Here is a 136,361-nt window from a genome sequence, read left to right on the forward strand (position 1 = left end):
TGAGGGAGGTGGTGTGTATTTGTGTGAGGGAGTGGGGGTTCAAACGGTGCATTTCCAAGTCCTCAAGTGGAGAGGATTACAATTACAATTAAAAATCAAAAGGCCTGTGTGTCCATCAAACGACTGCCCATAACCCTTTGTGTACCTACTGTCAAATAATTGTGGCTAGTGGAGGGGTAGGCAGATGCAAAACGCTTCCCTAGCTTAATTGTGGCGTATTACCGCGGCTCGTTCATCGGGATATTATGCAATAAGTGTTATTCCAGGCAAGAATGCATGTTCTAAATGGCATGCTAATGCGAGTCTCTTGGCAGCGCGTTAAAGAAAAATCCACACATCACCATTAAAACAACAGCAGGGGCCGATGACAAAGTTCAATCATCTTGTTTTGGATATTGCCTTGATGTAGTACAACAAGTTCAGCTCGCCTCCAGCTGCCACGGAGAGACTTCACACAGGTAGGGAGCCATCGCAAAAAAGGAAAAAGAGGCAACATTCGTTCGGATAACGTCAACTGTGAAAAGAATTTGAGCAAAACATTTATCCTGGGAAGACGAAGACGTGAAACAAAAATACTAGTAATAACAATAATTTGGAGGTCAGTAAAAATGGGAAACTGCTCACTTTGCGTCCAATTTTAGTGAACAGTGCAGTAAATCGTGGGTGAGTGCTGGAACTTGAAAATAATAATGACATAAAAGGTGTTTTAATTTCCACTGGTAGAGTTGCACTTCCACTCTGCACAGCACACCACCCCCTAGCACACATCTTAATCATGTGCATTATTTCAGTAATTCAGATCACAACATTTTACATAATTCTTTGTTTATTCATTTTCTCAGACAGTCAGTGAAATTATGTAAAACGCGCTCTCAATGGCACTCGGTGTGTGTAATAGAATGCAGATTTTCATGTTATTCTAACACATTTTGCTTACTTGGAGGCAAAGTGTCCCCATTTAAATGAGAATTACACTTAAATGTCACATGGGTTTATCTAAATTTACAAACAGTGCATTTATTATATTGAATTTGGTGAATCCTAAAACATGGATTGCGGGAGCTAGGATCAGAGACGTGCGCCGAGGGTTATGACTTACTAATGCCTATTTAAAATGTAAACGCTTCCTTCCTCTCTGTTTTATTTACCCGCCATTCTCTCCCCCAAGATGACATGGCACCTGAAGAATTGCTCTTTGAATTTTCCCAGCGAGACCGCAGATTGAGACGGAGAGAAACATCATTTGCTTTTGTTGAATTAATTCACTCATTAGCTGGCCGTTTGAAACCTGCAGCTCCTTGAAAAGGCCAAGACAATACCATTTCTGCCATTCAGAGTGGCCCAGTGTCGCCTGATAGGAGGCAATCTATCGCCTAATAATTTTCTGGCCAAATTATAATACGGGAATCCTCATTCAGCGAGGTAAAAAAAAGGTGTGAATGCAGTAGTGAATGGAGAGGGGAAAGAGCCCCTCAAATGTCTTTTTCAGAATGGCAGCAAAACAAGGAGATTGTAGGGGAGAGGGAAACTCGTTTACCTCATCAGTGGCCTTTGTGCGCCTTGAGTCAGCTTTCTGAGGGGAAGATGTTTGAACTCAATCATCTCTGGCTGCCTGTACAGAGACACAAAATAGTCCCTTAGCATTCAATGCAAGTGGAAACATTATTAAAATATACATTTAGACGTTAAAAGCATTGGTGGGAAAATTATCAGATTAAATAAAATATATATATTTTTTGAATGAGCTCCTTTTTGACTGCATTGCACAAGCGAATACTGTTTCCGGTCCCATGCTTTTTTGCGCTCGCTTCTATTTCATACGCACACTGAGGATTGTTTCCATATGGGACAGCGATATAATAGCAATAGGGCACATTAGATCTCTTCCATACAGATGTTCACCTCAATTTCTGCAGCAGTTTGGTCCATCTGTGTTAACAGTGAGCTGCTTAGCACACGCCTGTGTGAAGGGAGGCATATCAAGCATATGGACATTTTACAAAAGGTTACCCTGCATAAATTAGGTTGAATGGCAATCTGTTGAGGAGAGGTGGCTTACTGTGAGCACAAGGTGGTTCGCAGCAAATATGGATAATAAAGACATCTGGTTTTATCGCCATTTAAAGTGGGCAACACAAAACCACTCCCAAAAAACATTATACCTTAAATTTTTAATCTGGGAATGTTGCAATAACAGTTATAACAGTTCAATATTTTAGATGTTAAATGTAAAAAAAGAGCAGCTTTTTTATATATATATATTTTTTTTTTTAATCGTTGAAGATTTGTAGGATATTCACCACCCAAAAAAAAGTTAAAACAGCAATATTTATTAAGTTTGAGAAAACAAAATGTTCTCTTGCCTCTTTATTTTTTGAAAAAATAATATATATATATTATTTTTATTTAAACTAAAGTATGAAATCCTGGTATTCAATAAGTTCTCCTTATTTTGCTTCTTCAACTTTAAGCGTATAAATGCACAGCAGGCCGAGCTTTAGATTTTTATCACATCTAAGAGTGACATCTAGTGGCTGTTTGTCTCATGACACCACAACCCTACATTCACACCAGCTCTGTTCAAGGTGTACATTTAGTGACTAACACCCAGCTTTTGGCCCTTTTCTGCATCATTTGTGTATTCTTGAATAAAGTACAACAAAAATGAAGTTCCCCTGAGAAATCCCACCCTCTGGTGGCTTCATATGAGAGATAGAGATAGATAGATATATTTCTCTTGTGTATATCCGAGCACATGTTCTCCTTCAAAACAGCTGCAGTTTCCTTGTGCAGGAAAACACAACTTCAAGGTTTTGAACCTGACACATCCATCTGTTTCCCACTCTTCGTATTCCATGAGCACTTTCTAATCAATCCAAAATACACTTTAAAATGATCTAAGCGCAACCTACAAGTGCTGCAAACGGAGCATCATGCTAACCGCCCTTTCATACGTCCACCAACGCCTCTCATGTATTCAGCCTAATCTGCCTATGTTTGCTCTCATGTGAGTGTTACCTTCATCACTGCGTGGGTGGTTAAGATTGATTAACAATAACAGCAGCTGACTAGGCAGGAATAATTCACCAAAAAACAAAGCGTCTGCGAATCGAGAACGAGACACAGGAGGAGGAGGAACACCGCTGTCCATGTCGGGGCTAATTGAAGCTTTGTAAAGCAGATCGGGGGGGGGGGGCTCAAAGGCGGACGGCCGCCCGGTGACAACAAAACACGGTTTTGTTTCATCCGCCTCGGCACCTTTGATGTGTGCCACTTCTTCTGCTTTGATACAAGAGGTCGCCGCTCCGGGTCGAGAGGGCCTGCCGGACGCAACGGGCCTCGTGGGAAAAGGAGCGGTCGGGTCACACGACAGGAAGGAGAGCGAGAACCGGACGCCCGGAGCGCCCCGAACGTGGCAGCGATTCATATTCATGCAAAGATCACACAACACGTACAGTAGCCGTCGAGACAAGAGGGCGCTTTTGGGTGATTTAACCTCCTGTTCTATACACAATGGCGGAGGTCAATGACGACATGCAGAGCCTCAATAAGTTCTCCCCAACCCTTGCATTGAACATGGAGGTTTTCCTGGCTTTACAGTAGCCTTAGTTCTACGTAACCCTTTCATCAAGCAGGTGATCTGTATTGATCTGAGTTGAGTGATGCCCACAACCTACTGAAGGAAAGAGATAAAAAGACGTAGGAAGATGGATGTTTGCTGGTGTCACAATCCCTCCCTTTAGCTTTTGCAGCAGAAGGGTAACGGCCCTTAACTCACCCTTCCAACATCTTTTCACGGCTGGCCCTTTTGTTCTCCGACATGAAAGGAGGAGGCTCTACGCGGCGAGGCGGTGAGACACTTTGAATAACATGCCGATCAATAAAGACCATCTAGCACGGAGGTAGTGTCGGGTAATTCAGAGTGCGGGTCGTTGAAGTGTCATCGATAGCGCTCGAAAGTGAGAAAGGGTTCACACTGTAGGTCATCTTCCGCTACGGCTCATGTGACCGCGTACGACTGAAGTTGAAGTGTGTCAGGCCGCCGGTGCAAATGTTTTTCTTTGATGGGAACTTTCACACAAGCAGATTGTTTTGTGAGTGGAGGGTTGACGGTTTGAATCTTGAAAGTGGGATGATTTTGAGGGAAATGTGAATATTAGAGCCTTGATGGAGTTGCAAACCCTATTGTTCCTCTGACGTTGTAGGTGACTTCATGGTACCAGGCAACAACTCTTATGTTGGTAAATTTATATAAAACCCAACCCATGTAGTATTATGTAAATCTGCTAGGTTTAGTAGTACTATTGGCAGGGTCCTGGGTACATTTTTAAACGTGATGGCACCATTGCCTGTTCTTATAAATTAAAATAATGGTTCTTACAACCGTTGCGCTCTTATTCTGAAAACTGAAATAACTGGTGGTGCCTACGAAATAAAAAGGTCTGTGCCTTTTATCTAGTGTTTTAAATTGTACTTTACCCCTTTATTAATACGTTCTTGAACTTTGACACACCCAAGATACTTTATCTGCCTTAAAAACCCAGTTTGGTGTTTATTAACGCGTATACAACAAACAAAATGACATGCAGATCCCTTATGAAAGACATAAACAGATACTATGAAATATCAAATAAAATTTCATAGGTAACTGAATAGCATCTTTAAAATGTGAACATCAATATATGGTGAACTCTATCACACTCAAAATTATTTCCCAGTCCTCTCTTTCAGTCACAAAGTCCATCTCCTGAATCATAGAAATCCGCTAAGCACCAACTCCATAATGCTAAGTCATTGCGCGTTAGCAATAGCTTGTCTTAACCACTGGTTTCACATGCTGAGCTAACAGGATGGAAGCAAAGCTAACGGATGTTATGCTAATGCTAACCGCTACTCGCGATTAGCAACACAACATTGTTTTACTCTACAACATTTAGTAAAAGTATAGAAAACAATAAACATCTTGTATTTACCTCTTGTAGATCACACAAGTCCAACCCATATGATAACTGGTCGTCAGCCACTAAGTTATGAACAGTATTACTCTCTATTCAAGGTTCACTCAAAGGTATTAGCTAGCTTCTGCACACGACACTCTTAATCCGTGTAAATCCCACCCCGCTACCTGAGAATGAGATTGGATTGGCTCAGGACAACCCAATTAACACACAGAAAAACAAAGATTGACATAACTCTGCTGCAATCTGACAGAATGCACATGTACATGTATCACACAAGCTATGCTCATTTATATGAACTCTAACCTTTGAACTGTAAAGATCAACTCTACACTTATCCACTTTTAATTGAATGTTTTAGAAAACTATTTACATCCTGATGTCTAAATGATAATTTGTAGACAGGGCTACATTAATATATAACACATGGAATTCAATGTGTTTCATATCAGCCTTGACAATGACATGATGTTAATGCTGTGAAACAATTGGTTAGATTTAGGCAACAAAACTACTTTGGTTGAGCTTAGAGAAAAAAGATTGGGGTTTTTGCTAAAATAATAACGTAACATATATATATATATATATATATATATATATATATATATATATATATATGATATATATATATATATTGTATATATAAGATATATATATTGTATATATATATATATATATATATTATTTTATACTTTGTATATATCTGTCATCCCCGTTCTTATATTTTATTTTATTTTGTGTGTTTAGTTTATTTAGTCTATTCCATTTGGTGCCTGTAAAGTGTTGGGCACTACTATGACAACAAATTTCCCCTTGGGGATTAATAAAGTATATATCTATCTATCTATCTATCTATCTAACAACCATAAATACCGTAAATAAATAACAACTGCTTACAAGTGACTGATTGTCACTTTTTTCTTACAAAAGCTTAAAGTCAACGTGGCTTTGTGTTCCTCTTGCTCTAAATTAATGCAACAACTTTCACATTCAACATCTTTGGGGTTTGCTGAAAAAGGTCCCAAGGCTGGAATTGAACCTGTGACGTAGCGGCCGAACACCAAGGCACTGGAGTGCCACTTTTTTTTGGAGTAATGAGGCTAATTGTTAACAGGAAAAAAAGACGTTACAGAACTGGCAACGTTTTTTTAAATTCAAGCTGAACCCTGAGAAGTACAAAAATGGAGACCTAAAATCTAAAAGTCAGATCTCAGTCTACCGGCCTCATAGAGTGTCTCCTGCTGGCGAGGTCTGCTGAGTGCGGGGGATATCAGCGTTATCGCCTGCTCCTTTCACTCTCCATGATGAGCTGTGCTGCAGAGTGTGTTGTTGCCTAATTCCCTCTAACTGCAGCCCTGTGTAATCACATACCCCAATTAACCACCTCGGCTCCCCGTTTCCTGCACGGCGCACGCCGCCCCGTCTCCTCGCCACACAGCGTAATTAGCTTTCATCTGAGAGTGAAAAGAAAGGAGCACCTCAGCAATTGTGCAGCCACTCTTCCCTCTCTCTCCCCCGTCTCTACCCATCTCTCCGCTCCTCATATCATAATGGCCTGCAATTTCAATCAGATGGATTTTTATCGCTGACACTAAGAAGAATTGGCCCTCATCCCCATAGTCCCTCCTTCCAGCACCACCCAAACAAGCAACCCGCCTCATTTGATAGCATACGCTGGTGAGACAGCGATCCAGGAGAGTCCTTGTTGTGACTGGGAGGTCTTAGTCCCATGTTTACAAAGGATTCAATTCCATTTTGTGGATGTGTGCGGCGTGATGGAGGTATCCGGTTCTCCGTGTTCCAACGAGGCGCACCACTAATTAATTTACATCCACCTGAATGGGAAAAGGGCAAAATAATTCCATCTGAGCTTCTTTTTTTTTGTGTTGTTTTTAGTTGTGAGAGATGGAAATTTGCTTTAAAAAAAAGGGTTGTTAATGTCTAAATGTGTCATTTGCATAATGCGTTGCATGCTGTCTGTGTTCTGCTAGAGAAATCAGGCAGAATGTTTTCCATTCATTTCGGCAAAGTAACATCTTTATTATCCCGGTTCCCATAGTAAAATAATCCAAAAACAATGATTATTAACGTAAAGTGGCTGATAGAAAAAGATCTGTTCGTAGAAGCATTAGCTCACATAAAACTGTAAACTGTATTTATAAAAAGGTAGATAAAACATTAAAAAAGTGAACACAAGTTAGATTTTGATAACACAAATTGCCTTTTTACATTAATTCCTGACTCAAACTACATTAACTCTCAGGCCCATTTGATGCCTTTGAGATCACGTGTCTCGCAGTGGAAATAAAAAGTTGGTCACTTGGACTCCTTCCGCTGGTTGTTAGCGAGAGGCCTCCCTGCTGATTCAAAGAGAGATGACACCATTATGATCTTATGAGCAGCGTGAATGCTCCTCACAGGTACAACGTTAATGTCACACGAACACCACACCGAGGTGTCACCGGGAACAGTTCCAGCCCGGTGAATCATTGTGCAGTCACACAGGCGAGCAGCCTGTTAATGACACAGCCCTGACATTTAACACATGATAAGCTTTTTTCATCCCGATCGGTTTCGCAGGCCATTTGCAGGCGGAACAAACCGCAGACCTCGTAGCTGTAAAAACATGGCCGCTTGGATTCTTCGCCGCTCTTCTTCTCTGCCTCGTCCGCCCCCCTCCCCCTCCGTCGCCTCTCAACCTGTTTGTTCTCTTATCTCTCCTTGTCCTGAACAAATCGATGAGGCGCTCGTTAGCCCCGGGATGTTCATCGGCGAGAGCCGGCTCCGAAGAAGTGATTGGCTGGGACGACAATGTGGTGGATGGGCCAACGTCTGAATGCGGTGGCTCATTCAGGTGCAACGGCCGGCCTCTTCAGTCCGATCTTTAGCCCTATTAAAATAAAGACACGCGCTGACAATCATCTGTTTTTCCGTGTTTAAACTCAATATTTTACAGTAGCTATTCTGCATTGCGGTTGGAAAACCACAGAAGAAGAATAACTCTTATTTATTATATATTGTGACGACCCCTACTAGGGGTCTGGGTCCTGTTTGCTCTGTGTTTTGTCTTTCAGGCTGTTCATCAGCTGATGGGCCCTCTGAGGCAAATTTGTGATATTGGTCTATACGAAATAAACTGAATTGAATTGAATTGAATGAGCCACACATGGCTGCTATAAAGAGGCAACACCTGAGGAAAGAGGGGTCACTCCTTGACTGGCTGGGTTAGTTGTGTTGTGGTCTTTGAATAAATGTCTATCGCTTCTAACTTGTCTGGTTATCTATTTTGCAGCTTTTGAGCTGGGTTGTGACAAAATGTATTATTATTTATCATATATTATTTAGGCTTGGATTGCTTTCAGCTAAATGTCACAATACTCACATCATTATCTGGTATATTTAATATTGTATTAAAGTGTGCTAACATGCGAGTAGTGTGTTTGTGATTTTGCTCTTTCTGTCTTCACTTCCTCCCAAAAAGTGACTGTACTTTGTGATGAAGCATTTCATTAAAACAATATTTTTTCACATGAGTGGAGCTGTCCTTGCAGGCGTTCATACATCAACGGAGTGCGTGTGAGGCGGTCAGAGCATGAATATGTATCCGAGTCGAGGGGAAGGAAAGTGTCTATGTGATTTGTTATTTCAACACAACTTCCTCTGAATAATGTTTCCACTCGGGCGTTCCAAAACTTTCCACGAGTGCAGGAGTGGTCTGTGCGCCTATCGTGGTGGCGATGGAGAGCAGACATGGACAGATGGACACGAGTCCGCCAGCACATCCTGAGACACTTCTGATGTCATTACTCTCTAATGAAAAACACATCGATACGCTCCTTCAGTTTCAATAGATTGTGTTCGCAATGCATTCAGTTTTCATTAATCTGGCGTGGTGTAATGTATACAGCGGCTTGCCATATCTCGTGTACTTTTGGAGAACGAGATCTAATCCTGAGGAGTGTGTAGGTGGGTTGATCCTTGTCATTCAATCCACACAGAGTCGGTGGGATGCACATGTAGAGGAGGGCTTTCTTCTGCTCTTTATCTTTTAAGTGCGTCCAAATCTGACATTATTTTGGGCCTTTTAGAGGTACAGAACAGCTGGTCGCCTTGTCGTTGATGCTCATCTCACCAAGAATGAAACCTTTTGGAATACTGCCGCTCTCTGTGTGGTCGACTTCAGTCCGATTATATTGGAAGTGGGTGTGATTTAAGATTAGCACTCCTACCCAAATATGGGGAATACTGAGAAAAAAAGCAACAGAGGCCTCGTCTTTATTTTGTAAGACAAAAGCAACTTCACAGAGTTGTTGTTGGTGTTCTGATCTGTAATCCAATGTTTCATTGCATAACTCCACCTGTAGCCAGACTCCAGTGAAGGCCTGCAGCCAGCATCGTGGCTGAAAGAAGACCCTCGCCTTGGCACCGGAGTGACGGCGGCCCCTCTTGCCGATGAGGTGTGCATACCGAGGAAGGGCTTATCCTCTTAATAAATAAACCTGGTACTTAAAATCACAGGAACACAGGAGGGATCATTGCTGCACACTGCACTGCGCTCCCTTCCTCTCCATCAGAGAGGGATTATCCCTCGCACTTAGTGCGCACGCCGCACATTTCTCCTGCCAGGTTCAACTCCCAGAATGCACCAGGGAGATTGGCTGTCTCTGCTTCTTTTCTTTCTTTACTCCTCTCTCTCTCTTGTGTTGCCAGTCTCTCTTCCTCCATACCTGGCTTGTTTTATCTCTCTGCTGGTGGGAACACAAACCCCAGTGATTCTTCCCCCTCATCCTCCTCTTTGATGATGTTTTACAAATGCACTTGGCAGGCTACAGAGCCGTCTTCCTGGGACTCGCGGCTGCCTAAAAACAAGATTAAGGCGCATACCTCTGGTAACACGGGGGGGTTGTCAGCATCTAACAGGTTGAATTGTCTCTTTTCTCACCTGATGCAATCCTGTTCTCGTGTTTAGTGGCAATGACATCGCTCACAGGGACACCTATTCATTTTACGCCTCTCATCCACGACAAAGGAAGCAAAGTGTTTCTCTTAAGGATGCATCGGAATGCCGACGCTCTCTGTTATACTTCCTGTTCTTCTATTTCATTCCCAAAAGGATCTTTTGGGGAAATATATGGGTGATGAACATCTCAGTTTGATGGTGTTTAAATGTTAAAAATAGACCCACAACAACTACTCAAGGTGTGTGTGGTCAAGAGGTGTGTGTGTGTGTATATAGTGTACAGAATGCAACACACTCACGCTCATGGAGTAAAGAGACTGATTGTCAACTGCATGTCCCATCAGCCCCAAGGAACTGTGGGAAATGACATCACTAACCTGGGGTGTGTGCTCTCTCACATTGGAGCCACGACATACACAGTAAATAATATTGTATGTTCACACCACCAGCTTTCCGTCTTCACCTTTCCGATGTGCGTATCCTCTGTGTGTTTACTCAGCTCCGTCTCTCACCTCCAGCTAATTCTCACACCCCCGCTGATGAATTCCATAGTTGCGGCACATCGGGCCCCGTAAGCCGGGAGAATATACGGCAGGTATCACGGCTTTCCATGCTCGCTCAGCAAGTTTGAAAGGCAAATTGCAAGTGTGAGCGCACCCAGACAAATAAAACAGACATTCAACAAATCCACGCAAACACAATGAGAGTCTTCTTGTAAACACTTCACCTGAACTCTGCTAATGCTGCTCTGCATCCGATGGATGTGGAAAGTTTCTTGATTAAAGTCTTGTTGGGCAGAGGGGGGATTTGAACTTCCGTTATCTATGTGCCGGAAGTAACAAACACAACCATCCAGAAGTGTAGCATCTTCGACCTGCTGTCATTTTGCAAATTTTGCAAAGTCACGTTACAAAGGACGTGAAACTGTCCTTTCAGTGTCAACCACGGCCCTGACTTCTTTCCCACCTCTTCAAGAAGATTCCTCCCCTCTGTCCCCCATCCCCCCTCCCCTCTCTGTGTAAACCCGTGTACGTGAACGCGGTAGTCATCACAAGTCGCCGCCGTTATCCCGTCTCCTTGGCTCGGCACGGCGCCGGCTGCTGCTGCTGCTGAGCTGTTTGTTTAGGAATCTGGGCCCTGAAAATTGTATTCCATCGACCATGCTCGCTATCAACACACAATTATCTGGGTTAATCATGTGGAACTGTGGCAAATTCACCTGGGGCTCAGGAACTAATGACATTCGCGACTGGCCCTGCTTTAGTGAAATGGCCCCGGCACCTGCAGCAGGAACACGAAGATTGCCAGAGAAAATTTGGTCTCATTTCGTCCTCCTCCTCGACGCCTCCCTCCCCATGCAACCCCCTCACACACACACACATGCAACCCCTCACACACACACACACACATACACACACACACACACACACACACACACACACACTTCCTCTTTTCCAATCTCTCTGTCTCTCTTCCCGTTTCCATCCCACTTTGCCCTCAAATTTGTAAATCTTTCAGGTTTCCACCTCTGCGCTTCCCTTTTTCTTTTCTTTTTTGCCTACACCATCTCCACCCGACGACAGAAGGGACACCCACGAGTCGCGGAGTCGCTCGCGCCCCTATCACGGCGGCTGGGGTCGCGCACGCCAATCTTCGCGCCTCTTCGTGTAATCAGAATATTTCCAGCTATATACCTGCGTGACACCTGAGCAATCGACGGCGGGAAGTGACGAGGTGATACAGACGACGGAGATGATGTCTCGCAAGCGAATTTGTGACTTTGCTTCCGGACAGACTCGTGTTCTCGCTGTATAATTAAGACCGTGATTGAGTGCAGTCAGCGGGGTGTTGATGCTCTTTCTCCATCACATTTTCTCTCCCTTGCTCTTTTTGTCTCTCCATCACACACACACACACACTCAATCATACACACCACCAGAGTCATTTCCACCAACTTAGAGGAAGTAGAGGAACTCAATGCTCATAATTATACATCAATACAAACATATGTTTCCCAATCACAGACGCCATCCATGTGTGAAATGGGTGTCACACCGTTGGAGGTCTCATTATTTGTGAAGTGTGTGTCTCAACACTTTTGGCTATCACCCACACCGGTCACAGCGACGATGTAATATACCTCCGCTGATAATCTCAGGCTTTATGTATGCCGCGCATCGGATTCTATGTCGTTCGATTCCTTTCCTTCTTTGTGGGGTGGGGGGCGTTGGTCAGTGAGGTGGGAGTTGGCATCCCACTGGACAGCAGCAGACGAATGGCTCTTTTTTTTTTTTGTTCACACCTTGCATGCTCTTCAGTTGTCTTCTGGTGAGGAATAAATGACAATGGCGGTGGTGTTATCACACAGCTCAGCTCGCCTCACTGCCCACCACAGTCACACTCTGAGGCCGCAGCTCTCACACTCGGGGACGGCAGTATATCGGCTGTAGCTGAAGGCTTATTGACCACCGTGGGTTTAATAGTGCATTCTCAAAGATTGCTCTCTAAAAAACATGGACATTGGGTTGGTGTGTTTTGTTTTTGGTTGTGGTGAATGGAGATGAGTCGGTGCACATTCTGCCCGAGGGGTGAAGATGCACCCATAGAAAGGGTTCCACCGGGCCTCTCTGTCCTGTTGAGCAAGTGGAGAGTTTGGTCACGTGACGTTGCCATTCGGAGCCATCGACACACACACACACACACACACACACACAGAGCTGCCCCACTGAGCTTTAAACAATACGGTCTGCAACCGCATCTCAGATGTTGTTGTTCTGTGCACAGAAAATATATTAAAAGGCCAAGATTGTCGGGCTAATTGAAAAATGTTCGCCAAAATAATCAAATTTAAAGCTTAAGAATGCAGCGGAGCCCACATAAGAAGCAGGGCACACACACACACACACACACACACACACACACACACACACACACAAACACGTCTTGTTGCTTTGGAGTCCGTGACATGGTTTAACAGTCTCACAGGATCCATAAAACGCCCCCGAAGGCTTCATATAATCTCTCCTTTTTTTCCCTGCTTAATAGGAGATAATACAAGTGCGCACCCCGATGAATCAATATGCAACAGCAGCTTTAGTTTGATAATTAATACCAGTGTCGGAAATAGATGTGTGATTTGGCAGGGCAGGTCTGATATGACTCTTGGTCTCCCCTTTTCCTCCCTCCCTCCCTCTGAACAGCCAAAGTCCCCGTTCCACTCTCTATCCGCATCCCATTGAACTAATCTCATTCATTTTTTTATTTATTTTTTCAATAGAGCTAATTCTCTTACTAAAGCCTGTTATCTCATTAAAGGCCCCGCGATGGGATTCGATGGCATCCTGACGTCTGTATTCATTCCCCTCGAAATTAGTCCTGACACAAATTTAATGAAAAAAGACCTCAGAACAGTGGAGATTAGACGCCATGCCAAGTGTCACAGGAGGGAGGAGGGGGAAGAGAATCGTCTATTTAGTTTTGGTACATTTTTGGAAGGGTGGATTAGCACCGTCTGTTGGTCTACCTCTTACTCGCTTGTTTTGACTCCTTTGCACTCAATCCATAAGTCGGATTGAGATATTGAGGAGTGCAGCGACTCTCCTAATGGTATTTTAAGAGTGACTGTAACACTCAAGCGGTAATTCAATATCAAGCGCTCCTCAGGTGGAGGACATGGGGAGGCGAGACAAAGAGGAGCACCCCTGGCCCCCTGTAGATAAACACGGGGAAGTGGATTCCTTTTTTTTTTTCTCCGATCGAACCGCCCTAACTTCCCACCCGGCCCCCCTCTCCTCCTCCCTCATCTTCTTCTCCCCTCCCTTCCCCTCCTCCGCCATCACCAAAAAAAAAAAAAGCCCGTGTCGGTTGCGGTGCTGATAATTCCCTTCTGTTTGAAAAAAGAAATAAAAGAGAGATGAAAGCGTTTATGGATGAAAGAAACTTGGATTTAATCTCTCTCGCCGTCGCTCGCTCTCTCCTCCAGTACACGGTGTTGATCGCTTTCTTCGGGGAAAAGGGCAAGGAGTGAGGGTGATGGGAGGGAGGGGAGGAAATAGAAACCGGGGTATGGAGCCCATTTGGAGCCACGAGGCCCCGGCAGGTGAGGCGAGGTTGTGGACTAGTTGAATAAAAGCGGTTTGCCCTTCTGAAAGTACACCTGATGAAATAGAGGAGAGCGGCCAAAGATAGAGAGAGCCATCGTTTGCTGCCTCATTCTCCTGATAAGGCCTCCGGCTCTCAGGTATCTGGAGTCGCAAGGTATATATATAAGAGGCCTGTCATAGAGATAGAGGGATGACAGGGTGGACCGAGAGCAGACAGGAGCGGATGCAGGCTGTGAGAGGGATATTCACTCATCATATGAATGAATTCAATCCCCCTGATGTCACCCGTTGGGTCTGAGCTTTGATAAAAGATCCACTGAGAAGCAGACGCAGTGGTGTTAAACTACTTATAGCTCTAATGTTTTAGTGTAGAAATACATCTCATCCAAAGAGGTCAGTAGCCGGGGCTGCGATAAAGACATTTGCACAGCCATATTGGAATTATTATTATGAGCAGCCGCTGGAATAATGTAATCTCGTGACCAGAGAGTCGATGACCACATTTTCCTCAATGACGTTTTCTTTTGAACATAGAAAGAATTTTTTTTAAAGTTTATCAAAGGGTTTATCAAAGTTACATTTGCATTTTATAGACCAAAATCGTTTTTTATAAAACATTTTTTTTAAAAGGTGCTAAATTGCTAAATTCAGAGTAAATCGATTGTTTCCACCAGGCTCTCAACATGGCGACGGCTCAGGGGCGTTAGGCGATTGCTACGCATCCGCGACGCCTTATCAGCTGTAACCTTTTATGCTGTGATTATAAAATAAGAGAATCTTTAACATGTTTTATTCTTTTAATCCTCTCAGGAACAGCAGCCTCGCAGGAAGCCACGCTAACTTTTCATCACTTTGCGTACTTAGCGGCGGTCAAGGTCACAGGACGACTTTGGGATCTGGCTGCTAAATGTTTATCTCAAAACTCTCACCGTGAGCGCCGGGCCGCAGACCTCATTACCCACCGCTGGCAGGCCTGAATAGATGAGATGGAAGCTGCATGGGAGAAAGACAATAAGAAAAAAGGCCAAGACAGACGGGAAGGTAGGAGACGAGGATCAGTCAGCAAGGACACGGGAAAAGGAATCGCACGCGATTCAAACGGATTTTAATGGAGAAAAAGAACCGGGCGAATTACGGAGGGGGAGGAGCTCTCACTCGTTGCCCTCATACACCCTGAGGTCGCACCAGAATTCAATACCGATCTTTCTTCTTGTTTCCGTAATTGCTCATTTTGGTATCGACCCGCAGTCAGAAAAAAAGTTTCCGATATTTTTTGAGGGGCCACACAGAACGACTCACCTTCTTACGCTTTTCTTTTTTGGTTTTGTTGAGCGCATCGTCGGCCCGAGGGCACTAGCATCCATCCAGGAGGGGTGCGAAGAGGTCTAGTGGGGGGTTGGGATCTGATAGCCCACAGCTCCACAGGCCCACTCTGCCAGGAGAGCCCGTATGGCAGCCAAGCGTGGCTCCGGCCAGCTCGGGCTCATATGTATGGAAAACAAGGTCTGGAGAGGGGAGTCACAGGGGGTCGTGCTAGTCTGAGAGGCAGCCCGGGGTCCTGGTGCAGGTTAGAAGGTCTTGATTCAGGAGAAGAGGCTAATTTCTTCTACTTGGCTGAGCAAAGGCCTGAATAATTGCGCCCCCTGGGTTGGCCTCCGGGTAATGTTGAGGTAGAGCAGAGTGTACCAATGTGTAGAGCGAACATGGGGGAGGTTTGGGGGGGGGGATCGCAGCAAACGTGGAGTCCGGCTTCCAGCGGCTGCTCATTATATTTGTTTTTCATGGAATGCTAAGTGAAAACACCCCATGCGAGGGGGGGGGGGGCATGATATGCATCCGTTGACCTGAGCCCATCTTGTTACACGGAGGCAACATCAAGAGCTCCATGGCTCACTTTCACTACACTTGACTTGACTTCAAAGAACAAGTAAATAAACCAGTGAGAGGTCTATATGGTTCTTTATTATAAAACACCAGTAAACTACCTGCTGACAGACTGTTGCTCTTGTGTTTATGGTTTTTTGGAAAACAGATAATCGCTCGAATGGCCTGAAAATCCACGAGTACCAAATGAAACTTGATGGTGGGTAGAAAAGCAAGAATGAGATTACTTAAGTTGCTTCTTCTTCTTCTGATGTCTCTGTTGTTGCCCCCCCGGTGTCTACGCTTCTATCTACTGAGGACAAAGACCCACTGTGATGATGTGACCTCAAGGTCAAACTCGCAGAGTGTGTGTGCATCCGCTCCTGGACCTCAAGTGATGAATCCGTCTTCACGGAGCGAGAGCGAGCGATTTGACTGGATCTGCATGGCGTTCATTAGAGAGTGGAGATCACCCTGTTGGTTGGCGAGGTGGAGAGGAGGCGGCGGCGGGGGGGGGGGGGGGGGGGGGGGGGTGTAATTATACTCACCTCGTTCACAGCGGAGATTAAGAGGAGAAGGGATGGAGAGCACAGGAGCGTCAGATGTGAACATGATGAGTGGTGGATCAACTCTTCCTCTCCGTCCTCCCCCACGTTCCCTTTTGTCACTGTAACATGTCAAAGTCTCACTTCGGTTTGCCTTTTTTTTTTTTTATTCCAATTATCAAGGTGTGACTGTGGGCTCCCTCCCACCTCCTCATCCTTCGGATATAATGTTAACGATACTGAAGTTGAAGAGGAAGTAAAAAAAAAAAGAAATTCTTTTGTTTGTCGGCAAAGTTACAGGGTTTAATTATCACTTACAAATTTCTCTCCTGGTTCTATCCTCTGCAGGCTTGATGTGTCACGTTGTTGGACATCAGGTCTCAGAGTGACATCCTGAGACAACGCTGCCCTCTAGTGGTGGCCGTGAGTCTCGCACACACTTGCGAGGGTGTCTTCTCCTGTCAGGAAATGGATTATGACAGTCTAATTTATTATTATCTCCATCCCTCTCTGACCCAATATTTCACAGCTTCAACCTGATGTCCTAGTGATAGGCAGGCTCGGTCACACTCAATCTACTCCATCCTTCAGCGTGCACACCGGGCGGGCCTCTTCCCTCCACTTTTGTCAAAATTGATTTATCAATTATAATAAAAGCAGAGTGAGAATATTGGAGTATTAATCACATTTGGATCTGTTTAATAGACTAGAATAATCATTTATAAAGTCCAACTTCAAATTAAGGATTCCAATTATGCCCACTGATGGAAGAACTGAGTGACCACCTGTCAATCATCCTGTGAGACCACTGCTGTCCTTTTGTCTCTAGTTGTCCACTGAAGTTTGTTTGTTGACTTCTACTGTTGATGCCAATCCTCCAGGTCTTTGTGTATTTAGGTATAAACACCAACAACATATGTGCAAAAGAGAAAGAAAAGGAGAGTTTATGTATTTGTATAATTATAATATATATATATATATAAATATACATAATATATATAAATTATAAATATATGAATATATATAAATATATTAGATATGTAATATATATATACAAATATTAATATATATATATATATATATGTATAAATATATATATATGTAAATATGTATACATATATATATAATGTATATAAATATAACTATGTATAAATATATATTTATATATATGTATGTATAAATATACATATATATATATGATATATATAAATATATATATATATATATATATATATTTACAAATATATATAATACATATATATATATCAATATTTACAAACATCCATATATGTATTAGTCCATTTAGTTTAGTCCTTCATTTCAGTCCATATTGTGGTTGAAGGAGGTCATCACACATAAGTGTCAGATGCTGGAGGTTCAGGAGGTTCAGGAAGTCCGTTTCTCTCATCGAGCTGGATCCCCTGAACGCCGCGGCCAATCAGGGTGAAGAGCAGCCCAGCCAGCAGGCAGAAGAAGACAGCGACCGGAGCCATCAGGAACGAAGGGCCGTGCCGGACGCTGAGGTGGAAGGAGGGGCAAGTGGAGGCTCTGTGATGGAGGGCAAACTGCTCCAGAGTGTCCAGGATCTGGACCCACGTCAGGTACATCACCAGCACCGCCAGCAGACTCAGACCTGCGAGCCACAGAGTTATAAAAGATTCAAGTTCTCTTCTTCAGGGTTCAGCCCTAGGAGCATATGTGACAACTTTACCCTGGAGGTATTGTGTATATACTGTGTACATTTGATGAAATATAGCTTTTACTCACATTTTATTGTGTGTATTGTACAAATTTAGAGCAAAAGAACATCTCTTTCGCACGTCAGTGGCTGGCTCTTCTTTGCAGAAGACGTAAACACCCTTAACACATGGGCCTTCTTGACTTTATCTGTGGGCTTATGTTGCATTATCCCTGACATGGAGAGTGTGTTGGCTCACAGATAAAGTTCTCTCTGTGTGAACATCAAGCGAGACCGCTAATGTGGTCGGAGGTAGCGATCACATTCTCGGGGTTTGGCAGCCAGCAGGACTCAGCAGATCCTGGATCTGCTAACACTCTGGATCCTGATCATGAGTGATGGGTTAGTCCTTCCAAAAGATTACTGTCAACTTTTGGTCTCCTTGATGAAATATTTCAGTAAATTCTGGGAAATCTTCCCACCTTTTCCCAAAACTGAAATCCTAAGTGAAGGAAAATCTAAGGGGAGAAAGGAGGCGAAGCCAAGAGCTTCGACAAGGACACTAAAAGCACACTTTAAGGAAGCCAAGGAAACTTTTTAACCTCCAAAATGGGAGCATCACACACACACACAGTTTTTGTTCATGTTTAAAGCTGAATCAGATAAATAAAAAAAATACAATATTATTTTTTTAAAGCAACATAACTACAAGGTAAAGAATTCCCAATTAACATTTGACTGCATTTTCCCCACACAATTAAAAGCCATATTTAATGACTTAAGGTTAATTTAGCGCTTCTCTGAAATAAAATAATAATAAGGTTTTGTTTGTAACCTCCTAAAACTCATTGACATGCAGCAAAATATTGTTCAGTGCAACATCTTTTATTTTAAAAATGATGGCGAACATCCCATAATTCCCCAAAAGTTCAATTTTGCAGATAATGTGCATAAAAAGATGCACAAGATTAAATCTAAATCGAGCCGAATATAAATATGAAGTGTACTAATATAGCTTCAGTGAGAAATTGCTATACAATACTGTCAGACAGTATGAAAAAATGTGAAATTTAAGTGGGGTTAAAATGTAGTTTATTAATTTGAATAAACAAATATGTTTGGGTTAAGAGTCAGATAGAAAGCTGAACTCTTGGCTGGAAGATGATTCAGAGACCCCTGAGGCAAGTATTTAATAGTCGGACTCCATTGTCACTATACACAGCATAAGTATTGTAATGTGTTTTGGGGCTGTACACATGACACTCTTCAGGTCATATTTCTTCTTCTGAACTATTGATTTTCTCAAGACAATGTGGAAGATCGCCCAGCAGCTGCTCCCAGAAAGGAGCTCATTCACTGCACGTCTGCAGATGATGTGACTGTTATTATAAAGGCATGGTTATGTTCGTCATGGCCACTCATATGAGGACAGAAATAAAATAATGTGCCTATTTCCAATATTTGGATATGCAAATTTCATATCACGATTTATTTAAAAAAATAATTGCGTTCACGATATTTTCGAGATTATCGTCAGAATACGCTTAAAACTTAAATATCACGTTTTATATTTTGATTGCATCACTGGTGGGACACTTTTTTTCTTTTTTGTCAACACAAACCAAAATAAAGTAAATAAGCTAATCATAAATCATCAGCCCCCACCTGCATAGATAAAGGATGAAGACTTAAGATTTCTATATTTATTTAAATCTAATTTATTGTGTTATTGTTTCTTGTTCAGAGCGGTTAGATATGTTTATGTAATTTTTTTTAACATATTTGTCCTTACCGCCACATAGCAGAAGGCCCCCCCCCACTCTGTAGAGTCTGTGATTGGCCAGAGGACCGGCGCAGATGACCATGAATCCACCGGCGACGACGGACGCCGCTCCTGCGACGAGAAAGAAGCTCCAGAAGGTCCTGAAAACTGGGAGAATATGAGGCCTCGTGAGTCACGAGAGATCACCAAACATTACAAAAAAAACTAATAAATGATTCGCGAAAATGATACCGACCAATGGCAGAGGGACTTTCATACGGTTCTGCGGGGGAACCGCGTGTCCCACTGACAGGAAACGGGAAGAGGAAGGCGGCCTGGCACACCTTGTACTGAGGCGGATTAGCTGCGGGGGAAGGACGCAGTTTTGTTGCTGCCGTTAGACCAAATATGGATTTCATAAATGCATCACATGAGTCTGAAGCTCTCACAGATCCAAAGGTCCCACACAGATTGATGATCTGAGGCCGCCATGAAGGAGCAACGCCAGAACAGGCCCTCGTGGAAGACCCTCACGCCACCTCCAGCCTGATGGATCACAAAGCCAATGCTCTTATTCTGTGTAATCCTTACTGCCTTTTCTCCTCGTATTAACCTCAAGGGCAATTAGTCAATGTACATAAATGGACCTTCATCTGAGAAGATGATTTAAATAAACCAAACCTGCATTCAGTCCTTCAGCTCATGTGTAGATGATCAAACATGCAATGAGCAGATCAACCCGTTTCCACTGAACTCTTTCTGGGCTCGATTCCCCCCTCCGATTGCTTTGGTGGGAGCGTGTTCCATTTCCTTCTCTTACCTCCGGGTTTGAAACGGAGCCGCACGAGTAAACCGGGTGTTGGGTTTAAATACCTCGGCGCCGCTCTCGCCCTCGCGTCCCTCCGGCCCGCTGCAGGACTCGGCGGCCAGCAGCCAGTACTCCGTCCCGCAGGAGAGGAGCGCGAGCAGCGCACCCACGGCACCGGAGAACAGAGCCAAGAAGAGGAGCACCTTGAGCCTCTCAGCAGGAGGCATTATAAAGCTTCACCTCCTGGGAGCCATTTCTCCCTCCTTTCACTAAACTCTGCTGAAACCATCGGTCCGTTTGTCTTCTGCTGCAAGAAATAAGTGAGCAGCCCTCTGTCTTAATGGAAATAAACTATTGCATCACGCGTCGGTCAGTCTGCAGGGATACAGTTACAGGTGGGGTGGGGGGGTGGGGGTTACCCACACACAAATATAGCTGTGTTATGTTGAGAATAGATGTGACCCGAAGATAACCAGCACAGCTTGAAGAACACAAAACCACAACTGTAGAAATATCTCCTTGGCATTTATTGGAATGCCAGCATTGAAATCCAGGTTTGGTACAGTACAAGGCTATCCAGTAGAACTGAGATCTAGGCAACAGTGATGGTCCAACAACAGTCATTCAAACTGCAAGTTCATATATTAATACGACTTTTCTTTTTTTCCAAGACATGTTGGTCAAGAGATGATTAATACAAATAATAAAAAAGGGTCAAAGGAAAGCGGTGACGACGTGTCACGATGCTGCGAGAGAAAAGAAGACTTCGGTGAAAACCTGGAGGAAACTATTTGAACCGATCGATAATATTCTTTAAATGCCGGACTTGTTTTAATAATCTGACTACAAATAAATATCTCTTCCAGGTACTGATGGACATTTAAAAAAAAAAAAAATCAGAAAAAAAAAAAAGAAAGAAAATCAGGAATGGTCAGTTTGTCTGCTGATTGATTTTTGTTGTTGTTGTTGTTGTTGTTGTTGTTGTTGACACCCATTTGATGACCAAAGAGGTGTTTAATTCACTGATGTTTGTGGAAAACAAACTAGCAAAGCATGTCCTGCTTCTTGAAACAGTATAGAACATTTAGCAAGAACCCAACCCATATACACAGAGAGGTGCATCTATACAGGACTCATGTTGATTAATTACATATTAAAACCCTGTGAGGATATCATAAGTACATATACGAGGCACGCAGAAATTAAAGATTTATCACCTATTATTAACCTACTTGCAGTAAACATTATATGCGAGGATCCTTTGGGCTGAGTCACCTCTTTCCTCCAATTTGTGAGGATATTGCCGCTAGTTTGGCAGTTTGTTTTGTCCACTGTCGCTTTGTCCGAATGAACGGGTCTGTCGGAGCATCCGCGCAAAGGCTCATGGGACTTCCACGGCACGGGAGGTCTTGCGGCGCTTCTTCCCCTTTTTTTTTTTTTTCCTTCTTCCTCGGCCTCCGCTGAATGCGCCGCCCCGACGCCTAAGACATGACTCCGAACACGGGGTTGTGGCGGCAGATGCTCGGCCCGATCTCCTCGTAGTCTTTCTTGGTGTGGCACACTTGGTAGAACTCGGGCTGCCGGAAAACAGAGAAGGGTTAAAGGTTAAGGGCTAAGTCACCGGTAGTGTAATTTCCCTTCACGGGTCATCGATGAAGAAGAACGGTCACCGGAGTTGGTGCAGAAAACACCGTTTTGATACTCACAGTAGACGCCAGCATTGATCCCCCGAACCAGACGGCGTACCTCTGCATGTGATGGGTGATGACTTGCACGTCAATGGGCTTTGGCTGCAAAAAAAAGAAAAAGAGAAAAACTCCGTCAATAGTGGAGGAAATTTTTTTTTTTAAAAACACTTCCTGAAAACTTTTCTGCAGAAATAAAGTGGAAACGTTGTCTTCTTGTTTTGGCCTTTTTTTTAAAAATGTTGATACAGACATATTGTAGTTACTAAATACTCTTTGTAAACACTAATCAAGTGTATAAGAGAGGGGGAACACATTTTGACTAATCTTCATCCTCACCTTCAACTTGCCGCCGCTCAGCTCTTCGCTCATCTTCAGCCGCGCGTCCACGGTCCTCTTGAGGTCCCTCTGCATGCGTCGGCCAAAGTCCCTGAACATGGTGGAGCCTCCGGAGAGCACGATGTTCTGCGGCACAAGGAGGAGGGAGACGTTGAAGCGCACGGACTAACAGTTAGAGAGGGCGGCGGCCTGCGGAGGGCGAGTTGCTTCTCTACCTTGTAGAGCGGACGCCTGACGTCGATGGGGCAGTTCTGGATGACCTCGTCCACCACCTCCGAGATCGGCTGGGTGAAGTCTGGGTTGGCGAACTGGACGAGACCGAAGAGCAGACGGGGAGGTCAAAACAACACCATGGTTGTCTGACATTTTTGAAGGCGGCAAACTTTAATACACCGCAACTAAAATAACATGATGAATACGGTTCATTTGTCACCGGCTTGAGGAGGACGATGCCTTTGCTGTTCAATTAAGATCATAAAAAAGCTGACGTTTTGGGCTGAGTCATCCATCAGCTGCAATGTGTCTCGCAAACTCTTTACTCTACCTCGGGGTGGAAGAAGATCTCCGGCCCCAGGAAGCGCTCGTAGCCGACGTCGATGGTGAACTCCTTCTTGGAGACGGAGTTGATGCCTGTGTACTGTTTGATCCACTTGGAGCCGTCTGTGTCGTACTTGTTGAACTCCTTCACCAGGTCGGGGCAGACGTAGCTAAACCGCTCCTAAAAGAACAACAACGCAGTGCAACTTTTAGCGGAGGCAACGTCATCTTTCCATTTAAAACGCGCAGCGGGTTTCCGTCGCCGCACTGACCTCTGGTGGCCAGGCTGAGAAGTGCACAACAGGGACACCACACAAACACAACCACGATCACCTGATGAGGCCATCGCTGTTTTTCCGTGCAGGTTTCAGTAGAGAAACAGAACTAAATACTAAAAACACAAGAACATAACTTCCTTAAACTGAATTTCCCACTAATCCCTCACCTAAGAGAGCAATCATCAAACAAACTTGGCAAAATAAGACGTTCATCCCGTCTTCCCACTTATCATAAATCATTAAATACTATTTGCTTTGCTGAATATCAGCTCAACCAGCTTTAATGTTTCTAAGCACAGTCCACCACTGACCTTGACCGCTTTAGCCGTCTCCAGCGACTGCTCCGGAGGTATCCCCACCTCCCGCTCCCTCAGCAGCTGTTGGGTGAAGTACGTGATGTCTCGACCAGCGATGGGGATGTGCTTAATGCAGCTGCCGATGACGTAGCCTTCAGCCTGGAGGACACACACGCACGGGTTCAGGACCGAGAGCGATAATGGAAAAGGTAACCCTGGAATTAAAAAAGGAGAGGCGACACTCACCACCGGGATGACGTGCGTGACTCCGTCGCCGCTGTCGATCACGGTCCCCGTCAGCGTCCGCTCCCCCACCTGTCTGGATGTCCAGGAGGCAGCCAGCGCCAGGACAGCCTGATGCGGAACATACAGCTTTTAACTAAACTAATATGGGACAATAACACACTGTTCTGAAGAGCAAGGTGGAGTAATCTGGCATAAAATAAAATCACAATATGGTCACTAAACAAAACTAATGAATGACGACTTCGTGCAGGATTTACACCAAGAGAAACACTTAAATCAGACCTTAAAAAGAAGAAGTAAAACATTTTATTTCCTCATTGAACCTCTGAATCACAAATCTTATACTATTTCCAGCCCACAAGTCTAGTTTCAAATATGCTCAAAAAAGCTTCCCTACTTCTACGGCTAGTAGACGTCACAGTAAAATTAATTATGGTTGGCAATGCGGCTAATGGAAAGTGTTAATTTCGGGTGCCGGAAAGTTTGGGAAACGTACTTGAACAGCAATGTAGAGACCCGGGACGTTGAAGGACTCAAACATGATCTCTGCGGTGTACTCTCGGTTTTCTGGTGTGTTGAGAGGAGGTTCTGTCTGGAGAGAGAGACACACAACTGATGTGAATACAGAATGACCTGAAGCCACTATTCTACATCTAGTTCTAGAGGGGGAAAAAGGGCATTATATGCAACTAAGAGTGACTTTAATTAAGATTTAAAAAAAAGACCTTCTTGATAGTTTTGGAATGGTAAATTAGACATTGTGTTTCTGGATGTATGAACTCTTAGCGATGTACGCAGCTCTGGCCTCACCAAAAGAAAGTAATGGTCTTCAGGTTCTGCCCGCAGATACTTGAAGATGATCTGCTCCATAAACCTCTCCATCAGGTCCCAGTCCTCCACTATCCCGTGACGGATGGGCCACTGGAAGGGAAGAAGGGAAATGTCAGTATCTTAAATATGACCGCCTCACAAGATGAAGTCCACTCTGACTTCCTGTCTACCTTTGTTGCATACGATGGTTTGTCTATGGCTTCATCCCCGATGAAGAAATCCAGGTCATCGACCCCCTTCATCATCCGGCGCTGGGCCTGGTCTCCCACCTTGGCCGACTCTTTGATTGCGATACCTGGAGACGATGAAACAATACGTGATGATGTTGAATGAAAAACAGATGAATAGAGATAAATAAATAGTTTCAGCTGTGGAATAATACACAGTATAGTATTTACAGACACAATACACAACTCTGAAATTAAGGACATCTGACTAAAAAGTAATAAGACAATGTCACTGATTCTTATTAAAAAGCTTGTCTTCTCTTCAGGGAAACCATTAAACATACTATTTATTTTCATCACCGACGGCAACACAGATGAACGTAACTGTGAAACACAGTCTGCCTCACAAGCTCTTTATTTAATTAGAATTATATCATCTCATTATTTTCTAAAAGAAAGATGTCCGGTAACCTGGACTGTGGTAAAAGGAAGTAGACCTGAAACCGTCACCATGTTGCAAATCATAAAAGGAAGAATCCTCATATAATTATTAACTTTGTAACATGAATTTAGAAATCAAGAAAACATAATGATCAATATACAAAATAAAAAGATCTTGATATGATTTAATTGACTGACTGTTTGAAAACATCTGAACAAGTGTATTACACATTAATACACACTGTTACTTATATCTGGAGTTTAAGCATATTAAACAATCACACTTTGATGAAACTAAACTCGTGTTTTGGTCTTTTTTCCTGCATCACTTACATGAAGGGATGATGAACTGTGGTTCTGTATTTCCTGCATAACCGAGCTTTGTGTACCTGCAAGGGAACAAACAGGTCGAGTTACAGATGCACCCCAACACACTAAACCAACCACAGATACGTAACTATACATAACATATTATTATCGATTATTACTCATTCTGCCCTGAGGGTTTGACCAGGAAGTGGCATTAGCCTAGCTAGCCAGCTGCAGCTAACCGCGTCAATAAAACAGAAAATTAAGAAACAAAAGCGTGCGAAATAAACCATCCGGTCACGTTAACGTGTCGGCGTGCGGCTTTTAATCTGCCTTTAAAGACGACGTGTGAAATCCACGAGCGCGCGCGTGGATACGCAGCTTGATTTGAGGCTCATCGGCTCGACGGGGCGTTAGCTGGAAGTTTGACAGCCAGCTAACGCTCGCTAGCGTCGTGTTGTTGTCACTCACCCGGTGCCGCAGTCAACAACGCAAGCCGGTAGCCGACCAGCCATGCTCGCTCTCCTTCGGTCTTGTCGACGAGCAAATGTATATCAGGCGCCCGGTACGAACGGATATCTGGATCAGCGGCGGATTTAAATCGCAGCAGCGCTGAATGAAATAGCAGTGACGGCCGATTCGAGAACGCTTCCGGGTTTGGGGGAAGATTTTTTCGAGTGCAGAGTCAGCAGCTTCGAAGGCGCAATACTGACCCCTAGTGGGCGGAGACCGATACTGCAACTGAGTGTTGATTTACCTGTTTAAATGTTTGTTTTTCAGATTAAATGTTACAAATATTACATTTGGAAAATATGTATATTTGTTAAATAAGGGCTACAAGTCTTTCTTGTTCATGTGCTTTGTTTTCAGAAGTTTAAAAGACTGAAAAGTTGTAATTATTATGTGCAATCAAATGCAGGGTGGCATTATTTTAAGGCTGCATGTGCTAGAACTACGAGCTACAATAAGACATATAAAGCATAAAAGAATCAGATGAAGTAAATATGCAATAAAAGTATTAGAATGCTTACAACGCATATTAAATACATACATTACATTTCATTTAGCTGACACTTTTATCCAAAGCGACTTACATTCTCAGACGTATTTTGCATGACACAAAAAATAACACAACAATGTTGCAATGTTACAAGCAGGTCTTTTATACAGTGATTTTCCATTGAACAAGAAATAGTAACCTCATCTCGCCCTGCTGACTCCACCAGATGATATCAGTGATTTAGGTCCCACCAAAGGGCCCTCACCCTCCATGAGTGCATGGAGGGCAACTGATAAAGACGATATATGAGCAGGAAGGAGCTTCAGGGCTCCATTCTGGCTGCAGAGCGCCTTACCACATTAAGAGCAATCCCAGGGCCTGGGAACATTGGCCCTTTGTCTCCAGGCGAGATCATCACTCACACAAGAGTCTCTTCAGCCCTCGGCTCTGCTGCTCCAGATGGAAACAGTCGTCGCTGTGGAGCCCGGCCACTTGATGGAAACTCACCATCAAGAACCGTGAGGGAGACAATTCGTTTCAGCATCGTCAGAAGATCGGCCCGGAGACCCGCTATCATAGAAGTGCAATCTCTTTACATCCCTGAGATGCATTGTACAGAGCACAAGTGCTTTTCTTTCACCCTCTCTTTTCACTTGAACTGAGCAATGCCATCATGTCATAATGATTGAAAACACGATTGGTCTCATCCAGACCAATTGAGGAGTCGCTGAAGGAATTCACTTTATTTACGTGCTTCACACGTTAGATATGAAACGGAGCCATAAAGCAAGAGAAAAAAAAGCAGGTTATTTAATGTAAATAATATAGCAGTGTGACTTGTAAAATGGCAGTTTATTTCTCTGTCGTGATAGCTGCCAGTTTTTGCACATGTTGCATCCCTGCGTGTCACTGTTTTGAATGCTAGAGGGCACCAGTGCTCTCGTTTCCTTAAACCAGAGCTCTGAACCACCATTCAGCCCTCCTCAGCCATCAGTGAACCTCTGATTATTCCATCCCTTCTGGAATGGAGTAATCAGAGTAACATCAGATGTTTAAAAGCCAGGTCTCTCTCACGTTGCTGTTTCTTGCAGAGGTGCAGAATACTTAACAAAGGTCCGATGCTTGTTAACCTCCCACAGCCGCTGATTAATTCCCCCCTTGTAACTTCGGGAGGGTATTTAATTGTGTTCTTTTCATTTATTGGGCCTACTTACTGAAATGAAGATTAGTGGGACTGCACTAAAGTGAATTGGAGTTTAATAAAAAGTCTGGTGGAGCGGCTTCTCGTCTCAGGTTGACCGCTAAGTCATCAGATGCTGGAGGATTGTAATTGTCTATCACATCTAATGGAACTATTCATTTAATAGAGTTTAATTTTGATCCAGCCATTCAAATCAATAGCAGCATAAGGCCTGATAATAATTACATCTAATGGAAATGAATGAGATTAGTCGCCTAGCTCTGGTTCAATAACTATATCATATATTGCGTCTGTAAAGCTGAACTGAGGGTAATTTAATCTCTGGAGGTTTTTTGATCTGTGAGTCGTCCCCCCCCCCCTCATTTCCAATAGACTTGGCCTACACAGTAAACAAAGGAGACAAGCTGAGGTCCCTTATCAACTGAAGTATTTCCACTACCAGAGCCCTAATGTGGCCGTAGCTGCACACGCGTCATTAGAGTCAAGAAGGCAGAGGTGGGCCTTATTATTTTTAATAATCTCCTGTTTCTGCTGCTTCTTAATCCTGGGAGATCTGCAGTCGGCACTTCCCCTTTGTGATCGTCAGTCCTTCCTCCTCCTCGTCCTCCTCCTCTGTGTTCAGGCGTATTGATGCTCTGTCGTACAGCGCATCCTCACACTGCAGGATGCTTTTTTTGGGGTCGGGGTTGTTGCTGCTAATTGACCGTAAAGTTGAAACTGCAATTAGGCACATCTGAGGTTTAACTGGTTTAAAAGCACTAAAGTCATCTGTGTTGTTGAGCTGAACGCAGCTGGGATCCAAACTAGAGAGTCAATGCGGACTGCAGGATCCCTCCTTTGACAGATCTTTCACAGTTCCATATCACAGTACATGTCTGGGGCCTCTGCACCTCACTGAGACACTGGCAGAAGGGTGTAATGCAGAGCGGATTATGTCTGATCTGGGTTCACTGCATATTCAGACAAAACCTTAATCTCCTGTTTCACGCAGAGCTTTTATCAGTTCCGGTGCAGGCTGGAGATCGCGGCATTTTACTAATTGAAAATGCAAACAGGTAGAGTCAAGCATGCGCAGGAAGAAAGAGTGTGCACCCTCATTTGGAAACCACAGAGTAAGTAATCAATAGATGAGTCATTAAGTAGCATACTGAAATGGAGCAAACTTAATAAAACGCCGGTTCCGCGGTTTAGCTGTGTGAAGGTTAAAGAGAACATTTCAGGCCCAAATGACCTCCCGGGGACCACCAGCAGGGCTGGATTTCATTTCCCAGAGAGTCAAATAAAGTCACCCCCCCCTCCCTCCAAAAGCCCCCAAAATGTATGCTTTACATCTGAGGTGAATCCTAATGTTGAGCCCGTGGAGGACGGTGCGGTGGAAGTCTTATGATTTAAGCCGATAGAAATGCTTCTGCTTCTTTTCTTGGTTTAATCACGAAGGAAAAGGTGTTAACGTTGCAATATTCCACTTATTCAACAGGGCACTGAATTATTGGGAGTATTTTAGAGTCCACGGCTCCCATTGCTCCCTTTGGTTTCCCACTAAGGATCTATTATAGGTTGCTTGCTTGAAAGGACCTGATTTGGTACTAATTATGGAGTTCATTATACTTCCCATTAATACTTCAGGTTACTTGCTGCTAGAAAGTCACAGCAAGTCAGCAGAAGATATTGCAGAAATGTGATATTTGTCTGCTGGAAAGCTTACAAACATATACATATAAATATGTAGTTAATGAATGTATAAATGTGTCAGTTCCTCTGGAAACCAACAACTTATAATACCCTCCTGAGACCATCTATCTAGACATGATGCGTGGGGAAATAAAATCATCTAAGAATGTGGTCAGTTTTTCTGCAACATTTATTTACATCACATGTCATCAGAATACAGTGTTACTCTTCACAGAAGACCAGTCAGACAAACTGCCATGAACATTTATCGGATGGTGCGCCGCTCTCTGGAAATCGTATTTTTATTTCAATCGAACGAGGCTCTGAAATAAGTCTTGTGATATTTATCAATATACAACATTCTTTGACGGCTTTAGACTGTTCAAATCCTCACATGTGATATTAAAACACAGAAGAACGTCTGCATTGCTGTTGTCTACATATAAATATACAGTATTTTGCAGCCAAATCAAACCTCATGAGGCAAATTAATAATTTGGATTAAGATTTAAACCTAAAAGAAAAATTATTCACTTAACTCACCATATTGACGTGGAAATATGATCCATACAGTTAATCTATTCTCATTGGTGCAGATTATAAAATACCTTATTTGGACAACAGCATTATCTACATGCAGTACTGACTATCATTTGAATATATGTTTAATTATTTTTAGTTCTAAATATAAATATTACATCAGCCTGAAGCATTTCTCTTGTGAGAATGTATTTGTGCTTAATGCTCGGTGTCTCCAAGTTTAGCTCTACGGCAATATCTTCAATATCTCCTTGCACAAAGTAATATATGGAAAAATTAAAGTCTAATAAATACATCTAACCAGCTTCCTGCGCGACAGAATCAACTTTTGAGGGTGGATTAAAAAGCAATAAGACAAATAGTCTTTCCAAATCCATCTCAGCATCTTTCATATTCCAAGAAGTAAAATGTCAATCAATACCGTACGGCGGTGGAAAATATGCACATATGTGATTATTAATATGCTGATAGCGAGACCTCAGAACCCTTCAAATTCTTCATTGCCTGAATTAAAGGGCCTTCTTCATCACACCACATGAAAACTAATATTAACAGCATTAACAAGATAGAAAACCAACAAAAGCCCACAAAAGTAAAAGCCTAGAGATATCATTTTCTACTATAACTTCTAGCAGAACCATAACAACCAGAGCAGGTTCCTCACAAGACGCTCCACTCGAGAGATGCCTCCGTACACTTCCTCCTCCCCGGTTTTGCGGTCTCGTTGTCGGTGGTTACGCAAAGCCAGTGCGGCGTCCAAATCCGCTGCTTCAGCGTGTTTGACGGCAAGGATCCAATAATCTATGTTAATGGCAATGTGCATGAAAAGATCAGAGCACGCTGTAGATTTGGTACATTTTGGGGATATGTGTTTATTCCCACATCTGTCCTTTAAAAAAAACAAGGCCTGTTAGCTTAGCATATTAGCACAAAGACAGAAACAGCCTTGTTCTGTCTGAGGAGGAAGTCAACATATTACAACCGTTGTTTAATCCATACAAAAAGTCACGTTTAAAAATGATAATTCTCCATTTAGGTTTGTTAAAAATAAAATAAAGATTTAGCCAGGACCAGTAACTGTCAGGGGGCCTCTACTCGTTACCAGGCAACTGCACCCAGCCAAGAAATAGCCCGGCACTCAACCGCCCCTAAAAAAAGTTTTCAGTTTATAACGTTATATAGAGTCAATTAGTGATTTCATTGCCTTCTGACGGAGCCAGGCTAGCTGTTTCCCCCCGTTACCAGTCTTTGTGCTAAGCTAAGCAAACCAGTCACTGACTGGAGCCTCATACATTTAACCAACAGACGTCATTTTGATCTTCTCATCAAACTCTCCACCAGGAAGGGATTAAGGGGCTTTTCCCAAATGTCAAACCAGTCCTTTAATTGTGGGCTGGACCGATGCATTGTTTAGTGTAAGGGTCACCAAAAGAGGTTCAAATACAGCCACAAGAGCAAACACGTTTCTCCTGTTGAGCTGAAGTTGCCAGAACGACCGGATTTCATTTGACTTCCTCTCCTGCTGCGAAAACTCTTTAATCTTACAGGATGGCATGGCAAGATTCTGTCTTTTTGACTAAGTGACGTTTCTTTTCTACAGCTTTTGGACTAAAGAAAAAACAAACTGCACGGTGGAGACGCCATCCTCGGTCTACGTCACGGACAGGAGCATCAGCAGTGGCAGGGAGAAGGTCAGGAGGAGGGGAGGCGGCCTGTTGGACGCCGCCGAGGGGGCGGGACGCTTCCTCCGGGGCCCGTTGCAGAGCGGGGTGTTGCAGCAGGAGATGCAGACGGAGTTCAGCCTGCCGGTGCAGAACTGCTGGTAGCCGGAGGAGGCGATGAGGCACGCTCCAGAGGAGGCACAGGACTTCCGATAATGTATTCCTGTTAAAAGAAAATAAAAAAACAGAGAAATCTTAAGAATGAATAGGAAAGTGGTGTATGTCCCTCTGCTGTGATTATATGGCTTATAGATGCAACATATAGGAAGGAGCCTTGTGTGTTTCAAGGCTGCAGCATTATATTGCACTACAGGCCGATGGAGCTATTGACTTCCTGTCTGCTCTTATTAACTGGTGTTTGTCGGCGCGGTATGTGTCCCAACAATTTGTATGCTTGTATGAAGACAAAAAACTCATATTCTGGAGTGCTGTAACTTTTATTATTGCACCCCAGAGCCACTGACTCCCTTCGAGTGAGCGCTCCCCACCCGTTCGCCTATACCTCGCTGTTATTTCTACGACGTGTTGGAGCAGCCGGGTATTTTATCATTTGAGTGCCACTCTTATTGTCTTATTTATCTTGCGTTTGCTGCTAATTAAATTTCCCCCTTACTGGACAAGAAAAGGTTTGGATTAAAACTAAGTGAGATGAATTCAATCCATTTTTTTTATTGATGGAGGAGGAGACATGTGTCCAGCTGCCATGCACAGGTGTCTGTTTCTGCTCTATAACACGGTGCACAACTAATCTAATGTTGTGTCGGGGGCAGCTGAAGGAACGTCTCTCCTCTCTGACGAATACGCCGAATAAAGTGGTCCAGGGAGAAAGGGTTCGCCGGGGTGATGCCGGAGATGTCTTTCAAAAAGTGAGCGTGACAGTAAAAACAACGGCGGGCCTCACATATCTGTGTGGGTGTACAACGCATCACGGGAAACTGATGCGGTACGCTGCTCGATGCTGGTGTCTGCAAGACGGAGATTTCTATCCACACATCAATCAATGCAACCCTCTCCATCTTTGAAGCCGACCAAAGGCAGCAAATAACAGATAACACTATTTATGACACTGGAAAGCACTGGGGATTCGTAGTGACCTATTGGGCTTCGTCTGCCGGGTCAATACAGAAGTACCTGGATGTAAGGTTGTTGGGAGGAAGTTTAATGTGAGCAGCGTTCTGTCGTTTTAAAATGCCAACAGGTGCAAACTTCACCGCTGATTTAATCTGCTGTTTACGTGAACTGTCATATGACAGTGAAAAAAATGTGATATTATTTTTCACCGGCTGATTTCCAGACAGCCGTCTTCAGCGTCTGGGCTCATCCCAGTTGTAGACGTCAGTGTCCATGTTTGTACGTCAACACAATTACAAGTGCTCTGCGACTTAATAATGTTGCTGTGACCTCATCTGAACGGCAAAGAAGTACAATGTAATCCTCAGAGGTCGAGCAGCTTCCGAGTGCTGTGTTCAGCTCCGTCTCCGGTTTCCAGACGGTCACCTTTACCTCTGCAGATAATTAGGAACTCTTCTTTTCCTCTCGGATACTTCTGGCCGACCCGGCCTGGATCCCGTGAAGCCAAGAGACGTGTAATCTTCCAAATTAGCATTTTAATAATAGAAAACACCTCAATCCTGTGGACCAGCATCAAGCATATATACACTGTCACTTACCATCGGGCTTGACCAGCACCTCCTTCTGGCACATGTCCTGTACGTTGACGGTGCAGTTAACGATGTACTCCGGCGTGGAGCAGTCGTTGTGCTTCATCTCCTCACACTGGTAGCACTGGATCTGAAGGGCATCTCCTGAGAGACACATTCAAGCTTTAGTGGCATCGCAGACAATGGAGCCCTGAAGAGTTTTTTTTTTGTTCTTCCTATGAATATCATGAACACCAAAGTACACTTTACATTTTTTACCTTGTCATTCGAGAGTGCCTTCGTCATTTCAAGAGTTGATTGTAAAAAGAAGTGTTATTTGGTGTCTATCCTTTCTTCTAGATATGATAAAATAAATTGATTGAATCTACGTCAAATGCAGAATACAAATTTGCTGAATTTTGGGACATGGCCACAGAAGCACAAATGCTTGTAAATGTTAGTAACGTTTATGCTTGTAAACTAAGGTTAGTAAAGGTTATGCTTGTAAAGGTTAGTAAGGTTTATGATTGTAAAGGTTAGTATGGTTCATGCTTGTTAAGTTTAGTACAGTTTATTAGTGTTAGTAAGGTTCATGCTTGTAAAGGTTAGTAAGGTTTATGCTTGTAAAGGTTAGTAAGAGTTATGCTTGTAAAGGTTAGTAAAATGTATGTTTGTAATGGTTAGTAAGGTTATGCTTGTAAAGGTAAGTAAGGTTATGCTTGTAAAGGTTAGTAAAGGTTATGCTTGTAAAGGTTAGTAAAATATATGTTTGTAAAGGTAAGTAAGGTTATGCTTGTAAAGGTTAGTAAAATGTATGGTTGTAAAGGTTAGTAATGTTATGCTTGTAAAGGTTAGTAAGGTTATGCTTGTAAAGGTTAGTAAAGTGTATGTTTGTAATGGTTAGTAAGGTTATGCTTGTAAAGGTTAGTAAAGTGTATGCTTGTAAAGGTTAGTAAGGTTATGCTTGTAAAGGTTAATAAAATGTATGTTTGTAAAGGTTAGTAAAGGTTTATGCTTATAAAGGTTAGTAAAGTGTATGCTTGTAAAGGTTAGTAAAGGTTTATGCTTGTAAAGGTTAGTAATGTGTATGCTTGTAAAGGTTAGTAAAGTGTATGCTTGTAAAGGTTAGTAAGGTTTATGCTTGTAAAGGTTAGTAAAGTGTATGCTTGTAAAGGTTAGTAAGGTTATGCTTGTAAAGGTTAGTAAAGTGTATGCTTGTAAAGGTTAGTAAGGGTTATCCTTGTAAAGGTTAGTAAAGTGTATGCTTGTAAAGGTTAGTAAGGTTATGCTTGTAAAGGTTAGTCAAGTTTATTCTTGTAAAGGTTAGTAAGGGTTATGCTTGTAAAGGTTAGTAAAGTGTATGCGTGTAAAGGTTAGTAAGGTTATGCTTGTAAAGGTTAGTAAAGGTTATGCTTGTAAAGGTTAGTAAAGCTTATGCTTGTAAAGGTTAGTAAAGTGTATGCTTGTAAAGGTTAGTAAAGGTTATGCTTGTAAAGGTTAGTAAAGTGTATGCTTGTAAAGGTTAGTAATGTTATCCTTGTAAAGGTTAGTAAGGTTATGCTTGTAAAGGTTAGTAAAGTGTATGCTTGTAAAGGTTAGTAATGTTATCCTTGTAAAGGTTAGTAATGTTATGCTTGTAAAGGTTAGTAAAGTGTATGCTTGTAAAGGTTAGTAATGTTATGTTTGTAAAGGTTAGTAATGTTATGCTTGTAAAGGTTAGTAATGGTATGCTTGTAAAGGTTAGTAATGTTATGCTTGTAAAGGTTAGTAATGTTATCCTTGTAAAGGTTAGTAATGTTATGCTTGTAAAGGTTAGTAAAGTGTATGCTTGTAAAGGTTAGTAATGTTATGTTTGTAAAGGTTAGTAATGTTATGCTTGTAAAGGTTAGTAATGTTATGCTTGTAAAGGTTAGTAAAGATTATGCTTGCCTCAGAAGATCAATTCCACTCTAATATCTATGCAGATACAAAGCTACAGCCAACTGCCAAGCTAGCTTTCCCACCCATTTATAGTCTTTGTGCTGAGCTAAGCTAACCGGTTAGCTTAGCTCAGCACAAAGACTATAAATGGGTGGGAAAGCTAGCTTGGCTCCGTCCAAAGGGAACACAATCTACCGACGAGCTCTTCTGAATCTCACACGTTAGCATGCTGTGTCTTGTTTGTTTAACACAAACAATGTAATACAAGTAAAAACGAGAAAGCCAAACAAATTATATTGTTTTTAAAGATATAATTTTATTAGCAGTGATACATTTGACTTGGATACATATTTTCTGCCATTCTTCAAGGTTCTGCACACCTGCTCTCCTCTGCACCAGTTCAATGTTATATTGAACTATATATACATACTATATATATCCTATTCAATGTTTCACCCATGTCGTCCTTGCTCGTGTGCATTAATAACACCCATCCACAATATTCTGATTCCTCACGTCTTGTGTCCAATCTGTTAGCTGCATTCCTCTTCCTCAAGCAGAGGCTTTTATAGATCTGGCTTTGTGGGACAGCCTTCGATGGCGTTACACCAAACCAGACTAATGGCACTCCACAAGAGCGCCATGTCATCTTCTCTGTCCTTGGACATCACGCCCGCCAGCCGAAGAGCTTCGTGACTTTACAAAAGCACAAGTCTGATCTTTGCTGCTTTTCTGACTTTTTTGAAGGCTGTCTCACAAGTGTCAACAGAGAGATTTTAAATGTACACACTGAATTGAGAAAAAGCTGTGAAACACAAAAAAGAAGTCCAGAGGGGTTCTTTTAACTTACCTTTTAACTCGTGGATGTGTATAGGTGATACAGCTCCATTTACAATACAGTTCTGCCAGTGTAGAGATTGTTCGTGTGAATTCCCGTCGCCTGAGTTATAAAATTGTGAGCGTCTGTCTTCTCCTCAAAAAAGCATACAGCATTTCTTTCCTGCAATGTTCTTAAAGCTGGCTCGATGGGCTTTTCTTATTGCCTGAAGCCTCGTCGTTAATCTGACTTTACGTTATATGAAACATAAAAAACAAGCTGTGGCACCTGAATTGGAGAAAGTGTCGTGGATCTTTTTTTCTTTTCTTTTGCAGACAATATGTGTGCTGTGCACCACCCCTCTGCAATATAAATATATATATATATATATATATATATATATATATATATATATATGCATGACATATTCTCACTGGCAACTCATTGCATCATAGTTTAATGGGGAAGCCTTTAATTTTATTGAACCGCTGAATGTTTTTCACAGAGAGCTTAGAATGAAAAGTTCTCCATTGCAAGTAATTACATCAGTCAGTGTTAATTGGTACGTTGGAATGTTGGCTGCCAGGTTCAATTAGTATTTCTCAAAGATATCAGCATCATACGGATGCATTCAATTATACAAAGTCCAGTAAACACGCCGGCCCTTTCTGTCCTAAAGATCCCACACAGGCTTGCGGTCCCCACTGATATACAATATGTTAGCAGTGTAATTATTGAAATGGCACCAAATATTAATCTCAACTCCAAACGTATCTGATAAAAGGTCCACGTGTAACGGCACAGCCACAGCCTAATTACTTTAAACCCAGCAAATGCCTGAACGCTCCATCCATCACCTGAGAGGAGATTGTGAGAAAACAAGGAACTTATTTTTGGGGAATATCATTCATCCTGGAGGGCAAAAACCCAGCGGCCGCGCTGCAGCTTATCAGTTTGATCAGAAAATTGCTCTAAAAATGTGTTTTTTTCCCAATGGAAAGCAGAAGATGATATAAAAGAAACTAAATCATTTACACCTTCGTATAAAAGGTGCAGACCCAATATCTTCTCACCATAATCCCATTAACTGTAATCACTTCAGGCACAACAAAACAACATAATAACATCAGACACAGGTGTAAGAACAGCTCAGGAAACTGGAGCCTCAGTTTTATCTCAGTGGGACTTCCTGGTAAAAATACTGTGAAGGGAAAATTAAAAGAAATATGAGTGCCAGCTACTCCAAATCAGAGCAAACTGCCACATAATAAAACCTGCAGCATCCTAATAAGAGAAGAGAAGCCCTCATTCAGCATCAACCAGAAAGACATAAACAACCAGCTCGTGAAAATCACAGGTTTGAGCCTATTATTGTATTGAATATGTGTTTCCATCTTTTCCACCTGTGAGTCCGCTGCTCCTTCAGCGTGCAACACCAGCACCACAAACGCAGCATGGTTGTTAATTACTTTGCCGTTATTTAGGTTTTAAGTTCCCCCCAAAAGTGTCCAAAGGCAGGAAGTGGATGTTTGTATTATGCAGTAATGGATGTCCGATTTTACGCACAGACACGTGAGGAAATGAGTTACCCGGAGGCACTAGTTCTCTTAAATGTAATGGTATCGACACAAAGGCAATTTAGGAGGAGTATATCTTGACATGAAATAGTTTAAAACACATTAGATGTAAATAATCTATATATTTTATTATTTGCCGTCTGTTGCGCACGAGCGTAGACAGACATGAAGTCTATCTAAGCGCGCTCCGGACTGCGCTCCCTCCGCGCACTCCGCACCTACCTGCGCCGAGAAGGACTCCACATAAAGTCGCCAAAACGAGAAGACGCATCCTCTCCCAAAAGACGCTCCGAGGGGAAACATCCGACCAAAGGAACCTTGTTCAGACGGGGGCGCGCAGGACAAACCGCCGCGGAGGAAGACCAGTCACGGATGCGCGCATCCTCTCTGCCGGCTGAGGTGAGACGAGAGCAAAAGCTCCGCAAAGTGTGAGGAGACTCTCCTCCAGCGCAACTGGAGACGAACCCACGGCGCAGAAATCATAACGCGCACCACGTGACGGGAGCTCGCAGTTTGCTTTTTATTTATTTATTTCATCCGTTTGTCTTTATGCATTCATGGCAGGAGAGATGACGATATATAGGTTTTACAGATATTGGGCGTTTTCTGGTTTTGTGACATTTGAATACCATTTCTGTGATGAGAGGTTTGAAAAGTTCAGTGTTACATATCCGCATGAGACCACCTCTTTTCCTTTCCATATGGACTTTTGCTCTGAAATTAATTGCGCAACAGAGCGACCTTTACAGTTAGTCAGACTTTGGTTTGATTGTACTTGCTCAGCTACACATGACTATAATACTTTAAGAGGTGACACTAGCCTCTCTGTGACCTTCTACCAACCGTTATAGTATTCTTAAATAATATTTTGAGACTTGCAGCCATTTATTTGTATTCTTCATTTCATGACACCTATATGTTTATCATAACTACTGAAATAAGTACACTTTTATAGCCTGGTATGCACTCTTCCGTCTGCTCCTTCGAGAGTTATAATATGATAGATTACTGCACATCTAAACTGTTTTACCATCTAGTTATTTTTCACTCTGTAAACACAGTAATCTGATTAAAATGACGTTTACTTTTAATGCATTTTGTGATCAATACAAAATATTGAGCCTTGTACTGCATGTAGAGGCAGCCAGAAAGAGAAATCATCCACGCGTCCATAAACTAATTCCGTTTATTTATACGCATATAATTACCCATCAGGGGACTCTAATGGTTATAAATCCCTCCGCGCCGAGCGGAGCGACCTGTCGCGGGCTCTGCGCTGCGGCTCTTGCTGACAGATTGTGAGGGAAGCGGTGATTGCACGCGGGGGGGGGGGGGAATGAACGAATCACCTGGTGACGCACGTGCACCGTGCGTGCGCATGAAGCACACGAATAAACACGCACGCGCAGCTTCGGCTCACTTTGAAATAGGACATTTCTCATATTTATTTAGGAAATAGTTACATAAAATATAGCATTAAAGTCTGGTGTAACAGACAAAAATTGCACGCAGTAATACTAATAATAATAACATTAATAATAATTACCAAAGTAACACTGCTGGTAACCATTTCTCTTTTCAAAGGAACCAGGAACATTTAAGGAGAGAGGTGAAGCATGACAATCACACTACAGTCTGACAGTACAAAATGTGGGTATAAATACTGGACATCTAGAAAAATACACAAGTCCTCTTCAGACTCTCTTCATACAATATTAACAGTTTCATAGAAAAAATGAAACGCACAGTCGGCTCTGTTGATTAGCACCAGCTGGTCAAATTCCAGATAGAAATTTGGCATAACTTCACCTAAAAGTTCAAATATGTCTTTAAAATAAAGTGATATTTTAGTAATAGCTCTTATCGATCAAAATAAAGATTTTGCTTTGAACAAGAAAAAAGATGCATGCCATTTTCACACTTAAAACCTTGGTTGGATGATTGGCAAACAATTTACATTTGTTATTGTTGTTGTTGTTGCTTTTCTCCTCATTTGCATATATCAATCAGCAATGCCCCTTCTGATATTAACTTATTTTCTATATACAACATAATATACAACTATGAAAGGAAAACTGAGGTTTGGAGAGGTCGGGTACGCTACGCTAGGCTACATGAGACTGTTTGGATTCTGGGGTTTTGCATGAGAAACAAAAGCAGAAGATTACTGAGTGTAATTTTGTGTTCGTCGACATTTTTTCCTGATGGCTGCGGTTTAATTCTTACAATCTACATGAGTCCAGTATGTTCCCTGAGCTATCAACAAAAACACGGGGTGCTTTCAAGTACCAGTCAGACCGTGAAAAGTCACTTATTAGTTCATGCGTGGAAACAAAGTGTGTTTTGCTTCAGTTGACATCATCATAAGTATTGTTAGCTGGATAGTGATAATTCTTAAGACATTTAAAAAAATTAAAAAAAACGATGTAGTTTGCGGCTGCAAAGTTGCTTGAAATAACCCACAAAGGGAGGATTGGCAACAGGTTTTTACCTTTAAAATGAACAGGAATGAAAGGAAATATAAAAAAAGGAGTAGATGATGGATGATGAACCAGGTGTATTATTATGGGTTGTGATTCAACATGGGTAATATTTGAGCAACGTACTTAGCAGCAAAACATAAAATGACACCTCGTGGTTTAAATCTACTTTCCTAGCCATTGGGAATGCAATCAAAGCAACAATTATGTTGCAACTGTACGGCCATGTTGCCTCGAGGAGACACTCCTCGAGGAGACGCCCCCCGAGGAGATGCTCCCCGAGCAGACGCCCCCCGAGGAGACGCCCCGCTTATCGCTGCTTGAATAATCGTTCACTCCTCACAAACTTTGTACAGTATTTGTTACAGTGCAATGATAAGAAGTTCCCCCGCCACAGAGGGAAAGAATTTCAAAGACACAATGTCTTGTATTGCTGTCCAGTCCACCACACCCAGAGTCAAACTATTCAAAGTCCTGGTTTGGGGTTCGGGTCTCCGGCTCCACTAAGTGCTTCGTGTTGTATGGAGAGAGCACAGGGCTCTGCATGTTGTGGCCGGGCTGTAGTCCAGATCCAAAGAGGGTTGAGACCAAACCAAGTCCAATAGAAGTATGTTTTTACTTGTTAATGCAAACAAAAATGCTTAGAGGGGGTTTCTTAAGGTTCAACAGGGATGAAAATCATCCTGAAAATCTCCTCGTGAGGAGAGAATTTGAAAAGAACTTGATGTCAGAGACCGGCCTCGATATCGCGCTTTACAGCCCCGCCTTCTTCCTCGTTGCCCCTACACTTCGTTGGAGCCGTGGCTGGTGCAGGAGGAGAAGCTGTCGTACAGCGAGTCGCTGAGGGAGCCCACGGGATCGGCCCCCGGCTTGCTCATGAAGCTGGAGGAGGAGGGCTCGTCCACCTTGCAGCAGTCCTCTTCGCTCTTGCCCGCCTCGGCGTGACCGTCGCCCCGGCGGCCGCCCAAGCTCACGTCCGGGTACAGGCTGCCGCTGCTGGAGCCGCTGTGGTTCAGCTGGTTCAGGGACTCCATGGAGAAGTCGAGGGAGCTCGACTGGCCACTGACGGGCGCCTTCTCCGTGGGAATGTCCTTCTGCAGAGGAGAGAAGGAGCATCGATAAATAAAAAGCAAAATGTGGTGGAAATTAATGTTCCGTTACCTTGTGAGAAATCAAAAGTACTTTAAGCACGGTTGTCTTATAACACTTTATTACCAGACAAGTCCTGAACAGGAATCTCTGAGCCTTCTCGTAAGGTTGTCAGAAATTACTGCTAAAGTTTCAGTCCAAGATCTCCGTCCTTTATACGTTTAGGAAAGCTTAGTAGACAAATAACTGTTTAATCTACTGAACAACACAACGATGACAAGCCAGTTTCTTTCAATCCCAACTGCCCCGACCCTCTATAATCAATAATATTTGGCCTGTCCACTAAGATGAACCCAGGACATGTCGGTCATCATTGATGTCCTGAAGTTCCATTAAACCCTGTCCTATTCGTTAGACACATGCAAAACCCATGCAAACATAAATGGTATATCTAAGAAGTTGCATAAGCTACTGTCACCGGAGGACAATTTAGGATTTTTCCCCGACACAAAACATACGTTGATTTATGGGATAGAAGTAGGATGTGCTGCATCTTGTGGTGGTAACATCTCAAATCCACCTACTGTGTCTGTAACTCCACATTCACTGCTGTTGCACGACAGTGGTGTGCAGTATATTGAGCTTTTCATTACGCTCGAGGACCAAATAATATGTCTCGGGTGTTGGCAGACATGCATCTCTGGGCATCTGGGCTCACCGACTCTTCCCGTTATGCATTCAAAGCATTGTATGATGTATTATTTCTTTTGCACAGTTGCTTTATAGATCAGCATGGCCTGGAATCTATAAAGGCATGAGCCGTCTTCATCCTGCATGCTTCATCCTCAGGCTGAGGATGACCACGTGTGCTTGGAGTCGCAACACTCACGGAGGCATTGGAACTGAAGAATGGGATTACTGCAGGTGTCATCACTCCACTGGATAGCGTCTCGCTGGCCTTTAGGCGGCCATTTCACTCCCCAACAGAAGTGCAACCATCTGCTTCTTTGGTACTCAAAGTCACATGACTATGCCACATCACTGATAAAGACCGCATCAAAATCCCTCCTCAGAGGCGGTACGCAAAATTCCGGCAGCATACTTCCAGCCTGGGAGAGCAGTTATCTGCACAGGTAGTGTTTTGCAGGGCTAAGTACACAGGAATAGCTGGAGGGTCCAGGAAACCTCCGGGGACGCTCCAAACCTGCACTATTTAGAGTTTAGCTGCAAGGCGTTTCTCCCACCAGACCTGATCCCAGAGCTCCTCCGCTCGAGAAGCACGAGCACACAAACACACAAACACACACCTGCACTGGGAATACAATTTAGAGGGAAGGGGACGCGGTGGAGACGTCTATGTGTTGGCGATGGAACCTGTGGGCGCTCTGCGGGCTCACAAGTTCACGTTTTGTAAGTTAGAAAACTCATAACTGCATAATATCTCACTGCGAGGACCACACGCAGTTCTTGTGTCTATTGTTTTGTAAAGTTTTAATGAAATCAAGTAACACCTGTATCTTATCTTCTTATAATTTGATACCTTCCCATATTTATGAACTCGTAGTATTTATTACAATAAAAAAGATCCACCATTTGGTTGCTCAGTCTGGCTTTGTTCATCCTATAGACTGAGCTGTAATGTTCTATACCCGAACCTGCAGCTTTCCTGCATTTTCCTTAATGCTTTCTGACAAGTTCTACAAAGGCAGCATGAAGTTTGTAGGTGCAGAGTGAACACAATGCTCATTGTTGCTCTCCGTGCTGCTCCTCGTGGGCCTGCAGCCTTGTTGGGTTCCTCTCCTACCAGCTAGTTAATGGCATTCTCCTGCCAACCCGGGTGTAAACAATTCTGTGAGTGGGGGGCTGAAATGAAACCAGCAGGACCCATTAGAGCCCGGAGGGCCAAGTATGAGAAGTATTGCTAGAGTACAAAAAGACCAAGGAAGGAAGTCCTTTCTTAACGTGTCAAATAAGTTCATAGGAATCAGGTTTATTGAGGATCTGTGTTTATTAAGTTTCTTACGCATCAATCTTCGTTTGAGGTCTAAGCAAAAGTATTGTGAAAATTAAGAGGGATTTATGGAAATGTCTATTATTTACATGCTTCTCAAAACTTCACAGGTGGAACCCAGAAGCTAACTGTTAAAAAATACCTTATCTAAGACCGCGATGGTGTATTTTGATGCAGAACCAACCGTCCATCTCAAACCCCACCGGTGTGCACCGATGTGACCTTTCTCAGCCGGCACGGTCTCATTACATTTCTCAAGAGGAAAGAATTCAAAGAAAAATTCAAGGGAAATTTGGCCCAAAGGTGACGCGATATAAAATGTTGAGTAGGTTTTTTGCGAAAGGTTGAGTCCAAATGAAGCACAGCTGTTGAATGCAGATCAGACTTGTTGGACTCTACTTCAACACCCACTGCTGTTCAAAAAAACATTTTTAAGTATTATCAGTGCTTACAATTGTCTTTCTATAGCCTCGGGATACAAAAGAGTGCGTGACGTGATGGGGATCAGTGATTAGCAGCTAACCCCTCCCCCCCCTATATCTTGTTTTGGTCAGAAACTAGAAAAAATAGAGGAAATGGCTGTCTTATCGCTGATTGGATTGGATATTGGAGGAACACAATTACCAGCGGATCGAACCTCCCCGGTGCCGGTCTCTGTAACCCCTGCAGGGTTCAGCCAAAATGATGGCGGCACACATCACCGAGGCTGCAGGCGAACGTCTCAGGCAACCACGATGGGCAACATCAGCGATTGGCTCTGCATCGCGTGTCAGTAATGGGATGTAAACCTGCTCGCTGCAAAAGCTTATCGAAAGGGTCTTTTATTGAGACTTAAAGGACAACACGTTTTCCTATTCCCCTGTTGTTAGTTAGTAGTCACGGAGGGATTGATGGGGATTGGATCAACTAAACAAGACGTGGCCATTTTTGTGCGACAGCATAGTAGAACACATCCGATTGTGATGACGGCGCCATGTTTCTTTAAGGTGACAAATGCAAAGTTTGGTTAGAAAACTTACACGTTGGCTTAATTATAGATGTTTATTGCCTCAGAATATGTGTTTTTCTTCACGGACATCATTCTGCAAATAATCTGATCGCCGGCATTGTATTACTGAGTCTGTGCCATCTCACTCCTGCATCCGGCTGGCTGGCAATGCAACTCAAGGGGAGCGCATATTCCTGCCGTTGCTACTTATTTGTCCACTGATATAGTTTTGGTTATCCAGTTCAAATTGCATGTCAACTGAAATGTTCCCGTTGCCTCGCCATGTAATCATTGCTCAAGGTAACACGCTGTTCCCCCGCTCGGGGAGATGCTGTGCATGCTCATTTGTTGTACACTGGTTTTGGAACCTGGGTCACAAAAACCCAGGGAGTCTCCCTAACTTTCCAGACAAGTTCTGATGTTGCCCTCCCGCGGCAATTTATTTCTTCCTAATGCAGGACAAAGGATGTAAGCAAAGGAAAAAGAAAACAGTGAATAAGCAGGAGGGGAATGTAACAAAAAAAAATGCGAGAGGTCAACTGAGAAGAGCAGATGAAAAGAGTTGCATGGGAGAGCGAGAAATAGAGAGGGAGGCACATCTGGAAGGGAGACGAGAAAAGACACATGGGAGAAAGAGAGTCTGAGGGAGGAGAGGATAGGAGGAGAAGGGGATGGTGGGGGGGGGGCGCCGTTAGTGGGGCTGTCAGGTGCTGTCAGGATGATGAATGGGAGGCCAGCGCGGGCTGTGAGGGCTCTGATGGGAGCCGCTGAGCTTTACATCACTCTCCTGAGTGTTTGTGAAAGGTTATTAAAGGCGCTTAAATCACCGGGCCCTGACACGGGTCCACTACCAGCCAACAAACTTCCCCAAACAACGTCTCCCGAGTCAAGAGCTGCCGAGAGGAGAGCGGGGGTGCGCAGGTATGCGGTCGTGTGCCCGAGAGAGGCGAGGAGGTGAGGACGCGAGGATGGATCGTCCTCTTCAGAGGAATAATGTAGGGTAAACGGGTTCAGCAGCAGTCATCCATCATTATGGCGGCTTCACAGCTCAGGAATAAGGTTATTGTCAAAATGAATGTCAGCTTGGAATATTAAGTCTTCAAAGTCTTGTTTTCATACAAGAAGGGGAAGTTTTTCTTACCAGTGGAGTGCATTTAGTCTCGTTTCCACAGGAGGTGCCTCCCCTGTCCTTCCTTCTTTTACGCTACAGACATCAATCACTCAGCTAATTTCTTTAGAGATGGGTTGAAATATTCTCACCGGCAGATTGTTTCACTTCCTTTAAGGACTCAATTTGACACAGAAAAGACGTTGATGTTCTAAAGACAACTGAGAAGCAGGGTCATGTTTCTTTACGATCACACAACCGGAGGAGTTGTCCCCTGATGACCATTAGAAAGAAATTCAAGAAACTTCTGCACTGGCTTCACTTTCCAGATCAGGATGTTGCCTCCTTTGACCGCTGACCACGAACACATATCAGTTAGTCCTTCCTTACATCCAAGTGAACTTGTGTCCCTTGTGGCACTTCAAAGTGCTCCAATAAAGTATAAATACATGAAAACTTCCTCACTCCCACTTCAAGTGCAAAAGCGCTCAACTTTGCATTGTGAAAGTGAGCCTCTGCCTCTTCGATGATCTAGAACCTGATTGAAATCCTCTTTTGGCTTGGGGGGGGGGGGGGGGGGGGGGGGGGGGGGAGGCAGATGGTCGAGTCAAGGGCACTTTAGCGGTGGTGTTTGCTGCTCTCTCCACCATCCTGCTGCCAAACATCTAGTCAAATGTGTCATTTTCTACAGATCATGAACAAAATGATGGCGAAACATGAACACACATACCACATATCACATGTGGCTCGGAAAGGACACTAAGAATAATTAAATATAGACTTGTGCAAATGAAAGCTGAAGAAGTGAGCATATTCCACCTTCAGCCCACATAATCATTCAAGTTTAATTAGTGGGTGCAAATGCTTCGCAGACATATATCGGATCTGGTTGTTTATGAAACCAAAGGTCAAGAATAGAAATACACACAGAATTAAATCAGTTTTTTTGGTCTCCCCTCTCACACACAATTGTTTTTTTAACTTGGATTTAGTTGGAGTCCTTTTTTTCAGATTATGGATTTTTGTGTCGGGGGGGAGGCAGCAATGCAAGAGGAGAGTTTGGCTGTTCCACGGAGCCGGGCCGTGCATGCTGAAGGCCATTTCATGGTCTCTGATCCTCATTTGTCGTTCAGCTGTGTTAAATACTAATAGGCAAATAGCCTCTGACACAAGAGGGCAAGGCAATCAAAAGCAATTAGGACGCTTTTTCTTTGAAAACCTCCAAAGAATTCCCACGGTGGAAAAGAAAACCTTGGGGATTTAGCGAACGTGTTGCCTCGGGGAGTATTTTCAAAAGGTAAAGTGGACATTGCAACTCAACAAGACTTGCTCTGACCATCTGAAAAGTCCTCTCATCGAAGTCCATGACATACAGCAATGGTGGAAATTAAATTCATTCATCTTCACGCCTCCGCCGAGGGGGAAATGAAAATTATGCAAACCATGTGGCAGTGTGTGTCCCTATATCCTGGAAAGACCTTCATTGAGAGAAGGTGCTATTTTTCTGACTCTTTCAAACACCCCACACATTCTCCATATAGTGTATAAAGTTGCATACTTCTACACCAGGGAGCTGCCTTGCTTTGTGTACTTTGGTTTATTTGATAAGGGACAGTGCACATTAATAAAAACATTTCTGTAAATGTGCCAGAGTTAGCCAATAGGCTATTTTTCATCTGTAGTCACTTTAAACTGGGATCCATTAAGAGAGGAAATTAATTTATTCTAGACAGAACAATGGCATTATCTCCTTCAGATAGGCAACACAATCAGCCTAAAGCAACCAAAAACTTGAATATATTGTATACAAATGTCCTTCTTACTTGCAGTAAACAAGAACTTGAGCAGCTGATGTTAAATATCTGATTAAGCGTGTTACAATACTGTTTTTGCAACTTCCTGGGTACCACAAGTCGCTATAATGACCAATACAAGGCTTGATAGGAACCAGCAGCATGCCTGTGAAGAATCTTTTTATGGGTAAAAACAGTTCCGATACTCACACTGAGTCTGTCTCCGGCTTTGCCATCCAGGGACGACTCCTTGTGCAACAGGTTGTACTGGGAGATCCGCCGGCTGTCCTTCTCCAGATGAGAGTACATTTCGTGCTGGTAGTAGTCCATGATGGACAAGGACGTCTCCACACTGCTCCTCTTCAGGGTCTCCTCATTCTGGTCCACTGTGGATGGGGAATTACTTTTAATAGAAAATATGGGAAAGAATGAAAATGACTAAAAGGAAGCTCATGAATAATTTGGACAGACCTGAGTCCCTCTTTTTAGATCTGTTGACCAGGGTCCTCTGTGGTGAGCTTCCGGTTCTCTCTGGTTCGGTCTCGGTGTCGCTGCCGCTCCCTGAGTACGTGCTCACTTGCAGGGCTCTTTCCTGTTTAATCGTTTCAAAAAAAATCATTTCAAATATTGGCATCTTCAAAGACGAAAAAACCGCATCGTGATTTGTCTTCAATTCTTTTAACTTCTCAAGACGTGTAAATGTGTAAATAGTGAATGCTGTGTGCATATTGTAATGTTAATGACTTACACTGGGCAGGTCCTCATCCTGGGCTTTCATCGTCCTCTCTGCTTCCGTCTCTTTGTCCTCTGTGGAGATGCTGCTGCTGCGTGGAGAGCCGAGACTCAACCTCTTTGTCCTGATTGCATCTATAAGTCCAAAGAGACAAAAGAGAAATGAGTCATCGGGCGTGCGGTATGTAACAGAAAACGGCTATTTGACCGCTTAATAACGTAATGCAAATAGACAGAGAGAAGAAGGAAAACATCATCTGAATTCTTCCAAAGTGACAATCTTCCCTTCAGACGGACAGATTGATGAAACAAAAGGATGAGAATATGCATTCAAGCAAAACCCATTCAACTGCATACCCATTTATTTTTCTGCACATATGAAATGAGCTGCACAATAACCAAGCCATCAAACATTAATGGTGTTCACCCTGCCACTGTTCCCCGCCATGACTCCCGGCAGCTTTTAGCTATCGGCCCCCGAACAACAAAGCACTGCCTTATTATCACTCGGCCGACAGACGGCAATTTAATTGTCTCTTTTTGAGCTGCATTATAATTACGGCCCGCTTTGGGCCACAGCTCCATCTCCCTATAAAAATTCTGCATCAGCATCATAAAAGTGCTTTTTACCTTCTTCTTATTAGGAATCAAATAACAGTGACAGAAGCCGATCCTTCTCTTGTGATGAAAGGACGCATACAGGAGGGCTGAAACACACGATATCGATGAACAGAGGCTCTCATAATCAACTCGTACCGCGGGGAAGACTCTACAGTTGGGACTTAAATTGCCCCGAGGTGAAAGAGATGCAGGCTAATGTTCTGTAAGCAGAAAGCCCCGGACGCGACCGCTCCACTCTGTGTGCTATTGTGGCTTTAATCAGCCGTCTGATTGCATCCCACACACCAGCTTTCCACGGAGAGAGGCAGATGATCTACGGTCGGTGCCTGTCTGATTGCACCCGTTAGTAGACGGCAGGGTTGATGCATTAGCTTCAAAATTAGCCGAACAAACAAGGTTCTTCTTCTAATCAGAGGCTAATAAAGCCGACGACTTCCTCTCGTCTGGCGCCCTTGAGCGGCCTGGAGGGAAACGTGTCCACATAAAGTACAGTGACATTCAATATGTCACTTACTCTCCGAGAGGGAAAAACAAGCCGACTCGGGGCTCTCGAGGCTGGGCACTCTGCCATCTGGCATGATGGTTAGTTGCTTTTAAAGACGTGCATTTCAATTAATTTTCCTCCTTGCCGTTGATTGAGAAAATCAAATAGAAATTAAAAAAGGTTCTTCTTTGTCGTGTGGTGCCACGACCAGCCAATGGAGGAGAATAACCTGGCACTAAATGCAAAGTTAGCGTTGAATATATTTAAAAAAAAGTTCTTGACTTACCTGAAGCTGCTAATTTGGGCAGGCGGCTCTGGGTGTCTTGTGCGTGGTCGCTGCAGGTCACACTGGGTTCGGACAGGGAGTGACCCATGCTTGTCGGGGCATGCGGGCGGGTGTTTGGGAGGGAAGGCACTTTCACATCAGGTTGTGAGGGGTCTGGGTGAGAAGAGGGAGGCTCCCGATCTAGATCAGAAGAGCCTGCGGTCACCCCACCTGGGCTGGACTCAGATTTGGAGATGTGGCGACCGCTGGCCCGGGTGACGGAATCAGGGAGGGGGAAGGTGCCGATCCCGCTGTCCAGGGTTCTCATCTGACAGCCGGAGCCTAAAGTGACAGGGAGAGGAGTGTGATGTCTGGGAGAAGCACGGGAACGGCGACACAGGCTGAGAAAAGGAGGGCTCGGATTCACATGCAACGGAAAGGGTTGTGAGTAAAGAGGGCGTCTGGAGCAGGTTTAGTAACACGGAGAGGAAAGGAGAAAAGAAAGTCATATTATTTGAGGAAGTCATATTTCAGATGATCCTATTGTTCCTGTCAGACACTCTTGGTGCCATCATGGTAACAACACACGTTTGAGCTAAAGCCCAAGGACACGTTCCTCGGATCCATGCGCCTGCACGCCGGGTGGTGATCAGGAGCAATGACAGCCAGTAGCAACAGATGGACGCGGTTTGGAAGCCACAGTTCACAGAGCCTTGACTCGGGCCGCAACAGATGGACGGGTCCTCGGTACTAACAACGGTTACATTGCCGAGATAGGATTTGCAAAAGCGAAAGGTTCATAAATGTTCAAATTCAAATGAGTTATTAAGTGTTTTTTCCACCGTGTTGCTGTGCATCATATCTCCCACTCTTGATCCTCTGGAGTGAAAACCTCTTAAAAGCAGACCGGAGGAGAGATGGATCTATATCTGCAGGCTCTGCTGCTCAGCTGCACAATCTCATTGGAAGTTAGAGCAAAAACACACGTTTAACTTCTCTCTGTTGGGTTTCACAGTTTCACGTTTACATTTGAGTCTTAAGCTTAAACTTTGGATCCATCTCCCCATCTGTCTCTTCAATGCTCATTAACAATGCACTAAAGTAACACCTGCATCCTCTTCTGGATGCCAAAGCCCAGTCGGTTCATATACAGATGATCGTTTACGTGCACTTTTTTTCTTTTCTTACTGGCTGCAGACATTCAACACACCTGTGAAAATGAGTCCTCGTGTTTGGATGTACACATGCACCGCGTTCGCTGGACAGATGGTCTTTTTTGTCAAATTAAATTTGGATTTATTCATCTTTCAACCATGCTGCCTCTCATTCAGATTAAGACATCCACAATACAAGGGAATCAAAATCAGATGATAAAGCTTTCCAATATCTAAGAGGAATGTCAAACTGAGACTTTGCAGTTCATCCCATTTAAAAGGTGCGTCGTACCTGAAGGTTGTCTCAACATTAGTGCGTATATGAGGGAGTCGTTGACATGCAAAGACAAGCAGAGAATACACACATGCTTGTTTGTGTGTGTGTGTGAGAAAGACAAAAAGGTGGAGAGAGCCGTAGATTACACGGCGGTATAATTGAATGCCAAGCCTTGCCGTGCAAAGTGCCCCCGAAACCCAAACCAGAACATGGTGCACAGTAATTCTGTCCAGAGGCAACAACAATTGGACACAATGTAGTTTTTCATCACTTCTCCACACAACCTCCAAGGGCAGAGAGCTGGTCGGTGCATCCCTTCACAGTGTGAAATGGGCTTTCTGCGATGCTAATGATAATTCACACTATTTGCAGCGAGTATGGTGTCGCAATAGAGCCTTTTTTTTCTCTTTACTTTGGCTTTGACAACAGAGTTGAAAGTAAGTTTGAAAGCCAGAAGCATCAGCAGGCAGTGAAATAATTGCCAAATCATTGGTATTGATCAACACCGCTGTCAAACCCCTGCAGATGTATTAGGCTCATTCCGTGCTACAGGCCAGTCAAAATGTTATTTATCGTCCCTTTACAAGAGGAAATAGCGCCTCGAGGGAAGTCCTGCTAATATACAATAACTGACCATTGCAGAGTGAACTTCAAAGTCCACATTCATAACTTTGGATTTTGCTCAACGCTGCTTGCATCATAATCTGGCTGCTGTAAACTATTTATATGATTGATGTGTTTGTCTGGCCAGTGGATGCTGCACTTTGAAAATATGTGGCATTAAAGCAGCTGCCGCTGAAACCTTTATGAAATATTTAGGTCATACTCTCTAGAAGTGCTCATCGTGTTAATCAGGAATACATAGGCAATTCATTTAAGGAATGTCATTTTTGGCGCCGTGACCGTGGCATCACAAGTTAATTTCCACACTCAAGACACTCAAGCCCAAACTATTTAAGTTATTTTTCAAAAGAAATTGCAATTGTATACAAAGAAGTGAAGCTGAGAACAAGTTTCTGGTTCTGTGGATATTATTTCCACCAGCACGGGCGGTTGTGAAGCCCATCTAATGTTTTCACATTCACCACCATCAGAATATTCTGGATATAAAAAGCCAACAATGAAGCAAACACACAGTACAATGATCATCTTTTACAGCCAGTTAGTGAAATATGATATCAAGATATTGATTAAAGCAGCTTTAAACAAACACAACATGTTATTAACCTTCATTCAATTTAAAGCCAAAAGACAAACTATTAAAATAAACACCCATATGTGTGTATCAGTATGTTATGGGAGGAAAGTAGCCCAAACTTTTAAAATGGACCAATGCATTGCTTGTCTCATCTCACTTTCTTAGCTGCTCAGGCATTACACAATATCACCTGGTTGCACATCAATCACCTGACGGGATTGTCAACCAAGTTTTTATTTATTTATTTATTGGTTCCACAGCTGCTGCTGCTTTTTCCCCACAGTGATGGTGAGCCTGGCAGTGTGAGGGAATTCGTTGGCGGAGGAATTGAGTTGTCAATCACAACCATAAAAACACAAAATATGTGAATGCTCCATTGCACCGGTACATTTGTGATGGTTAGTGACAGCTTTTCGGAAGCTCACTTGAAAAAAGAAAGTAATCACTGGCGAATGTGAAGCTCAGTGGCTTAAAACAGTCGGACATTTGGCGTAAAAGTAGCAAAAAGTAATATTGCACACAACATGTGAGCATTGTTTGGGTTTTTTTGACACTTAATCATACAGTCACACCATATGCGTAAGTTATTTTTGGTACAAAAGCTTACCGATCATGTGGTCTTGGCAAGACGTGTCTGGGATGCGTCCTGCTTCATTTTCAGGCCTCAGGTGGATCTTCTGACTCATTAAAAGGGTCTAGAATATTACAAAAAACAGTGATGTTGGTAAGCAGATGAGCTATAAATCACATTACACTGGAGATAAGCGTCTATTAGAGATCATGTTTCATTATCTAACTTTTATCCATTTTATATGTCTTCCTTTTGAGGTAAAGTATCATTTTATTGTACCTTCAGATTCATGTATTTTCAAATGTTTGTCTTTTTGCTATATGTTTCAAGTTTCAAGAAGTAAGGCAACAGTAGTACTTTGCTGCCTTACTTTAATTGGGTTATTTTTTTAAGTGGTTTTGGGGTGGTAAAAGAGACGGAGCTTGTAGGTCATAAAGTGTTCCTCTTTTGTTGTATTTCTGTGGGGAGAAGATAGAGAGAAAGCTTGGAGGAGGGTTTTAAATGGCTCTTTTGTCAAATTGAGTGCCTCCGATAACGGGCTCCTCCATGTTATCAAAATCCCACATCATCTGGATTAAATGTCCTACATTATGCGGCGAGATTCTCTTTGTGTGAATTTTTTTTATTGCCGTCTTGCTACTCTCAAGCTCTCGGGGCAGTCTGTCGTTTTTTTTGACGGACAGATAATGAAGAGTAAATCCACAAGGTCATAATTTTTGGCCTTTTGCTTATAAAGTGCGCCGATACGATTTAGAGAAACAAGTCGCTGAGAGATGCCTAATTGAAGTTTGTACATTACATGACCTGATGACTGTCTCTGAGCGAGATGTAGCTTAAAACAACAACAACACCAACAACAACAACATTGCTCTCAATGGACACCGAGAAAAGTAGGTATAATAAAGTCAGATGTGTTGTGTTGGCGTATTTGCTCACTCACAGCAGTATCTGCACAGATCTCCATATCTCTCCTCGTATCACTGTGTTTCTTGGGGGTGGAGATCCCGGGCGGCGATGCAGCCACACAGTTGCCCTTCACAGCGGTCCTGCGAAGAAAATGAGATTTGCTCAGTTTTTTTTTTTTTACATCTGCACGGCGAGCTCCTCCTTTATCAACTCGCCAGGTGGAGACTGCTGAGGAATTGCATCGACCTGTGCGTAAAACACACAGTACCAGTCGTCAAATGTTCCACAACCTCTGTGAAGGGCTGCAATTCAAGCGATTGCAGTTACTCTGGATACCAATCTGTCAAGCTGTGATTTGAAGGTGTGAAATGTGGATCTTTACAGACGCTTTAACTTGAGTTTGCCGACTATGCGTCTGAATGCTGGTCCGGGATCTGCTCACGCTCACAGGAGTGGAGTCGTAACTCAAACTGACAGCTGCTGCTTCGTGCTGTTTATTTATCAGTTCCTCCCAAGTTTAATGCAACGGGAGCTCATGTTTAATTTAATAGAACAACCAATTTGTTTTTAAATCGTCCGATTCACTCGACAACACCGAGAAGCCTCGGTGGTAGGAAGTAATCAGCGTCGCATCCGAACAATTAAGGGTAATTCATTCAGGATTGCACTTGTTGTTTCACCCACCTGCCAAGAAGCTCCTTCACAAACTGGTCTTTGCCGATGAAGGCTGTCGTACACTGGATCTGACTGGCAATCTGACCCATCTGGTTGTTGCAGTGGTCCATGATGGAGCTCAGCTTGTTGTTCATCTCAGACAGATTCTGCACCTCCTGACTGTCCCTCTGCTGGTTGTCATTTTTCTTCTTATCCTTCTTCTTGTCAGACTTCACCTGTTTGCCGCCGAGCACTGATCCAATCTTTGTCTCTATCTTCTCCTCTTTCCCCTTCGGAGGTTCAGCTTTCTTACCACTCAGAGCTGGAAGTTTGCTCTTACGGAGGCCGAACCAGTTCGCCAGAGAGGGGCCCGTCTTTTGTTTGGTCTCGCTGGCAGCTACTTTCTCCTGCTCTTGACATTTCTGCAAATTCTCCTCGATTCCCATCATGACTTTCTCTTCGATAGTGCAGGCCGTTGGGCTGATTTTCTTCTCCTCCGTGTCCGGAGAGTGTTCCTGGGTTTGGACTTCCCTGCTGAGGTCTGGCTCGTTAGCGCTGGTTTCTAGGCCTCCCGTCTCTCGCACTGGATTTTCTGAGCGATAGACACAAGAGGAGGGAGGATGAAACTGTGGATGAGAGGCAACTTTTGCGGTCTTGCGAATATTGTTCAAACCAATCCTATCACTGATGGGTAAGCTTCGGGCCTCTTTTTGAGAAGGTGAGGTGATGGCGTTCGCCTTCGCTGTGCCCTGTGACCCGTTACCTTTGGAGCCTGATTTAGAAGTTCTCTCAGGGAGGACGTTGTGGCTGTTTGACCCCGTCATGCCTCCATAGTGGCTAAGCCTAGTCCTGGGGGGATGGACAGGGCTCTCCGCTAACCCACCACTTGGTACCTCCAATGAAGTCTGCCTTGACAAAGAGTTTCCCCTTTCGCCCGAGTTGGTGATGATCTGAGTTCGGATTTTACCCGGTCCATCCAGAGAATTGATGTTGGGTTTCTCAATGTAGTTGGTGCTGAAGCTCTGGCTCCTTGCTTTGGCCCCATTCATCCCCAAGGCTGGCTTAAGATGAGGTTTAGTAGTTACAGATATGGATCTGGAGAAAAGCTGACTACTCCTTTTCCCTTTATCGCAAACCTCTTCCTCCTCTGGCAACACAGCAGCATGCACTTCGTCTTCCAGCAACCTATACTGGACATCACCTTTTCCCTCTGTAACAGACATCTTGGCTGGTGAATCAATACTGTACACTGGCTGCAAGCTGTCACACTGAGTAGAAGCATTTAAAGTCACAGTCTCCTTGGAGACTGAGTTGATATGATCTTTCTCTTGCTTGCCTGGTATAGAGGGACTATTTTTATGGCTCGGGGGAGATTTTAAAAATGCTTTAAACCCCATTGGGATGCGAGTCTTTGAGGCTTTATCCGCTGAGTTGGGGGAAATCATGACTGAGCTGGGTGGGCTGACAACCGCTTTGCCATTTTGGGGTTCTGTTTTACCGTGAGGAGTGTCCTGAAGCGATATAGGCAAACTAATAGACGTCTTCTGCACTGTCTGATGGACATTATCATGGGTTGATCCTCTTTTACTTGCAAATGAATTTTGAAGAGAGGACCCTCTGAGGGCACTGTAGGGAGGAGGGACATTCTTTGAGCTTTTAGGTGCATTTTCAGATTCTGGAGCACACCCTGAGTTTGCAGAAGGGAGGTAGTCTTTTGTGGTCATCCTCTTGGAAGTGCCTTTAGTAGTTGTCTGAGTATTGGCGGGGGACTTTTGAAGGTGCTGACTGGTTTTCTCAACCAGTTTCTGAGGTGCAAGTGCAGTCCCGTAGCCTGCATCCAAGTCTAAACAGTCTTTATCCTTGATGGGTAGCGTAGTTTGCATATTTGGTACAAGTGATGTGTGGTAACTTGGGGGAGGGCCCCTCACAGTGGTCGGTGTGGAGGTTTGAGCCACCCATGTTTTATGTGCTTGAGGCGACCCTTCGTAATTTGGTCTGATTAGTAAGGAGGTGGTGCGGCCCGGAGGAGGGGGAGGAGAAGGGGACCTGAGTTTATTTTTGCTGGTTTCACAGTGTTTGTCTCTGGTTGGCTGTTCGCCATTGTCAGCATACTCCAGGTGCCTCCTTGAGAGGTGTGGGGAACTGGAGGAGGAGCCCTTACTCCATTCGGCCCTGCTGGGGAGCTTGGAGTTTACTGCCTTTGGGCTCTGTGAACAGGTTCCTGCTGCTTTGATGAACCTGGACATTTTAACTGCAGGAGAGGAGGGGGACTTCTCCTGACCAGAGGGTCCTGAGTTTCCACTGCTACTTGGTTCAGTGGAAGAAACCTTAGACAATTTCAGTGGTGATCCTAAAGGTTTGTTTCGACCGGGTATCTTTGAACCACTCGACTTCGGAGCAGAATCGTTCATGGGAGGGATGGAATGGCCTTTATTAGGTCGGTTGGCTGGTGGTTTGATTAATTTCCTTTGTGGCGTCAGCTGCATTGACAGCCTCTCTGCACTTCCATCCCTGCTATTGCTTGTTTTGCCCGACCTAATTTGATATTCAGACGGCTTCTCTGGAGATTCAAGAACGGTGTAGTTTCTTGCATTTACTGATTTCTGCCTTGTTGGCCTCTCGCGGGGCAGTAGTTCCGTGTAATCGTCAATTACTTTGCTACTTTGGATGTCATTTACAGGGCCAACACCTGCTGTGAGCTTCTGAGCACAAAGTTCAATAGGCTCTCCTTCGGCATCAAATATTTTAGAAATGCTCTCCTCAGACTGAGTAGACGTTGCCCCTTTGGGCTCCTTAATTAGGCTGAAAGGCCTGGGCCTCCCATCTGCAGACTGGGTGCGTCCCTGCTCTCTTCGCAAGCACTGTTGTGCAAGCAGCTTGGCAGCATCTCGTGAAACCCTCTCGGAGTCCCTCTCCGCTCGCTCCGGTGGCTGGCTGAAGGACATTCGGATGTCACTAGACTCAGAGTTGAGTTCCTCTAGATCATCCGCGTCAGAGAGGGGGTTTGGACCCTCTGGGTCAGAAGGGATGAAGTGCAGTGAGGAGGGTTTAGAAAAAGCTGATGTCCTCGCTCCCTCTGGGAGAAAACTGTTGATGAAACTCAGGAGTTTCTCAGGACGCTCTTTTGAGTCACAGCCAGAAGGGTGTTTTGAAGCCGCTGGACCCAAGCTCCCGTCCCCTCCCCCCCCACTGTCCTGTAGCCCCTCCCAGCTGCACAAACTGTCTGATATGCTCCGAGAGAGCCTCTTACAGTAAAACCAGCTATCCTTGGTGGGGATGTCAACTCCTCGACTGGAATGTGGCAATTCATCATCTGCATCATCAGAATCATAAGAGAACCTCTTGCCCCCGACAGCTAAAGTTCTACCGACGTGGGTGGGCTTGGACACCCCTTTACTGCCAGTCTTTATACCCAGGGAGTAGATGCCCTCGTTGGAGTTCATGCAGTCTTTGTCGGCCGACTTGGAAACCTTGGACGAAACAGAGGAGCTCCTGTGTTTCCTCCTCTGGAGCTTCCTCAGTCCCTCCAGTATGTTGCTCTCCTTGCGCCTTGTGGGCGGCTGCTCCTCCGGCGGGGCGCAGATATTACTAGGAGCCGACGAACCCAAACTCAGCCTCTTCTCCCAGGTCAGCGATGACTACGGGGCAAAAAGAAGGAGCGGGTCAACAAGTATCTCAGAACAAGGCCTCAGAAAAGAAGGCAGCAAACAGGGATCTGTACAAGCTACTGTATTACTACAGCTACTGCGTCTATTATAGAGCGAGAAGGTTTACCATTTTCCCACAGGAGCGTCCATCATTCCAGGTATAGGAGCCGCTGGAGAATTCACTGCATGCACTCGACAGGGACAACTCACTACTGCTACAGCTGCTGCGTGGGTACACAGGCGCTGGCACTGTCAGACTCAGCTGGCTCAGACACTTGGCCACTGGGAGACCCGCCTTTCCATTCATCTGCACCTCCTACGAGAGGGAGAAAAGAGACATGACGTTTATTCGGTGAATAAATGCATCATTTAGTCTGCGAGTGCTCTAAATGTCAGAGTATTTGATGTGCACCTTGTCAGGTAGCGATGCTTGTCTAATTGCTATCTTGCTGTTAATTTTGTGATGAAAGATATTTAACAAAGACTTGACAGACCAATCAAATACCTAAAATGCTTCGGTGATGCACTTTTCAAACTCAATTTAAAAATATCAATCACATTTCTATGTGCAGTCATCAGCGCATGGCAGATGTTTCTCTAATTAGCATCTTACTGCAGAGGTATTTGCATATGTCTCACTATGCAAGGTATTTTATTCTCCTATGCAAGACAAGAAATAAGATAGTTCACTCATCTCGCATAAGTGCATTCCCTAATGCAACCTATTTAAAAGAGATGATTTTTCAGATAACGAGATGATTTATGAATCAATAATTATTATTTATTTTTCTCCGTCCTCTTCCGCTCTCAACGATACACATTAGAGTTTATCAGATGGCATTCTCAGAGGGCTAAAAGGGTAAAATAACTCATTTTCAGGCCTTGATGCATAATACATAAGATGACTAATGTTGCACGGTGTCCTATGGAGTCATTTTTACTGATGGCGAGTCAATCGATGGTTTTCTGGTAATATGACAAGGATTTATTCCTCTTAGTGCCGAATGATGCCGCAAGCTCTTCCTGCAGAGAGCAGAGGAGGGGTCACGGATTCTTCTAGTCGTGTCTGTATTTTAATATCGCGTAATGATTTCTTGAGTGCGGTTATGCTACCTGGACGATTCATATGGCTGAAGACAAAAAGAAAAGAGAAATACATTGCCTCCTGCATGTTTCCCATTAAAGCTTACACTAAAAGGAGAGTCTGTGTTCCTGGAAAGCAGAAAGGCCTTGCTTCTCTCGGGCTCCAAGAGCAAATCTGCTGCAGATAGATCCATGATCCGAGAGTGGAGTTTCTAAAGAGGCAGAAGGAAGGACAACAGATTAAAATCTCCACTGCAGGGATTTCAAGACATTAAAATGACAGCAAAATGGTAGGGGAGGGGGGTTGTTCTTCATCACCGTTCAGCACACGGCACTGCTTTTGGCACCTCACGAATATACTGTTTATTAAATTAAAAACAGATATAAAGTTATAAAAGTTATAAATGTCAATAATAAAAAAAAAAAAAGGATTTATTTTCCAACATTTCAAAGGGCTGTACAGTGTGAGCCCTAATTCATACGCTCAAAGTCACTAATGTCATTGGCCGGGAAAAAAAATGATGTGAAAAGGAAATAATTGCATCAGGGAGTAAGGGAATCCTTTGATTTTTTGTATTATTCATACGCTAGTCTGCAGTCTCTTCTGGTATTTAACTCCTCAGCTTAGGAGGGACGGATACAAAACCAAATACATCTCTACGTATTAATCTCAGAACTTAATTACACTGGCTTTCCCGTGCTCAAATCAACTTAAACCGGGAACCGGAATATAACAATTGATCTTTTGCTGCATTTCCTGCCGAGGATAAAACTAATGCTCACACTGGGAGTATAGGTATATATACACATGTGCGTATTTCTGAGCTCTGATATATTCCAGTCTTAGATTCCAGCATTTCTCATGCTGTGTTTAACCTGCAGCAGAAAAAGAAGAAAAAAATATGTATCAAGAAAATTGCATGTTGTAAACGTTAGTCACCTTCTCCACATTTTCTTTTAATGCCATCGCCATTTTAAAATCATCAATTTTACTGCGTTCCATTAAACTCTCTGCTGACAGTTTCTATTGACTTTTTTTTTCTGAAAGGCGTCCTCAGAACATTCGGTGGGAAAGAAAGAGAAAGAAAAAATGCTCCTAATGACACCGAAACTTCACCGTTTATTTTGTCTCTCCAGACCAAACATGCGGCATCACTTTGCCTGCAGCCAGAACACAACCATCCCACGTCTCCTTCTGTATTTGTGTGTGTATGACGGAGACTATTCACCACAAGATTTCATTTTATTGTTTCCTTTTCCAGGTCACATTTGGGTTGTTTTTATTTACATTTATTTGGCGTTGAATTAATAACTGCACCCAAAACATTATAGGTGTTTGCTCTATTCGTTGTAAAGCTTCACCGAAACATTATTCTATGGAAATGAAACGCTGCATCGCTTTGGACTCAAAGCCTCCAGATGGCTTCTCATGAAAATGAAATTTGCCGCATCGCCAGGCCTCCCTGCTGTCCACGCGGGGATGGGAGTGGCCGGGGTGTCACGGGAGGCTCTGATCTTATCGTAAGGTGCCGGGTTTCACCTCCTCAGCATACTCATCAAGGATTCAGTCAATAGAGTCACGGGGAGATAGTGGAAGGAAACGGTAGATGACAAGGCTGTGTGCACGTCTTGAACTCTCTGAGGTTCAAGGCCACGATGAAAGTCATATAGACTGTCATACATCACGCAGACCGGGCCTTTCAATAACATTAACATCCATTAGTCTCCAAGACAATGGAGAAGCGTTGCGTGTCATGATGAAGAAAAATCGAAGCTTTTCTTTGTTGTTTTTGTGCTTGACAGCGGTCATATTTCAAGACAATGAAGAACAGCTCAGAATAACAGCAATACGCAGCTCCTAAACACACACATCAGTATTGGCAACCCCCTGTCAAAAACCCATTGGTTGACTGCAACACACACACACATACACACACACACACACACACACACACACACACACACCGGCGGGACGACAAGCAGCGAGAGAGAAAAGACAAGACGCCCACCTGTGTGACCCGATCTATACGTCTGACTCATCACAAAGGCTTTTCCTAAAGCTGCAGCTGCACACGGCCCGTTAAACTACGGCAGGATGTGAGAAGACGGCTCCGGGCTGAGCTGCAATATGACCAGAGGAAGGTGAGATAGCTGTTGAAAAAAATATCTCCAGGCTTGGTCGACAAATTTGACCATAAAAAAAGGGGGCAGAATTTGTTTGAATTTGTCATTTCGAGATAATTTCGAGTATTTTGTGGCGTTTTTTGGGAATCAAACCAGTTCAACTGTTGTGTTGTGCTCCCATTAAAAGCATCATGGTTCGTTATCAGAGAAAACTCAAGATGCCCTCGGGGGACTGGAGAAGGTTTAATTACTGATAAGCAAAAGGTCAGGAGCGAGACGGGAAACAGGACACTCATGTGGGCGAGTGAGGCTCCAAGAGAGAAGAAATGGTTATTTCCAGAGTTTTATTAGATATGGTGCTCGGATGGTTTAGTAAGTGGGATGGCTAATGTAATAACGCAAGTGTGGAGGTTTGGTTTCACGAGTACCACAATAATGATGCAAAAGTTATAAAACTAACTTTTTTTAATTCACACATTCTTGTTACTCATTTAATTTAGAACTTTAAAGTGGTGCTTTGCATGATTCTTTGTGCAAAAATATACATTTATGAATATTTATATTCAGCGTAAAGATCACGTTTTCTTTTCCGTATATATATATATATATATATATATATATATATATATATACAGTATATATATATATATATATTTGCTGGTTTTACAATGCGTGCTACTGATTCACACAAGGAACATTTCTTAATTACATACTGGAGGAAGTTCCAGTGCCCTGTGGTAATTATAGATGTTTTAACAGCTCTCCCACACATGGAGAGCTCATAATGGGCACACAGAACATCCGGAGCAGCGTGGTCACATTATGATTACTTCTCACACTGAATCACCAGCTGATGGTTGAAATGCCATTATTAGGTAACGAGCAGATGGGAAAACGACTTTCCTGTAGGAGAACCTTCACGTTCTACGAGGACGCACGGCCCTCACGCCAAATCAAAGGATATATCATCTCAGGGAGGAAGAAAAGGGGAAAACACATTACGCAGGCTTAATTCTCGTCTGCAGCTAGACTGCACCGCTCGGTCCCCGCGGTGATGTCATCAATATCCCCCCTCCAGCCTTTTATATTGCAGTTTCACTTGACAATGTTCCTGCCTGTCCAATAATGATGCTGCAAGTCTATGGAACTGACAGAGAGCTTTACAACACACCCAGAGCCATAATATTTCTATTCCTAGTCCCTTTTTTTTTACTCAGTGTATCTATACCGTTTCTGCTCCTTCTTATTTGGCACTCGGTTTTTCCCTTCTACCTCCTCCTCCTCCTCCTCCTCCTCGTCTCTCTGCTATCTCATCTCTCTCCATTTTCACCCTCCTGTCCTTCCCTTCTTATCTATCCTTGCTTCCTCTCTTTTCAGCGTCTCCTCTTTCTCTCCTCTGCTCTCATCTGGACCGACTGACAGCTCCTCTCCTCTCCTCTCCTCTTCCTTTTTTCATATTGACAGCGAGGAACCCTGGAATTTACACAATTATGTGAAACCCTCCTTCCCAAACTGACCTTACCCTGCGATGCGATATCACAATAGAAGTGGTGGCAGGTCCGTCTGTCTCATAATTACTCCTTGAAAATCCAGCTGGAATGCATTTTTCACTAAATTGGCGATTTCCGAGGGAACGATGAGATGAACTGAGGCAATTTACAACCACTCCGAATAAGAGAATGTGAGATTTGTGGAGAATATTAACGCAGCGCTTGTTGCGTGATGTTTACAGAACAGAGGTTCAGATCTTTTTTGGGTTTTTTTGTGCCTTCATATAGCAAACGAGCCAGAACTGCATTGGAAGCAAAAAATATTTTAATTCTGATTTGTGCACCAGGCAAGATACTGACTTTTTTTGTGTGTACATTTTAAGATTGCATTTGCAGAAGCTCTCCTAAACAGTTACATCCCACTACTCTATTCAGTTCGTAGTGACTCTATGAAAACCATAAAAATTGCACATATTCAACCTCGGACTGAACCCCAAGTGCACGATAAACAAACAAACTACTACAAGGGATCTGTGCTCTTCTTTTATCTTCGCTTCAGAACAGAAAACAGACTTTAAAAAAATTTATTGATTGATAAGCTTATTTTTTATTTATTTAATGTATTCAGTGCTGTTTGAAGCCTCCGTCTCCAGAGTAGTTCGATAACAATCCAAATGAAAAACTGCTTTAAATGCTCAGGCTTGGACTGGAGGAGCTGCAGTGTGACTGTGAGTAGTGATAACAGCAGAGTTAAGACGTGGGTCAGAGTGTCGGGCTCTGAAGGGGCCAGCATACCTGGAGGAGCAGGTCCGAGGCGGGCTTGATCCGCTGCTGGAACAGAACGCCCAGCGCCCGATTCTGCTGCTCCAGGTCAAAAACTCGAGTCCGCAGCTTCAGACATTCCTCTCTCAGATCCTGAGGAGCAGCACAGGGAGCATCAGTGGGATATTCTCTTGTGGACGTTGCGTCCATCTTTATATATTCAGAGCGGGTTATGTTCATGAAGAGTGCATCGCCGTGATAATGCATCATTATTCTAACCATGCAAGATTGTGTTGGGTTATTTTAATAAAGGAAACAAACCTTCTGGGTGAGAAGCGCCTGCACAACTTGATTGGCAACCTTTAACAGACGGAGAGAAGAAGAAAAAACAAGGCGTTACTCAACTGTAGAATCTGCTCTTTTTGACCCTTACAGGCCTCGGTAGACCACCTCTGCACTGCTAACGCTGCACTTCCTGCGCCAATTCACACATGTGATGAATTATTATGAGCTCACCCAATAGCACAATATCACAGAGTGCGTATTACACACACACACACACACCTCTTTTACAAGGTTCGACCCTCACTTCCTCACACTGGTAATGACAGCGCCAGACTGATGTGGGAGCAGAGGCGTCTGGGCTCTGGTCTCACAGCAGCTGACACCCGCCGGCACTCGGAGACCACAACGCCGATGGAGAAGCGGCTCCGATTACGGCCCATTGATTGCTCATTAATACCGCGTGAAGCCACATCGGCTCTTTTGAGTGCCCTCGCTCTCGTTTATTGAATAAGGAGAGATGGGAGTAAATATGATGAAATGAGCCCGGCTCCCGCAAACCACAAGGTACAGATCTGAGTATAGCCGAGTGATCAAACGAAACCTGGCTTAATGGTATCGATAGGAGGATTTGATCTCTGATTGCGATCTTTGTACGACTTCCGAACAAGTAATTAAAGTACAAATGAGCTCACACACACGCGCTGATGTGTGGACCGGCAGACGGTAATCATCCCTTCTGTCCCGAAGCAGGCGTCGGCCTCACCACTGCTCTGTGAGGTCATTACAGAGGCACACGCACAGCCTCCATCATCAAAACCAAAGCCCTCCCTCCACACCAGTCAACCGCACAGGAAAAATAGTTGAGAAGCAAACACACACCGGAGGCGAGTTGAGCCACTGTAATGAGGGCAGGGAAGCGGAAAGGAGAGCGACTTTATCCCAAATACTAACCGTGGCGGACGCAAACTCCAATAAAGCGGTGGAACAAAATTCCTCCTCCTCCCTTTTTTTCTTTATCACTTTCAACCTCCTTCCTCCCCCTCTCCTCCTCCAATCTCCCCATCCTTTCCTCTCACCCCTCTCGTCTCTCGCTGGTGTTTCCCCTCCCTGCGGCAAGTCTGCTCAGTCCATTGAGCCTGTTGGTTCCAGGACAAATTGGGCAACTTGTCCCTGCTGGACATGCTTCCCCTGTAGCATTGCGACCCCCCCTCCCCCCCCCCCCCTCCTCCAGGAATGAAGCAGGGACAGCCATAGCATGTGGCTCCCTAAACAGCACAACAGCACTGTGGTTGTTGAATATCGGTGTGATGGCGGCGCATGTGTCTACTGCTGCTAGCGATAGCTAGTGCAGAGGAGGGCAAAAAAAACACGCTCTCTGGCATTTCAGCCTTTATTGTACAAGCATCAAGAAAAGGCCTTTTGACTTTAAAGACTGTAAGTGTGCGTGAGAATTAATAATATATAATGCTAATATAATACGGTTCTCTTCAGATTTCAAGGGGCTTGATTGAGAATGTGGATAGCCTCTCTGCTAAAGTGAGTGGTGAGAGATTTTAGTGCTGGAAAAATATGACACCGTCTTCTAAAATGAATTGTTAATAACAAAGATTCCCATCCGCCTCCCTCGAGCTGTGTTGTAAGTAAATTGCCAACCTGTTGGGAAACCCCCGTGTGCTCTTCAGGAGCTCATTAAAACCATAATCTTAAACTCAACAATGCCGCGCAAAGTCAAACCTAACCCATCGAACATGTCGTGAAACATCTGGCGACCTCGATCGCGTGGGGATAAAACTGGCTTCGCTCTCACCTCGTCAAGACAGCGTTCGTACTGTTCCCTCTGGCTCTCGTTCTCCACGGCCAGGGCAGAATTCTTCTCCTGCAAAGACACATTCAGGGTCACACAAAACACACATACGTGGTGAGGACTTTGGTTACAGGATGCAACGGAAACAACAACAGGACAGAAATAGCAATCAAAGCAGCACCGCGGCTAACGGGAGAGCTACCGCCGAGCGAAAAGGTCGTACGTCAACGCCGAACCGGGAAGGCCAATAAGAAATGTACAAAGCAGCACGGAGATAAAAGGTCAAGGGGATGGAAGTTATGATGCTGAACTTTGGGGCGGCAGCCAGCCATCTGGAGTTCGGACCTAATAAGAATATCTCCTCCGCTTGCCGAGCGATGAGCCGGCACCCTATTGATCTCTGGGAGTTTCCAATTTGTCAGTGGCAGGCGGCATATTAGGGGCTGTCAGCCAGCCTCGCTTCTCTCGCCCTCTGCCCTTTAGTGGAAACCTCCGATGCCTTGATGGGAACACGGGACACATAATTACAACCCAAAGCATTCTAATTATGCTTTCTAAGAAACACAGACTCATTAAGGACTGCAGCCTGATGGTGGGGGCAGATGTCTATATATTTTTATATATATATATATATATATATATATATATATATATATATATATATATATATATATATATATATTACATTACATGTCATTTAGCTGACGCTTTTATCCAAAGCGACTTACAATCATGTTACATTCATACACTATAGACACAGCTACAGGGAACAATTCAGGGTTAAGTGTCTTGCTTATGGACACATCGACTAGGGCGGGGATTGAACCACCAACCCCAAATATATATATATTTGTGTATATATAAATATATATATAAATATATCTATATATAAATATATATATAAATATATATATATATATATATAAATATATATATATATATATATATATATATATATTTGTGTATATATATAGACATCTGGTGTGTCTTGAACTAGAGAAATCCCATGTTTATTTTATTCATCATGGTAACTTTCTCATGGACCATATTCCTGTTATTAATAGTAAAATTATAGTAATTATAAAAACGTCTCTTTCTCTTTCTCAACAGCTGCTAAAAGACATCACTGTTTGAAGTCTGAAGCTCAATCTGACGCTCCAGGTCTCCAGAGCGCCACTTAAGTGGCATTTTGTTACCTGAACCCTGAATGTTATTGCTGCTTTATTGTTCAATGACACAAAAAGCCGTTAGAAGGTTGAAATGAGAATCTCAAAGTCATTCGGATTTATTAATGGTCGTATTATTGTTCCTGCAAAGCATGCCGTAACATCTTCCTCTATCGTTGTCCTCTGGAGAACCTCGACATAAACTGCTCTCTTGGCTAACAAACAAACGCACAAAAAAAAGACAGTTAGATTTGTGAGGTGACGTGCTTTTGAGGGATTATTTACATTTCCTCCTGCTGGCGTCAGGAGATTGGCCGCGAGCGAGGCCCAATGCACACACTGATATTTGAACAGTCGGCTCGGGTACAAAGAAACCAAGACGGAAAGAAGCGGCCGTGTTTACCGCCGTGGGTTGTGTCGCCGTGGCGCCGGTTAGTGTGCAAGAGTGAATAGCGGGGAATTGAATGGGAAGCGAAGCCCCCGATGTCTCCAACGTCCCTGGGTTAAAGGGCGAGTTGTCGGGTTGTATATGGTATTACACAGAGTATGGATAAGTACCACATCAACCACACTCCTTAATATCCCAATCTATCCCTGTGAGGAGAAAGGAACCCATTAAAACACATTTATTGGTATTGAGACCGGGATATAAGTTTGTGTGTTCTCTGTGGGTGATTTTAGCCAGATGTCCTTACCACTTAACAAGTAAGATGACCAACGGGCATTTTTGCTAAAGGTCTGGGTGTTTTCATTAAAGCTCCGGTTGTAGACCACAGTGCGTGCCCACCAAGTTAATGAACAGCATCAGGCGAGGGGGAGAAACAAGAGCTGGGCGGCGCTTACTTAGTGTCTGTGGAGCTTATGCACAACGAGGGGCAGTGATGCATTGCCTCGGCTTCCTTCTTGCTGCTTCCGCCGGCGGGCGCATCCATCACGCCGCGCCGGCAGAATGGAATTAAAGGGCGGGGTAAACTTTCGAGAATGCCTTTTAATATGTAATGTTTGGGTCTTACAGATGGACTCGGGTCTCGGGAGATAACTCACAGCTGAGGAGCAACGGGGAATTAGCTGGCACTTTGCTGTAATTAGGGTCTATTTTCTACCAGAGAGGTTTTGGTGAATCGCTCCAGGGACACAGATACACGTGCACTTTATTTCTTTGTGAGATGTGGGTGTCCGTCAGCTCCACTTGCATTAGCATCTTTTAAATAATTGTGCATGATGGTGAAGAGGTAAAAACTTTATGCCATGCCCCCTTCCACCACATAAACATCAAGAGACCACGTGGAGCCTCTCGGAGATGAACAGGTACGGCTGGTGGCCTCATTTAATTAACTCAGAGTCCATTAATTGGAGAAGCGATCAGAGACGATGTGTCCGGTGGCTTTGGTTAAAAACAACAACAACAACAACAATAAAGCAATCAGCGTGGATCACTGTGGCTGCGCGCCCGCCTCGGCTGTTGCTCGGAGCGCAGCTCAAATCCCCGAGCGCAGAGGAAAACAAACCGAAGCCGGAGAGAAGCCCGGAGCCCCTGCGGCGACTCTCGTAGGACGACTTTGCTCTCCGAACGAAGGAGGACTTGACGAGCTGTCACGCTCTCAGACATTACGGAGCGAGGACCCTGACAACGGGCAGACAGGCTGGCCACAAAGGATCGCCAGCGGTGGCTGGAGGAGTGGATGAAGAAGAATGAGGAGGCAGGAAAGGAAGAAGAGTATAGCAGAGAGAAGAGAGAGTGAAGGTAGGTAGAGAGACAGAGAGGAAACAAAGAGACTCAAGGGGGAAAGAGGAGATGGTTCAGGAGTTACCTCCAGGGCCTGGAGGCGATCCAGAAGGGGTACGGTTCCGTTTTCGTCCTCTTCTGCTTGGCTGGTGTCGGCGTTCGGCGGGTCTGGCCCCGCCTTAGTCGACGGCGGCAGGGAGGCGTTCTCCTCGGGGCCGTCGAACTGTTTCCGCACTTCCTCCGAGAGTTTATCCTGAAATAACAAGACGAGGTCAGAGGAGGACGAGCAGGAGGAGGAGGAGGAAGACGGAACATTTGGCGAGGAAAAAACCCCAGCAGATGGGAAGAGAGCCCTCAGGAGCGAGTTACGAGAAATGTTTCGGGGGAGGGACGCAAAAAAGAAAACGGGTAAGGAGCCGTGAAAGACAAGAATCAGAGAACGTGAAAGGGGAGAGGATCAGATGGGCAGAGGGGACAAGAGGGCTGCAAAACATCCCATAATCCCTCATCATGTTCCACTTGTTTTGCAAAGAGTGGCCGTGACCTTGAGGGCTCTCATCTCGTCTGCACGAGGGGGATCCTTCTCTCCCCCTTCGTCTCTTTGCCAGCTTTCTTTGTCTCTTCATGGCATCTGCGGTAATTAACTCCTGCTAATAATAAGCCACTAATTAGACTTTTGAAAAGCAGAAAGAAAAACACAATGAGCTTAGTGTCACAGGAAGAGAGATTATTCATCCTTTTTTTGTTTTTAAGGAATCTTTTGGAGCCTGATAGTATTTTTTTATTTATTTTTTACTCAACATACACCCAGAATTTGTGGAAATAATAATTTGGTTATTGCAATAGCATCTTCTGCTTTAAAATGAATACAATAAATAATAACAAATGTCACATCAAATTGTTCCAGCGCATTGGAAATGTGAGGATTTGCTATTTTACCTGTGTTATGATTATTGTCAATAATCTTGAGCTCTGGGAAACAATCAGAGTTTTAATATGTTCTGCATTTTACTGACTGAGCTGTGGCCGTAACCAATCACAGTTTAAATATGTTAAGTTTTGAATATAAATTTCATCAGCCAGGATGAAAGACGCAAATCGTCTTCTACAAATAAAAATTGAGGGAGAAAAAAACAAGCAATTTAAAGACTTCTTCTTGGATTCGAGGACATTTATGTGTCATTTTTGTATTAATAGTTTTGAACCAAAGAGTTATGTTCCCACAACATACGTTAGTTAACATGTGCTGGTGATGAAGCGATGGTATCTCTCATTGAAACAAGTATTTCCGTTGATGGAGAGTGATGCATCACGCTGCACACACACGCTATTTGTCATTCCTTGCCGAGCTCTGGCAGATAATTGTCAGAGCTGAAGATACCTATGGTTAATGTGCACAGGTTAGCCACACTAATGGATGGCTGCAGCTCTTCTTTTATACATCCAAACAGCACAAGATACTTCTTCCTCCTAATAGGAATTGGAAATAATGTCCTTCACGGCACTTTGTTTTCAGCTCTCCTCTAAACACATATTAGGTTTTCAATCTTGCTCGAGTTTCCGAGTTTTGCTTTAGTTTCCCGAGCCGCGGAGTCCACACCGCGAGAGACTGCTCATCAGACGGCGTTAAAAGGGCTCGCTGATAATCAGTCTGCCGAGGAAGAGGGGAGGAAACCTTGACCCCCGTGATGCCCTTCCAAGTTATTGAGTTTGTCTGCTCAACACACAGGATGCAGCTACGGGGACTAGCACGATAATAACCGTCCCAGTGTATTCTCTGTGACTGCTGAACATAAAAGCAGGGTCTGTCCACACACAGCAAATATATTCTCTTTACATAACCATTGCTATATAGATAAAAACATCTGCTTGTTTATTCCATAAAGGGAATGGAAGGAGACTTGATTTCGGCTAAAAGCGAACCTCAACCCGCTCACAGTGACACAGTACACCTACAGATACCGTGCTGATTAGCACGGAACATTAGGTAGTAATAATAATAATAACTACAGGTGAGGCTGATGGTAAAGTCATTAGTTTTGCAAGAATATGGTCATAAAGCCAAGGAATGCTGCTTTCATGTCTGAAAATCATATCACAGTCAAAGTTAGAGGGAAATATTACGGAATACTTTCAGAATATTGGAGTTAAAGTTACAGCAGGATATAGTTTAGAATTGTATTATATTGTATGTCAGTTGTTCGATTATAATAATAATAGCAATGTCTTAGCAAGATAACATTGATGCACCAAGGAAATTAGGATTTAGACGTAGATGTATTAAATAAAAGCTGCAGAAAACGTCACATATTTTCATAATGCTGAATTAGTTGGGGTTGAACCTCGGAGTAGTAAATATTTACTGAACGCCTCGACACACACACACACACACACACTCACACACCACTTCATATTCCACGTCCTATCACCCTCGTCATTCTGATTCTCCTCAACATAATCCATTCGTGGCGGGGAACCCTGGAAAGGATTAGTGCGTGTGCACGGAGAACCCTATTTGCATATCGTCTCGTCATTTTTTCATCATGAAGCGCATCATTTGTTTTCTTCTCCGCGTTTCGCTCGTTTTCTTTCCAGTCCGCCCACTTTTATTTGCACTCATCACTCAAAAGATCTTCTGCATCTATTTCCGTCTTTTATTCACAGTGATGAACGCACGTGGTAATTAATGGAGACTCTTTTTATTGCTCTCGTTTCCTCCCCTCCCCGGAGATATGTTGTCACCCGGTCGCTGCTTTAAGGACACAAAGTTTTTTTTTTGTCTATTTAGTCTTTCATAAAAACCCTATGATACTCTACCAAGTGTGTGCTTTTAGTTTTTTTTTTTTTAATCTACAGATGATTGCAACACATAAGTGGAAAGAAAAGCTTCTTTTTTTCCTTCCACAGTGAATAACTGTGTAAACACCTCAAGCTCCAAATTGTGAAGCGTGACCACCGTGCTTCAGAAATATCTGTATTCTTTCTGCTCGATCCCGGCAGACTATTTCTCTTACGTAACCGAGAAATAGCACTCCACTGGGAGTGAGCTAGTCTCAGCTGAAGAGTGAGACGAACAGACCAAATGATGCCTTATTGCTGAGTGATTAGAGAATACGACTATATGTTACCAGGGAAATCAAAGATACCGATTATATAGCTGAACTTATGTATCTTCCGATACTGGTATCATAACCACTGGATTCTCCAGACCTCCACTATCCTCTCCTTGTTGAATGACCACTGATTTACCCTGTAGGCCTTCATGATGTCCAGTGGGTCCACAGCCGTCTGCTCCACGCCGCCCTGGTTGTGCAGCAGCGACCGCACCGTCTCTTCCATCCTGCACACAGAACACATTACACCGACATGTGACATTGGATTTTGAAGGGCCTGTTGGTTTTTTCACGTTAAGCCTTCAGATAATACAACAAAAGACAGATTATCCCAAATAAACGGGGAATTGTTCCTTGTGAGATGTTGCCGCTGAGCCAGCAGTTTTTTAGGCCGCCAGAGCTCCAAGGTTTTAATCACACCTGCAGAACAGCCAGGACCGGCCTGCCCGAGGACCTCCGGGTTCTAGTGGGTTAAAATGTCTGAGGGGGGGGGGAAGGCGCCGTCATAAACATCTAAAAAACGGGGTCTATTTTCAAGCTGTTTGATTCTGCGTTTGTTGTTTGAAATGGATCATTGCATCCTTCAATTTAGATTTTGTTACACTTTCCATAAGCACACACACACACACACACGCACACTGATAATGAGAAGAGAATGGGACTGAATCGGTGCCATAGAGACACAAGATGGATGACGTAATTTTTTTGTGTGTGTGTGTGTGTGGGGGGGGGGGGGGAGAGAGAGAATGAATCCCGACTTTTGCTCTGCTCACGAAGCGAGGAACCCTTTGTCGAGACTGGGTGCGGTGCAAAAATGTGCAAACACAGTACGTACTGACTTATTGTTTGTGATGTTGTGGGCGTGTCGGCTGAATTAAGTGCCATCATATCAGCAAACAGCGTGCGAGTGACCTTGGCCATCGAGTCCCGGTCCGCTCTAAACAATCCGAGCCTCTGTTTTGTGCCGATAAACACTGCAAGCTGCATGCAAAGCAGGTGACAAATAAGAGCCGCGTACCATCTTCATCCCCTCGAGCTGCAGGGTGAGTTAACCCCTACATGCATTCACAGAGCCACCGACCACGAGATCAGCGGAGAGGATCTGGGACCCAGCTGGGATGATGTCAGCGTAGAGGAGCCCATAAAAGTGACTTTCAGGAGTGACAGTCTGGCATTGTGAAGAAGGAGGATCTTGACAAAAGAAAGGCTTTGGGAATCATTTTGAATTTCATCACACTGGCTTCTTCTTTTTTTACTGGTTTGATTCATTGGGAAATGAAACAATACAAGGACTTCTTCAAAAAGGAGATTTAAAGTCGTAGAGGAAAAGACTTAAGTTTTTTGAGTGGGATTCACCCAGTGAGTCGCATTTCATTCACATCTCCTCCTTTTTCCTCCTCCTACTCATGACTTCTTATTACCTTATTTTAAGCCAATGCCAACGAGTAGGAACCAACTTCTGCAAGTCCTCTACACATTTACACCACATGCATTTGTACAAAAAAAGAAGATTAATCAACTGTTTGCATGGATCAGGACAGTTTTAACTATTAAACTAAGCTGAATCGTAAAATAAATAGTTATTTGTTTTGGGAAAATGCTTTTTTTGGTGCACCTTTCTGATGAGTTAGATGAGAAAATGACCACTCTTGTGTTTATCTGTTAAATATGGAGCTGCAGCCATTAGCCTTTTAGCTTAGCATAGCATAAGGACTGTAAACGGAGGGAAACAGCTAGCCTGCGGCTTTGTCCAAATGTTACAAAATGTGCCTCATTATTAAAGACTTTGTTTCTTGTAACCTAAAAACTGAAAGGCCATTTAATTCATGTTTTATATTCAGTAAGTTAAATTCTCCTGGTGCATGAAGAGGAGATGGGAACAGCTTTATTTTAAAGTATTTTGTAATGTGTTCAGAATGTGATTTAGCACAACGTATTTAGTGATTTAAATCACTTGAGTATAGCATGCATATGTTCCATCCATGCTTATGTAATGATGTTCAAGTCCAGGCTGCACGCCGCTAGCTGCACCATCTGTCCGGGCTGAGCCATAAAGCCGGCTGTAATCAGGCCGCTAGCTGCTGACTGAACACTCCAAGAGGCGAGGCCGAGCTGGTGGCAGATTGCTCCACTTCCTGCTTTACATTCTGGCCTTAATCAGCACAAACCTATATATAACCTATAGAGCAAAGAGGACGTGACACAGACGGCTTTAAAGTCCGGAGACGCTGACCCCGGGTCAAGGACGAGCTGACTGAGGCGTGATCAGCCTGGCGAGCAGTGGGGTAGTCCTTGGACTGAGGGGATCTTCGGCAGGTGACCACCTACAGATATAGCCCCTAGTGTATTATAATGACATTCAGGTCACAGAGGTGAGCATCTGTTTTTTCTGAAAGATAAATCCCCGGCGATCTTGCACAAAAAACTCTGGTTTAAAGGAATTCACAGAGTCCTCCTCCGTCCATTTGGTTCCGAAGATATTTGCTCTTTTTTTCCTTTTACTGCGCCCATTTCTCAAATTCCTCAGCCTTGAAGGGCGGGGTCCGGTCCCTCTGCATTCTTTTTTTTCAGGGGTTTTAAAAAAGGAAACGCACAATCAACCGTTAAAGTTAAAGCAGTGATAATGGTTGCCACGGTGATGCTCATCAAACAGGTCATGAATAACATGGCACCGCAGATAAATATTGCACAGACTCGCTGTTGTTCGTTGTTTGGAAAAGTGTCATTTGCGGACACGTGCAGGACCAATATGTAAATATGGGACTTTTCAAATTAAACCCAAACTAAGGGAGATATCATGAGGCAAGGCAACAGATGGAGTCAAAATTATTCTAATCTGGCATGAATGGCAACGTGTGCCAAATGTGCCGGAGAGGTAAATGTCAAATTAAATTAACAATATCAGGGTTTGCTTTTTGCAGCCATACCTGCATAACTCCCAGGCAAACTTCCCAGCGTGACCTCAATGACCTTCGCATGACAGAGTGGCAGGATGGTAAGAAGCACTTTGATGCCTGCTTCCTCATGGTGTAGCTGGATGGGTGGGATGGGGGTGGGATTGGGGGGGGGGGGGGGGGGGGGGGGGGCTGTTTTGAGGTGTTCGTGGCACACCTGAAAGGAACCCTTTGTGGTTCTAAACAGCCGCATGGAGCTGCAGCCCTTTGCTTCCATATCAAAGTCACATAAAGCACAGATGTGCGGCTTTTCACAGGACAGAATTTGGCACTTTTGACGGCAGGAAAAGAGCTTTGAGAGACTTTGAGGTTCAGCAGTGGTGCTGAGGGGACTGGAGAGGTCCATTTGGAGAGAAGATGCTTTCTATTGTGAGTAAAAAAAAAACTTCTAAAAAACAATTCCCCCACTCCACATATAATGTTTCTAGTTCTGTGGTGAGGTGAACCTGCAGGATTCTAGTTATCATCTCATTTTCTTTGGTAACTCATGCAGAGCAACAACACAAACAAGAACGCTTTGGACAATTACCTCCCAGTAATCACCACCGATGGTGCACCGATTACTAATACCAGGTAAGCGCTTATAACGCTATTCAACGGCACTTCTTTGCCATCAAAGCAATAATTATTTATTAGCATTGATGTATAAGAGAAATAATTATGAAGTGATTCCAAAAGCATAATAAAAAAGTACATTTAAGTAATTAAATCTAAGCAGTAAATGCTTCTAAGAATAGAATGGGACAAGCGTGCAGCAAAACATCCCATAAAATAAACAGTGTAATTTGTCAGAACTGTAAATTCAGCCTCCTAAAAACCCATTTATATGTGAGAGGGACTCTGCTAAAAGCCCAAGATGGATGGATTATAGCTCTCAGATGACAGAACATTACTTTACATAAAAAACACAGTCCTGCTCAGAGTGATAGTGTGATTAATCTCAAAAGTGCTTCGAAAAACATCATTCAGGGAAGGAGAGAGGGAAGGAAGCAAGGACGAATTTGTGTGTGTTTTGAGGGCACTTCCCCTGACCCCGGCGCTGCACCAGTTGAATTTTAAGCGTGGCGTCCGTCAGCAGTCCAGGAACTACAATTAAGGGTCCAATCAATTCACAGCCTGCAGGCCTGACGATCTTTAGTCCAACCTCTCCGCCTCGCACACAAACACACACACACACACACACACACACGTCGACAGCTTTGAGGTGAACAAAGTGATACATCATCAGAACACACATAGACAATTAGAGGTGAAACTCTGTGTGTGTCGTCTTGCGCTGACTGGTTGACAAACCTGCGGTTAAAACAAGAAAAACATTTCTTCTTCTTCTTCTTCTTCTTCTTCTTCTTCTGCAGTCACAAGTCACAATGACACCGAGACTTCAAACGAAGGAGCGTTTCATCCAGAGCTGTTTCTATTCAGTGAGACTGCAGCGGCTTTACGCGTCTGGAGCCTTCAACGACACATTCCGTCACAGCCCTGAAGAAATGATCAAAGGACTCCAAACATCCCTCAAAAGACGGACAATCGTGTCTGAAAAGAAAAAAACTTACCCCATCTGGAGTTTCTCTCCATTTCTTGCACAACCGTTTCTCCGTAAAAAAGCCAGCAACACCAGGCAGACGTCCCTGAGCTCCATGTGAATGCATGAACACCCGGCAATCCGCTCTCACGGCGCTGCAAAGTGACCCGGACACGATTGGTGAAATGTAGGTCTCTGGGCTAAAATAGGCCATGCAGTCATCATGTAAGCCTGAGTGCTTTCTGTGGTCTGTCCCGTGGCCGGGTCACATAGTCAGCCTAACAGCGAGTCTCCTGTTCTCGTTTTCTGCATGCTCGCCGTTTCATTATCCGAAACTGGCTGTGTGCAGGGACAGGGATCTGTCGGGCGAAGACTTCCCCATATGGCCCACGTTAAGCCCTCTTCAAAAGGAGGAGGGCCCCCCTGCTGGGGAGGCGAGCACGCCGGTCGTCTCGGATCAGACGGGAATCAGGGATGGACTTGCAGGGATGAAGCACGACCAAGGACAGGGATCCCCCCTGTTTGGTCGGCCAGTGTGTGTGTGTGTGTGTGTGTGTGGTTCTTCATTGGTGATTAAGAGGCTTTGGCTTCGCTAAAAATCAACACTTTCCGTGCAAGAAGGGCTAACCCCGGAGGCTGCATGCCAGGACGCCCGCTGCACGTCTCGGATTTACAGCGCCTCAGCCATCTTTTCTACAAGTGTGACGCTTTCCCGTTCATGTGGTTTTTGCGATGCGCGCATTTTATGTTTCCAGTGCTCCTCTGCCAATGACCGCCTACGTCTCGGCTCGTTTCACAGCTCTGATTCCACCCCCACCCCCCTTTCCTGCTATCACAAGACTCGATTCTCAAGGTAAAGATGACATCATAAACTCCATGGTCAGCATGAACATTTTAAGTTTTAACATTATTCCGATGCAAGTCAAACGTCTTCACATTTCACGTTAACAAGTGAGATGTGCCAAATGATGGAAAGTACCAGAGATCCGTGGGCACGCTTCAGCTCTCACACTCTCGCTTTATCGACTCAGGTTGGCCGAGACCCTCTTATCAGATTGGACCAGTGAACAATTGGAAAATCCTTAAGCTGCTGAAATGATAGGGTGAACAATCACCTGGTTGTGCGGCGGAATCGAGGCCATCGCGGTTACAATCGCCTTATCCGACCCAACAAACTGTCCGTCTTGGCACAAGAATATCCATTATTCCTCTCAGACTCCTTTTCATCGAATCACTTATGTACGCCCGCTGAATGATTGCCTAGCTTAACCAACGCTAAGCCACTCTTATCCTCTTAGAGCTGTTTTTGCAGAAAACATGCGAGGAGACCCTTTTTTTCGTAGACGTGACCCAAATGGAGAGAGAGAGAGAGAGAGAGAGAGAGAGAGAGCAAATACAACTAAACAAGACACTTTTGGTGAAGGGGGTTGGTACAGTTTACAGCCTCGAGGACAGGTCAGAGCTGTAAAAGTCGTGCACATCAGTCATGCACGTTACAGCGGGGTAGCATTACAAAGGTTTTGGCCCTTGTGACCACTGCCTCCCGTCTGCGACCTTTAACCTCATCAACAAGACACACATGCCACGGAAACAGAGATCAAGAGGCCAAAGCATTTAGTATTCCCTTAAAGTCATATTTTCTTTTTTGCACAAAATGCCCATTTAACATTTGAGGGCTGTGTCAAAACTTACAATTAAATGACTTACTGACCTCCTTCATCCTATATACTTAGTTTCTAATTGAAAATAACAAAAGAATTCAGTGAAAATGTGCCGACTGGGCGTAATCGAGGGTGAATTAAAAGAGTGATATGGAAAGAAGCAGATTGAGGTTCTCCCTCTTTCATCCCTCCAGCGGTCCCACGACATTTGGAAGGATTTAGAGCGCATCTTCATGACGGCCGTCCCACATGTTCACTGCTGGCCAAAGGAAGCAGTTAGAAATGAGGGAGCCATTGGTCCTCAAGAGCATCTCGTGGAGCCGTGGCTCGTCCCTCAATGGGTTGCAGGCATGTGCGTCCCACATGTGAGGCGGAGACAAGAGACGGAGGAAGACATCGGAGTGGGAACCCTCAGTGACCGCATGGAGTCCACTACTTACGCCAGGCGCCGGGTAGATGGAGCCGGGGCGGATGATGCATATAAAACCTGACGTCAACTTCTCCGTCCATTGTATTGGAAGCTGTTTTCACAAATTATTATAATCTTTGAAGTTCATTTTAAGAAATCGCAGAGGCAGGTGGGAGAGCTGACCCTTTAAAAAAAGTTTTTGGAGACACTTTTTCATTTCAAAATGTCCTTTTTGTTGATCATATGATGCACATACATATGAAGTGACTTCCTAAAACACGAGTCAATGTGCCAATCAAAGCAGCTGCCCGACACCCAAAATCTATGCTGCAACCAAGAGGCCAGTGTGGCTTGAGGCTACAATCCGCCAGCAGCAGAGAGCTATCATGGTGTGGTGACGGATGCCCTACTTCCACAAGAGCTTGGGATCGGACCTCTTTCAGCTCGCCTGCAAACATCAAAACCGGCATGTTTAATCCAAGGCGGAAGTTAGCCGAGTGGAGTGAGTGTGTGCGTGAGTGAGTGTTTGCGATTGTCTGACATAGTTACAGGCAAGTAATGGGTCGCCCTTTGACCCACAAACACAGCGTGGCGCTGAGCAATGGAACAGACTTTGTTCCCCTTTTTAAAAAAAAAAACAAAAAAGATTGGGTATGAAGCTTTCTCGTGGGCTGGTAATTTAGTGCAAGCGATAGAGGAGAACAACCCAAATTAAGTTCAATCAGACGTAATTCCCCTGCTCACGTTTGGAAGTTAAAGAGAGGGGCTGAAATGGACCAATAAATCCTTTAAATATGAGGTGCTCCCCAAAATAGTCCAGACACCTATTATCTATTTAACAGCCCTGGTCCCCATTGGGCCGGAGTAAGGAAGTAACTTCAAAAGGCTGACCCCCCCCCCCTTCTCCTGTTAATGACCCCAGATGTGTCGTCCTGAACAGGGGCTTGATTCATCTGGCTGGATGGGGGGCGGGGGGCAAATTAAAACACTCGGTCCGGGCGTGGCTGAGATGTTGAGATGATTAGAAGAGAGGGCATTGATCTGCAAACAGAGAGCAATCACTCTCTGAGCATATTTGCCGGTCCAGCTGTGCAGTCCAGAGTAGTGCGGCGGTAATGAGAGTAGCACATGAATGCATCACATACACACACACACACACACACACACACACACACACACACACACACACACACACACACACAGTGCTGAAACCTTACTCTGCGGACCAGTGGAGGGATCTCAACCTGAGCGTGACTGTCCAAACATCGGGTACAGACTTTGAAAAGCGCTGCACTTCATGCCTGTTTACATCATCGGCCTCCGACACACACACACACACATGTTGCATCCACACATGTTTTCACACACTGAGTAATGTGCAGAAAGAATACGCTGCTGAGCCATAAATCTGCAGGCACCAGTCACCGCCTGCTGTTGTTGTTAGTCTAGCCGTAACTCTCCCGCATCCTGCCACGAAGAGGGCCCTTCAAGACGCCGATGATTCAGAGTCAAGTGGACCGGGTCGGCAACGACCGCCGAGCACAAGGAAGTCAAGAGGAATTGGTTTCTGAACTGTCTTAACGTGGTTTACCTCGCAAGCCTCACAGAGAACGACAGTGACAAAGACAACAAAGCAGGCAGCGCCAGACGTCGAGATATCGAACCTGAGCTGCTGTGTTTGGTGTGTGAGCAGGCCTGTGAGCCAACAAAAGGCCGCTCACTTTTCCCCTTTCCAGAAGTGTCTAATCTCCACAGCAGCCAGAGTGAAGACAATAAAGTCTCTAAGAGGATAAGAAACGCAGGCTGAACACAAACAACTTTAGAAAGTTCTCCCGACTTCCGTTAACAGACAAAAAAAACCTCAAAACGCTGTTTCTGCTCATTACCTGAAAACCGCCTCACTCATCTTCAGGCCCCACAGGGCCCCCAGTGGCCCCTGTGTCCGCTCACCGGTCATCCTGTCTGGGACCCGTAACACCGGGAGGCCAGGGGACGAGCCTCCTGGCTGGATAGACGTCCAAAATGCACTCGACGGACTATATTTCTACTCGCGTTTCATTTTCTGCTCTCGCCTGTTGAACGACAAGACGACAGAATTGTCCGGGCGGCTCTCGGTCGCGCCCCCCTCCCTCCCTACCTCCCCCCATATTCTCTTCACCTCCTCTCCTGGCTCCTTAATGTCTTGCCCATATGGAGTAGTGGGACGTTGAGGGCTGAAGTCTCCCACTAATCCGTTGGGAGTTTAATGACGGCAGACCATGCTAGTGGTGGTGAAGCCCTGGGGGTGGGGGGGGGTTGACCCAAGTCAGGAGGGGCCGGGCATGTGACCCACACCGGGAGGGGGCAGGGCGTGTGGATAGAGGCATGTGTGTGTGCACACCTATATGTCTGCAGCTGAACGGCCGGTCACTTGAGGAATGCAGCCGTGAAAAGCACACGCAAATTGAGCTCTGGAGCGGATGAAAGAGGAAAAAGAAAAGCCAGTTGTTCCAGTTTTGCCGATCCCTGCCTTATTCAACCCCTGCCCAAAAAGTAAAAAAGTCTAAGTGTTACAGGGACGTACACACACAAACACACAAACACACAAACAAAGGCCGTAAGAAGCTGAGATTCCCCGGAGGTCGTCTGGCTCCTGGAGCGAGCGTCTGATCTTTTCCTTTTTTGTTGTGTGTTTTGTGTGCGATGCCGAGTGCGACTCCAAGCAGCTCATTACCTTTTGTCTCATATCATCACAGAACACCTCTGTCTCCTAGAGCCAGCTAAAAAAATATCAATAAATACAAAATAATGCATGTAGTTGAATTGGACTGGATTCTTTTTTTTCCGCCGACGTTTTGAGAAATCCATTTAACGCGCTCATTTGCATAGTGTTTGATATCTTTGCCCCGACACTTGGCGCGGCTTTCATCATTCAAATTGCTCCGCCTGTTGCTAGCACGATTTCACTTCCATCCTCCTCATTCAAAGCGCAACCCTTAATTAATTAACAATACGCAAATCAATTGTTGCCCGAGGTCAAACAGATTCCAGTCTATTTAAAAGATTGGATGTCCACTTACCATGATTTGCGGGCGTTATCTTAAAAGACACTTTGATTAACTGAGGTTTCTATTCCCCTAATGAGCAACAAATACAAGCCTAAGAAGTGTAGGGAATGTATAACCATAAGCCAATAACTGGAAACAAGTAAGCAAGTGGGGCAAAGGTTCATGGGAAGACCGAGTTATCTTCTTTCATTTTTCATTTTTTTCTGGCTTGTAAGTCTCTAATTAAAGTGACCTCACTGATGTCCCATCTGCCACCACGGCAAAGAGCCACCGGTTATTGGCTGGCGCGTGAGCGTGTTAATCCACTGCAGGGCCAGGTACGCGTCAACACACACACACCCACACCCACACACACACACACACACGATTGCTCGGTACACTCGGTTCGTTGGCATTCAGACAAGCACTCAGCAAACAAAAGATTAAGACTTGGACGCGGAGACTGAAATCCTGTTAGCGTCCCAGATATCTGTGTGACTAGAGGAAGCAGCTGAACCCCCCCCCCCCCCCCCCCCCCCCCCAGGAGTCACAAAAACACTGACGGCGGAAATCACAGCAATTCAGCACAATGACAATGAGCGAGGCGGCCGAGGCTGAGCGAGCATCCCCTCTTCGATTAGCGCTTCTTGCGGACATAATGGAATCTTTCTCTATAATGCAGAGCCACGGTCTCGCCAGCAGCCGCTCGAGCATCCAATGAGAACGCTCCGTCTGGGCGACCCCTGCCACGGTGGACAAATTCATCTGTCTCCATGGGGACCTGTGCAGGACCCAATCAGGGATAAGCTTTATGCATTTCCCCACCTAATAGCAGTGCGCCGCATTCTTGTGCTGCAAGACTCTCATACTGCCGCTCTCCTATCTGCTAATTCACCACCACAGCCCTTTAAAGTGGAGACGTGGACAGGTGCTTTGTTGGAAACACAAAATGTGGTTCACGCAGGATTTATTTACCTCCGACTGAACAGGAAGCCATGATATACCAACTGGATATTGTAACCTGTGAACCATAATTTGTATCGACCTCTACTGACTGAGAAATTGGGTGAAATGCCCTTAAAAAAAGCTGCAGGAAAAGGACCCTTAACTCCTGTGGTGAAAGCTATAAAAGGCTGTCTGGAAAAGGGATGCTAGGACACAAGTGAGAAACACATCAGAGGCACCGATGCAATATTAAAGAACGTGTGATAAATCTTTAGCATTGGCTCTTAAGTATTTGATTCTTCCCCCGGCGGAAACTCTGCTCTCATCTGCACTCTGGCACTGGGACCATTAAAATGTACAGGATTTTCTCCTCCAATTTAATGAGAAGATAAGCAGTTAATGTGAAATCCTCTCTTTTTTTGCCCAAGTAAAGCACTGAATGCCTATCGCCTAATTAAGGCATCAACTCGGCCCCGGCTCCTGATTGGCCGGCCCTCTCTGTCACGCCTCAGCGGCGGCGAGATGGAGAGCCGGCTCGTGCATTAGAGGTTACTGAAGTTATGACAGGAGCATTGTTGGAGCACTTCATGCTTTAGGAGTTCTCCCCTTTTGAAGCGGGCGCAACGCATCAAGCCGTCGTTTTGCCGACGACAAGGTGAAGGGACTTCAGAGGAATATCAGCGAGGTACTCACTCAAAGAAATGAGGAAAAGGGAAGAAGGCCGTATGGATTGTGAGGGTATTAAGACAAAGTGGTGATTGCAGGAAATTGCTGCAAAAAAAGTCAATGACTTTTATTGAAAAGGGATGGAAAATCGAAACGTTTGGTTTCCGATTTGTGTGGTCCAAATGTGTCTGAGATCCATATTATTGGGTGGTTTGGACTTTATTTACTAGATGAAAGTATTGCGATGAGGACACGTGGGTGGAGAGTGAGGCGGGTAAATGCTATGACGTAGCTTGTCCATCATCAAAAGCAGCGTTTGATTCCAATTGTCTGGAAAGGGTTTTCAAAAGGCTTGTGCATGTTTAGTATGCACACGGTCACAGATGATCAGGTCTGCTACCTCCATTGGTTTCAATCAATCAGGATTTAAGCGCTCCCTGCTTTCCGGCTCTTTTACCTGGAGAATTGCTGCTGCAGTGAAACCATCTGCGCCCGTCCCAGATCCGACTCCTCCGTCACTTCCCGGAGACGCTTCTCGCTCTCCAGTCGCAGGCGTCGCTCTTCCTCTAGCTCGTGGATCAGCTTTTCTCGCTGTGGACACAAGAAGAAGACGAAGAAGAAGAAGAAGAAGACCTGTTAGTGGTGTGCGGCCGAAAGGCTCAAAAGAACATTCACAAAGCCATATATATACGTTCAAGGCCCTGGAGTTGAAATACTCTGTTTATTCTTCTCTAAGGAGGGTCATTGCATGCCGCTAACCCTCCTCAGAGAAGGATAAACAGAGCATTTCAACATTATGATCATCAAAGTCCTCAAACATCCTTCCTTTGTCCAACACAGGTCACCCGGTTCTCCATCGTGCTCCAGGAGTGAGAGAAAATAAAAGAATGAGTGCGCGATGACATTTACGCAGCCGGACCGGCATCGCCTCCATAGTTTGTTGTTACTTTGAAATGCTCTTAATGAACCTCCCCTTTCCTCTGTTGCCGTGACACAAAGTTCACACTAAATGTCAAACACCATCAGCTTCAATCTTTCTCCGCCCTCTCACTTCCCATTTAATGCCAGTGCCGTGCTTCCACATTAACAGAGATAACTATAACCACAGGGCTCGTGCGAGTGCTCGTAAGTGTTATGGATGTTAAGCCCGTCGTCCTCAGGAGGAACTTCCAAAGTCTGGGTTGTGTGAGGTCTCCACAGACCACCAGAGAGCAAATGAAAGGTCTCTTTTTAATTGGATGCTTCTCCGTCCGCCACCTTCCTCTCAAAGAGAGAAATATCATCGCCTCAAAACCCCAAACTTCAAAGACGCTGTCGGGGGAAAATTTGGCATGGGGAGTTTTTCGGTGACATAATTGCGGAGGAACTTTGAGGCCGAGGGTTTTATCCTCACGGAGCATCTCCTGCTGCTGACGGTTTATCACAAAGCAATTGGTTCCATTTGTTTTGGGCTGAAGGCTTCATCTTGTCAGGAGTATCAGCAGAAAATATAACATTGTAAAATAACTGGAAATTGGTTGGAGGTGAAAGAGAGCAACTGGATTGCTGAAAAAGTTGATTTTTTTCTTTTTTTTTGGCAAAACCGAGGTGCAGTTATTGCTGAATGAGAGATTTGGACTAACACACAGCAGACGTCTTTCATTATGCTGTCATTCTGTGGCTGCAAACGTAGAAGCGGATTATCCTGTCAGTCCCCGGTAAGAGATTATATATATTTATCTGACTTGAAAGGTGAGCTCAGAAAGATTGTCTGCAGTGTAAACGGTGTCTGTGATGACTTCACAGTCGGCAACACAGAATTAAAAGGTTTTTCCAGCTGTGTCATGATTCAGTGGGAGGCTGCAGAGATGCTGAAGAACAGCATTCTGGGGACATCTAGTGGCGTGAAAGGGACACATCCTCATGATGCCGATTGCATCATTAACATGTGCTGCCACGATTTAAAGCAACACCATCAAATGAAACCTGAAAAAGAAAAATACCCCAAAAACAACTGGTAAGCCTGTAAATCGCCGAACATTTCAGACAATTTCTTTTTTTCTTTTCTTTTCTTTTTGTTTTACTGTGACTGTGTTACTGTGTCATATTTCATTAAAATATATCACTCCTTGGCAGGAATTCTGTCACAAAAGTTGTAACTGGGTGAATCGGGCCGGGAGAGAGAATATTAAACCCAAGTCACCATTAAAACCAGTTCTGGTCCTCACTGGGGCTGTAAATCCAGGGCTACTATGCGGAGCGGCTCTGGACACAACAGGGAGGCGCTCCCTGTCAGGAGTAATGGCCGCTGTAAATCCAGATGATACAGAGGCATACAGCCAAGAGCCAGGCCTATATATCTGGACCAAAAACAACCTCTTTCTGGCTCTTCTTCACCTTATTTTTATGGAAAAAAGGGCCATGTCCCACGTTATAAGAGTGGAAATATGTGTTTAATGGGACAAACATGCATTAAAAGCTGCTAATTACATGAGAAACCTCCAGCATCCAGTAGCTGGTTTTCCTCTCAATGCAAACAACACGTAATAGTGTACCGTAGTGTTTAGTCCTGATCCTTGTTCAGGTCTAACTAACGGCACAAAGCACCCACAACTACGTGTCTGCTGACAGAGTCTTGCCAACAGCCTCTATAACAAGACAGCATTTATGGTCCACGTTGTAGTAAAAAAAAAAGCCCTCTTTTGCTTTTGTTCAATATATAATTTCAGCAATTTAACAAGGCCATTAAATCAAGCATTACCATATATTTACGTGGCCAGAAAAAAACCAGAGCGACACATTACGATTCTACCCAGTTGAAATGTTTATTGTCTCCACCGACTTCATGGCTTTTTCTTCCTGTGGTAGAGAACATGCTCATTCAAAGCATGTTCTTTCGTAAAGCCTTTACGAAAAAGGCAACGCGCCTTTAGCGATGCCCTGGGAAGAGATCTCAAAGTCAACACCGAGGTGGGATGTGGTGAACGTGCACTTTCTGTGAGAACGTTTGCTTTAGTTAATCTAGAGTCTGAGGACATAATCCTCTCACTTGACTGTCCAGGAGGACGTGCACCGCCCTGTTTCTCCTGTGGAGGGCACCGTTTCACTGGAGTAAAACTGGCAGCTACAGATGTAGCAATGCAATGGTTGGGGGGGGGGAAAGAAAAAAAGCAATATCAAATGGAATATACCAAGTAATCTATAAAAATGTCCGGGGTGGGATTTTATACCACTCTAGCGAGTCATATATCTGAAACAAGCCCAGATTGGGCGTTTCGGGATTATTTTTGACCTCTGTCACATTGGAGGCTGCTTTCATTTCCTGGTTTGATGACACAAATGTGTCCATCCGACAGACTTTATCAGCATCATGTAAAGCTGGAGATTGAATGGACTGCGCTATGCTATTGATTTTAATGCACCACATGTATTGAAATAAAAGAGTTGTATCGTCATGTACACTACGCTGCGTCCTCCTTCCTATTTCTATATCGCCATATGTCTACAATTGTATTAGTTGCAGCGGAGCCCAGAATAAACCTGGCCTCTGTAATTGGACAGCATTAGATGGTAATGGTATTCATCCGAGCTGAATTACGAGAAGACTCGAACCCCCCTGATGCCCTCCGAGATCCACAGAGGCCTCTAAATTAATTAGAGGCCTCTCCTTGTTGTGCGATGCCGCCTTCCGTAAAAGAGGAGCTGCAGCTATCAGGTTAAGTGCATGTGTACAGTATGCATGGCCATTCTGTCTGTTGTCCATCTGCAACTGTACAGTGTTTGTGCAGGGTTTGGGGGTGCAGTTCAGGGGGCTCAATAATCTCTTCATTACACTGGACGCCCCCCCCCCCCCCCCCCCCCGCTGTCAGAGCTATTTGCCTAATCAAAGGGCCGGGAGCGTATCTCTGGCTCGCTGCTAAAGCAAACATCAGGGACACAATGCAGGTTCTTCATTCATAAATAAAACATGCCACTCGGCTGTTTGTGTTTGCATGTGTGTGTGTGTGTGTGTTTCAAATGAAAGTGTAACATGGGGTGCTTTTGGCCACATGGCACACATTTGCGATGCCCGGTCAGATATGCTGAAGATGAACCTCAGTGATGAGATTTTAAAAAGCTTCTTTGTATGAACTGTTCAGCTACGGTCGACTGGAACATTTGTTTTCTGAGATGACCAAACAGTGTTTTATTCACTAGAAGTCTGCGTCCCCCGGGGCTCCATCAATTCAATTATCATGGAGGGCCACTACGTTAGAGTGTACCTCTTCTCTCCAAGACAGCCGCGGGCACTATAGCAAATAAAACACACACCGCGGGAATATGCAAAATCATACGAGAGGCCCATTTATCATTGCCAAGGAAGCGTCCCCCACCCAACCCACGCACTCAGAGTCACTCAGTCACATGCTGGGGAGAGTGGGTGAGAAGGGACGGTGTGGAGATGCGATTTGGGCCTGGCTGTCAGCGCTCGTCAGCCAGTGAATGTCCCGAGCGCTCTGGGGGTGGGGGACCCCATCTCGGCCGTCGCCGCTGTCCGGGACTGATAAGGCCAATCTGCGTAGACAGCACCTGAGTCCTCCCCTGTGGTCCCCGGACCTCCACGCTGTCACACACCCGCCAAACAGCTGTCAGAAACACTCTATGAAGGTCTCCGAGCTACGCTGGGGTCTCCAGGAGGACCGGAGTCTTAAAAGCTGGGGAGCCCCTGGAAACCTTTGCTTATCTGCTGGACTCACGCTACAAAAGATCCTCAAGGTGTTTTTCATGGTGGTTCAAACACTAATAAATCAATGTCAAACGAAACAGGATATGGTCTAATTACCACAAACTAATTAAACCATGGTTATGCCAAGTGATTGGTTGACTGTTGTTTTTGAGTTACATGTTGACCAGCGATCCAGACCGGTTCCTGTCAAGATTTGACCCAGTTGAGGAAAACAATGCTGCGAAGACGCCGGTTCTCTGTCATTCTCTTGAAACAGCGTTAATCACTGACTTGAGTACATTTTCCTTGATGAGATGTTACAAACTACGCCACGTGAATTTTGCAAACTGCGGCACATAAAGCAATCTGCATTCAGCTGATTGCCTTCTTGGCCCCGGAGGCCCTATTTTAGCATACTGTGCCACCCCGCTCCCACTTTGATATTCACAAATGTAGCAGCTCCATATCTTATCTTTTGCTTCCACATGAAACACAGACTTTAAAATAAGCGAGTTACACAATTAGGAAGAGTTCAAGCAAACATTTCCCTCTGTCGCCTCACTCACTCCGCCGTGAGCCAAATCGACCCAAAACATCCCGGGAAACCCCTGTGAGTGGATCTACTGTGTGTGCGAGACTCGTATCTGCTTAAGCTCAGATATCAGAGAGCGTCCGCTCAAAAACCCCAAAAGAAAAATAAAGCCTCTCAAAGCCAGATTCTCTGGTTGTTTAGACAGCCGTTTCCAGCGGTCGTAATCGAGCGGTTTTAGATGCACAGCCCAGTCACTTCACGAGCCTGCAAGTGCACTTCTGTTCAACCCACCCCGACAGGAAACCCGGCATCCTGCTCTCTGACGGACTTGGACCACACTTCAGAGTGGCATCAAACGGACCACGCCTCTGAGGGGGGGGGGGGGGGGGGGGGGGGGGGGGGGGGGAGGATTCCAGGGAAAGAACCCACAGCGGCGATGAGCTCGTGAATGAGCGGTTTCACTCCACACAGACAGGGCAGGCTTGTTGGAAAGAAACCCCCCCGACCCCGTGCTCCATCACACACCTCCACTGTTTGTCTTGTACACCTTTTTAAAGATGGCGCCAAGAGCACCGAGTCAGAGTCCTCGTGTGAAGTTCAGGAACCAACCGGGCGGTCTAAGAGAGACAGACCGGGCAGCTGCTCGAGCGTATCACTCCCGACTAATAACAAAATGCGTTGTGTGCGGCCATGTTGGTGGTGAGACACTCTGCAGAACTGAAGCTATTCAACTGGAGATCCATTAATGCCGTTTCCTTTACACTCACGTCCACGCCTGGCGCAATCACGGAGACCGGCAATGGGTGTGCCGTGTGTGCCTCTGATGGCGTTACACAGAAGACACTAATGGATGTCCAAGGGAACAGAGGCTGTTACAGAGGGCCATCAAATACAGAGTGGGGTAGAGCCACTTCAAAAGTCCGTGGCTGGTTTTTAATCCCTCGCTCTTTGGGTTCGCCCCCTTGGCAGGCGAGGATGGGGGTTGGGGAAGCGAGTGGGCACAGAAGTTGGGCGTCGGGGAGTGGGGGTCTGCTGGTGATCACTTCCCACTGCACACCGCCAGCACTTTTGACAATTATCTCCTCCGTGCAGCAGCAGTCTCTCTTTTTCCTTTCTGTAAGGGAGCCGTGCAGGAGCGTCGAAGCCTCCCAGGAATGCCAGAGAGAGAGAGAGAGAGTGCAAGAGGGACTCTGACGGGGATAATCCCAATTTCAAATGGAGCTTAGTGATATCCCCCTCCTCCCTTTCTTCCCCTCCCTCCCCCCACCGCATCCTCCTCCTGTCTGGCACAGATAACTCATCCCTCTCTCTCTCTCTGCGCTGTGCATGCGCAGACGGCCCACACACCCCTCTAAAGTAATAATTAGCATGTCAGCCGCTACTCGTGGTGGCGGATGATATATTTGTGTGGACACAAAATGTATTATATGATGTGCACACAGCGATCCAAAGAGAAGAGCTGAAGGTTAAAAGATGGTTCGGGGCCTTGTGGTCTATCTTTCCTTTTGTTCGGTGAGGATCAAGTGAACCACACAGGTGTGAGAGGTGTAACTGATCAGTTTAGTCCCGCCTGCTCCCACAATGCATCACACTGGATACAACTCCCACGGTGACGCGGCCGATGTGCAGGATTCACTGGAAGATGCACGTGTTCCATTCATCTCTGTGCGGAAATCAATACCGCGCCGTCTTGTTTCACACACACATACATTACAGTGATGACAGGATTGGAGGAGTCACAAAAAGGTCAGGGAGGAGGCGGGGGTGGGGCATTTCGTGTTTTACGTTTATGAAACCGACACAAAACGTACATTTTTATCCATTCGCTTCTCCGTCGCCCCGTAACATGTCTCTGTGTCCAAGCTGAGCTCGAGGAATCTACCGCGCCGAAGAGCCCTCGAGCAATATCCGACCCTGTGATCTGACCTCCTGACCGCGGGAGGGCGAGCAGAGAAAACAAGCGCTCCTCCTTCAGGGGAACAATAGAGAATCGCAGAAAAAACGCGTGAGAGTCTCGCAGCGCATCTCAGCCCTCGTATGCTGTTGCTTTAGGCCCGCTGCCATGAAGAGAGTCAGAGGCGTCACGGGGGTGCAGTCCAACAGCTGGGCCTGCAGCCTCTGCAATCAGCTGAGCTTCATCATGTGGTTCACCCTCTGACCTCCCTACTGTACAGCATGCACACAAAGACATGCACCGAGGTACACACACACACACACACACACACAGATCGTTGTACACACACACACATACACACAGATCTCCGCTTCCTGAATTTCTTTCCCTTGCTTACACAAAGAAGTGAAAGCCCAGTATCAGCTTAGCAAAATGCCGTTTGAGCCCCAGCTGCAGCTTTATAAAGTAACACAACCTGACCATGCACCGGAGAACCTGTTGTTCCTGCAGAATGCCTGGAGGTGGAACCAATGGAGATGGAACCAATGGATGTGGAACCAATGGATGTGGAACCAATGGATGTGGAACCAATGATCGGCAAATAACCGTTTGTGCCAGAGATTTCTGCGTAGTCGTCTTCTTCAAGACCCACTGAGGAAGTGTTGAGGCGATGTGGAGGCTTGGCTTGGATGTGGTGTGTGTGTGTGTGTGTGTGTGTGTGTGTGTGTGCAGTTCCACTGTACTGTACCATTGTTCCTTCACTCTTGCTCCGTGCGACTTCTCTCTGCAGGCGAGCCACGGCCAGCTTTTCCCTGAAGGAAGAGAAGGAAGAGAGGGTCAAAAGGGGCATCGTGGTTTCGTGGGTGACACAGCAGGTGATTGACAGCAATACTTTTGCATTTCACTGGCACTTTTATTTTTTTCCCTTTCTGTTCCCAAAAAGGTAATTCTAGTCTAAGGGAAAACGCCTCATCTTTGTCTGTCTTCTGCTGAACAGGAGTATCCTCACAAGCCTGCCAGAAAATCAGCACACACACACACACACACACACATACACACACACACACACACGCACGCGCACGCACACACACACACACACACACACACACGCGCACACACACACACACACACACACACACACACACACACACACACACAGGGAGGAGACAGGGTCGTCTGCTCACCACGCAAAACAGAGAGCTTGCAGTTCTGTCGGGACGGAAATAGCTTGGAGGAAACAAAAAGCAGGGCATCCTCGCGCCAGACCTCACACACACACACACACACACACAGGAACCATGCAGGCTAAACAAAGAAATTGACTGTGCACGTCCAATCCGTTTCCCACGTGAGGCATTCCAGACTTTAATGGGATAAATCTTGGCACACCAGTGCGGATAATAAAGAGCCCTGTTGCAAGGCCCCTCCTGAGGTATCACAACTGAAAACACAAGTGAGACGCTGCTCCAGGACAAACCAGTCAGACACAAGACTGTTTGTGTCTGAACGCACAACAGATGCGCTGCAGAGTAACATGTGCTCAGAGTCTTTACAATCGGCCCGTTTAAAGACCAAAAACATCATTATTTCTAATGTCAAATTCCGCATTAGTATTCAGAAAGATGTAAATATATCCCGCTCTAAATGTCAACACTGTGTTTTGACACGAGGTGGCACATGATGCCCGACCAATTATCCCTTACATACATTGCGTAATGTATGCTGATGACGCTGAGGAATGCATTCATTAGCCAATATTTAAGATGAGATGAGACGCACTTTGTTGGCCCTAAAGAGGTTGTTTTGTTGCTCACATACCGCTTCCAGAAAAACAAATATGAGAGACATATATTACAAATCCACCACAAAAATAAAAGTGAATGAAAGCATGTATAAATTAGGAAACAGAAGAGCTACAGCCGGCTCTGGAATGCAATCTAGACATCTACGGTGTTGGAGAGGAAAACCAGGATGCGAGTCTTTTTGTCAAAGTGTTGTTCCAGACACACAATAATACATCACACTCACAAAGCCACCTAATAAGGGGCCACGGGACCTAATAAAAGGAGTCTATGCAGCAGACAGCCACAAGTAATCACAATCACCTGCACATTTTTCACATTTCTTCAGTGGCGCATTCCCAAAGCTCCCTCGCCAACCTCCTCTCAGCCCCCGAAATAACTCACGCCTAACATCTCCCCGTCGCCTTTGACAAGACGTCGTTGTTTCTGAGCGGCTTACCTGTCTCAGAAACCAAACAGGTGATTAAGAGGCAGCTGGGGAGGTTTGGTTGACGAATGAATCCGCCGTCTGGACTGAAGAAATCATACTGGGAGCCACCGATGGGACCAGACTGAATCAGGCAGAGCCTGGCACGCCGATTGGGAAACAACCGGTGTGGTAGTGACAAATCCGGAAAGGAAGTCAAGCAAGGCTGCGAGACTCGGTGTGTGTGTGTGTGTGTGTGTGTGTGTGTGTGTGTGTGTGTGTGTGTGTGTGTGCGTGTGTCTTACATTTGGGCTCATGTGAGGAGTTTGTGCATTCATAAATGTGGGTGTGGGAACATGCATTCAAGTCAAGGTGCTGTTCATGCGTGTGTGTGTGTGTGTATGACCGCTGGCAAGAATGTCAGCGTGTGTGTGTGTGTGTGTGACGGCATGCTCCACACCTGAGACTGACTAATACGCTCATGTTCCAGTTACACAATGTGTCTCTTCTGATTACGACACTCTGTTTTAAAGTATTACACTACCTGGAGAAGATAAATGAGTAATGGGGGGGGTTCTCTGGATCATCTCACTGCAGATATTGTTTTGCTTAACAGGACCAGGCCTGGCATTCCTCCAGTCTGTGTTATGGCTGAGCGTCAGCCCTGCGAGGGGTTAAGTTTCAGGCCACTTATGCACAGGCATGTTCCAGGAGCAACGGAGCATGAGCCAACTGAGCCTGGGGAAAATTATCGCCAAATATAGAGCAATTTGACAAATATAATTATAGTAACTGGCACAAGCAGTAGTCAAAACAGTATTCTAGTGCGAGATGCTCACCAGAGACAGTCGCGTCCAGTTGGCACTGACTTGTAATAATGATGTGATATTTGATCGAGTGCAGATAAAAGTAATCTGTATTCTCTTTTAGATGTCTAGAGCGATATATTCCACTTTGAGTTATTAATTTGCATGGAGATGTCCAATGTTGTAATGGTGTCTGGGGGGGAAAAGATAGCTCTGATGTTTTGAAGTACTGATCCAAAATCAGTGAATATCACCTACAGTAGACTTTTGATACAATCCGTTATTGTCAACAAAGTCTTACAATGCTGATGTCTAAATTTTTTCCCAACACAAACATCCCCTGCGCTCCATCTCTCAGTCGTCTTTGTGAGGCGGCCAGCTTCTCGTGGCGGCCCTCTCGCCAGCTGTGAGACGCATTTGGACCCAAGTAATTATCTCCATTTCTAATGGCAAAGTGATTAGTGAAATCTGGCAACATGACATCACTCTAATAAAGTCTGGGCGAGAGACACGAGCAGTTAAGACGGCTCGGCCAACAGTTTTTCCACATTACACAAAACTTTATGTGGACGTAAAATCATAAATATGCAACCAGTAATGTCTCCGTAATAATCACGTGTTGCTAAGGAGAAGCAGAAGCTCTAGCTGAGTGTATATATACAGTATGTGTGTGTTCTATATGCTGAATGCACACTTGAATGGGACTAAAAGGGAATTATTTCAGGCCACAGGCCTTCATGCTGTACATCCGAGCATGTGATGAAAGCACAAGCTGACAGTTGACCGTGTATACATCCCTCCTCCTCCTCCTCCTCCTCCTCCTCCTAAAACTCGGCAAAGTAAGTTCCAGCGGCCAATCAGGAGCAGTGTCGACGTGGACCTCCAGCAGTTCTCAGTGACCTGGAATCACCTGATAGCACCGGAGGCCTTCACCCCCGCCGAGCCTTCAGTGGAGCAAGCCAAACCAGCTGACAGCCGCCCCCCCCCCCCCCCCCCCCCCCTCCCCTCTGTCCCACACGCACATGCATGTTCTCTGGTGTTATTGTTTCTATGCATCAAGTAATGCAGCAAAAGGAAAGAGCGTGTCACGCGTAAGAATACACCTGGAACGTACTCATTGAAGCTTTCAAGTGAAGGTTTTTCACAAGTGAAGGTTTTTGCACGTGTTCAGCAATGTTACACATAAACACACAGCATACAAATACAAGTTTCCTTCTGATATCTTTTTAGTTGACGCCATCTGCTGTCCACCCACACACAGACCTTTCAAAAATCTTTTCAAATGCAAATCCGGGCAGCATCAAAAGCTCCACATCCCTTCCTCTGAAAGCGAGGCAGACAGCGATCGTGACAGCGGCCGTGTTCCCTCCACACATGCATCCTCGCTGCAGACGGGCGTGCAAACCCGGCTCGCGCTTCCTCCTCCTTGCTTCGGAGCGCTATGGCGGCGTGCAAAGACACGATCTGTCACGGCCGAGGGAGGATCAATCACAGCGAGAGCGTTCGCCGACCTGAGCCAACACGTTGGACCTGTGCGCTTTGAACTGCATTGTGGGAGACAGACGCTTAGCTGTGTTTTCATCACTGTTATCACGGCTCCCGCATACAGGTGGTTTAATCCATTGTACATTGTTTGCTGTTAAGCACATAATGAAAGAGAGGTTTCTTATTTCCCTCCAGTGCTGTACACCATCTTATTATCAAGTGTGGTTAATCTCCCCTCTGTGTATGTGAACAGATGAAACACCGCATCGCCCTGCAGCAGTTACGCGTACCGGCGTAAACACACGCATCAGGATGTATAAAAGATGCAAACCGTCTTTCCAGTATTGTCATGGAGGCTCACGGCGAGCTAAACATTTCAATCGCTCTGAACCGCAGATGTACACAGAGTGGTCGGCAGGGATGCATAAATGTTTGGATGAGAGCGGAGCGGCCATGCATTTATGTATTAGCGTCTGCACTCCTGCTGGGTTAAGAGCCCTGACACGCACGGCATCCCCGTGGCCCACATAGGGCATCCTGTTCAGAGGGACTCTGGCTACATTTTTGGCACCGACTCCGGACCGGTCTTTCCCGTCCTTAATCCGCTCGCGTTATGTAACCTTCTGCACCCATCCAATATTTCAGTGTGGGACAATGAGCTCACTGAGGCGTTTGATAAGTTATAACATCCAGCCCCAGCCTGACTGGGAAACAGAGTTGCAACAGCCGGGAGGTTGGGATGAAGGATGAGAGATGGCTTTGTCCACTTGAGGCTCTAAACATGTTTATATTTTTAGATAAAACTCTAGTTTTGGTGCCACATTCATTCTTTTTAAACAGACATCAGGTCAAACCTCACCGTCTTGTATTAGTCCCTGTTTTGTCATCACATGCGACATCATCAAAGTGTTGTTTCTTTAACATTTGAATGATCCTTTCTGGGGTCAAAACCCCCCAAACACACAGAGACAGCGTCAGAATGCGCCCGCAGTGTAAACACGGCTTCAGGCGACTGAGGGACGGGGCTCGCACATCTGTGACCGTTCAGTCGGTCCCGATGCATTAGGAGGGTCCAATCAATCACCGGCAAGATGCCGGACGGTGGCCTGACCCACAGCTGGCTGCTGACCTCCCGCCTCCCGCCACGAACCCCGCCTTCAACCGGAGGGCAGCAGAAGAAACAGGAGCCACATGTCGGCAGCCCGCACGCCCCCGACCCGCCCATCCGGCCCGGCACAATGAGCTTTGCCGTCGCCACGGCAGACCATCAATTATTGACGGGGTGAAATGTGATGAGGTTCTGCTGCGAGCAGAGAAACAAAGAACACATGCCTTCCCTTGTTCCACGTGGCCTTGAAATGTCTTTACTCCACCAAAAGGGACTTTGTTCTTTTTGCCGAGAAGAATATACTTCACCTCGAGTACGTCGGATCGCAATCAAACGTCGAACTATGAAAAATGCAAGCATGTCGATGACGAACACAGTCCTACGACACAAGAGTTGTTCGGAAAAGAGCTGTTTTGGACACCAGCATGTCACGTGACCATGTGGGTTCTCTAAACACCCCCCCCCCCCCCCCCACCCCCACCCCCACCCCCCCCACCCCCCCCACCCCCACCCCGTTCATGCCTGCTTCTATAATGTGTGGAGGCGTGTTTTGGGCCTTTGTTTGGACAAGTGTGCGCCGCGCTGAGTAATGCAGGCAAACGAGTTGAGATGATTGCGATTAGCAGGATTTATCCAAAGTCAACAGCACGTTGAATGCTCTGGGTTGTTTATCCTTTCTCTCTGTGATAACATCAGCGCTCTGGGAGAATCTTAATTACACCGGCGCACCGATACTGTATTTATTCTGACGGGAGGGACTTGAATGATCTCAGAGCACACGATTGATGGGTGCAATCGTACACTGTAGGAGGGGGGGAGGGGGGGTTATCTGCAAAATCAGAGTGAGGGCAATGGTTTAAGTGCATCGTTTTGTAGGCCGAGAGCAGATCAAACGCGTGCACTGGATCTGAGAACTTCTGAAGCAGCAAGAAATCAGACATGAGGAATCCTCCGAGACTCCCGCCGAGCGCCGAGGAATGTGGATTACCCCGGCGCTGACTGTCTGTCTCCCGAAATGTTTCCTCGTTCTGCGAGCGCGCGACCTGGCCTCAATTGTTTCCGAGCCACAGACGCATTCCCACGTCCAGACGAAGAGGAAACATGGCGGGTGAGCAGATGTGCTTTTAAAAAAAATGGCCGCTTTCTGTCTGCCCGCCTGTCTGCCTGCCGGGAGGGTTCACTCGCCAGCGGCGCTCGTGAAGACCGAGGACGGAGCTTGACGCCGACACACGAGAGGCACTCGCGAACACACGCATGAACACACACGTGCAAACACTGCGCGGAGACATGCAAACACACTCACACGATTTTGAATCTTTTATGTCCACAATCATAAAAGAGAGATGACTCCGAACTGAGAGGACCAAAGAGTACGATGGAGGCAGATGTGACGAAGCGGTTCCCCAGATAGAGTTTCACCCCTCGCAAGAGAACCTTGTTTTGAAATCCAGCTCATCAAAAGAACCAGCTCAGGTAATAATCCTCTGCGTGTGCTTAAGTCGTTCCAGAGATGGTTGCCTCGATTGAATCACACACTCTGACACATAATTGAGTTTAAGTAAAGCTCCCTTCAATCCGGTAGCTGCAATTACCTCATGATTTAGGAGTTAACCAGTGTGTTGTGAGCTGCACTAAGACACGAAGACTGGTTTTCTTTTCCGAAATCGGGAATTCTGCCAATATCCATTTAAAGGTCTCGGCAGATCCATGCACAGGAGGATGATAACGGCGAGGTGCTGGGAATGAACTAGACGAAAATGGTCTGACACAGCATTTCACAATGTTGGGAATGGTGTGGGAGGAGAGGGTGTCTGACATACCCCAGAGGCATCTGTGGATTGCAAAGGTCGTCGGAGACGGTGACGCATACACACCCTCACCAAACCTCGACGATACGCTGCGCTGCACTGAGCGCCAAACAAGCCCATTGGTCGAGCAAACAAGCCCATTGGTCGAGCCCACTTCCTGTCAGGAGGTCGGTTGAAGACAGAAGACTGGAACTGAACAATGTGCCCATAGGTGCAAAACATGTGCTTGCCTGCTGTTGTGAAGCTCAGGTACTTTATTAATAAAAATCAAACGCTAATTCAGGCACCTTGACGTGCTCAGTGGTAAAACGTATATACTTTTAGCAAGTCACACGTCTCATCCATTGTTCTGGGTTTTACGCCCTGGCTGGCCTGGTTGGCAGTCATTAGGGAACAGGGACTCATATTTACTACTGTACCATAACGCTGGAAGGTTCTGCTGACTCATGGGGGCCGTGTGCAAAGGCTCCGGGGTGTTTTACACCGGCTGTCAACACATCGTTTTTAGAGAGGCGGGCAAACAGTAGCCCTTTACAGAGGCAGACAAATGGCCGCTTCACACACACACACACACACACACACACACACACACACACACACACACACACACACACACACACACACACACACACACAAAAGAAACAAAAGGTACGGTAAACAGGAGCACTCAAACCCACGGGTCGGTCATCTCCACTGCTGCAATAACCCTGAGTGCAAGTTGCAGCTGCTGCAGAAGTCATGCACTTATTTGGAGCTGCAGACAGAAGTCAGGGGTTCAATTTGATGTGTTGCATCCCTTTTTTATATTTGCCTTTCATTCCCTTGACAGGCGGCTGACATTTCTACTCCCTGAAGGGTGCAGATTGAAAGATACGTTCCCCTCCGTGCACTTTCAGTTACAAGAATATTGCCATAGAATTCCCGTTCTGGCACTCTGGCATGCTGGTAATAAAGTAATTGAAAGCTACTGCCCTGATTGTTATTCACTCCAAGCGAGTCAGAGATTGACCAAGAGGCTAAAAGAAGTTAAATAGAACAAGAGAGGGTGTTTGGACAGGAGTTGCTCCTGCAGCAGCTTCCATCCATGTCCAGCTGCACTGGATGAGGTCCTGCATATTTCCCCCCAATGTTATCCGTTGATTTACAGCCAAGACAGTGCGTAGCTGAAGCTTGTTGACGTTTCCCCAACCTCAAATACGATGCTGACCCCCCCCCCCCCCCCCCCCCCCACATGCTCCGCCGAAAGCATCGGTGAGAGAAATATGAAACAGGAGACAGTGCTCGCAAAGTAGTTTTGACTGCTTTTGATCTCGAAAAAAACTTGCGAGTTGCATGCGCCGGGGAAAGTGTGTCAGAGGGAGGGCCGTGTAACAAACAAGGACAACACCGTATTATCTTGTAAACTGTTGGCATGCGGCGCCGTGACCTAGAAAAACAAATCAAGTTTCTTCTTTTCCAAAAAACTGAAACTGAATACGCGAGATACGAACAAAAGCTTTTATAATGGGGGAAAACTAAAGTTATTGTCTGCTGGCAGACAAAGAGAAATACTATTTTAATTCAGTTCTGACTGAAAAAACCATAAGTGCAAAAACAGCCAGTCTTCGCACCTTGCTGAGCTCACATGGAGCGAGTTCATCCATTTAGAAACCACAAAAATGCTCCGTCTCTAATGACATCACTTAACAGGCAGCGAGGGTGTCTGGACAAAGCTCTGTCTCCAGGCAAAACAGTCAGTGCATGCAATAAGCCACTGACTGATAAAAGCCCCTTTATTGGTCATAAATTGTGTCGGACCATTAAACTTTATGTTTTTTTCCTGAGTGACATTACTCCAAGTTCACAGAGAGAAGACATCTGACTTTTTCTGGAGCGCAAAGCATGAGCTTTCAGTTTGAAAGCAATGTGTTCTTTGAATCACAAAATGTGCAACCTGGAAAAATGTCAGAATCCTTTATTTATGTTTGTTTGCTGCATTTGCACAAAAAACAAAACAGGTCCATACTAGCCTCGCGGAGCTGTGCAGGACTCTCTTTAGAGTTCTCACGTGCTGCTCGTGGGGGAAGATAAATGTAGAGCAGACTAAGGGCAGGAATGCATTCAAAGCAGCCTTAATTGAGCTGGATGGCCTGCAGTCACAGAGGCAGAGCGGCTCAACAGGGCTCGGGCTGGCGAGGTCCCGATGTGCCTCACACGTACACATCATTAAACCGGTTGCTTTGGCCGACGGCTCCACGGTACCAGCAAACTCTGCAGATCCAGCGGGAATTACATGGGAAAGTTGTCTGGAAGGAGCCCCCCCCCCCTTTCAAAATGAAAGTCCCCTGGCTGTCAATGAAGGGGAAGTGCTCCCATGCTGAGGGCCCACTGGGCCGGCCATTGAACGGGGGAACATTCCTCAGTAATTCAGTTTGACCTAGACCCAATATGCTAGCTGAGGGTCACCAAATACAGAGCGCCACATACAGGGAGGAGACGAAAGGGGAGGAGTGATCGGATGTAGAGGAGTGCGAGGCAAAGTGACGGACAAGAGTTTTAAGGGGATGGAAGGGAACACAAAGGCACACGTCTCCGTTAAGTTAATTAAGATGACTGGGCTGGCGTTTAAGGTAATGATCATCACTTTAGTAATGCGTCCAAAACATCCCAGTGCACCCCCCCTCCACACCCCCCTGGTGGAAATAGATGGACTTGCTTGGGCGTCACACAGCTTCCAAGAACACGTGGGCCTCGAATGTGCTTAAAACGTATGACGCGTGATGGCGGCAAGGGGAGAATAATAACGTGGAGAAATGGTTGCGCTGCGGCGTTGTCGGGATGCAGAGAATTACAGTTTTAATTCTATAAAATCAAATCCCTTCTCTTGGCAATCCGCTTACGCAGTAATCCCCAGGTAGGTTTCAGACTGCCCAACTGCAGTGACACATCTGCCCTGGTGGTGGAGGGTATCAGCGGCTGCTGCTCCGCTCCCTACGAAGGCTTTAAATGGACAACGTCCAAATAGAAACTGGACCACGATGGCTGAACTGCAGCCGTTGGGACGTACAGTAATGATGTTTGCTGCTGCACAATTCAAAACACGTGAGAATAAGCACGACTGATTCAAATAGTGCACGATGGGATGCGTTGCATTACCCCCCCCCCCCCCCCCCCCCCCCCCCTCCCCCCATGTCAGAGGATCCTAGGGCTAAAACACGTCATAAGGGGTTTATGAGTCACATGCTTGTTGTTGATGTAAAGTCATAATTTGGGGCGCTTACAATGGCGATATTGTGAGTTTGACTTCCAGTTTCCCACAGTAAAACATTTCTGTATAAAAAGGTCAGTCTAATAATAAATTGTCACATTAGTAAAGTGCTAAGAAACACCTCTCGGGGGATGTGCCCTTTTAAAGTAGTGCAATTGGATGTTATGGGACTGTGAATAATGCAAATAGACATCTCACTGAAAAAGTTACTTTATTTTTTTACTCAGGCTTGATGTGTGCCAATACTAATCCACCACATGGAAGATGCTATTTTTTGCTCTTGTGTTGGGAAGCACCAGATAAAAAAAAAAAATAGACTGTTTGGCATTTCTCTCTGGCACTTTGACAACAGCAGCAAGAGAGCGATGATACCTCCCATGCGCTCGTTTTCATGTTCCCTTGGAGTTCTGTTTTTAGAGATAACAAACCCAGCTAAAAATATCCAGTGTCCTGCATCCTACATTTGGCCTCCTTGCTGCGTGGGCTGCCAGCATCCTAGCCTCTTTCCGTGTCCCGTATATATGGCTGACTCCAAGAGGAAAGACCCCTGACCCGCTGTGACTTTGACATATGGACACTCTACTGCAGCACTTCACGCCACATTAATAAGGAGCTGCAGAGAAGCTGATCATAACAGAGTGGCCCCCCATAATCCATATTCCCCACCACTTAGCTGTATCCACACCCAGTTCAACACCAGTCATTCTGGTGTGGGATTAGTGGGCCGGGTAGAAAATCTTAATCTGCCTGAGAGGGAGTGTGAGGAAAGAAAAGGAGCAGTGGGAAAGAAAGAAACATGCATTCCTGCACATGCAAATCCCCTGCGATGTCCAATTCTTTTACCTCCTAAACGACGGGTTTCCATTTCCTTCTGTTATCAATCAGAATCAAAGTGCTTTACGGAGCCCCATCCACATACTGTTGCCACTAGCAACAGGACACGCGGCCCCCCCCCCCCCCCCCCCCCCCCCAAACTAGCTAATCGGACTCAGTGAAAACCTGAGATAATCTCCTGCACATGTGTACAATGCTGCCATGAAATATGGTCCCTCCTCTGGGGGATTATTAAGAAAATTGCTGCTCGGGACAAAAGTAGAAGACGACAGAAGGAGGTGCAGCCGTGAGCACAAAAAAAGAAAAAGAAGAAGAAATCTCAAAGGTGCTAGCAAAAAGCTGAGTGTGCATTTATTCTCCTGACAAAAGGCAAAGTACGGCACACATGAAAGGACACCCAGGACATCCCCGAACAAGAACAGCCACTCATCCAGACGGTCACACGCTGCAGCTGCAGAAGAAACAGTGCCGGTCCGTCCTGTCATGTGCGCTTCTTACCCGGGTGGAGATGCAGCATCCTGGTGCATTCAGAGGACACGCATTGGTAATCCACCGGCACGCTCTCCTCTCCAGCTGCTCACCAGTGATCCCTCCGATGATAAAGTTTACGTCCACAATGCAGCACCGCCTGCCTCCACACTGCTCCCTTCCTGCCTGCCTGCCTCTCCTCTCCTCCCCTTCCCTCTCTCTCTCCCTCTCTCTCTCTCTCCTCTTTCCTACGTTCCCTCAAGCACTCGAAATCCTTGCTTCCCTTTCCTCCTCCTAGTCCTCGCCGCGTCTGTCCTCCACCCTCCCTGTCTCTCTCAATCTGGCAACATGCATTGACTCTCCCTCTCCTCTTCGCTTCCTTCTCGCTGCACACACTCTCCCTCTGCACTATGCTTTCTCTCTCTCTCTCTCTCTCTCTCTCTCACACACACACACACACACACAGAGCTGTGTGCCTCCCCCCCACCCCGCCTCTGGCTTTATCTCTGTTCAGAATATTTCTCTCTCTCTCTCTCTCTCTGTGACTGCGTCCCTCCTCCTCGGGCTTGCAGGACGTTTAACATGTGTTCAGGGAGACGGCTGCTCCGCTGCCTCTCTGAAGGTGGCTCTTTCCTCAGGGGAGGAGAAGCGAGGTTGGGGTGGGGGTTTGTACGAAGGAGGAGGAGGTTTTTTTTTTTTGGGGGGGGGGGGGGGGGGGGGGGGGGGGGGGTGACAACAGTGTTGAGGGGGTTTAACGCCAACAAGGGGACGTGAAGAGGAAAGAGGCTTGTGATGTCGTACTAACTGGGCTCATTTAGAACAGAGGCAGACGCCGACGAGGTGACAAAAAGGGCAGAAAGAGGACATCAGAAGGCAAAAAGAAGAAGAGAGTTCTTCCTCCATATGTATGATGTGTCGCCCAGCTGGAGCCTGCTATCCTAGAGAGGGACAGGATGTGTGATGTGTGATGTATGATCCTGCACCACATGGACAATCCATGCATAAAGTGAATTCCATAATGGCATATTGGAAAGTTATTGGAAATAAAAGAAAACGTGTAGGTTTAAGATGACAAGCCCTGATGTAAAAACAGATCATTGTGGCTCAGTTTTGGCGCGCTCATTCTTACAAAGCCAACGCTTTTCCTCCTGTGGGTAAATGTGAAAACACCGGCTGCACTTTTTAGCGTGGATGAGAAAGAAAGAAAGAAAGAAAGAAAAAGAAAGAAAGAGAGAGTGACAAAGGACGACCGAGGAAGAGATCAAGATCAAGGGAGCGAAGAACAGAATCTGAAAGCCAGCGAGAAGGAAAAAAGAAAAGAAAAGGAATTAAAAGCGGAGGCAGAAGTGCTGGGGTCTGGACCGAGTGACGGAGCCCATCTGCCGCCATCACAATCAGTCTCAGCTGAATGGCTGACAAACTGCAGCCTGGAAGCCACAGCCCTCAACCAGGCAGGACGCCCGCGAGGGCCGAGGGAGATGAGAAGGGGGGGGGGGACACACTCTATTGTCTGCTCCCCAATAGGACCAGTGCGAGAGGGGGCGGGCACCGGAGGGGTGAAAAGGGGGAATTAAAAGGGTCCCGGTGACAGCAGCTCTCAGTTCAAGAGGGGAAAGAAAGGACAGTGCTGACTTAGAGCCTGGGCCATCGCTGCCACTTCGCCCCACACTCACTGTCACTAATGTCCTAAATGAACAATGACACTAACCATGTGAGAAAATTAGTTTCCTGGAGAACGGAAGAGATGGGAGGGGGGGGTTCAAGTTGAGGGGATATGTGGAGCGTGAACATGCAGGGGGTGGAGGTAGAATGTTTCACGCTGGGAGATCATACACATATTTAAAAAAATGACACATCCTGTCAAGTTCTCGTCATCAGGTGCCGGCGGCCACGTTCCCCGTTTGTCATCGTAAAACTCAGGAAAAAGATTCATGAAGCCGTGATTGCCGGCATAATTGTGTTTATCATAAGCGCAGCTGCCTCTCGGGGAAATCTGAATACAGAGCGGCGGGTGATTTGATTCTGAGAGCAGGTGGTCACCAATTAGACACTATTGTGCACGTTGGGTAAAAAAGACAAATGGACGCCTGAGTCAGCATTAACACGCGACGTAATCAAGAAATATTGAGGGCATTCTGATTCGATCAATTTGAGCGGTTTGTGTCCGAGAGTCGAACTCTCCTCTTTCCCACTTTAACTTCATAATGACAGTCGACATTGTGTGTGTGTGTGTGTGTGTGTACGTGTGTTTTTACAATCATATGTAATGCATGGCTTTGTGCACGCATGCATCACAATAAATGTGCAGGAGTGTGTGTTCATAGAGTGTATGTGTGGGTGCGTATAGCTTCTCACAACCATAATTATGTCCATTTATAACATTGTATACAAGTCTGTATTTGTAATATTCATGCGCTTGTGAGCGTGTGCATGTGTGCGTGTACGCTCGCGCGCGCGTGTGTGTGCGTGTGTGTCGGCCCCGCGTGCTGAGTGATCTGCTGAGCTCATTAGGGTGCTGCTTATTGCTCTGCCAGGGGTGTCAGTGACAGATTCCACTGTTTGGAAACACTCGGCCGCCCACACAGCCAGTCCGGCTCCACCACTGTCACACGCGCGCGCACACACACACACATACACACACACACACACACACACACACGCACACACACACTCAGGCTAGGTTAGCATTCCTCAGGGAGGAAGGGGGGGGGGGCAGGACGGTGCTGGGACAGTTGCTGGAGGGACGGCGGGTCGATATGGATTTGTAATGGGGTGCAGGGAGGTCTGAGGGAAAGGGATGCTCGTGGTTGTGGTCGCGAGTGCGTGAGCGTGCACGTGCGAGTGTGAGCACCTTTGGACTGCGGTGAAGAGCAGCCTCGGTTGTGGGAGTGTGTGTGCAGTGGTGGAAGAAGTATTTAGATCCTTTACTGAAGTGAAAGTAGCAATTCAGAAACGGCAAATTACTGGATCCGGTTACTTTATGTAAATTGTATTTGTGGGGGGTTATTTGTGGAAGGATTTTAGCACATTCGTGTATTTGATTATTTTTCATGGACAAATTAAAAGACTAACTTGAAAAACATCAACAACCTTTGTGAGAAAATGACCCCAGAAATCTTTTCATCGTGCTGTATTTTTATGTATTATTCAAGCTGGACTTCATGGTCCATATTTCATCACAATGATATGTTTGGTGTAAAAAACACTTATTCTGGCCCCTTTCAGTGCGTTAAATTATTGATACGCTAACAGGCAAGCATGTTGATGATGTAGCTGCTCCAGATGGAGCTAAAACCAATCGCTTTAAGCCGCCGGCTAGTTTAATCTTTTGCAATTAATCATATTTTTAAGAGCTTATTAAAGGTTACATGTCAGATAAATGTAGTGGGGCGAAAAATTATAGTATTTCAAACATTCCCTCAAAAAGTAAACAAGAAGGAGTACTTTGTTGCTCTGTGTATATGAATGCACAAACATCCTGTCTGGGGGCCCCAGCGTCATGTATCCCTCGCAGCTTGATCTCAGATGGGCGACCAGGAGTGACCGGAGGGGGAGAAGAGGGGGGGTTGGGTGTGGGGTGTGGGGTGTGGGGGGGTGTCTAGGTGTGTGTTCCTAGACAGATTAGCTTGCACGCTGTGTTTAAGCTTAGACGTGCTTCTAGAGTGTCTGATACGACTGAGGCAAAGTGAGGGGTGTGGAATCATCTGGAAGCACATCAGAGGTGCTGTGGGTGAGTGCGACCCATCCAGGAGATATTTAGCTGTCAACATGGCTAGACTCTTTTTGGGAAGAGGAGGGGGGGCAGCGTGTTGTTTACCCGACACAGGCCCGATGCATATCACATGACGGGTCATGTGTGTGTGTGTGTCATTTAACTTCTGTGCTGCAACAGGAAGAGTGTAATACAATGAATGTTATAATGCACCTCCGTCATGTTTCATTTGGCAAGCGTGGGGGGAGCAGGGAGAGACATCGTCTGCGGGCGAGATATTCCTCATCGAGCAGGATTACCGCTCCTGGACTTAATCTTTAATTAATCTTTTGGTAAATCTGGAGAAAAATAATTTCCCTGCATTCCTTGTGTGATTATGGTAAACAAATGGGGCGATTACAGCGTGACTAATGTCAGCGGTATCCGCTACCTCACACTAGTGCTACTGTTAGCTCCAGTCAAATTAACAACACGTTTTTACAATCACAGAAGCCTGTTGTTTCCCGTCACACGGAGGTCCTCGCTTTATGGCTTTTTTCCATTCGCATTTACTTATTTCGCTAAGTCCATTTTTTGTCTTTGTTTTTACTGAGAGACCCCACAGCGGCAGAAATGCACCCTCTGATTGCATAAAGCATCACTCCTCACTGTCTTGTGACTGAAATGTTGTGAATTTCACACATTCGCAGCTCTTCCTGTTTCCTCGGAGAGACGAGAGGGTGTTTTCCAAAGAGCTGGAGGTAGACGGCGTGGATTCAATTCAGTTTATTTTGTATAGCCCAATATCACAAATTACAAATTTGCCTCAGAGGGCTTTACAATCTGTACACATACGACAACCTGCTGGAAGTCACAAATGGATGCAACCATTGTGACTTCCAGCAGGCAAAACCACGAGGGTTCCATCAACGGATCCAAACTGGTTCTTATCTTCACGTGAGGATGTTTTCCAAAACCCTTAGTCAAAATATCGTCACGCTTTCAGGAGCACAAAAGGAGGCAGAGCTCATTCTCCAAACAAATCTTTTCATTGCACAAAGTGGAGAGGAACTCAACGGAAGTTAATAGACCTGAATGTTGTGCGGACCCTCGTTCAGCTGACAATGTAATATTCTCAAACAATAGATAATAAAACTGCTTTTCCGACAGCACAAGACATTCAAATTAGTGCCTGAGAACTCACTTAGCACAATTGGCTATTACGCAAGACTTAAACGCAGCTAATTGCTTCTAGGAATGCAGATAATACCCCATTCAATCCAAATGCCAAGAATACGTGTCCCGAGTCCTATAAAACAGTGCGTATGCATGTTGTGAAACCACCAACAAAACGTGTTGATTACAACACTGGATCTGCAGGGAACGGCTAGAACCAGTACGGTAAGTATGATGCTTTTCTCCAAAAATAAGAGTAGTAGACAGCTGCTTAGCTTTACACTTAACCTTGAATGCACCAGAAAAGAAGCAGGCTTATGGTGAGTGATATGTGGAGAAGATGGGGGGGGGGCTCTTAGTGTGCATGGGAATGCAGCTACGAAACGACCTTGAGGGAGCATCAGTAAAAGGCGTCATTAACCCATTCGATTAACCTTTTCCTCTCATAAGCTCCATAAAACTGATGCATGTATTTTCGCCGGAGCCTGGACTTTTCGGCGCATGAATCAGGAGCGCTCGCCGTTTTACGGGACTCGGGAGACGAGTGCGTCCAAAGCCCAGACGGACTCAGTGAATCTTCGCCCAGATAAAGATGCAGGCGTGGACTCGTGTCACGGGGGGCATCAGCAGAGTCACCTCCTCCACTAATTGTTTCAGGGAGTTAACAAGATGCTGCTCCATGCTAACAAGCCGGCTAGATGGTAGCTGCTACTGCGGTGCGTATTTTAATGTTGAGGAAACCCTCCCACTGATTCTCACCCGTGTCGGAAGGTTTCACGTATTGATTTATTTATCTTTGAGATATTACAGAGTCTGGACTCCCGGGCCGTAAAGTGACGTCTAATGGATGGATTAGGCGAAGCCATTCACTTCAGAGGGCACACAAATACACTGTATTAGATCTCCTCGGAGCTTAGCGTGATCAAATTATTGCATTAGACCGGTCAACTTATCCAATTAAAGTTGTAAAATGCACGGCCCTTCGCCCAAGCGAGACGGCGGACCCTCGGGGCATTGGAGGGTTTGCGGGAGGCCGTCCGCCTCCTCATCCACGGAGCGGGCCTCACCACATACTTCAGCCGGGGATTACAGCCTTTCATCTCGTGCAGACCGCCGGCAGCACACAGGCGTCTTTGAGGCCAGATATGCCTTTTAGTAACATCAGCGAGGTCCACATTTGTAAAGCTGTTTCCCAGCTCCGTGCTCCTGTGGTTCCCCCCCCCACCCCCCCACCCCCCCACACACAAGGACATTTTCCTCCATCAGTGTTCCCCTAACTGGCTAATTTTGGAGACTTTCCTTTTTTAAGTCTTAAACCTAAGTTGAAACAATTGTTTCCATTTGTATTGGTGGCTCTGTGATATTAAAAGCCGAAACAATTGGGGACATGTCGGGATGAGGTCATTCAAAAGACTAAAAGGGGGAAGGACATACATTAAAAGTAAACTGTAAGTAAACGTACAGTCGGGTTTTGACAGTCGCTTTCAAATTCACAATCCAAAATCCAACGTTGTGCAAAGGAATAAATGGACAGAAAATGTTGAGCGGATACAGCACAAAACTAGTGAAGTTATCGCTCGCAAATTCACTTCCACAAAGAAAGTCCTATTAGCTATAATCCCTCTGATCAGCGCTCATCTCATCTGACCTCCACTCTCGGCCGCCTTTCGAAGGCGCCGTTGCTCTCCCAACATGACAAATAGCTTATTGATCGGCAGATGTCGTTCCTAATGTCCTTTCGGCTTGGGGCTGCAGCTGCAGACTCCTGCTCCACACAACCTGTCCAATAAAGCCGCGTGGATCCCCAGACTCCCCCTCCCCGCCCGCTCTCTGCCGGCCACCCTCCCTGCCCTCCAAGGTGTGGAAGGGGGTCACAGACAACCATCTGCTTCGGCAGGCAGAAAGCGGCAGGTGAGGCCGGCCTTGGGTCATGTGACCCGATACTGGACATGCTCAACCCCCAGAAAACAAGGTCAGGAGGAAGATCCAGGGAAACACCAGCTCGGCACAGTGACAGATCAAGAGCTGGGAGAATGAGAATGAGAATCTAATCTCCATTGTTTTAATCCACAGGGAAGATTACACGGTGCCTTGACACAGCAGCTTGTCAGAGCGAGGTCATGCAAACTACCCCCCCACCCCCCGCCCGTCACACTTTTTACCGCTGTAGAACATCCATATGTCCCTCCTACGCAAGTCTGTCACTCAGCACAAGTCTGTCATAAACAATATTTTCCATAAACGTGGAGCTGTGTGTCGCCAGCATTTCAGAGCCGCCACTAATGATATTGTAAACGTTAAAAAAAACAGAGACATTTCATCATACTTAAATGACCGCAAACAAAACGCTGAATAACTGGCGTCCTACTGTACGCCGCATCAAACGCTGCCAAATTGGGATTGGCTCCATCTGATGTTGACACTGTGCTGCTGAGCTTTTGTTTCCGTCTGTCAAGGACGTGGTCGCATTGAATAGAGGGAGCAGGAGAGCCCGGCCAGCATCCCACTGGGGTTTTGTGCTTCATCGAGCAGCGAGGCTGCGATTGAACGCGAGGGACCGTCTGTGCACGGGATGCTCAGGGTGCAGCAGATGCTTCTGACAGACAATCAAAAACAGAAAAAACTATCTTTACTGTGTTTATGTTATTAAAAGGTCTTATATAGTTCAAGGAGCATTCTTTTAAGGCTCTGAAGCTCCCTTTTAATGAGGATAAAGCACACAGATGCATGTTCGTTTGATACTCGACATCTCATTAGTAACGAAATGTAGTCTGGTTTAAAAAGAAGTCATGATTGTCAAATGTGTGTACTTCACCAGTGTGAAACTACCCCATAATGTGTTACAATGAGAGACATGAATGCAGTGGGTCACTGGGTCAGGAAGAAGGGATGCAGAGAACCAGGGGAATGCACAGGCTTCTCTTTCTCCTGTTGACGGATTGATGGGCCCCATATTCTGAGGGGTGGCGGGGCGCATCTATAGCATCGTGAGATGCTGCTTAATAAGGGGAAGGGGGCGGGGCTTTGTTTGACTCTCTGTCTATGTTTTAGCTTAACAAAAGCCTTTGTGAAGTCATTTATCACTGTCGACACTCTGAATTGAATAAAATGAGTACAAATCCTTCCTGGTGGCGTGTTGTTTCTGAAGGCGGCTGAATACGTGCTGGTTTCTTCACAGTGGCTCGGTGTTTGCATCTCATCTGTGCAGAAGTCCTACTGAGTACTGGTCTCCATATTTAGCACTTGATGGACTCCTGAGTAAATCCAGCTTCATGTAAAACATGAACTACTGGGCTGATAGTAGGTAAGACGGACCCACCAATCAACAGGAGTCACTGCAAGTTCATGGCTTGGAAACCATTTGGTGCTCTGGCCCAAACACAGGCCAGTCCCTCCACAGACACTTTGGTCTTTCTAAGTGGCCATTAGGTCACTCCGGGTGTCACCAAAGATGGCTCCCCGCTCTTATAAAGAGGGGTGGGGATGACATAGACAGGAGGGTCATTCCTTTACACATCACTTCCTTTATTAAAGGGCTGCCCTGGCCTAGTAAAGGGGATGGTCAGTGGTCATCCACCTCCCCCCCATCCCCAGCCGGCCCACCATGAGACCCCTTTACCCTGGTGTCCAACCCCCAGCCCCTCTCTGCTCACTCAGGGGGAAAATTACTTTGAGACCGGGGAATACAGCTCCATTGAGATGGAGAGAGGGCTGCACAAAAGAGGGTAAAGTAAAAAAAAATTGTCTCTTCTCTTTTTCTATGGGGCAGTGCGTCGTTGGAAGGGCGAGAAAGATAGGAGCACGGAGGGGGACAAGGTCATTAGATTGGCATCTCCATAAGCTCTTCATTCCCATTGTGTTGGGCCAATGTGCTCCGAAGGACCTCCATGAGAAATGCCCCCAGTCAACCCCACACTGGGACCAGAGTCTCCCCTTTTGTCTGCCACATTTTAGTGTGCTTCCAGCACAAAAAGCATCTCTCAAGAACGGCGTACAAAGCTTGTCTCCAGCTCAAAACCAAACAACATTGTTCTGCTGCCCGCGGTCGGGAATGGATTGCCGGCAGCTGCTGATGCCCTTCGTCAATAAAACATCTGCCCAAAACATCTAAGGAGCCTCTTACCTTCGGACATTTCGTCGCTCCTCGTCGAGCTGTTTGAGAAGCTCGTCAATGCATTTGTTGGCGTCCATGTATTCCTGCCAGGGAGAGATGAGAAAAGACAAACGTTAACAAGAGTTTTTTTCAGAGTGCAGGCGCTCACACTGAATACAGGTTCAAGTCAAGCATCGGCCTCAACGGTGACCCTGTGAAACCGGGTCTGCCCTGGGCATTTCCTCCACTCTGTTTTCATAGATGTGTGAAGAACAGAACAGAAGTGCTTTTGAAAAAAGGTGTGATTAATCAGTTCGGTCTCTCTTTTTCGCCCGCCGTGTAACTCCAGAAGCTGCTCCCGGTAATGGCTGGAGCGAGCCCAGCTGTGCGATGTCAGCTGGGAATAGCCCACGCTCGCAAAACGTGCGCTACTGAGTTACAGCGCGCACTGAATGAGCTAACGCTAAGAGCAGAATGAGAAAAACAGATGTCAGGATTTCTTGGCTACGGCCTAATGATTTGTCTTTTTGTGGTCCGACTCCATAAAGCAGAAGGGGGGGGGAAGTGCAACTGTAAGAAACAGGCCACATATGCACCTCAGCCATCTGGGTTCTCAGACATCTGAGGTCTACATAGTCCATAACACAGCCAGTTGTGACTCAACGCTGTCGGATCAGTGCGATATACGTCCCAGACTAATGAATTAGATGTTAGCTCGACAGCTCAAACGGTTATCTCACTGGGACAGATGCTCTCCATTGATTTCTAGATGGTCTGGTCATGTGCCCGCAGAGTGTAATTGAATAATGGGGATTCCCATGAAGAGGTCACGAGTCCTGGAATCTCAGTCTGCGAGGAAACTTAGTATATGGGAGCCATTTTTCTTCTCTGCCCTCTGTTTGGACCAGAAAGTACCCAAAATAAAACCATGTCTGTGTCTCTGTTGTAATCTCAGTTCTCTCATTAGTCGATGGCAAAGATAAATAAAGCCCATCCGTGAAACACAAACAGATTATTTTGAAGAAAAAACACCAGAAAGCAAATCACAAACACGGTGCCTGCAGCATCTTTTGCGAGGACCCCTGTTGTTACATCGTGAACATGAAACATCAGCATGTGCGTAAATGACAGTTGGGTCCGTGTGTAGATGCGGCTTTTGGAGACGTATCAAAACAAACAATGCATATTTCTGGGGAATTTCTGTGGATCGGGGTGGATAAAAATAACAGTAACAGTCATCATATAATGCAATCATGAACCAGCAACACAACAAACAACAGCCTCTCCACACAATACGATACATTTACAGGTCACGGTGTACCTGAAAGCCTTTAACGTAGCTCAAGAACTTCTAATTATTTGCCGTAGGCAGATTCTGACCTCTCCGTGACCCACCTCTGGGGACTTAAAGTACGTCTGCCATCACCACGTGAGCTTTTATTAACCTGTGGCCTAGGGAGCAAACTCACACAAGGCCAGATGTCCACGAGCACAAGTTTTCTGGTCTAAATACAACAAGTGCAGTTGTTTTGTGTCTCCCACCGCAAGCAATCAACAGACATAATCTCACATCTGATGCCAGCTGAACGTGGCAGAGGCCCAGGCATCCTACCGAGTGGCCGGTCAAGGGCACTCCGGGTGACCATTAGGCAAAGAGGGCCGACGCCAAAACAGATCGATGCCGAACAGCACGTTCCAATTCCTGTCAAACTTTTCCACTATTCTAATCCTCTCGTCGTCATCATTAATTTGGACTTAACCAGTGCAATAAATCTTTCACGTTTGGAAAGCCACCAGTAGCAGTGTTGAACAACAGAGCCCAGCGGCCATCTGCTCATCTCCGAGTGCCACAGCACGCAGCCAGAGGGCCACTCACACTCAAGCTGGAAAGCCATTAGCGCACAGCTAAGTTCCCAAAGTTAAATGTACTGTTGGCTCCAACAGCAGAGATGGTGGCGTTCGGCATCAGCAGCAGCGAGGCCTTGTGCATTATTAAATTCAGAACCATACTTCATTCTCACTCCAAGAAAAAACGTGTGACTATTTAGTTCTCAATTCAGACGAAAAAAAAAGAAAGAAGCACTCTGGGTGAAACGTCCGTCTCCGAAAGACCATTAGCAACACGATCCCATAATGACCGCGGCTACCTCACAAAGGGGGACCTTCTTCGTGAGAGTCTGGGGTGGTGAAGCAAAAGCCGCCTGAGTCGGTGTTGTCATCATGTAGACCCTCTCCTCCTAATGACAGGCTGCTGGGATAATCTTCAGTGCACAAGGAATGCAGAGAATGCAGCGTGCTTGTTGTCACGTGGAGTAAGAGCGTATTTAAAGCCCAGATTTAAGGCGGGACTCTATAGCGATGCTATATCTTTGGCCGGTGGGGCATTATGTCTGACGGTTTTACGGCGTGAGTGAAAGCTGCACGGTTCCCCACGAGGCCCGGGTGCTCACGTGCAGACGCAATTTACTGACTTGAGACTGGGAGGTGTGTTTCTCTGCAGCACAGCCCAACAGATCCTCACGGCGGTTAAAACGCTCATAAGGAGTGCGTAATCACCTCCAAAGTACACTAAATCATAAAAGAGTTTTTTTTTTTAAACTGCTCATATACTTTCCATAATGGTAAGAAGACGTGCACTCACAGAACAGTCCCTCAGGAGCCTGTTATATTCATATTTTATCTTTCACAAATTCAAGATGCTAAAGAACCTGGTCAATTTGAGTTTCAATACTTTAAAAGCATTAAAAGCTAGTATTTGACACAATATATTTCTATATATTTGCAGTCACCAGTGATGTGAGCGGCGGCTCAGCTGCGGTTGACCTGGCAGGTAATGTGTTTGCGGGAGTTGCTCTATGACCACAGCTCCTCTGATGTTTATCCGCCCATGTTTACTCATGTGTGTGAGAGCGTTTGATAAGGAGACACTCGGTAGCAGCAGAGGGCAGATCCCCACCCCCCCTTCCTGATTCCTGCTTACATCCAGTCCCTCCAACTGCTCGTATGCCTTTATGAAATGTTAATACCGTCGCCCACTGCTTTGGCACTGAGGAACAGGGATGGGGGGGTGGAGGAAAAAAAGAAAGAAAGAAGAAGACAACACACTTCTGTTAAAATCCACACAAACAGACCGCCTGACTGACACACAAACCAAATGCAATCTGTTTAAGATCAATGGGCCAGATTTTTCAGTAATAAAACATCAGATGCATTATTCATCCACATGAGGCCGACTGGCACGCTTTGCTCTTTCACACATTCTTGAAGATTAAGAGGGATGGAATCACATTCTAGACTGCGTCTGGTTCTTATATATTTCTCTTTGGAGTCGACTGAGGGGAAAAAAAACAAATAAACCTGCAGCGAGATAAAACTCTGACCCACCGGCGTCGGGGTCAGGGTGCGTCTCTCGCTGCGAGGAGTTCCCTTCGCCAACTTGATGTGTCTAAAGATCAGAGGCTGGCGTCACAGATAAGACACCTCGGAGAGCTCTGAGTCCCCTGAAGTGAGTTCTGGGGTCAGGACCCTGCCAAAGACAAGGTCACGACCTCTACCTGCTCTACTCTCAACCCATCTCTGCTTGCCACGCATGTTTTGCACATGCCGATGACATGCGGCCTCTGGGACTGTAAAACCCACCGAGAATGAGCTGCAGGTTTGACAGAAAGCGGAGCTCCTACGTATCAGAGGTTACGTAAATAGAATGTAGGATTTCTTTCTGCGTGTATTTTTACGGCACACTTGAATTATGACAGTGACTCTTCAAGGTGTCGGGGATGCATCACATCCGATACCTCTGTTGGGTTTGGCCAAAGATACGACCGGGTTTGCAGCCAAATACTCCAAAGTGTGTGTGTGTGCACATCGTGAGCAAAGATGTATAAGCGGCAAATTAAATCAGCGTCAATGAAAACATATTCCCGTACGCCAATATAATTCAAAATGACTGTGATCCTATCGCAGCGGGGTAATGAAATAATCAGCATGACTAATGGTGTGGAGTTCTAGAAACCTGCCTCTGCTCGTAGCCGGTCTCGGTTGCATTCATTAGTCTTATCAGCATGTTCTGAGGCTCGGTGCAGATGATCCTTCAATCAGAGGTCATTACTCACATCCCAAAGACCTGGTGTCACAGTATCAGGCCAGCCATCAAGCTCTCATATCCTCACAACCTGATAACTCGGCCGATAAGCCCTGCTTTTCATCAGAGGAGATGGCAGCTACTCAGGTTAATACGTGTCATTTCTCAGATGGGGAAAAGACACTGAGATATGTGTGCTGTCAGCTTGATCTGTAGCTTTGTGTCAGAGGTGATCCTGGACGTCCTTATAAAGGCTTGAAAAGAGCGACGGCCTGTTTCCTGCATCATAATGATTTGATGGATTCCTAAAAGGAAAATGATGATTGATTAAAGTTCGTCTGACCATAGCCAACAATCTTTCCCCGAGTGTTTCAGTGGCCTAACCCGAACCGTATCCTTAAGATTTCCGTTCTGGTAACAGCACACATCCCCGATTAAAGCTGACCAGCTGTCTTGTTTATTTTTAGAGGATGGAGATGCATCTATAATCACAGTGATAAACACATTGCCTTTCCTGTAGCTGCTTGGCAAAAGAAAAGCCACCTAACCACCAACATTTATGCAGGATTCAATACATGCATCCTTTCCCCACGATCTCTACTCTACGGAGAGGTAATTGCACGACAATGTCGGGCCATTGTATGAAAAACGTGGTGTGATTTCATGCAAATCTTCAGGATTATAGCAGCCTGAACCTAGACACATCTTAACCACGGTGTCATAATCATAACCGCGATCTTGCTGTGTTGGCATTGAATGTCATCCATGGTTTCGCAGAATCATCTCTCAAATAATCCAATCAAGCCTCTTGGTCACCTCAAAAATGATTAAACCTTCAATAAATGAAGCTGAATCTGAGCTCGGCCCTGTACGGCGTGATTGTACCCAGAAGCTCAATGGCTATCGAGCTGTGGAGGCCAACACAGAAGCCTTATTGAGTCGAGGGCATCCGTGTAACAAATGCCTACAGTGAGCAGGATATTCTTCATCTGCCTACCTGCCTCCACTGGAGAGTCTGAGAATATGGATTACTTGAGATACAAAGGGCCTGTTCATCATCTAGGGAGAGTTACAGCAGTTTTGGTTATCTGATGTTCTTCCTCCAGCAGCACCTACGGGCCCGGCCCAGCCCAAACATCAACACCTCGCCACCGTCAGGAATCCAAATCCCCGCAGATTATCTTTCCAAACATTGAGATACGTCCAGCGCTCTTTGGGGTTTGACAGAGTGGGCCATTCATGCCTGTTGGGAACAGTGGCAAAGCTGTTTCGCCCGGTAAATCTCACAGGGGAGGGTTGGAAAAAGTAGCCGAGGGATGAAATACATCGGACCAGACACCGCTAGTCGATCACGTCCACAGAGCTACCTGTGTGGAGCAGCGGGGAAGGTACACGTCTGTAGGTAAAATACATACAATACATACAAAATAAAAGCTCAATTTTCTTATATCAATTTCCTTTGTCTCTACGATCTCTCCCCTCTTTTGCTCCCAGCCTCAGTTCTATATCTGCAAAAACACACATCAGGGAGGAGCGGCGGAGGAATGCTGCTTTCAAAACAAATACACACCCGCCAGTGCTGATGTTTCCAGACAGGATGGGAATCGAGGAAACGGGGATTGTACAGGTCTGCGGTGTGCCTCTGCCCAGATTTTTACAAGCCTGGGGGCTGCTGGGTTTTATCATCATCTGGGGGCCAATAATCAGCCAGGTGTACTTGGAAAGGGAGGGCGATTGGCGATGACAGAAATGAAAAGGAAAACCTGGACATGGCAACCCGGAGGAGCACAGGGGAAATAGAGAGGCTGCTGTGAGGGAGCGAGAAAGGATCTGAGAGACGAGAACAAAGAAAAGGGAGGACACCGAAAATTGGATTGAGGATAAATCCTCATCTGTGTTGACAGACGAGGGAGGAGAGCCAAATGGTGTCAACCAACACAGGCCATTGACTTCCCTGTAACTGACGAGCAAAAGCATCCAAAAAGTAGGACGGCGCTCATATGTGATGGTTTAATTCAATTACCTCAATACACATTATCTGTTACCCTTTCTGGATGATGTCAACGATTTAGTCCAAACATAGTCACGAACCAGAGGGAGGACACAAAGAGCACGGGCACCGAGAGCTGGGACGGTGAAAGGGCCCGATCGGAGCCCAGAGCTGATACTAAACAGATGTTGGTGGGTTCACGAGGAGGAAGTCGGGCTTCTGTTTGTGCAGGCTTTGACAGACAGCCGCCGCACCTAACCGAGCCACACCGCAGCTGAAGAGAAAGGGACGATCGAGGAGCGGCGACTGCGCTCCTTCACGGGAAATTAGGCACATTACGGATCGAGTAAAAAGGCCCTCAAGAGGATCCATTCAGCTTTATCTACAGCGTACAGCTCGCCTCCTCTCATTACAGTTTGATGGCGTGCTTTGTGTCACCATGTTGCCCAGGGTTTACTTCACACTTTGTTCCAGCTCAGCGGTGCTTTCTGCGGGACCAGGGTTACACTCAGATACTGTCGAAATGTAAGCATTGGGACTCGAATTGATGACTTTGAGAGAAATGCTTTCTTGCCGTGGGATGAAACCCACAAACACAACAAAGTCTCAGTTTCAATCTCCTGACTTCCAAACGCATGTTTCGCAGAGATGTTTATCAGTCGCATCCCCTGACGTTTCACGTGCATTTAGTTCCAGGCCTTCGGCTTTATCGCAGCTTCTCCGCTGTTTAATCCAGAGGCTGATTTATTGACGGCCGCCTGTCTGTGCGCCCGAGTCTGCCGAAAACCAGGTGCCGGGCAGATGACGTGGAGGCAGAAGCGTGGAGGCAAGAAGCGTTGCATTCCTGCCGGAGGAAAAAAGCATTAACGTCAGCTTGTGATGCTTTTTTTTCTCCCCCCGTCTTCCCCGCCTCGGGATGGGGGAGCGGAGACAGCGCATGCAGGCAACCGTAACCGGGGGAAAATGGTAATGTGACAAGAGGACGCGGTTTGTTGTCATCCCCCAAAACCCACCTGTGCCACTCATGCTTATCAGATCCACATTTCACATCTGACCCCGACAGCGACGGAGAGCGGATCAAGACACAGAAGAGGTGATTCGTTTTTCTCCGGCGTGGGGGAAGGAATAGTCATGAGGAAGGTGAGAAGATGGAGTTGTGGTGACTTTTGACCTCTCCTGCAGGACTCTCCTGCAGTGATTATTCCTGTAGTCATGAATTATTTCGGTGGCGATGGAGAGGGGGGAGGGGGGGGGGGATCACGGCGCATCTTGGCAACAGCCTCGGGGTTCACGAAACAGGCTTGTGGCCAAAAGGCTGGCTGTTTGATTCTGGGGGGGGGGGGGGGGGGGGGGGGGGGGGGGGGGGGGGGGGTGCACATACTTCCCCAAGCAGATTTGTACCACTGACCAACACAGTCAATGGAGATGCCCAGTAGCCGACATTACACACTGCAGTAGCCCTGATGGTGTAAATATAGGTAACCCCCCCCCCCGCCCCCCTCCTGGAGGCACTGCTGTAAATAAGAATGCCCTTAGTGAACTTCCCCCGTTAAATAATACATGTCTGACAATGCCTTCTTTTGTGCATGTTCACTGAAGCTTCCATCTTAAATTGCCCTAAGGTACAGAAAAAGGCCGGTCTCAACCGATATTATCAGCCGCAGCCATGCAGAAAGATATTCATCTGTAAGCCCGTCCCCCTTTTTAAGCGACGCGTTGCCATTTGAGCTTTTATTTGTGTGAAAACAGATGTATTAATGCAGCTTTAGAGTTACAGCTAAACCGAATAACGGACGAGCTGAACATGAAATCATGTTTTACTGTCGGCATGCATGTGCGTCGACACTTTGCCTCCATTTGAATGTGAAACAGGCTCCACAAAGCTCAGTGGAAGTTATTTAGTTATTATATTTCAGTTCCAATGTGAGGGAGAAGATCACCCGCACCCGACTTTGTCTGCGTCTATTTCATGGTTCATGTGAACAAAGACCTCTCAGTGATCAGAGAGTCCAATAATTCGACAGCATAAAATATTTAAATCGACCTTCATTGACTTCTGAAAGGCATTATTGGAGCCTGTTTCAGGGAACTTTTTACAGTCAGAGCTCATCCAGGTTGGGAAGGAATTTTATGAATCTGGGGCCAACCGCACACTGTATTTAAACAGTTAATGGCACTAAATCCTTGTTATCATCTCAAGTGGAGTCTTATTTTTAGCAGCCATATTTGTTTTATTTCTTCCAGATGGGAGCTGGGGAAGAATTTGACATGCGTTTCTGTTTAAGCCTCTCCAACGGAGTGACATCAGTGGACTTGAATACTCGCTTGTCACGGGACTGAAACATATTGTATTTCTCTGTGTAAAGGAACTTTTGAGGGGGGCCCCCCCCCTACCCCCGAAGAAAAACATATGAAACAGAGTGTCAAAGGTCTATCTGATAGATGAATTAAATTTCCATCGTTATCATAACCGAGCGTACGAACAGGAGCCTCAATTCAGATATTTATTTGCATAGAAAAACGCCGCTTTGCGGATTTCATATCCTGAGACGTTTGCGATCTTTTAGGATCAGAATGTGATAATTACGCTACTGTGGGAAAATGTCGCAGAGCGAGGACTCGCATTTCCTTTGCTTAGGCCAGCTATTTGCTCTTACAATAACAACAGTGTTCCATCATTATTATTTGTTTACTCAGCTAACCCTCTTTATCTGGGGCAGGCCCCCTTTTAGCCAACGCTCTCGCATTCTCTGAACCCTCTGGAAGCCATTTCTCAACCCGTGGGCCTCCAGCGGGATGATTGAAGTGAGCAGCGGCTTCATTTTGAGGGGCTACAATAGCTCACCGTCAGATGGCCCCTATACCCCTGAAAGCATGACCTTGCCGTGGTGGTGCACAGGCCCTGTGTGACAGTGGCATTGTACGAGTCTGCATTGTTCCCCCTCGTAGGTCACAACGGCCGACCGCATTGTTAATATTGTTTATGGAGGTGAACAGACATGGACAGATATGTGGAGATGAAAGAGATTTACTCCGTTTAGTTTTTTTATGTCTGAATATTTCATTTTCATGCGGAAAACAACAGTTTTTCTCTGGCCTGGTGAACGAGGAATCCAAATACGGAGTGAAGCCTCACAGGTTTGAGCGAAGATGCGTGAGTTTAGGAGGTAGTGAGCATGCAGCTGGATACAACGGTGGCATCTTTCAACATGCTTTTACGAGGGAACAAATTTCAGTTTTCTGTATCTTTGTTTCTTTGTGTTGCCGGTCAGCAGCTGATACCTGATCACATTGTTGGGGCCTGAAAGGGACTCAGTCCGTCTGAATGGAAGCCCGATGAGAAGATGAATCGCTTTCACCGTCGCCTCGTTCCAGCATCCTCTCAGTACTTTTTGCACACAAGAGGTCCATTTACAGTGAAACCTATCCCGAGAGCTCTCAGATGCTTTCCATGGGCCCAGTGTACACATGCAGGACTCCAGCCATGCAGGCAGTAGAGGAAGTGGGTCAGGGGAGAAAGGCTTAATAATGCACTAATTCAGCTGGTACGACTTGAGTCTCATATCCCCCTTCCTCAAGGCTCAGGCAGGAATGAGACAGAGGAAAGGGAGGGAAGACAGACAATCCAACCAGGAAATGCCTCCAAAATAAAGCTTGTTATTATGTGAATGAACTGGAGGGGCTGGGTTGTGCTGTAATATTTAACAAAGAGCAAAAAATGCACCGCTTTGTGTGGGTTAGCTCTTCTGACCCATTTCCTTCAAATTGATGACAACCCCAAATAAATTAATGTAATTAAATAATCATAGGGCTCATGTTTGCTCTGCATAATTTCCCGTGGAAGTCTACAGCTCCTCCAGCTGTTGTGCCAGATGGATGTTAGGTTGCGGCTCGATAGCCCGCTGGCTGCCACAGGCTCCCACAAAAGCCCCTCAGTGACCACGGTGACCGCGCACAAAGACAATCGTTGACCACTGACACTCCAGACAATCAGCCCTGGGGGTCAAACGGCGCCGAGCAACGCATCCCTCATTCAATCCGGCTCACCTGAGGCTCAGTACGCCTCATAAAACCACAATCACTCCTCTGACGTCCGAGAGAGGATCCCGGAAAATCATTGAACGCCACAAGCACATCACCATAAAGTTGAGTTATGGACTCATGAAAGGCATGCAGATCATATTATCTCTTTAGAAAGTGACTGAGACTCAATAATGTGAATGGCTCCAGCCAGCCGGATGACTCTCACAGACAAATGTTACTACATGCAGATGATATTGATTCTACTCATGGATCTTTTTGTACCAACAGCCGGAAGTTTTATGACAAAGAGCCGAGCATCCGAAAAGACTTCATCTCAAGGATCAATGGGTGCTAATAAAGGCTGCGAATGCAAAACAAACAAACTTGCATTATGTCACGTAAACTTCTAGATTTCTTACACTTTCATTTAAACGTGTGGCAAAAGTTCTCCTGAATCCGGTTGGCCGGATGAGGACGACGCCAAAGGACCTTTTTTGCGGCGCGTAATTGGATCTGCAGAAAATGTCCAATCTTCTTTTTAATGCTGCACCATCAAACAGCTCCTGCATGAATGTCCCTCTGATCGTGATAATGGCTGTGCTCTGCACCTCCCATTGATACTTGGCATTTGAGATAATGTGTCGACAGTGTTGCGATGAGCGCTCCAAAGCCCCACGATAGCACAATTAAATACCATGTGGAAAATGAAAATTGCTGGCTTGATGTCTAACCTGTAAGCGAGATTGAGAAATGTTAGCAGTCAGGGAAAAGATCATCGCGGTCACCTATGGGCCCTGACAGCACCCGACTCCTCAAAACAGTGGGAGTGGCATGAAGGTCACTGCCTCCCGACTGCGAGGCGGTGGTGTAAGGGGAGCCGGCAGGCGGATGTGGCGAGCTGGACTCAACTCCCATCGCTCTCCTCTCGCCCAGACGAGGCCATAGCATCAGCCGCAAACGCTTCTGACAGAGCGCGTTAGCCACGTCGGAGGAGATCCGGTTCCCTGCAGACAACACCTTATTATGACGCAACGCGCTGCGGCGGTTCTGAGGTGAGGCAGATCTCTCGGCGCAGGGTATTGTGGAGAAACATTGCAGTTATTGCCTCGTACTGTGAAAATAACCACTGGACGTTTTCTTTAGAAGGCGTCACACATAATTAAACCCACACAGACCAGAAGGCTTCACGTGAACTCTACCCAGCAATATTACTCTGAATATCCAACACTTCGACTAAGGCCTCAGGGCTCCCACCCGGTGACACATCACACAGCCGGGCAGGTGATCTTTTGTTTGGAGGGGAGATGATGACTCCCAATGTGTGCACAATGTGAGAGAGAACCGGCCAGAGAGAAGCAGAAGGGATAGCAAACAGAGTTTAAAACAAAACACAAAAAAAGACAACAATGAAAGACAGCTGTGCTGCAGGCTTTCCCCCAGTGTGTAGACAACATACAGGAGCACTATTGTGTTGTGTCCAGCTCTGCTGCAGGGAGCTGACAGGCCCTTTAAAGCTGCAGCGCTGTCTGTACTCAGAGGCTGTCATCAATAGGAAAAGCACAGGGGACCAGAGGGCGGGCGGGCGGTCAGGGCCGGGACACTGCAGGGACACAACCAGCTGGAGCACCTGGCGTCCACTGTTACACACAAAGAGACACACGCATCCACACACACATGCACACTACAGCCATGTGACGTGACCCCATGGAAGCGCATGTTAAGGATGTATATTTGCTCACAAATGCCCAAGAGCTGATACTGTATTTGAGTCGACACAAACGTACACGTAAGCAGGCGCGCGCACACACACACACACACACACACACACACACACACACACACACGTATATACACGTATGCACATCCACGTAGACACTCTGGGGGTAGACACACTCCATATATTTATAGATTTATTTTGTTCATGAAAGAATATATATATCATTTGAGTTTCAGGCACAATTTAAACTCTACACGTCAGAGCAAAATGCCAAACATGTTATCAAATCCAATTTTTTGTTGTAGCTTTGTAGCCACTGCAGTGAGTTGGCAGCTTCTGCAAGCAGGATTAATTCACTTTACATTTTACAGACCGACGCCACCCAAACTGCTCCAGGAGACAAATTGGGCAACAGCGCACTGGCAGATTATCCACCTGTCATATAAATATTGAGCAATACGTGAAACCAGATCATTCACCATCCCGATCAACCGCAACAATTAATTACGACTCTTCCTGGATGAATGAATGAAGTTTCCTTTAATAATCGAGAAACCTCGCTCTCTGCTGAGCAACCTGCCCCAAACCAATGCTGCTGCGCATTCACCGTATAGCAACAGTAACAACATGACCTGGATATTTCTCTTTCTCCGGAAGTGTGTTTGTGTGTCGGTTCGGGGCGTTGGGGAAGATAATCCATGCAAAGCTCTGGACCTGAATCTCGACTGTTGAAAGCCAATAAGGCGCTATCAAAATGAGGGCAGAGTTAATTAATCATCTCGGCTTCCTTTTCATGGCCCTCCCATTACTGTCCCGGGGGCTTGTGCCAGTGTGTTTTGCGGGTGTGTGTGAGTGTGTGTGTGTGTGAGGGAGTCAGTGAAAGCAAGGCAGGGAAGCAGGAGGGTGGTGCAGGTTGCAGCTGGGGGATATTAGCATAAAGTAATGTGAGCCAGCAGACTGCTGAGCTCCTGCAGGCCTGATGCAGAGCTCTGAGGGGAAAAACAGGAAACTACTGACACCTGCTTTGGTCACCGACCACTGACACTTAAAAGACCCTAACAGCTACATCAGTGTCTGCTGGTGCACTGATTAAAAACAACAACAACAACAACAAACAAGCAGAAACGATGCAGCATGCGCCGACAGGCATCAATCGAACGGACTTCCGGCTCAACCGAGGAAGGGAAAAAAAGCTTCTTTTTTTTTTTAATCCAGAGAATTAATACTTTTGAAGCCGTCTCGCCAAACATCCGTAATTAGCATTCACGTGTTGCAGCTGCGAGCCGCTCGTCTCTCGCTCAGACAAAAAACAAACAAACAGTGTTCATTATTCTCTATAACAGACACTTGACATTTCACACACTTGTGAATCATCATCGCTGCCAGGTGTGCTGTCGCACGGCACATCAAGCGTGTGTCGTATTTGGGCCCTTTAGTAATCGTTCCTCGTTAGATCCCTCCCCTCCGAACACTTTCTTTGTTCCTCTTTTTGTTCCCACAGTGTTCCCTTGCTGAGCAGTGATGGAGACTCAGTGATCTAGAGGAAGGGAGTGTGTTTGGGTGGGTGATAGATGCATATTTCTGCAGGTTAGGTGGTGCAAATTGGTGCTTATAACAGTGGATGTGGGGATACACATTTTAAAATAAACCTGACCTTTGCGTCAATGTTTGATATATATCAATTAGTTTTGGTCACGGCAATAAATTGCCGTATGGTTTCGTTTGAAATATAAATGCCGAAAGCTTCCGTGGTTCGTTCTATCATTAGAAAACACATGAATATGTGCATGCTGATCGGCTTTGAGTCTGGTGTTATCATTTAAGTATAAACTAATTGGGTTCAAATTAATGTAATATTCTGCAAATGGCTTTTCATGGTTAATTATGAATTACTTAGCCTGCCAGGTAGAGTGCTGATTCAGTTCATCGAGAGATAACGTGCAGATCATTTTTTTTCCCCCACCGATGAATTGATTTGTTTCATATTTTCTTTGGTTTTGCTCCGACTCTCAGAACAAAGACGCACATTAACGTCCATGAAGGGAGGGATCTCCTCCAGAGGAATGATTGCAACAAACAAAAACTTCAAAGTACCTTTTGCTTTGAGACCGGCATGAACATTTTTTTAAATATCCTTTAAGTTTTTCACTTTTGCCGTATTAACACACAGATATTAGCAGGTATTCTAGAATCAGATCACAGCGCCTGCTTGCAACTCAATAACCACAAAATCACATGGAAAAATGTGAAATGTGAGCAAGATTATGCAAGTGAATGATAAAATGAATGTAAAGAACCCTGAAAGATCTAAAATCAAAAGGTGTCCTGTAGAGTTGTAATGGTTTTTTATATATACTTGCACATGTAAATAGGAAAGTCCATGTTTTAAATTAATACATAAGAAAGATATGATAATCAATAAGGGATATTATGAAGAATATTCTGAAGGAATGTGTTTGGGAAACATGGGAGAAAAGTCACTGTCACTGTATAAGTATGTTACTGTAAAGGTGTAATCACTGAATAAGTATTATTGTAACTGTATGCTGATTGTTTTATGTTTTCTAGTTATCATAACTATAAAGATGACTCAGGTATGAATGGAATGTATTAATCCAAGGAGGCGTAGTCAAAGTAGTGGTCTCCCTAAGAGACTGGAAGAGAGGCATTTATTTTGAAGGAGCCCATCTTACTGTTTAGGGCCGAAAGGGAAGAGATAAGGGAAGTAGCATTGTGGTTTATTGCTTAGAGAAGTCTGCCTCCTTGTACTGATAGGCAAATAGCATGCTGTGTAGTTGAGGTATATGCATGCATACCTGATACTAACCAATGGAGAAGCTTTATGCTCAGTGTATGGATTGTACTTAACCTTTCGAAACTCTGTAAGGCGTGGCATTTGTCCTCTCGCGTGAAGGCGGTAGACAGTTAACTATTTTAACAGATTTTGATTCATATAAATCGTTATTATAGCCTGTGGACCCAACGACACGTGAGCGCGCCCGGCTGGGACAGAAATATATGCTTATGATCCTTATTCTTTTATTAAATACTTTATATTTTAAATTACTGGTCTCAGGACATCTTTAAAAGCGCGGGAAGCTCAGAATTTCGGTTGAACTTAACAGTCCTTTGGATTATGTATTTATTAGCTTATGGGCATGAAAGACACCCTCCTAAAAAGACAGCTTTGCGATGACTAAAGGAGGAGTCAGGAGGAGTGGTGCGGCCCCTCCTCTGCTCCACCGTTGCCACAGGTAGGTTGAAAAGCCTTTTATTTTGGCAGCACAGGCTCAGCCGGCCGAGGACGATAAAGAAAAAGCACCCCTGGACTTTTTAGGTGGTTCGCACGGCCGAAACTTGGCATTCACTTTCGTTCAATTGACAATAAAAGCCAAATGTTATCAGCAGGGAGGGAGTCTCTTGTGGCTCCCTCCCAGGGAGTTTTGAGGCTTCGAGCGCAGCATCACAGAAATATGACGGACAGTGCAGAACATCAGCCATAATGCCAACACTCATGGCACAATGCGTGGAAGACAGAGAGGAAGAAATCTTTCTTCTAGTATGTTTTGCGACATAGAAGTCTTTCAGGCTGGAAAAAAGCTCAGTGGGTCATAGTGTGTGTGTGTGCGTGTGTGTGTGTGTGTGTGTGTGTGTGTGTGTGTGTGTGTGCATGTGTGTGTAGGTTTGGGGTGGTTGGGGGGGTGATTTCTAAACGGAGCACAGGGAGCGATCTGGGCACGGGGAGAAGCAAGAGAGTGAAATAAGATGGAAAAATGCAATCATGCATCCCGGGCTCCTCCAGCTCCTCCAGCTCCTCTCGCTTCTCCCCCCTCCCCGCCCCCCTCTCTCCTCCACGAGCCATTAGTCACCATCCAGCTCCTGTTAATGTAATTAGATAAAGGATATATGGAGCCTCGGAGCTCGGCCGAGACATTTGTCTGCATAATTGTATCCATGCGGTAGCAGAGGCTAAGAACCCCAGGATTTCCACAAAACACCTCTGGCTCAATAATTCAGAAGAAGTGAAGGAGCGAAAGAAGGAGAGAAAATGAAAGAGAAAAGAAAACACAGATCCCCTAAAATAATCAATTTTCTCCCCCTTTTTTCTTTTTACCTCGTGCTGCATTTCCAGGCGAACGCAAATCACTTTTTTCGAGACAATCCAATAAGACAAAGCACTTATAGGATGCAACGTAATATAAAATAGAATAAAACAGAAAAGAAAGTCAAGAATCAAAGCACTCAAAAGCATCTTCAAACAGAGGTGATATTTTTAGATCTGGCTGTTGTTACACATTCAAATCCCAGCTCCCCCCCCCCCCCCCAAGCACTCACACACACACACACACTCATAAACGCATACACGCTGCTCATTAGGCAACCTGGTGATAAACTGTCAAATGTCACAATCCATCTCCAGCATCTGTGCAGATGGCAGCAGGTCCCGTCTGGAGATGAATTGGGAAACACACGTGAAACAAGCTGGATTCATGTAATTAGTGGTCGTGCAGCTTGTCAGCGAGTGACCTACATATGGAGTACGGAGAGACCGCTGCACTCCGGATGCACCACACAAGAAGTCCTACATTCCCTCACACTTGACAAGCACGGACACACACACACACACACACACACCGTGTCAGTCCAAAGGGAAAAGCCCGGGCACCGATTAATGAGGACTTTTCCTATGAAAACGGAAATATATTCAATTTACAGAGGAACAACGCAGTAAATCCTCACATTTCAAGAGGTAGAACCCTCTATTGTTGGTCTTTTTCTGCTTTTACAATGGTCAACAATGTTTTTCAGCACAACATGCATGAAAAAAAAAAAAAAAGATTCAATACTGCATGCACACAGCAGATACAAATGTGTACTTGACTCGCTTCCTGAGGAAAATTTACTTTCCCTTCACCGCGCCCCCCGGCCTGCACCTCTCACCCTGGGCGATTCCTGTCTCCTGTCTAGGGCAACAGCGCTGTAGGTGGTTTTGGATTTGGCCGGACTGGAGGGCAGGATGTTAGCCTGATTATCACCCAGTCAGACCTGCTTCCAGCTCCAGACAGCCTGCCTCCTGCCCCAGATACCTGCTAGACGGATGGAGGGCTGCAAGAGATGGAGGGAACCGGGGGGGATTTTGGGGAGGGGGTGGGGGGGAGCTTACGGACCGAGACTCACCGCCAGCAGCTCCAGCAGGGGAACGTTTCGGATCCTCCCGCACACCGACACGACGCCGTGGTCTGCGAACTGGCTCATCCTGCGTCTGCTCCCCTTCCTCTCCTTCCGCTTCGCTCGCCTCTTCTGCCCCAACTGCCTTGCCGAGTCTCAGCTGCTGCCTGCCTGCCACTGTGTGGATGTGTGTGTTTGCAATCGGCAGCGTGCGCGCGTGTGTGTGTGTGTGTGAGTGTGAGAGAGTTGGAATGATGATGCAGCAGGCAGCCTTGGCAGCGAAAAAGCCTCGCCTGAATCCTCGTCTCTCCTCCTCAAGGCCACATCGGCTCTTGTCAATATTTAACCAGCAAGTCAGCTCGGATTAAATCACCTGGGCAGGACCCGCTGCGGTGAGTGGCCCGGGAGAGTGTGCCAGTTTTCAGCTGGTATTTGTGAACGCGTGCAAATACATAAAACTTTAACACGAGTCAAGAGAGGAGTTTAATTCAGACTCCGGCGCGGCTGTTTCTCCTCTTTCTGCAGCTCCCGTCCAAAACTCACACTCGGCCATGACGTGGCCTCTGAACACTGGCCGCTTTACTCTGCTGCCACGCGGGGAGATCTAAGGTAATGTAAAGACAGACTTGGCAAAGAGAAAATGTGTGTGTGTGTGTTCATGCAGCTGACTGGCAGAGTGACAGCAGTATCAGACAGCCAATGAAAGAGCTCCTTGACTTTTGCCTCAGGAGTGTTTTCCCCTGTCTCCCCGTGACCGCAGCGCCTCGGTTTGACATCAATTATGTTGTATGACTTGTGAGCTCTGGCAGGAAGAGAGAGGATCCTGATCCAACCACTTTGTACTGGTCAACACACTTTTCACTGGGAAGACATGTGAGTCAGCGGGGGATAGAAGTGTGAGGGCAGATCTTGTCTCACTAAAAACACTTTATCTAGCTGGAGTTTTCTTTCCCCCCCAGGAACTCACAATGAACAAGCAAGTAGAGACTGAGTGTCTCCCGGAGAAGACACAAGACTTTGGAGACTCAACATCTCCTATGAGCCTCTTCAGTGGAGATCCAACCTGACATTTCGATCCATCTTGCAGACCTCTATTCTGCTCTTGCTGGACCAACCCCTGACCTGTGGCTATCACTGCGATAGATGGAGTTGAGTTGAGTGACAGGTGGTGCTCCCGCTCCAACGCAGATTACAAACTCATCAGTCAGCAGGCGCCGGGGCGAGGAATTTATGACACAAAGCGGTTGAGGGAACGCAGGTGTAAAATCAACGCCCTGCCCTGAATGCATTCCTGTCAATGACTAACTGTTTTCCATCAAAGCACCATGAGAACTTCATTTAATAAGAACATGACTAAGAAACTATTGCGCGAGCAAAAAGGTGCTTTCACTACTGGTTTTGAAGATGAATGGTTGGATTAACCTGCGCATAAACCAGTGTAAACCATTATGTATGGGAAGCTTTTCAATCACTTCAATGAGCAACCATGTCGATACAAGAAGATTTTTAATAATGCATCCGTTGGAGATTTATGGATGCTTCATTTGTCAGAGAGAAGGCATCATGACACTAATACCCACATAATGATTTGGGTCTGGGACGGCCAGAAAAAGTAATCTGCGTCTGAATGACTGACTATTTTGGTAACTCATCCTTAGCAAGTGAGATGGTCCATTTATCAAAAGCCGCAATGAGATTAATGGTGAAATAATACAAATAGAATTTAACAAATTAAAAGGGAATTATTGTGGCCGTGAGACGAAGCCGAGGACGAAATGACAAAATAATTCACATAATTTGTCAAGTTAGAAACTATTTGCAAATTACAAGGAGCTGAAATTCCATAGCAGTTGCGTCAATGTCTTTAAGAATGTGCTGAGCAAACCCCCCCCCCCCCCCACCTCGACCCTTTTAGCTTTGACCTCCAACCCTTTAAAAACAAAGAGGTCACCAGGTGCCAGGAAGCACCACTCCTCCACGGGAACACCTGGTAGGAACTCGCCATACAGGCCCGACCAGTGGGCGGGGCAATTCCCCTTGAAGGCATCTATTTTGCCTCTATAATAGCCTCTCTGTATCCTCAGGCAACACGTGTGGTGATGATGCCGACTCACAAAAAGGAGAAGGGGTGCTTGGTTTCGTGTCAACATATGCGAGACGGTGTCCGCGTGGTCCTGCACGTCTGCACACAAACAAACATGCACTCGGCCGCCATCAATCAACACGCGGACAAACAAAACAAGTGAGGCCTTGAGCTCCTTCGCGGAGCCATAAGTCAAATGTTGGTTTGAAAGTGGTTTCTGTATGTATTGAGTAAGTGGTCTGAGCTAATGCGGAAACATGTAAATATTTCGGGATTGTCGGATATTTGTGGCGAGTTCCCAGACCACCAACCAACAACCAGCAAACGCTACGGAGACCTGAGATGAACTGGAACAGTGGGTGATAATTATCTGTAGTTTGTACAAGCGACACCTTAAACATACAAGTAGTCACGTGACTCACAACAATCCTGGTTCCCCAACGTTTTGGTCTCAGAAGAACCGAGTGTGACAGAGCCTCTCTCAGACCCCAGCTGAGGGTTTGGCTCTGGGCCTGATGAGGAGGATGTGATCACAGGGCGGCCACTGCCCCCGAAGAATAGACAGGATGCACTGCTGCACCACCTTCTGCCTCTCGCACCCACCCCCGGTCTGCCGGAAGGCCATAGACAGAGTCTGTCCCACCCCAGCTGCAAGGTGAGGAGGCGGGGCTTTGCGGCGCTGCTGACAGATGCTGGCCCTCCTCCTCATCCTCCTCCGCTATCTACTGGGGCCTTAATCTGCACGTCCAATCCTGTTAGCTGCCTTGGGTCCGAAGACGGTGGCTGGTCTGCACATGATGAACAAACGTCCCCTCCCCCCCACCCCCGAGGTGGATCTTTCACGCCTGTATAAGCTCCGCTGACTCCGGTGTGTGGATCAGGTTTCAGGGCTCTCTGCTGAGACGGGCCTCTATTTCAACACAGTGAACAGAGAAAATAACACTGCAGTGTTTTCACTCACTTGCCAGCTTACCTTTGGCAATTACCTGCTTTCCATCTTTTTGATGTGCGGATTTAATAATTCATAACCAACAATTATAAAAAGGCATTTACATGAACTACATTTTTTGTTATTGGCTGCTGATTGTCATAGTAACTATTGAGGATGAATTGAACAAAGATGCAGCGATTGGTTAATTTGGACTAACGAGCTGTTCCTCCTCTCCCTTGCTCTTTATTTTGCATCACTGCTACATCTGTTTGACTTGACCCAAAAAAACGTTGCTTTCCACATTAGAAACTACCTTCGGGGATGTTTGTTGAACGTTGAATTACAGTCACGAGAAAAGACAAATGCATAACTTCTTCAGGGCATCTGATCTTATCACACCTTTTCGTGGAAAACTGGCATAATCAAAGCCTTCTTTCCACTAAAATATAAAACAAAGGATGTTTTTACCTTGTATCTCTTTCTACTTGAGCTGAAAGATCACACTGAATTGTATGTCTCTCTTGTTGTGCTAAACCTCCACTGGAGCCCAGAGTAAATCAAAATGGTCCAAAGTGGTTGATGCCGTGTGGAGATAAGACGAGCAGATAAGAGTCCCAGAACTCAGGCCTCTCAAAGGGCCTCTGTATTCCTGGCATTGCCCTCTCCTGAGGGAAACCACAGGGCAGACAGAGAGCGCTAATGTTTGGAGAACAACGCATGTGACTCAGACAACACGCGGTCACGGTGGTCATTTTTGAACTCCGTTGAGAGAAGAAAGTCCGTAATTTGCCCCTCGTATAAAAAGGGGCACAAAGGACGGTCTCATTGGACGAGAGAATATGGACGTCCAATTAAAAGAGCCAACACAAAAGGCCAGAGCACAAACTCTCTGTCCTCCTCACTACAAAGTAAAAGCCTCCTCAATCAGTTTGGAACCGACCCAAAAGCTTCCTCTTTCATCCCCCCCCCCCCCCGACTATTAAAGCGTCTTTGATTGAGCGACGAGCGATAACCTCTTAGTCAGCACAGATAGCGGTGAGCATCAACGTGCAGGGTCAAATGCAACTCAGGCATTATTATCACCGCGGCATGCAGCCTACACGCAACTTGTGACATGGGTCAGAGACTTCAGCACACATGAGCGAGCATCAGTGTGTCATTGGTAGGCAGCGGAAGAGGGTACACATGCTCCACAATGCGAGACCTAGAGGTGGGACCACGTCCTTGTGGAGCAAGTCAGAAGTAAGGCACTCGAGTCCCAAGTTCATTGGTGTTGAAGTCTTGAGTCTGCTATCCAAAGCAAAAATGGTGCAACCCTTTGCTTTACTCACCTGAACTAAATCTCAAAACTCCACTCAAATCTCTGCAAATGCCGACAAACTATATTTCTGACATCATTTCGAACAAATGACTCTACACCCCCTTTTTGACAAAGTGTTGGGTCAAAGAAATGAAAGAGGCATTTAACTTCTCTACACGTGACGCCGAGAACCATAAAATATGAGATAATTGCCCTAATAAAAACAAGGTATTAACGGGGGACTGCCAGATCTCATTACTTGGAGGGTGGAAAAACAGGCGAGTGGCTCATATCAAAACAGCCCCAACAATTATTAAACCAATTTTACAAGTGAATGGAGGCTGCTTAGTCTTATCCACATGCGTGTGGTTGCATACGGGGGGAAGCCGTCGGGTTCCAGACGGGAGTCTTTAGGGAAAAGCCGGCGCTGTAATCGCTGCTGCTCGGGCCTAGTGAGAGAGGACACGGTTCCCATGAGACCAGAGGAGGGAAAACGCCACATCTTCCGCCTCCCAGAGTTTGCTGGGTTCCCACACCCTGCGGCCCCGTGGCTACCCACGCGGCGAGCCCAGGTATGCGTGGTATGTCACCTGAACGCTGAGGGAGCTGTCAGAGCCCCGGCCGGAGGCTGGTACACCCCCGCTGAGCAACTTGATTTAAACACTGGAGATGAAGTGTGAGAGAGAAAAGAGGTAGCCGCTCCATAGAAGAGGCTAAATCGTGTTATGCAACCGGCTCCCACACAAACCGTCCAATCAGCTTTGGCTTCAGAACCACACTTTGCACCAGTTGCTCGAGAATCAAGCCGGTACACTGAGAGCGAGCGTGGCATCTTGCGAACGCACACGGCCTGAGCATGTATAATCACACTCAATTAGTTTGAGCTTCTAGGTAATAATATCAAACCCCGCCCTTTGTCTGCCTGACGATGTGGGAGCCAATCAGATACGGCGGAGCATTTCTCTCCCGTAGAGCTACAGAGCCTGCACCCCTGCTAAGTTGTATGTCTCCATTTTGCATTGTAACAACCAGCTGTAATGGGCTGTGTGTGTGTGGGGGGGTGGAGGAAATCAAGCTTGCCAGACACCATGCTGGCTTACCATCCAATTCATTTGCACTTAAATTTAGCATGAATCCAAACAAATGTGTCTGTTGTGGAGCTGGTTTCTAGGACAATGTCATCGTCTTCCTGTGGCCAGTGGCGAAGGGTCCAGTGACACAAGTTGCACCCCGACATAACAGCGTGGCAGCAAATCGGCACGTAAAAGACTTTATAGTAGGAGGAGGAGGCTTGACAAAAGCCAGGGGATTTAGCTAAACCCAAATACTTTGGAGATAAACAGGAAAAGCACAACCACATGCTGTTTATTCAATACAACTCACAACTATGCAGCAAGCGTTTAATCAGCAATGTGGTGCACTTGATTATTACCCCCCCCCCCCCCCCCCCCCCCCCCCCCTACAGAGTGTTTTCAATTTGGCCTTTTGTTATTATCTCTGAGCATGATTGCACTGCTGCACACAATGCACACGGGGAAGGGGCCGTGGAGGAGAAGACAAGGACGCGCTCCCATCGGTTCAGGCGTCCTCGGGTTGATGAGTGTTGCTTCACAGTTTGAGGAAACACGTTCGACGTGAGACAGAAGCACGAGTGGCTCTCTTGGAAGGAGGAAGCGAGACGTTTGTTGACGGACAGCCCAAGACAAAGCGAAGGAGACAAGGACAGGGAGATGTGCGTTCTTGACACGCGACAGGATGCTCATCATATCCACGCCAACCACCAATCGGAGGTTATTGCACACTCCTTCAGATGGGGCGTTGAGACGGTTTAGAAGCGCCTTTCATCTCAGGGTGGATTGGATGCTGCGCCAAACTTTCCACAAAAAAAACCCGCTAAAACAGGCCAGGTGTGAAAATATGCAGAGCTTCAAGCACTGTGCACGCTCCTTCCCCCGACATTCATACTATTCAAAGCGCACGCTGGGAGGCGCTGGGAGACGCTGACTACCTGTGAGTGTGTTTCAGTTGAACAAGAGAAACATTTTCTATATGTTTACCTCTTTTCATTTGGAAGACAAACCGCTGCCGTAGCTTCTACCGTATAGGACGCCGGAGCGTCTGCCGTGACCTACTTAAAGCTGGCTGGCAGCAGCCGGCAACAGCTCACAGACCGTCCGCGGCCATCGGGCTCACCGTGCGTGTCCCTGCATGACGAAGAGAGTCTCGTCCGCGGGCGGGCATCAAATGATAAAAATAAATAGAGGCAGCGAATCAGCCCAGCAACACGGCGGTTACGTAACGCAAACGGTGCCCCAGTTACACACTCTGCTGTATGTGCTCGTTACTCTGGGCTACATAACCTGATCCAGATTAGATGGTCCAACACGCCCTGTGCCGCGGGAACCTGTGTTGGAACCCAGCGTCAATAAGATGCCGATAACGCTGACTCAGGGTCCACTTCACTTAAAAAGATGCAAGGCCACACACACACACACTTCCGATACATCGAACGCATACACACACGCAGACATTACGTCAATTACTTATTTGAATGAAGCCTTGGAGCTTTGAGCAGCTTTGGAGCAAGCATACACAGGAAAATCCCCTCAAACCTCGCCTGCATGCATGGAGGAAACATATGCTGGCTGAATGCATAATGCATGTGTGAGGTAGTGGTCCTGACTGACATTCAAGCCCGACACTCACCAAATTACCCAAAGACGATTGATAGGAGCTTTATATGAAGCCAGGCCATGTAATCCATCCAAAGAAGAGCAGACATAAATATTTCACCTGGTGCACCGCTGACATATGGTATTTTGTCTCGAGCTTTGTGTGCAAGTGTTTGACTGAGAATCTGTCAGGGGGGCGTCCCTGGTGGGAAATCTCTCTCGTTCATCTTCCTAACAGGCCGTGAAAACACATGGAACGCCTTGTGGAGGAAGCAAAAGAAGGCCAAATGTTTCTTTTTCTGTGTGGAACTGTGTAATCTACCGCAAAAAAAAAGAGAAAGAAAAGCTGACAACCTTCGTGACAAAACGCACCGAGCAGCCTTCTGTCACAACGGGGGTCATCTGTGCAGGTCACAGCGTCCACGTGATGCGAAGCGCACTGTGAGCACCGGTTCACAGGTGACACGGGGGGAAAGAGGAGCATGCCTGTCGTCTGACGGAATGTCAGAGACGGGCCCCATGTGTTTTCTCAGATGCCTGAACAAATAAATGTATCGGAGGCTCATATCCTCCCAGGAAAAGGAGTGTTTACAGGACTTAGTAGGTTTATCTGTGCCAGGGCCAGCAGGGCCACAAGGGCCAGAGACATCATGTCCGCCATCAGGATAAAGTTTAGAGACAAACTCTGTGGCCTCAAACGAGCGTGTGAACTGTGGCGGAACAAAAGGCTCATTTAACCACAGAAATTAAAGCGTGGACAGTAAGCAGTAAATCCACAATGTGATAATGATCTGTTGTGATGTGCAGAGGATCTAGCAATCATGGAAGTGATATTTCAGGATATGTGTGCATATTAAACAAGGACATCAATTTAACTTCAATAAAACAGAGGAAACAAACTTCAACCAAAAGCAGCTTGCACTTTTCATAGTTGCCCAATGCCATGGAATTAAAATCTGCACACTGCCACCAGATGCTGGACCTTGACCAAAATGCTCCGGGCTTCCTCATGTCCCACTATTAAAACAAGCCAGCCTCCCCCCCCCTTATGCTCCTGCAGCCCCGAGTGGGAACAAGTCATTGGGGGAGAAAAAAAAAGGGGTGAGGGCAGAGCGAGGAAAAAGATAAAGTAAGACAACGAGAGTGAGGCTGCGAGAGGAGAGAAAGTGTGCGAGAAAGTCGAATGTGTTCGTTCACAAGAGGGAGGCGAAAAATAAGGAAAAACTGTGGGGGGTGGAATGCATGCATGGATAGTCCAGTGGACAAATGTGAGCATGCTGAATCACAAACCCATATCACAAATATGACCTACTTTCATTTTCCTCACAGTAAACCAGGTCGCCGTGTATCCAATTAAAGCAATTAAAGGCAGAGTGAAGCTCATATCAAGCAATAACCATTAATGATAGTGATCGCGCCTTTATGAATCACAGGAACGGCACAAAGCATCAAGTTATCGCCGCCTGTGTCACTTTAAGTTACTCATTCACAAAGTTCAACCACTGTGGATTAATTATAAAGGAGGCGGCGTCTGCTTCAAGTGTGCCGCTGCAGAGCTCCTTGTAGATTCAGGTCTCACGTCGCAGTTCAAGGGGAATGATTGACAGTTTTGGGTTTGTGTCTCAAGTCAAAAAGAAAGATCAAGATGTATTTTACTGGCAGATTAAATTTGTATGTTTCGGGGATTGCAGAAGTTATTTTGTGGATGGAAAATTGATGGTTTAGTCGCTTGCTGTGTCTATGTACTACATCTG

The 136,361-nt window shown here is 45.7% G+C and overlaps 4 protein-coding genes across 4 annotated transcripts; all 4 read right to left on the bottom strand.

Annotated features, from left to right (window-relative positions):
* Positions 1-17,748: 17,748 nt before the first annotated feature.
* LOC117745947 (transmembrane protein 182-like) lies at positions 17,749-20,904 on the bottom strand. Its single transcript, XM_034554593.1, has 5 exons — positions 20,715-20,904; positions 20,319-20,408; positions 20,126-20,233; positions 19,900-20,037; positions 17,749-18,062 (listed from the first exon to the last, which is right to left on the bottom strand). Exons 1-5 carry the CDS (start codon positions 20,902-20,904, stop codon positions 17,779-17,781), a joined length of 810 nt encoding a protein of 269 aa, XP_034410484.1. The 3' UTR covers positions 17,749-17,778.
* Positions 20,905-21,181: 277 nt separating this feature from the next.
* Positions 21,182-26,487, bottom strand: LOC117745730 (actin-related protein 3). Its single transcript, XM_034554248.1, has 12 exons — positions 26,278-26,487; positions 25,831-25,886; positions 25,060-25,184; positions 24,869-24,979; positions 24,555-24,650; positions 24,059-24,166; positions 23,828-23,971; positions 23,246-23,419; positions 22,917-23,009; positions 22,702-22,827; positions 22,384-22,467; positions 21,182-22,254 (listed from the first exon to the last, which is right to left on the bottom strand). The coding sequence occupies exons 1-12, from the start codon at positions 26,319-26,321 to the stop codon at positions 22,159-22,161; spliced, it is 1,257 nt and encodes a 418-aa protein (XP_034410139.1). The 5' UTR covers positions 26,322-26,487; the 3' UTR covers positions 21,182-22,158.
* A 3,362-nt stretch (positions 26,488-29,849) lies between these two features.
* Positions 29,850-38,348, bottom strand: LOC117746075 (ly6/PLAUR domain-containing protein 1-like). Its single transcript, XM_034554897.1, has 3 exons — positions 38,116-38,348; positions 33,610-33,744; positions 29,850-32,102 (listed from the first exon to the last, which is right to left on the bottom strand). The coding sequence occupies exons 1-3, from the start codon at positions 38,162-38,164 to the stop codon at positions 31,870-31,872; spliced, it is 417 nt and encodes a 138-aa protein (XP_034410788.1). The 5' UTR covers positions 38,165-38,348; the 3' UTR covers positions 29,850-31,869.
* Positions 38,349-39,336: 988 nt separating this feature from the next.
* LOC117746272 (nck-associated protein 5-like) lies at positions 39,337-101,786 on the bottom strand. Its single transcript, XM_034555313.1, has 18 exons — positions 101,712-101,786; positions 90,466-90,529; positions 83,065-83,198; positions 71,561-71,651; positions 68,397-68,564; positions 65,423-65,491; positions 63,652-63,690; positions 63,364-63,483; positions 59,062-59,166; positions 57,999-58,187; positions 54,255-57,862; positions 53,605-53,710; positions 52,701-52,788; positions 49,486-49,806; positions 48,111-48,229; positions 47,834-47,954; positions 47,573-47,748; positions 39,337-41,467 (listed from the first exon to the last, which is right to left on the bottom strand). The coding sequence occupies exons 1-18, from the start codon at positions 101,738-101,740 to the stop codon at positions 41,156-41,158; spliced, it is 5,859 nt and encodes a 1,952-aa protein (XP_034411204.1). The 5' UTR covers positions 101,741-101,786; the 3' UTR covers positions 39,337-41,155.
* Positions 101,787-136,361: the final 34,575 nt, after the last annotated feature.

Source organism: Cyclopterus lumpus, chromosome 2 (genome assembly GCF_009769545.1).
Source record: "Cyclopterus lumpus isolate fCycLum1 chromosome 2, fCycLum1.pri, whole genome shotgun sequence".
Classification (NCBI taxonomy): domain Eukaryota; kingdom Metazoa; phylum Chordata; class Actinopteri; order Perciformes; family Cyclopteridae; genus Cyclopterus; species Cyclopterus lumpus.

Coding starts and splice junctions, on each gene's coding strand:
- LOC117745730 (XM_034554248.1), bottom strand. CDS start 26,321: ATGGCTGGTCGGCTACCGGCTTGCGTTGTTGACTGCGGCACCGG. Junction 25,887..26,277: donor GTTGTTGACTGCGGCACCGG/GTGAGTGACAAC, acceptor GTTCCCTTGCAG/GTACACAAAGCTCGGTTATG. Junction 24,651..24,868: donor AAGACCATTACTTTCTTTTG/GTGAGGCCAGAG, acceptor CTCTCTCTCCAG/ACAGAACCTCCTCTCAACAC.
- LOC117745947 (XM_034554593.1), bottom strand. CDS start 20,904: ATGCCTCCTGCTGAGAGGCTCAAGGTGCTCCTCTTCTTGGCTCTGTTC. Junction 20,038..20,125: donor TGAAAGTCCCTCTGCCATTG/GTCGGTATCATT, acceptor ATATTCTCCCAG/TTTTCAGGACCTTCTGGAGC. Junction 18,063..19,899: donor GGGCCTTCTGCTATGTGGCG/GTAAGGACAAAT, acceptor TGTGGCTCGCAG/GTCTGAGTCTGCTGGCGGTG.
- LOC117746075 (XM_034554897.1), bottom strand. CDS start 38,164: ATGCGTCTTCTCGTTTTGGCGACTTTATGTGGAGTCCTTCTCGGCGCA. Junction 33,745..38,115: donor TGGAGTCCTTCTCGGCGCAG/GTAGGTGCGGAG, acceptor TGTGTCTCTCAG/GAGATGCCCTTCAGATCCAG. Junction 32,103..33,609: donor GGTGCTGGTCAAGCCCGATG/GTAAGTGACAGT, acceptor TTCTTTTAACAG/GAATACATTATCGGAAGTCC.
- LOC117746272 (XM_034555313.1), bottom strand. CDS start 101,740: ATGCACCAGGATGCTGCATCTCCACCCGG. Junction 58,188..59,061: donor ACACAGACTCTCCTTTTAGT/GTAAGCTTTAAT, acceptor TCCCTCTCGTAG/GAGGTGCAGATGAATGGAAA. Junction 52,789..53,604: donor AGATCTGTGCAGATACTGCT/GTGAGTGAGCAA, acceptor GTAATATTCTAG/ACCCTTTTAATGAGTCAGAA.